This window comes from Rhododendron vialii, chromosome 4a, assembly GCF_030253575.1.
Source record: "Rhododendron vialii isolate Sample 1 chromosome 4a, ASM3025357v1".
Taxonomy (NCBI): Eukaryota; Viridiplantae; Streptophyta; class Magnoliopsida; order Ericales; family Ericaceae; genus Rhododendron; species Rhododendron vialii.
In genome coordinates this window covers 41,589,285-41,729,651 of record NC_080560.1, presented here as the reverse complement: position 1 = coordinate 41,729,651, position 140,367 = coordinate 41,589,285, and the positions used below count along the sequence as shown (strand labels likewise).

The 140,367-nt window shown below is 38.8% G+C and overlaps 13 protein-coding genes, 1 long non-coding RNA gene and 2 pseudogenes across 20 annotated transcripts; 11 read left to right on the top strand and 5 right to left on the bottom strand.

The window, feature by feature from the left end:
* Positions 1 to 3,308, top strand: part of LOC131324514 (translationally-controlled tumor protein homolog) — a 4,395-nt pseudogene extending 1,087 nt beyond the window's left edge.
* Positions 3,309 to 7,328: 4,020 nt separating this feature from the next.
* LOC131324513 (kinesin-like protein KIN-13A) lies at positions 7,329 to 16,686 on the top strand. The gene is made up of 14 exons (XM_058356495.1): positions 7,329 to 7,563; positions 7,704 to 7,822; positions 8,088 to 8,335; positions 9,000 to 9,215; positions 9,564 to 9,752; positions 9,896 to 9,997; positions 10,141 to 10,218; positions 10,380 to 10,461; positions 11,486 to 11,648; positions 12,010 to 12,339; positions 13,739 to 13,957; positions 14,056 to 14,698; positions 14,798 to 14,863; positions 16,078 to 16,686. The coding sequence occupies exons 3-14, from the start codon at positions 8,138 to 8,140 to the stop codon at positions 16,258 to 16,260; spliced, it is 2,469 nt and encodes an 822-aa protein (XP_058212478.1). The 5' UTR covers positions 7,329 to 7,563; positions 7,704 to 7,822; positions 8,088 to 8,137; the 3' UTR covers positions 16,261 to 16,686.
* Positions 16,687 to 17,198: 512 nt separating this feature from the next.
* Positions 17,199 to 22,992, bottom strand: LOC131324512 (ubiquitin-like-specific protease ESD4). Of its 2 annotated transcripts, none has more exons than XM_058356493.1 (9): positions 21,682 to 22,992; positions 21,489 to 21,580; positions 21,312 to 21,405; positions 21,070 to 21,168; positions 20,130 to 20,222; positions 19,905 to 20,024; positions 19,406 to 19,509; positions 18,205 to 18,277; positions 17,199 to 17,807 (listed from the first exon to the last, which is right to left on the bottom strand). In XM_058356493.1, exons 1-9 carry the CDS (start codon positions 22,726 to 22,728, stop codon positions 17,745 to 17,747), a joined length of 1,785 nt encoding a protein of 594 aa, XP_058212476.1. In that variant the 5' UTR covers positions 22,729 to 22,992; the 3' UTR covers positions 17,199 to 17,744. The 2 variants fall into 2 exon arrangements, with proteins under 2 accessions (XP_058212476.1, XP_058212477.1); XM_058356494.1 differs by having other exon boundaries at positions 21,489 to 21,582; positions 21,687 to 22,992.
* Positions 22,993 to 25,056: 2,064 nt separating this feature from the next.
* On the top strand, positions 25,057 to 28,345 carry LOC131324511 (leucine--tRNA ligase, cytoplasmic-like; annotated as a pseudogene).
* Positions 28,346 to 29,065: 720 nt separating this feature from the next.
* Positions 29,066 to 39,249, bottom strand: LOC131324510 (ABC transporter C family member 14-like). 2 transcript variants are annotated; one of them, XM_058356491.1, is made up of 13 exons: positions 39,088 to 39,249; positions 36,476 to 38,615; positions 35,570 to 35,890; positions 35,152 to 35,238; positions 34,387 to 34,589; positions 33,659 to 34,076; positions 33,173 to 33,337; positions 32,665 to 32,959; positions 31,802 to 32,016; positions 30,972 to 31,277; positions 30,804 to 30,867; positions 29,953 to 30,192; positions 29,066 to 29,513 (listed from the first exon to the last, which is right to left on the bottom strand). In XM_058356491.1, the coding sequence occupies exons 2-13, from the start codon at positions 38,567 to 38,569 to the stop codon at positions 29,416 to 29,418; spliced, it is 4,506 nt and encodes a 1,501-aa protein (XP_058212474.1). In that variant the 5' UTR covers positions 38,570 to 38,615; positions 39,088 to 39,249; the 3' UTR covers positions 29,066 to 29,415. The 2 variants fall into 2 exon arrangements, with proteins under 2 accessions (XP_058212474.1, XP_058212475.1); XM_058356492.1 differs by lacking the exon at positions 39,088 to 39,249 and adding an exon at positions 38,893 to 39,049.
* A 16,561-nt stretch (positions 39,250 to 55,810) lies between these two features.
* On the bottom strand, positions 55,811 to 63,969 carry LOC131324509 (uncharacterized). Its single transcript, XM_058356490.1, has 12 exons — positions 63,515 to 63,969; positions 62,312 to 62,495; positions 62,109 to 62,177; positions 61,935 to 62,033; positions 60,696 to 60,775; positions 59,773 to 60,604; positions 58,139 to 58,833; positions 57,345 to 57,429; positions 57,167 to 57,218; positions 57,005 to 57,054; positions 56,523 to 56,570; positions 55,811 to 56,218 (listed from the first exon to the last, which is right to left on the bottom strand). The coding sequence occupies exons 1-12, from the start codon at positions 63,850 to 63,852 to the stop codon at positions 56,042 to 56,044; spliced, it is 2,709 nt and encodes a 902-aa protein (XP_058212473.1). The 5' UTR covers positions 63,853 to 63,969; the 3' UTR covers positions 55,811 to 56,041.
* Positions 63,970 to 65,317: 1,348 nt separating this feature from the next.
* On the top strand, positions 65,318 to 70,204 carry LOC131324508 (pentatricopeptide repeat-containing protein At3g06920). 3 transcript variants are annotated; one of them, XM_058356487.1, is made up of 3 exons: positions 65,318 to 65,462; positions 65,635 to 65,740; positions 67,221 to 70,204. In XM_058356487.1, the coding sequence occupies exons 2-3, from the start codon at positions 65,716 to 65,718 to the stop codon at positions 69,893 to 69,895; spliced, it is 2,700 nt and encodes an 899-aa protein (XP_058212470.1). In that variant the 5' UTR covers positions 65,318 to 65,462; positions 65,635 to 65,715; the 3' UTR covers positions 69,896 to 70,204. The 3 variants fall into 3 exon arrangements, with proteins under 3 accessions (XP_058212470.1, XP_058212472.1, XP_058212471.1); XM_058356489.1 differs by having other exon boundaries at positions 65,361 to 65,555; XM_058356488.1 differs by having other exon boundaries at positions 65,434 to 65,511.
* Positions 70,205 to 72,434: 2,230 nt separating this feature from the next.
* Positions 72,435 to 77,285, top strand: LOC131324507 (translocase of chloroplast 159, chloroplastic-like). The gene is made up of 2 exons (XM_058356486.1): positions 72,435 to 75,852; positions 76,334 to 77,285. Exons 1-2 carry the CDS (start codon positions 72,677 to 72,679, stop codon positions 77,103 to 77,105), a joined length of 3,948 nt encoding a protein of 1,315 aa, XP_058212469.1. The 5' UTR covers positions 72,435 to 72,676; the 3' UTR covers positions 77,106 to 77,285.
* Positions 77,286 to 81,196: 3,911 nt separating this feature from the next.
* Positions 81,197 to 81,718, top strand: LOC131324505 (uncharacterized). The gene is made up of 2 exons (XM_058356485.1): positions 81,197 to 81,401; positions 81,497 to 81,718. The coding sequence occupies exons 1-2, from the start codon at positions 81,201 to 81,203 to the stop codon at positions 81,671 to 81,673; spliced, it is 378 nt and encodes a 125-aa protein (XP_058212468.1). The 5' UTR covers positions 81,197 to 81,200; the 3' UTR covers positions 81,674 to 81,718.
* LOC131324506 (uncharacterized) lies at positions 81,669 to 84,587 on the bottom strand. Its single transcript, XR_009199372.1, has 6 exons — positions 84,468 to 84,587; positions 83,839 to 83,898; positions 83,532 to 83,694; positions 83,042 to 83,456; positions 82,696 to 82,781; positions 81,669 to 81,804 (listed from the first exon to the last, which is right to left on the bottom strand). It is a non-coding gene; the product is annotated as an uncharacterized LOC131324506 (long non-coding RNA).
* Positions 84,588 to 85,222: 635 nt separating this feature from the next.
* LOC131324504 (isoleucine--tRNA ligase, chloroplastic/mitochondrial) lies at positions 85,223 to 106,068 on the top strand. 2 transcript variants are annotated; one of them, XM_058356483.1, is made up of 22 exons: positions 85,223 to 85,429; positions 86,756 to 86,906; positions 87,089 to 87,243; positions 87,325 to 87,426; positions 89,616 to 89,685; positions 90,580 to 90,692; positions 91,626 to 91,694; positions 91,983 to 92,090; positions 93,404 to 93,554; positions 94,845 to 95,076; positions 95,262 to 95,548; positions 95,669 to 95,805; positions 96,241 to 96,388; positions 96,721 to 96,852; positions 98,377 to 98,505; positions 99,294 to 99,421; positions 99,502 to 99,666; positions 99,967 to 100,092; positions 100,757 to 100,830; positions 103,672 to 103,921; positions 104,636 to 104,815; positions 105,536 to 106,068. In XM_058356483.1, exons 1-22 carry the CDS (start codon positions 85,331 to 85,333, stop codon positions 105,776 to 105,778), a joined length of 3,249 nt encoding a protein of 1,082 aa, XP_058212466.1. In that variant the 5' UTR covers positions 85,223 to 85,330; the 3' UTR covers positions 105,779 to 106,068. The 2 variants fall into 2 exon arrangements, with proteins under 2 accessions (XP_058212466.1, XP_058212467.1); XM_058356484.1 differs by having other exon boundaries at positions 85,290 to 85,429; positions 87,100 to 87,243.
* Positions 106,069 to 106,738: 670 nt separating this feature from the next.
* LOC131324503 (probable histone-arginine methyltransferase 1.3) lies at positions 106,739 to 117,038 on the bottom strand. Its single transcript, XM_058356481.1, has 15 exons — positions 116,685 to 117,038; positions 115,428 to 115,490; positions 115,050 to 115,152; positions 113,453 to 113,596; positions 113,156 to 113,259; positions 112,931 to 113,029; positions 112,765 to 112,834; positions 112,480 to 112,576; positions 111,978 to 112,032; positions 111,595 to 111,678; positions 109,995 to 110,072; positions 109,188 to 109,291; positions 108,893 to 109,065; positions 108,445 to 108,596; positions 106,739 to 107,063 (listed from the first exon to the last, which is right to left on the bottom strand). The coding sequence occupies exons 1-15, from the start codon at positions 116,883 to 116,885 to the stop codon at positions 106,980 to 106,982; spliced, it is 1,611 nt and encodes a 536-aa protein (XP_058212464.1). The 5' UTR covers positions 116,886 to 117,038; the 3' UTR covers positions 106,739 to 106,979.
* Positions 117,039 to 119,934: 2,896 nt separating this feature from the next.
* Positions 119,935 to 121,679, top strand: LOC131324500 (xyloglucan 6-xylosyltransferase 2-like). The gene has a single exon (XM_058356478.1). It carries the CDS (start codon positions 120,336 to 120,338, stop codon positions 121,677 to 121,679), a length of 1,344 nt encoding a protein of 447 aa, XP_058212461.1. The 5' UTR covers positions 119,935 to 120,335.
* On the top strand, positions 121,679 to 137,895 carry LOC131324499 (xyloglucan 6-xylosyltransferase 2-like). Of its 2 annotated transcripts, none has more exons than XR_009199371.1 (2): positions 121,679 to 121,709; positions 137,644 to 137,895. XR_009199371.1 is itself a non-coding variant. In XM_058356477.1 (2 exons), exon 1 carries the CDS (start codon positions 132,195 to 132,197, stop codon positions 133,548 to 133,550), a length of 1,356 nt encoding a protein of 451 aa, XP_058212460.1. In that variant the 5' UTR covers positions 131,847 to 132,194; the 3' UTR covers positions 133,551 to 133,587; positions 137,644 to 137,895. The 2 variants fall into 2 exon arrangements, 1 of the variants encoding a protein (XP_058212460.1); XM_058356477.1 differs by lacking the exon at positions 121,679 to 121,709 and adding an exon at positions 131,847 to 133,587.
* Positions 127,403 to 128,968, top strand: LOC131324501 (xyloglucan 6-xylosyltransferase 2-like). Its single transcript, XM_058356479.1, has one exon. The coding sequence runs from the start codon at positions 127,481 to 127,483 to the stop codon at positions 128,789 to 128,791; it is 1,311 nt and encodes a 436-aa protein (XP_058212462.1). The 5' UTR covers positions 127,403 to 127,480; the 3' UTR covers positions 128,792 to 128,968.
* On the top strand, positions 135,004 to 137,895 carry LOC131324502 (xyloglucan 6-xylosyltransferase 2-like). Its single transcript, XM_058356480.1, has one exon. It carries the CDS (start codon positions 136,250 to 136,252, stop codon positions 137,603 to 137,605), a length of 1,356 nt encoding a protein of 451 aa, XP_058212463.1. The 5' UTR covers positions 135,004 to 136,249; the 3' UTR covers positions 137,606 to 137,895.
* Positions 137,896 to 140,367: the final 2,472 nt, after the last annotated feature.

Sequence of the window (140,367 nt, the reverse complement as noted above, 5' to 3'; positions counted from 1 at the left end):
TAGTTTTCTCCAAAAACACTTGTCTTAGAGCAAAATATAGATCCTTGCTTCTGTGAGGGCCAAGGGGACTATAGTGATTCTGTAATCATCTAAATTTTTTGCTATATCTCCATTTTATGGTGGTTAACATCAGTATTAAGAAGCACAGATACGGATACGGGATACGGATACGAGATTTTTCCAAAAAGAATGATACGATACGTTGGGAGATACGTTAAATATAAAAGTAAATAAAAAATTTATTTATATATATATATATATATATATATATATATATATATATATATAAAATATTTTTCGGGATGGTTCCAGAGACATCTAAAAAAACACCCTAAGTCTCAACCTCATAGTTCCCGATCAAATTTTTATGATCCGAACCGTGCAATGTGTGCAGAATGTGATTTTAAGGGTGGCTGCGAGAAATTAGCAAAAAATATGACCGGGAAGTGCTTGTTTTGAGTAGTTTTTAATTGAACCGTTTAATGAAAACTACTCAGATCAAACCCTTCTTGGTAATTTTTTTTGCTGATTTCTCGTTTGTCACCTTAAATCACGTTCTGATCACATTGAGGGGCTCGGATCATCAAAATTTGATCGGAAACTATGAGATGTTTTTTTAGATGTTTTTATAGATGTCCCCGGAACCGCCCTGATAATTTTTAATTCCTAAAATTCCATTAACGATTGGTCACCATTTCATATGCTGAGAGATATATATTTACATAACTATAACTGTATCTATATAGTGTTTTATATATATATATATATATATATATATATATATATATATATATATATATATATATATATAAATACATACACATAACGAGAGAGAGAGACTTACAAGATTGTCGAGAGATGAAAGACAAGAGAGAGGATATCGTCGATGTGTTCTTGGTGTTAATTGGCGGAGGAAAAAGAAAAATATAGTCCGAATTGTAATTTTAACCCATATATTTTAAGTAATACCATATTTACCCTCGCGCGTATCCAAAACGTATCCGAGCATATCCAACATGTATCTGAGCGTATCCAAAATGTATCGGAATACCAAAAAATAATTCTAAAAGCAGGATACTTTAAAAAAAAAACCCGTATCGGATACGTATCCGAGAGTATCTGCGCGTATCCGAAACGTATCGGGATACCAAAAAATAATTCTAAAAGCAGGATACTTTAAAAAACTGTATCAGATACGTATCCGAGAGTATCGGTATCCGATACGGATACGATACGTGATATGGAGGCCAAAATAGAGTATCCGTGCTTCACATCAGAAATGGCAAAATTGTCAACTTATTGATTGAAATGAGACAGTGAAAAGGGTGAAGGGGTGATGGAAAGATGTAGATTCCATTAAACAAATTGGCGCTGCTACATACACGTGTGAATTCTTTCTGGTCTTAACTCAAGACGTGGGTTGAGTTTATTGTTTACTTTCCATGTATTTATTTACCATCATTTTATGTTTTTGGCTGAGAAAGTTTAACTGGAATGAAATTGGCTGATACCTGTTTTGCCTCTTATTTTCTTTATCTATGTTTGTGTAACTTATTTGAGAAGTATTGATGTTACTTATTAAGTTTTGTTATGATTTACCGCTGGAATGGACTGGCTCCTCTCTTTCAATTAAGTTAGTTTTATGTACACCTAATTTTCCATATCAACAAACTCTCACCAAGCCCATAATTTTGTTTAACATCCTTAGAAATTGTCAAATGTACCCCCAGTTACTTGGGAGGAGCAGACCCATTTAAATGCATTTCTCTGCTTGATCACCATCTGTATCTTTGGGTAGGTTTCTCCTCGTCTCAATAAGAATTAGGGTGCTCTACTTCTATTCATTTAATTGTGTTCATGAACTCTAGGAGATGAGCTTCTCTCGGACTCGTTTCCGTGCACGGAAATCCAGAATGGTGTGTTGTGGGAAGTTGAAGGGTAGGTCAGTTCTTTTTTTCCCCTTCCTGCTATTTTAGGTCCAATAACACCATGATATTGCATTACTCAGTGTTAAAACAGTTTATTCACAGTATTTGTACATTAGGGGGATATAAGTGTATTAATCTCCAATTGCATTGTGTTCTTTTGGCCGTTGCAGTGGGTTGTTAAAGGCGCACTTGATGTAGACATTGGTGCAAACCCTTCTGCGGAAGGTGGTGGTGAAGAAGACGAGGGAGTTGATGATCAATCTGTCAAAGTGGTCGGCATTGTTGACACTTTCAGGCTTCAGGTCAGTTTACAGATTTTTCATTGCATAACTCTAAAATTATGTCAAACCAGAATTTGATGAGTGAACACTTTGACACTTGCAGGAGCAACCTGCTTTTGATAAGAAGCAGGTTGTTGCGTACATCAAGAAGTACATCAAATAGCTGACACCCAAGCTGGAAGGGGAGAAGCAAGAGGAGTTCAAGAAGAACCTCGAGGGGGCAACTAAGTTCTTGCTCTCGAAGCTCAGTGACCTCCAATTGTAAGTTCCTTTCATACTTCCTTTGTCACAATACCCTGACCAGAAGAACTTTGGTTCTTATGGAGGGGTGGCTTTATTTCCTATTGGATGGTAGAAAAACATTGCATGTTTAGAATAATAATGGCCCTGGAAAATTCCAGGCTGCCCTTAGAGTTTGTTTTGATCAAATATTTTGGGAAGGTAAAAGAAAACAGAGGAGGAATGTTCCAAGGATCCGATGCTCACAAACACAGGCTACACAGCCTTAGGTTGATTTTGGAGATTGGACTTAGGATTTGTAGAGCGATTTGTGGATGAAAGAGAAAGGGTAGGGATATGTTTCCGCCGTCTTTTCTTCTCTCTCATGCAATCCCTGCAAAAATCTTTGATCGAAAGAACAGGGTCGTAAAGATGGTAAAACTTGAATATTGCTGCTTATAGTCCCTTGAATCTTTGGTTGGGTGAACTAATGCACTTGCCTTCTGCAGTTTTGTTGGGGAGAGCATGCATGATGACTCCACTCGTGTTTGCTTACTACAAGGATGGTCCTACATTTCTGTACTTCGGCCATGGGTTGAAGGAAGTCAAGTGCTGAGAAGATGAAACGGTAATTGCCCGGCTTCATATTGGGAGGCACATGTTTTAAGTTTTTTCATTATTGTTGCCAGTTTCTCTTTTGGTTTTTGTACCATGCAACTTAGAGTTTGTCCCTTTTAATTATGTCGCTACCACTGGGTTTTTTTTACACACATAGGTTTGTAAATTTGTATTCCGGTTTTGGTTTGGCTGAGAAATACTCTAGTTTGTCTCCGATGGTCTTCTACAATAATCTGTGGGTTTTCTTTTTTTCAGAGGTCCATTGAGCTTGTTATGCTTTCATTTATGTTGTGTTTTTATCTGGGGATTAAATATTCTACTAGGCAGTAAATCCTTTATCCTTTTCATCAAAACCGAAAAGATAGAGCTGAGAGTTATCATTTATACATGCATCGGACGACTTAAGACACATCTGTGTCTAAATGCCTGTGTATTTTGAAGTCTCATCATGTGGTGAAAGCTATATATATAGGATGCGTGTCAATGATGGATGTGAGAGATTTATAAGGGAAAGGAAATTGATGAGAAAAACAATAGAAAGAACTTGGCGGAATGGTTGGGGTGCCTTTATTTTCGTGGTGTTAGGTGACCAGTTAAACGTGATTTTGTGTCTCTTGAGCAACACAAGGGAATGAAACTCATGCCTACTAGTTTTAAGCCACTGGCTTCTCGTCACTACCCCAGTTATGAGGCTGGAACCTTACTTGCGCCTGCGCTGACACTTTCGCTAGAGTCCATCTTGTCGGCATCCGCGGAGGGCAGGGGCTCACTTCGTCGTGCCCAGTCAGGATTGCCATCGGCTGAAACTGAACAATGGTGCTACATTTTTCACCCGGTTCTCGATCTCGAAGCATCCCTGGCCACGAGGCCTATTGGGTTACTAGGAATACATGTTTTTGATGAGGGAAAATTGGGTTGTAAAGAATTCTGGTTCTTCCCTCAATTTGACTTCTTGTGTGTGTTTTCCTCTCTCTAAAGTCGGTTGTAAGTTTGGTTGTAACCATCGTCAAATGGTGGAGCCTATATGCCACCTTGACAAATTGGTTGTAAAAATGGGAGTGTGTGAGTTAGACTATTTGTAATTAGGAAAATGGTAATCTCCATCTTAAGGGCGGATGATAATAGGTAAAAGGCGCATTAAAATTTGAGAAAAGTGTATTGATATTTGTGAAAGTGTATGTATTAATGTCCGTGACATATGTATTGATATCCGAACTTGTTTGGACTTATTAGCGGATTATCCTCAACTTGGTGAGCAGAAGTTAGCAACACCGATGTAATTAATTGAATTGGTGACATAATTAATGGAGCCATGTTGATTATGAGCTAATGGGATGGAGCTTTAATTCAAAATATCCGCTCCTAATTGTCGGCATGGTCTCAATCTCACATTGCATGCTTCAAGTAAAAGCAATAACGACTTGTTGGAAAGGAAAAGTGCAGTTCAAGGCATGAGAAGTTAGGCCACATCTGGAAAATAAAAATCGAAGCAAAAAAAGAAATATAGATATTTACAATGGACCACATAATTGAGATCCACCAACATCATTCTTCTTTTTCCTTCATGTTCCCCACAATACCCCTCTAACCTCCATATAAGCTCTTTTTTTTTGTTGTCACATTTTATGCATCAGCGGAATTGGAGGAATTAGTAAGTTAGTAAATTAGTTCACAGAGGGTTCAGAGGTTGTCCATAGCCTTGAACCCCACCCATGCCCCTCACGGGGCTCGAACCCCTGCCTCCACTGAGGGAGGAGGTGAACTTTACCATCTAGGCTAGCATGACAATTCCCATATAAGCATTGGGTGGAGTACTAAATACACAAAACTCGGAGGTGATTCTTACATTTCTTTCTTTTTTTCCGCTTAAGTGTTTGGGTCAGTTTATGTGCACCTCGACTAATTTTAGCCCAAATGATGAGTTGGTAGCCCGAAGGAGTACATTCTTATCTACTTATGTCACAAATCATAACAAATTATTAAATTACACTTTTGATTATCAAAATCCCATCTAAAATGATATGGCAGTATTTGTAATGAGTAGCAAAAGATAAATTGGTTGGAAATAAAGAGAACTAGAAAAATATCTCGTTGCTCAACTTGGTATGGCATAGTTGTCGTAATCATTGCTCACATTTTTTTCCGTCACTATGCATGACTACTAGTCTCTTGTAAATCGCATGCTGAAACAACATTTTTTAGGTTAGTTGCTTGTTTGTTTGTACATTAGGAGGTTTTTGCCTGGGTCGGGAGAAGTACAACGAGCCGAAAGAGTACGAAAGTGAGTACTGTGCAAGCACAAGTCTCTAGTTCGAGCTACACTAAAAGCAAAATCTGTTAGGCAATTTTCCTCACAAGCAAAAGCTTTGTGCGAAACAATTGTGAAAGGCGGGCTCAGGTTTTATGTTTACGGTGCGACCGCGCCGCGCGACCTGAGTTTGCAACGCGCAGTTGGAAATAGGTTTCGAATTAAAAAATAAAATTGTACAATTAAGAAGAAGAAAAATAAAAGATTATTGGAAAATGGAACCCTAGATACAAGAGAGCGTAGGAAATCATTGAATCCCAAATCATGTTGGGAAGTGGAGCTAGGAAGATCAATATTGTAATCGAGATTAGAGCTTTTTGTAGTTTGTGTGATCATATTTTCACAGACCACTTCACGTGCATACACCAAGGTATTAATACTTAATTAATCATCAATATTTCAATAGCTTAAGTTTATATTTAGCTGGCATATACAGGACTCTGATGGGTTTTACTTCCAGCACTATGAGGCCGGCCTCGTTCTACTAAAATTCTTATTTTTTAAATACTTATTTTTTGTTTTATGAGACAGACTATTCTCTCACAATATATGATTTTTAATTTAAAAAATAAATTTTTATTTTAGTTAACGGAACAGGGCTTGATAATGATGTATACCTTGCTGTAGACTACAATATAAATAGTGACGGAGCCACAAAACGAAGTTGTACGGGGCCAAACCATGACAAAATTGTTTACGAGGTTAAATCCAGTCATTCCAATTTTTATGAAATGATTTTGAAAATTTGATCTCGAGTATTATTGCTATGATATCAATAGACGACAACATAGTATGGTTATCGCACTGTACCATTCTTCATAATTTAATAGTCTGCTCAAAATGAAAAATGAAAATCGTTCTTAATTACGGTTGAAATTTTGCAATGTTTTTATACATATCTATCGAAGATTTGCAAAACTATACTCCAGAAAAAGAAAGTGGGCGGAACCGGGGGCCCTTTTGACCCCACAATTGCTCCGCCATCGAATATATAGTACATATATTCTTGGTACTCTTTTTTTAATTTTTAATTTCCAACTTAGGTAGGCCGGCACTGTTTGGTTCTTCCTGAAACCATTTTATGTCCAAATGTCCAGCTCTGCTTTTTGGCCGGCTATTCAGTTGAATTTCTCATATTTTATTTTATATTGGCAAAAAAAAAAAAACTGCCGGCTTTTATTTTATATTTTTACAACACATCGGCATTGAGTGGCTTCTGAGGATTTAAAAATTCCATTAGCTACGCTATAATTTTTAATTTTCCTATTTATTGTTCAATTATTAAGAAAATTGTGGGACTTGCAATTTTATTTTTCTCATTAAAAAACACTTTTCTGCAAAATAAAAAAATTCTATTTTTTTATTGGCAAAATTGTTTATCAACAGAAGACACTCAGAAAAATAGTTACTACTACTTTCTTTTAGTCCACTATTATTTCATTTAGAATTCAGGCCTGAATTCTAGAACAAAATTGTACGTTTCGTGAACATCTTTACCGATACAGAATTTAGTTTATTTTCTGTGAAGACTGTAAAAAAAATATTTTTAAAAAAATAAGCGGCTCTGATCATTATTTAAAATCCGAAACGGGCCCAAAAAGAGTATTTGTGCATTGGTCCTTTGATCAAACTATTCCGAACACATTTATATCTGAAGCTGTGCATAGTCGTTTGTTGTACCTTAATATTTTTGAAATTACAAATGTTACCATAATTAACAGTTTGAAAATAGTGAGTTACAGTAAAAGTGATTAGCAATAAAGGTCGAGGGTATATTAATCCTTTGGCTAAATTAAAAGGGAAATAATTTTGTCACTCTCTTTTTTTGTTAACGCCACTCCTCTATAAATATATTTTTACACCAAAAATACACTTGTAAAAGAGTGACATTAACAGAAAAGACGGTGACAAAATCAGCACGCACTCAAAATTAGCCGTTTAAATGTTTATATGACCAAATATATCCACTGTGGACGCATACATACTATCTGTCAGAAAAGCATAGGTGAGAGAGGCGTACACTGCAATTATCGCTCTCAACAAATTCCAGAGAGAGAGAGAGAGAGAGAGAGAGAGAAGACATCCTGGGACCGTTTCCTCCTTCAAATTGAATCCAAAAATTAGGGTTTTGCTCAATTGATTTCGCTTCAGATCTAACCACAATCCCTGTTCCTATTCAACAGAGATCATCGTGACCACAATCTGCTCGGTAACTATTTTCTTTTGCTTTTGAATCTGAAATTCTCTCGTTCTATATATATATATATTGAATGAAACATAAACATGAATCTTGATATAGACAATCTGTGATTCTGTAACCTTTGGTTGTTGTTTTTTGTCTTTTTTTAGGGCTGAAGTTAATCGAATTATCTGCATTGGACTTGTTGCAATCGAAGTGGATTGAATTGCGGTAGCGTTGGATTTCAATGCGTTTGGTTCGAATTTCGAAATTGACTTTTTGATTCCTAGTGAGTACATTTGTTATACTCGGATCTACTGATTTGTTCCATTTCGTGTCTCTAGTTGCCCAATTTGGGGGTCATTCCGTTTAATTATTTGTCCTATTAATGGGCTTCGAGTTGGGCTTATGTCCGGTTGCTGTTTGATGTAATTCAGATACTGCTTGTAATAACAATAAAGAAAAAAAATAAATTTGCGTGATCTGTAACGGCCGATGTCCTTTTTGTTTGTTGAATTGATTGAATTTTAATACGTGTCGACTTTGTTTTTTAGGTTGCCGTAGATCTTGAAAATTGGCTCCTCAACGCCGATCACAGCGCCACATGGGTGGTCAGATGCAACAGAGCAATGCTGCGGCAACTGCTCTGTATGATCACCCTGGCGGCAGTGGAGGACCTGGAAACGATGCCGGTGATGCTGTCATGGCTCGATGGCTCCAGTCCGCTGGCTTGCAGCATCTGGCCTCACCCTTGGCTTCCAATGGAATCGACCATCGTCTCCTACCTAACGTTATCTTGCAGGTATTTTAACATTGCCTATCAATTGCTATGCCTGTTTGCTGATGATGGAATGCAACAGTTACTTCTGTACTCAATGTTTGACATTTCCGATCAATTATGTTGACTATCAATTACATTTGGTTCTCATAGCCAAATCCATTTTTTGGCTTTCTTCAGTGTCAAAATGCCAATGTTGCTCCAATAGTCCAATTGTAGAAGAGAAATAAATGTCAACAATGAGCAGAGCCATTTTGTGGTCCTCATCAGCAGAGGTACAAAGAAAAAATGTGGCTCTACCCTAGTATTGTACCAAAATTAACACAAGCTGTCAAAGATATAGTTGGGCAATGGATTGGACGTAGGGTTGGAGGTGAAGTTTTGAGAGATCTAGCTAGATTGATTACTGTGGCATTGGCAATGGCTTAAGTAGGAGATGCTCAAAGGGATTTCTATATATATTTCATGGAGTAATGCATTTTGAATCGAATGCAAGAATCTTTACCTATATTTACCAGTCGTTCAGTTTGATTGATACTGTTTATTTTCTTCTAATGTTTTTTCTAGATTCTTTTTAGTCAGTTATACTGGCTAGTATAACTGTCACAAGTTATTTTGGATACTTTTATATCTAGATGCTCTTTTGGCTCATGTAGTACAGTTGAATTTTAATGTGTAAAATCTGAAGGGTTATGGAGCGCAGTCGGTTGAAGAAAAGCAGAGGCTTTTCAAGTTAATGAGAAACCTCAATTTTAATGGAGAATCAGGTTCTGAGCCCTACACTCCGACCGTCCAAAGTTCTGGCGGGATGGGAGAAGGGTTTTACTCCCCTGAATTCAGGGGAGATTTTGGAGCGGGGCTTTTGGACCTTCATGCTATGGATGATACAGAGCTTCTATCTGAGGTATGAATGCTTATCTAACCGTTGGCTGCAATTTGTTAGTACTGCCTTCTACAAGCAAATTGATTGAAATTTTCCTTGATGTTTTGGTGTCTGGAATTTTCTTGTCGTTTCTTATCGTAAAACGAGTTGATGGAAAGCAAATTTAGTAAAGGGTTACCCCAGGCCTTTCACGTGCTTTTGGAAATGTCGTGTACCTGTATTTCCTCTTCTGCTCTCTTGCATGGACTATTCATAATTTATGGAGTGCTGCGTCCAACCAAGACTTGAATCTGTGTCCTTGTGACAGAAATCTGCTGATATTGTTCTACTTTTTCCTAGCTTACTGATTAACTGTTTTAATTTCTTCAGCATGTCATCTCAGAACCCTTTGAGATATCACCTTTCATGCCTGCTGTCACAGAAGCATTTGACAGTGACTTCAATGTGATGACCAGCAGGCTGGAAAGGGGGCAAGCAGATACCGATGCATCATTTGGACTACCTAGTGAGAAGGAGAACAGTACGAGGGAAAACAATGTGGCTAAGATAAAAGTTGTGGTATGTTTTCTGTTGGTTACATCTGCTTTTCTCTGCCTCTGTGTATTCCAGTTTTGAGAGTGACCTGGTAGAATATTTGCATATTTTATTCCGTTGGCTACACTTGCCCTTTCTTTGCTTAGGGATATTGATGTTTCTCTCAGGTCCGGAAAAGGCCATTAAACAAGAAGGAGATCTCTCGGAAGGAGGAGGACATTGTGACTGTGTACGACAATGCTTTAACTGTCCACGAACCCAAGCTAAAGGTTAGTACATCATCCAGCTTCCGAAGAAGGACATGAGTTTGATGTTCAAGGTTGTTGCTTGCTTGGTATACAATTGCATCCTCTTGTTCTTCTTTATATCTTCTTCCACTGGAGGAACTGACTTTTGATTTTTGATGTGGAAGGTGGACCTGACTGCTTATGTGGAGAAGCATGAGTTCTGTTTCGATGCTGTACTAGATGAAAATGTAACCAATGATGAGGTAATACCATAATACAGTTATTAATGGAGATTAAAGTTGCTAAACTCTTTTTCATGCAAAAAGAAATCTTGAAATTGGACATCTTATATTTAAGCCTCCTCTCTGTTCTTCAGCTAGTTTTTTCTGTTTCAAATGAACTTTTCCCCTGCTTGCTTCAACAGGTATATCATGAAACTGTTGAGCCAATTATACCCATTATCTTCCAGCGAACAAAAGCAACCTGTTTTGCATATGGCCAGACAGGTGCGTACAGACCATGTTGACCGATCCCATGTTGTTTAGTCTGTCATTACGTGCTTTTCCTACAGAAATATCTATAGCTGATGAGAGGTTAGGGTGCATTTCTGGTGCTTTATAAGCATCTGCATCATTGTTGTCCCTTCCTGGAATAAGTTCAATATGAAAGTATGGTGTGCCATTTATTGATTATTTAAACTATTCCAAAATTTTCAGTAATGTGAGTGTTTTTGTGATCTAAAGATTTTTTTATTTTAAGATTTGTTGTACTCAATATACCCGCTAGTGCCGGTCTTCACTTACTGTATGAACTTTGTGTTTTCAAGAATATGAAGGAAAAGGTAGTTATTCCAATTTGCAATCATTTTTATTAAAAACGTGTTTGAGAAAGTCAAATAACCTTGTATCTCAACCATCAGTTATTAAGTTGATATTCTTTTTTCTTTTTTTTTGGGTCAAATGGAAATATCAAGTTTATATTCGATCTTACTCCTGCAGCAAATTGGGAAGATGTGCTGATGTTGAAAATCCCTGTTCGAACTAAATGGATCCTCAAACTGTTTTCAAAAATTTGCAAGAGCTAATTATGTTGTTATTAAGGGAACAGAATAAGAGCCACAGTGATAGCAATCACAGAGCCCTATATCGTATCTATCCAAGAATCATTAGTGCTAGCGTAGCCCTGTATTGTAACTAACCAGGTATCATTATTGCTGTTTCCACATGAATATGGACTAAGATGATTGATGAACAACAATCTCTGTCCTTTTGATAACCCATGAAGGAGGTTATCTTTTTTCTTGTCGGAAGTATGTATCAAAGGGGAGAAGAATGTGGCCCTACAAGTAAATATTTGCAGTCATTTGCATGTTAACAAAAAACATTGTTGATTTATTCATGTGAAAATGATCTTGTATCTTCCCCTTATATCCTCAAATTGTGATTTCTGCTGTCAGCCTGCATGTCCTAAAATCTCCGCTGATTTCAAACTCACATTGATGATTGATATGGTGGTACTGTGTAACTTCAGGAAGCGGTAAGACGTTTACGATGCAACCATTACCTCTCAGAGCTGCAGAAGATCTTGTCAGACTATTGCACCATCCGACTTACCGCAACCAGAGATTCAAATTGTGGCTTAGTTTTTTTGAGATATATGGAGGAAAGCTCTTTGATCTTCTCAGCGATAGAAAGTTAGTATTGTCATTAACTTTGATCTGGTCTTCTCTTTTTGTTTGAGTAGAGATCTATTTGGAATGGATGTACGCAAATTTAGTTTATAGTGGTTATGAAGTCGCACTTTGTTCCCTAGGGGACACCCCGGTGGCTTAGGTTGAAATCCCCTCAATAAAGAGGTTTAAGTTTAAGTCTCCTAACCTGTACGTATCTATGAAAAACTTCATGATCCCTCAATAAAGAGGTTTAAGTTTTCTAACCTCTACTTATCTATGAAAAACTTTACGAGGCTTGGCAGTAACTAGAAAATATGAGGTTTGGAAATACTTGAACTAGACCATGATGGCTTAGGCAACTTCATTTGTTGGTCTTACATAGGAAACTTTGTATGAGAGAAGATGGGCGTCAACAAGTTTGCATTGTTGGACTGCAAGAATTTGAAGTCTCAGATGTACAGATTGTTAAAGAATATATTGAGAGGGGAAATGCAGCAAGAAGCACAGGCTCTACTGGTGCTAATGAAGAATCTTCAAGGTCACATGCTATATTGCAGCTGGTTGTTAAGAAGCACAGTGAGATTAAGGAGTCCAGGCGGAACAATGATGGAAATGAGGCGAAGGTTGGAAAAGTTGTGGGGAAGATTTCTTTCATTGATCTTGCTGGAAGTGAAAGAGGAGCTGACACAACTGATAATGACCGACAAACACGGTACATTTTTGTGGGAATATGCTCACATTTTGATAACAAATATTTTTCACTCTCTATTGCATATTTGTGGATCATAATTGCACACATTTATTTGTTTTGTTACACTGTTAAGTCGCACCCCCAAAGTACCATATACATTCCAAAGCTCCACCCGTCACAAAAATACTTTGATTCATACAAGCTAGCTTGATGAGACTTCTTCTCATGCTTAATGCTATTAGGATTAAGATTTATTGTGTAATTTCTTTATGCTGTAGTGGGATTAAATTATTAAATGTACCTTACTCATAGGCGTAAACTGTTGGTTGTATGCTCGATACTTATCCGATTAAGCCATTCAACTAAGTTATTTCATTCAGGGGCTTATGGAGCTCTCCAGTCCGTGGTGTCACGGACAATAAATCGATAGGCTCCACCAGTAGAGTCTATCTCTCTTAAGAGTACCAGAATGTCCTGATTTCTCTAGAATCTTCTAGAACATTCCAAACTCTTCTAGAACCTTCTGGACTTCTCCGGAGTGGTCTGGGACCCTAACGACTTAAGGTTTTGGCCCTTTTGGGACAATTGGTAACTTAAACAATTTCTAAGGGGACCCTGGCCAGTTCTAATGTCCAGACCAGCCATCATATGAAGATCTACATGCTTACTCATCCGACCGTTGTCATGTGTCATTTGTATGCACAACATTTCTTTCCGGGATCAGAGCCAATGCATCATCAAGAAGTGAACTTTCTACTGTTCCGACCAAACACCTGCCTTTAATGACTGCATGCTCTTTGTATAAACTCTCACTTACGTAAACATTTTCAAGCATGCTATTAGATTAGGTTGAGGCCCAACTGAGAACCCTCGGAAGTAGGAACTGAACAAGGTGCCATGACCCCAACCCAGCTCATTCTGAGCTGCATGGGGTTGTCAAACAACTTTGATTAATCACAATTTGTTTGAATGTATCAGCTTGTCTCTTAGTGCAGCTGCTGTATGGTCATTGATTAGAAAAGTGAAGTGGACATGAAGCACTGTCCTGATATAATAGAAATAACGGAAGGGAAGGGAGGTTCTAATGGATTTGTAAGATGTTTGTGGCGGACCAAAGCTTGCACTCTTTTGAGTGGCCTCTTGTAAAATCAAAGCCTTGACGTGAATGGTTCCATAATGTATTACTAGGTTTGCCATGGTTCTATTGATTTCTATGTTACCTTGCTAATCCAAGTCTTTCACCCAGTAATCATATGTTTCTACATTATTGACTTAGTTTTTTAAGCAGTTTTGGACAATATTTTTTTTCATTCTCAGTTGAAGCAGAGTTTATCTTGAATCTCAGTAGATGATTATTCATATTCCAATGCCTTTTTCTTAGTATATTAATTCTGAATGTTGTTTTTTTGCTGGATGGCAGGATTGAGGGAGCTGAAATTAACAAGAGTCTTTTGGCTCTTAAGGAGTGTATCCGTGCTCTCGACAATGACCAGATTCATATTCCATTCCGTGGAAGCAAGCTTACTGAAGTGCTTCGCGACTCCTTTGTTGGAAACTCAAGGACTGTTATGATCTCTTGTATTTCTCCAAATGCGGGCTCATGTGAACATACTCTCAACACACTGAGATATGCCGACAGGTATCTCATTTTTACTACGGGTTCAACCGTATTGGGCATACAGTTTCGTACGCTGCTATCTAGATTTTTTGGCTAAAAGACTATAATCATATGAACAGGGTTAAAAGTCTGTCGAAGAGCAGTAATACAAAAAAGGATCAAGTTGCAAGCTCGTTACCACCCTCTAACAAGGAATCTATATCAGCATCATCTTTTCCTGTTTCTGCTGATGTGGAGGATGATTATGACCAGTTTCAAGAGGTTAAAGTAGTTGACACTGGTAGAAGGGTTGCAGAAAAGGAGTACGAGTCCAACAAACAGACCTCATCTAACTATGCCTTCAATAGTCGCGAGGATAGCGGGGTGACATCTGGCCCTGTAGAAAGGGAGAGGGTTGATAAACCAAATCTTGGTTTTTCGACCGGTCAAAAGACGCAGACCAGCCCTGCAGAAAGGGAGAGGGTTGATAAACCAAATTTTGGTTTTTTGACCAGTCAAAAGACGCAGACCTCATCATATTTGCAAAACTCAATCGATGCTGAAGAAAAAGTCCAGAAGGTGTCCCCTCCTCGACGGAAAGTTAGAGATGAAAAAAATGAAAAGCTGGGGAATTGGTTGAAAAATGATAGCGTTGGATCTGATCTTTCTACGACAGGTTACAAGCAGCAAAACATGAGTAACATCGCGAGTAAGAGTCTAGGAACCAGACAATATGAACCCGAGCCTCCTAGTTTAGATGGGAATATCAACGAAATACTTGAGGTTGGTTATAGCTGCACACTCTTGTCTGTTGTTTTGTCGCATGAGTAGATATTTTTACTGTTGCTTAAGTTTTGTCTTTATAATACTTGCTATTTTTAGGAAGAGGAGGCCCTAATTGCTGCTCATAGAAAAGAAATCGAAGACACTATGGAGATCGTTCGTGAAGTAAGTGAAGTTTTCTATCTTTCTCCTCTGTATATGTTGATATCCAAGTGAATGATATTTTCCTTTTCCAGACCGCATTCAAAGAAATCTAGTTTCTAAAAAGATTTATAATAAGTATTTTTGGGTCACTTAGAATTGTATTTCTGTCTCTGTGTTTATCTCAAGGAAGTGTATGCGAAGAAGTTCATGATTTTGTGACTTGGTTTTTCTGTTTTCTTTCTCGAATATGAAATAGGTGTATGATTGTCAAATGTTGTAGAAAGACATACATGGAGATATATATATATATATATATATATATATATATATATATATATATATATACACGTACGTCCCCTTCTTATAAGGACTACCTTATTTTGATAAAATGCAGACCTCTCTTTCCCGATCGAATTTCGATGATCCGAGCCGCTCAATGTGTTCAGAACGTGATTTTAAGGGTACCCGTGAGAAATCAGCAGAAAAAAAGACCGGGAAGGGCTTCATCCGAGCAGTTTTTGTTTGTTTTTTATCGAACGGTTCAAATAACAACTTCTCAAATCAAGCCCTTCCCGGTCATTTTTTTTGCCGATTTCTCACGGGTGTCCTTAAAATCACGTTCTGAACACATTGAGCGGCTCGGATCATCGAAATCCGATCGGGAAAGGCGAGAAATGGGAGGTCCGCATATAAGGTTCTCATTTTAAGGTCCTTACCTGAAGGTTTCTGTATATATGTATATATATATGTAGAGAGAGAGAGAGAGAGAGAGAGAGAGAGAAAAAATTAATACTAATCCAGCACTTGCAGCACTCTTGAAATTTCAGCTATGGATTATATAGAACGTTAGTAGTTTTCTAAGCCCACGATCAAATTAGGGCAGTTGTTTTTCTGTATTTATCATTTAATAGTGGCATCAATTTTGTGGGAATATGAATGGCATTCTATAATTGCTTTTCTTATCTTTTTTCCTCTCTTTTTCCTTTTTGTCCCTTTTGTATTTTGTTTTTTGACAAGATTTCAAGTACTGGTTGCCTGGTACTTTTTGTTCATGATTTGAGACTTGATTTGCATTTGAAGACGCTGGGGGTTTATATTTTCCCTTCAGAATTTAAATTTGTGTGCTTCTAGCTGAATGTCTGTAGTCGTTATGATCGTAAAATCTATCAGGAGAAAATGAAATTTCCCAAGTATCTAGCAGTTTTATACCCCGTGTTGTACTTTCTGTATGCCAGGAAATGAAACTGTTGGCGGAAGTGGATCAACCAGGTAGTCGCATCGACAATTACGTATCTCAGCTGAGTTTTGTGTTGTCACGCAAAGCAGCAAGCCTTGTCAGCCTTCAAGCTCGCCTTGCCAGGTTCCAGCACCGGCTCAAAGAACAGGAGATACTCAGTCGCAAGAGAGTACCTCGTTGATGCTCCAGAAACGTTTATTTCGAATCTGCTGCTCGTGCTTTGTTTTCTTCTGAATCTTTTGTCTAATCTATGATTCCCTCTGGAGGAGTTGAATTGGTGACAGAGGTCATCGGGAGAGGAAACTAAGGAAGCAGAGCCCAACTACTGCTTCTGAGGCATGCATGCGGCTCACATCAAGGCTAGAAGCAACTATGGTGGGGATTCATGGCTTTTGTTGCTGATGGGTGTATAAAAAACAGAGGTATTATTTCAAGGTTTGTTCGTATTGGGTTTGTGGGTTTCGGCTGTTTGATGGGGTACTGGTGGCTCTGTTGAATTATAAAGACATTCTTTCCAGAAAAAGGAAAACAAAAGTGAAACAAACATTGTTAATTCTGTGACATAATGTCATGTGTATGTATATTTTGAATACTGCAGTTGTTTCTATTTCGGAACCTTTCTCGATTTCCTTTTGTGCGCCTACTCGAAGCATGCGACTTTGGGTCAGTTTGGTCCCTTCTGAGAACAGAAACGCAGAAAAATCTTGTGGTGGAGTGGCAATCCAAACCATAAAGGAATCAAAGTTTACCTTCGGAAAATTCAACATAAAGGAATCTCTTTCCAAGCAGAAAGATCCAGCATGGAAATGCCATACATGAATCTTGACAAACAACGGTGCACTTAAGGTTTGGGGGAACAAATTTTCCAAAATCCTAGCTTTAATAAAGCATCCAATAAATATCAATTGACAATGAGCGAGAGAAGCTCTAACACTCCCCGTACGTGCGATCCCTAACTCGCACTTGGAGAGTTAAACAAACAAACAAATTTCTGAAACCCTATCTCTGATCCCATCCCATGTACATGTAACTAGAATGAGTAGCTTGGTGAGATCATGTTTGATGCTGAGAACATGATCTGGGATGCTGTGCATGCGATTAGAGCTAAAAGAGAGAAAATCATGCGAAGATCTTAACATATCGCAAATATGATCAAATATTTGATGGCCACACGAACTATTGAGAAACATATTACAACTCTTTTTCCGGGGCATTGACTGTCCTTGCAATTGCAAAACTGCTTTAAAATAATTAAACTAAGAGGTGCTAAATCACCATTTGTATGGGGCCAAAATAAACAAAATTGAAATGCAAAACGAATTACACGAAGGATCCTAATTCCAACCTCACGGACCTAAAAAGTTAAGTTCCGACGAGCTTAAAAGTGGTACAAAACATCGTGAATGTCCTCCCAAGTACGCATCACTTGTACCTTACCAGGGTTGACGAGTCTTGATCACTTAGCTCGAGAACTGAGCAACTCTAATCATAGAACTGCCACATGCCAGCACGTCAGAAGCTCGATTGAATTTAAGCCTCCTCAATCAATATTTGCATATACACACGTTCACTCAAAATCTAGACGATCTTTCGATGCAGATTCAATTTGCCAGTGAATCGTATGAAGGGAAACGCACATGCATCAGGTGCTCAAGTTTTAAATCATCACTCGGCTTTCAATCGTAAAATCTCCTTTGCAGTCCTCAAACGAAAATAGGGCATATGTTCCTACAAGGACAGAACCAAAAGAAACATCAAATCAAACAAATATAGGGGGGAAATACACATTCACACGGTTTGGCTCAAACTACCCTCCATCTGGGTAATTATTCCATGCCCCTGGGGCACCACAGGGGCATTCAATAATTTTCCCCTCCATCTACAATAGTTATAGCTCAGTGATAAGAAAGATCACCAAACTTCCTTCTAACTCCATATTTCACACTCCGTCCATATATTGAAAATCACAGAGGCACAATGATGTGCTTCAAATCCCTGCCTGGGATATATATGCTAGATACTTTAGCTAACACTTGAAATGTAGCCAAACTAGGACAGGGAGACCCACATTTTCTAAAAGTGACTTGCATGCACAAGAGTAGAAAGTATGCTTTCTGGCATTTACCTGGTTGAAATGGAGTCCTAGACCTCTACTATAGAAGTCAGCATACTTGATCATGAACACGCCACAGTCCCACCTGTCAAGAAACAAAATATCATCCATTTATCAGTTCGGAATAAGCATTTCCATGTGCATGGAAGATAACATATAACGCACAAGATAACATTTCCGCAACATCCTAGTTGCTGAAAGTTCATAGATGAAGTGACAATAAATAATAAATTAATAAATGGAAGATGTATACGTGCTTTTCTAATGAAAGGAGACTGACATAGAAATGATAAAAGATAAGCATACATGTTAAGCACAGGAAAATAAAGGATAAAAAGGAAAACCAAAAGCAGGGACATAACTGACAACACTGTTTGCACCCCCTAAACAAACATATTGAACATATTCAGCATGCACGTTTTTAGGTAACATATCTTCTAAAAGTCCATTCCATTGTTCCTAGAAATAACGTACAACTTTTTTTTCACATTTAAAACAAGGGCATGCAAGTGAGATTTTTGCATCACCCATAGATCCTGTATCCAGATCATGTATCCAATTCAATGTTTCATCATCATTCAATAATGCTAGATACATTTCAATACACAAACACTGGAAAAAATTAAATGAGTGATTAACAAAAGTGGAAATAAAAACATGGAAATGGTGATCTTCATTTGCATGACAAATAAGGTATTACACACTCACATTGGACCCACCCCAACATGCAAAACCAGGGAGAGCACAAATGCACGCACAAGACAAAGGGTTGCTTGCAGAAGTTGAGCACACAACCTCAACTTACGTTGATCCAGTGATGGCCTTAAAGGCTTAAACCACCAGGCTACAATGGCAGGTTCCTATTAATAATGACGAGTCCATGCAATTTAAAGTTCAGAAATTTATCAACATGAGAGCTACCCTTTCCGCCCAATTCAAATGTAAAAGGTTATCATTGACCATTCAACACAAATCATGCGAATCTATTTTCTGAAGGCAAACACAAAAATAACCAACTCTAAAAGACTAACATGAGCTCAAACATGCTTTCTTTTCTTTTACTTTCGAGTTTTGAGAAACATAAGCTTCTAGCCAGATAAATAACTGGCAAGTACCATACAACAAACATCCTCCATAAAAACTCCATTTGCTAATCTAAAATCGGCATTTATTGAAATTGGAAAGCAAAAGCAAAGTTGTAAAGCATACACACCCATTTTCCTGTTCGGGAAGGTCCTCCACGAATTCTTGCTTCCAGGAACTAGTATCAATGTGGTCTCCGCTCTTGTCCTTCACCTCATCCACAAAGTACATAGCCTGGTACAACACCAACAATCACTAAAACATGTATCATTCGCAGCAAGAAACCCACACAAATTAATGTACTTCAGGAGGAAAATGTTAAAGCTTGTCCCACATCGGTTAAATATAAACTCCAAAACTAGTATATGACCCTGGGTGACCTCTCCATTCATTGCCAATTGATTTTGAGTTGGATGCTTTAACAGAACAACTTAGAACTTCCCATGTGCCTGAAAATGAAAGCTGATTGGGTGCAATACTTTATCTGAAGCTGAAAAGGTCAACCACAGGGCCCCAGCAAGGGGGTGCCACCAGAGTACACTAGGTTAAAATAAAGGTCTATGTATACAACCTTTACAGCAGATGGATCATAAATGAAGTATACGAAAGCATAAAAATAAAACACATACCAGTACTTTCAGCACTTGAGTGTCAAAACATCCGAGTGAATCAAGATATTGGAATTTCTGATCCTTCAAGTTGATAACTGCTAAGCACCAGTGAACTTCTTTGTGGATGGGAATAAATATCTGAGCATATTCACAAAATTAGAATGCAGATAAACATACTATCGGAAAAGGAAAGACAAATAAACAATGAAAAAACTACTAAATGGAACACATGACACCACTCACCTTATCACACTCACGAAGACAGTATCCCAGTTTCCTTTGAGTTGTCCACCTTCGTACTGATTTAAAATCATAGCTTTTCCTCCCACTGAATAACTGGTTTGACGTTAAGAAGAAGAAGATTAGGATATCGACGCTACTGAACTTGAATAATACAAAATGATACCCAACTAGAAAGTGACAAAAGCAAGTCCTCGTTTGTTAAATGGTTACTACACAGCTAGAAACAGACATATACCTAGGTGATAGCACCTTATATATTACCACTAGGAAAATACAACCTCAAAGGAAACTTCAAAAAGTACAATCTCCCATTCATAGAAGCATATTTGAAAATTATTTCTTGCCTTCCAGGAAACAGGGGAGTTAGCAGATAAAGATGGACTATAACGATCATATCCCGTTTGTCTTCTGGCCTCGTCATGCTTAAATGGAAGCATATGTTGATGGTACATAAATAAGTAATGCATATTCATTGAACAAATCAACCACGAGTAACAATAATACCTATTTGCCTCATTGTAAGCATTGAAAATATATGCTTAGACCACGAGTCCAGTCCGTTACAGTAAAACACTTAGGGAAAAGTCCACTTTACCCCCTTGTGGTTTAGGCCTCGTGCAGTTCGTCTCCCTGAAATTTTGACTTGACCACATAACCCCCGTATGGTTTCTGGACTAAACCACAACAGGGTAAAGTGGACATTACATTGTGCAATGTCCACACTGAGATCAGCAGCATGGCAAGATGATGCAATGTATACATTATATTTTCTCTGAACAAACATAAGTCTCTTAGACTAAATGATGGTTATAGAAGTTAAGAGTCAAAAAGGCAAGTGAATTGATGAAAGAATGTTCAAAAGTTAGGCCCAAAAAATAACACCATACAAGAAATATTACACACACATATCTGAAAACTTAGGCAACAAAGCAGTACGAACCTTCTTGTAAAAGAATGTGTTGAAGAAGTGACACTTCAAAAAGTTTTTGGGCTGCCTCTTTTCCCTCTCTTTGAGCAATTCAAGATAAATATTTATGACCTACAAGAGAAGGCCAGTCAGGAAACTCCATTCAAAACTAACAAACAACATTACAAGTTAAATATATGCCTGGATGATCTCAATCATTCATTACAAAACATTATATAGAAACCGCCAACATCCGACATGTTGACAGTTGTTACCTCATCGTTCAACCATGCACCCGGTCTCAAACATTGCAAAAGCTCTCCAGTGATCTCAATATTAGAGTTTTCATGAGTAACCAAAACTCTCCTCCTGCAAAAGTAAGAACCGTAGAGATCAAAATGCAAATAGCCGTCCCTTTTCAAAAGCAAATGGTGGACTCATCAATACACTACCTATAGGAATTAGACAAGGCCCGAGAAACCTCAGCCTCTTCTTCCTTCGTAAGAGGCAAAAACGGTTCACGAAGAGCATCTTGAAGCACGTCCTAAAACAAATTAACATGGTATAAAGTATAAGCAAACATACACTAAAAACAGAAATATGTATATGGCACTCCCAACAATGGAAGTTGTAATGAAATTTCACCTCCTCCTCCACTCTCTTCACAGGGCGCAGTAATTGAAGCGTAGCACGGCGCGTCTCATTTAATTCAATTTCAAAACTCAAGCTATCCAACTTAGGTTTTCGCCGCTCCACATTTTGGAGCAACTTCTTGTACATTGGCAACCCCAAAAGTTCCAATTTTTCCAATTTCTGCTCCAATGAAATTGCAGCATTATTATCCACTTTCGTCAACTCAGAAACCACTGATGACGAAGATGGTCGAAAATTACGCTCCACAACTTTGCCATCCAATCCTTGCAAACTCGGAACCACTTCATCTTCCATAAATTCAACTTCCTCAATGCTTGAGCCTGTCGACACATTACTTCTACACTTCTCTTCCTCGACATCAACCACTTCCTTATCCGTTTTCCTATACCCAAAACTCTCTACCGCGTGATTCTTTGCCCAATCAACCTTCCCAATGCTCGAGCCCTTCAGAGCATCATTTCCATAGTCCTCTACATCAACGTCCATCACTTCCTTATCCTTTTTCCTATACACAAAATTCTTCATCGCGTGATTCTTCGCCCACTCATCCTTCTCAATGCTCGAGTCCTCTAAAGCATCATCTTCATAGTTCTCTACATCAACATCAATATGAACAACTTCCTTATCCTTCTGGAAATACCTCACAGCCTCAAGCGCCCGATTCTTCCCCCAATTATAACCAAACCTCGGTATACTCCCAATTACATCCCCAAACTCCTCTCCGCTAGGCCTCGAATTACTACGATTCGAACCCGCCAAAAAGCCTAACTTTGGAAACCTACAAGGAGCATGAACTTCCCTCCCGATCCGATTAACTGGCTCGGGGTACCGAAACACTCTCGAAACCCTAGTTTCCGCACTTTTCGAGGAAACCCTGGTTTCTGCAATCGGATACGAGGGGGGTTGAAATCTGGGCTTCTTCGAAACGTGTAGATCGATCTGGTTGTCGTCATTGGGCGTGTAATATGATGACGGGAGCTTGTAATCCAAGGTGTAGTACTCGTCGCGGCGTTTTCGGTTGGTCGTTAGGGCACCCATTGAAGGAAATTGCGAAACCCTAGAAGGGAAAGAGGTTACCTTGCCTGAGGTGTACCATTTCTTCAGCAGAAACAATGGGGTGTGGAATTCGAAGAAATTGGAACGGAACCCTAAATTTGAGGAAAGTTGGTTGTGATTAGGGTTTCTATGAGGGAAAAGAGAGACGTGAATATGTGATCTTGGAGATCTCCGAATCGAAGAACAATGGCTCAGAGAGATATGCTTTGGTGGTGGGAAATGACTCTTGTTTTTTTGGGTAATAAAAATATGGGAAATGACTTGGATGCCCCTCGTTTTGATACACATTTTAAACATGAGTTTAAATTTTTTCCGCCGCCATGGATGGAAATCCCATGGTTTCCGCCGGGACCACCACTCATTGCGGGCTTTACCGTGCGTTATTTTTAATTACTATCTGAATCGTTCATCCAATAGAGTTCGTAAAGTAGTATAATCACGCAAAAAATCATGTTTATCAGATGTCGATAAGTACATCAAAGATTAAAATTTTAGTTAATAAAATAGACGGTTATGGACAGTTTAATTTTAAACTTATCTACCGTCGATTATATGTAAATCAAACTTCAATTTTTTATATACTTATCCATATCTAATAAAACTATTTTTTTAAAAACATATGCTGCCTGTGAGCCCCTACAAGATAAACGATACAAATTAATGTACCATATGCACAGTTGAGCCCACAACTAGTGGTGGTTGAAAATTTTGGGTTTCCACCCAAGGTGTATATAATTTAAAGGAAATTAATTTTAACACTCCAAAAATTGATGGAGGGCTTCAAAACAATGTCGTTTTGTGTATTAATATAGTTCAGTTTTGGAGCTCTTCCATCAATTTTTAGAGTGTCAAAATCACAATCCTAATTTAAACTCTTTAGCGTTGTTTTTAATGTCAATAAAATTAAGATAATGATAATGCCAAAAAAAATTTTGTTTGTGCCAATTTTTTTTTTTTGTTTGTTGATAGAGAATTGGTGTAGAATCGACCAGAGAGAAATTGGGAAAGTGAAATTTTATTCACTTCAAAATTTACTTTTACCTTAAAACTCCTGTTCTTTTGTAACTCTCCTCGTCCTCTGCCGATCTCCGCCATGCATGCACCCTCGCCGTCGCAAGGCACCCTCCCTCGGACTCCACCGCAACCTCCCCCCTCCACCACTCTACCACCGCCTCTCACATCGACCTCCTTCTACCACCACCAGCGTGAGAATAGGTAGAGCTATTTTCTCGATTCCACGAAGCAAGATCAAAATATCAAGAGTGGGAAGCCACTTCAGGCGTGAGAATTGTTTCCTCACCAAAAGCCACATAATTAACCAAGATTTTAACTTTGGGAAGGGAAAACCTAGTGAAGTGAACTCACTCTCTCTCTCTCTCTCTCTCTCTCTCTCTCTCTCTCTCTCTCTCTGTGTGTGTGTGTGTGTGTGTGTGTGTGTGAGTGTGTTCTGGGTGTCACTATGGTTTGTTATTACATCTTGATGAGACGCTTTCTACAGCCAATGGTTCCATCGAGGCGTCTTCTCCCTTGCAAATTCGACTCCAATCGAAGAAGATCTTCTCTTTAAATCCCTTTCTACCCATTTACTTTCTCTGTTCACTTGCTTTTTTATGTTCACTGTGTTTCTTGTTTCCCCCCACTTTTGGTATGAACTTGCCTTTTGTCATACTTTCTCCCATTTTGCCCCTATTGTTTCGTTCTCGCCGCCCTCCAGCGGTTTAGCTTCGGACCCCATCTGGAATTCTGCTCCTGTGAGCTAATATTAACTTTGTTAGTTTCGATTTTCGGATTCGATGAAAATTTATCCAAATCAATTTAAAGTTGTAGTTTTTACTGCATGCCCATTATTCTCGATAGAATTGCATCGATATTGTCAATAGTTCTACATATCGGTACTTACAGCATTCGATACATGAGCAGGCCAGGGGGCCTTGGCCCTAGGAGCCATTGATTAGGAGATAGCAATTCAGATGGCATTTAATTGTATTTCTTTATTTATGCAACAGATATTATTTTCGTTTTACCTTTTTTTCCGCAATAGTTTGTTATGGTTTCTGGTCATTTGAACGCTTACAGCCCCTTTGGCAACCTGGGTGAGAAAACACTTGCTGTCACCCATCCCCCATAGACCCTTGTGGCCTTGTCTTTTTTTAATAATGTCTCTTTCTGGGAATTCGGCTGCCTTGGGTGTTGTATGATTGTTTTGGCGTAATACTCTTTGGTTGAAAGAAAGAAATAGCTAATTTAATAATTTTCATTACTAGAAGCTCAGAATGTGTCAAAAATTTGTTGCTCACTTTTATGAATGAGCATATCTAAATTGTTGTGTATTGTGCAGTTTTTGTCAACTCTTTCGCGGTATGGAAATGGATGATGAGATTGCTGGGAAGAGCTTTGCTAGGAGAGACCGGTTGTTGGAAATTGAATCCCAGGTTCAAAAGTGGTGGGAAGAAGGTGATGAGTTTAAGGCTGATTCTAAAGCAGAAGCTCCCAAACCGGGAGAAAAGTTCTTCGGAACTTTTCCAATGCCTTATATGAACGGTCATCTTCACTTGGGGCATGCATTCACCCTTTCCAAATTGGAATTTGCTGCTGCATTTCACCGGTTAAGGGGTGCAAATGTGCTGTTACCTTTTGCTTTTCACTGCACTGGAATGCCAATCAAGGCTGCAGCAGATAAGCTTAAGTGGAGATCGAGAAATTTGGTTGTCCCCCGAAGTTTCCCATTGTTAAAGAGGAGGTACTGACTCCCGGGTCAAAAACTGAAGGAAGTAAAGATGTTGAGCGGAAATTTAATGGTAAGAAGTCCAAGGCAGCAGCTAAATCTTGTGGGGACAAGCACCAATGGGATATAATGTAGCTTTGGGGCAAGTCTGAAGAGGAAATTCCAAAGTTCCAAGTCCCATCTCATTGGATGAACCATTTTCCTCCTTCGGCGGTAAAGGATTTGATGGCTTTTGGTTTGGGTTGTGATTGGAGGCGCACGTTTATAACTACCGATAGAAACCCTTTTTTTAATTCATTTGTCCAGTGGCACATGAGGAAGTTGAAAGAAAAGGGCAAGATGGTGAAGGACTTGAGATACGCTATCTATTCTCCTTTGGATGGCCAGCCATGTGCCGATCATGATCGGGCTTCAGGCAAAGGTGTTACTCCTGTAGAATACACGCTAATCAAGATGGAGGTTGTCCCACCTTTTCCTCCAAAATTGAGTGCTTTGGAAGCCAGGAGAGTTTATCTTGCAGCAGCTACATTGAGGCCTGAAACCATGTATGGCCAAATGAATTCGTGGGTGCTTCCCGAAGGAAAGTATGGAGCTTTTGAAATCAATGAGACCGAGGTATATATTGTAACTGAGAGGGCAGCCCTTAATATGGCTTATCAGGGTTTATCGCGTGTCCCAGAAAAGCCTACTTGTTTGGTTGAGCTGACTGGCCATGACCTTATTGGTCTGCCTCTCAGGTCTCCTTTGGCCTTGAATGAAATTATATATTGTCTCCCCATGTTGTCGGTTCTCACTGACACGGGTACCGGAATTGTTACTAGTGTGCCTAGTGATTCTCCAGATGATTACATGGCATTACATGATTTGAAATCAAAACCTGCTCTTAGGGCGAAGTATGGTGTGAAGGATGAGTGGGTCCTACCATTTGAGATTATACCAATCATCAACCACCCAGATTTTGGGGATAACTCTGCTGAGAAAATTTGCTCGAAGATGAAGATAAAGAGTCAGAATGAGAGGGATAAACTAGATAAGACCAAGAAAGAAGTTTACAAGGAAGGACTCTATCTTGGGACCATGATTGTGGGAGAGTATGCTGGAATGAAAGTGCAGGAGGCTAAGAGCTTGGTCAAGACAAAGCTTTTAGAGCTTGGTCTAGCTGTTATCTATTGCGAGCCTGAGAAGGAGGTCATGTCTAGATCAGGGAACAAGTGTGTCGTGGCTTTGACCGATCAGTGGTGCATCCTTTATGGGCTACCAGAATGGAAGAAGCTTGCAAATGAGTGCTTGGCAAGGATGAATCTATACTCTGACGATACACGACTTGCTGTTGAGTATGCATTGGAGCGGCTTCATGGATGGGCTTCTTCTCGTAGTTATGGGGATGGGACACGCATCCCATGGGATGAGGATTTTCTTGTTGATTCTTTGTCCGATTCCACTCTTTACATGGCATACTATACCATGTCTCATCTATTGCAGCGAGGAGATATGTACGGTGGTTCTGATACTGCTTCTATAAGACCAGAACAGATGACAGATGAGGTCTGGGACTACTTATTTTGTGGTGGGTTGTACCCGGAGTTGACATATATACCTTCTTGTCTTCTTCAAGAGATGAAACAGGAGTTTGATTATTGGTATCCAATGGATCTCCGGGTTTCCGGCAAGGATCTGATTCAAAACCATCTTAGTTTTTGCATTTACAATCACACTGCCCTTATGCCCAAGCGCCATTGGCCTAGGGGATTTAGATGCAATGGGCATCTTATGCTGAATTCTAAGAAGATGTCCAAATCAACAGGGAATTTTATGATGCTTCGCGAAGCGATTAAGAAATTTTCAGCTTCTGCCACAAGATTTGCTATTGCAGATGCAGGTGACGGCATGGACGATGCCAACTTTGCTTTTGAGACTGCTAATCCTGCAATCCTAAAGCTCACAAAAGAGCTATCCTGGATGGAGGGGGTCATTGCTACAGAGTCATCTTTAAGAAGTGGTCCACCTTCGACTTATTCCGATCATGTGTTTTCCAATGACATGAACATCACAGTCGAAACGACAAAGAAGAACTACAGTGACTCTATGTTTCGGGAGGCTCTCAAAACGGGATTCTATGACTTACAAGCTGCCAGGGACGAGTATAGGCTTTCTTGCGGCTCAGAGGGAATGAACCGAGATCTGTTGTGGCGGTTTATGGATGCTCAGACAAGGCTCATTGTTCCCGTTTGCCCTCATTACGCTGAGTACGCTTGGAGGGTGATTCTTAAGAAGAACGGTTATGCCATTAAAGCAGGATGGCCTGAAGCTGATGCACCTGATATGACCCTTAAAAAGGCCAACACTTATTTGCAAGGATTGATTGTCTCAATAAGGAAGCAGCTCCTCAAGAAAAATAAATCAAGTGCAACTGGTGATGCAAAAAGACCGACGAGGGTGGCTACCCTTGTGTTCATTGCTGAGCAATACGATGGGTGGGAGAACGAATGTTGGGAGACACTGCGAAGCAGGTTTTCAGTGGACAAGGAGACGGCGGAAGCACTGCAGCACAGTAAAATTTGGCAGCGAGGCAACTCCAAGCAGAACCTGATGCGTTTTCTTGAATTCCAAGACAGATTGCCTTCTAGTTGGGGTTCAAGCCTTGGATTTGAAGCTGCCTTTTTGCATGGCTGAGGTCGTGGAGAAGAATTTGGAACTGGCGAAGAAACGGCTAGGCCTCCAACGGTTGGAAATTCTGTCTGTCGCAGAAGTTGATGCTGTTAAGAAAGCTGGAATTCAAGTCTCCACGGGAATCAATCCTATGGCCATTTTCGAGTTTGAAGATGATCTATCTGTTGGATACTAACTAGTAAGTTATGCACAATTTCTTGTTGTCCTAAGTTATGCACAATTTTTTGTTGTCCAAAGATGTCAAGTTGTTTCTACTAACTCAATATTATATGCGAAATTCTTAGGAGTTATTTGTGAAGTTCTTAGGAGTTATTTATACATACATACATATATATACTCCAGGTATGCGAGTCTAATCGAACCGAATACTGTCATATTTAGGATTGGTTTGTTTAATATCATCAAACTCGAATGAGTTTCTACCGAGTCAAAAAGCTCGGTTTTTTTGCAGCCTTGTTGATATCGCTCCTCATAACTGTATCACTACTCACATTTGTTTTACATGGGATAGGATTGAACGATAGGATTATTATCTAACATGTTTGTTTTATATGAGATAAGATTAGATTGAAAATGTGTATTTTTCAATTTTACCCTTGAACAAAATTGATATAAAAATGGTAAATGAAAATGAAGGCCTTATACTGTTTCTAACTGTGGCTGGTATATAACTGTTACATAACATATTACTACTATTATATTTGTTCTATTTTTCTATTGGTCTACAAAAATGGAAAGGAAATGAATATTTATTTTTTGTTGAAATGAGAAATGAATATTTGTTAAAGTATGTTACAACGAATCTATTTTACTAAGGAGACAAAAAGAGGACGTAAAAGTTTAATCTTTTTACTAATAGCAGCGTTTTTACCTCTATTAGAGGTGCTTTTCTCTCGCGGTTAAAAGCAACATGTGCGGCAGTTATAAATGAAGGGAGTGATAAATTTTAGAAGAAAGGATAAATTTACACATAAAAGTAAACTATTGACATCACAAAAATTGATCCTAATAATAAGGCTACAATTTGGGCAATCCTAGCATCTAATAACACAAGTGCATAGCTCTTCTTAACAAGAGATTCCCACCAACTGGCTCTCTAAATATGTTGCACCTATAGCAATGGTTGCGCTCGAGAAATTATTTTGTATCTGGGGAACACAGTCGCGTAGTGTGCCCGCCCCAATACCCACCAACCATGAGTCTTGTGTCTTCCGGAGACAAGGTCGGTACATGTAGCTGTATTCCCAGAAGCTTGAGTAATTTCTCGGTAATGCTCATATTTCTGACCGGCTTGCATACTCTTGTACTAATGCTCCAAACAAGGAAGGCCTCTTCAGCAACTGAGACGGGGCATCAAACTCCTTCACCTGTCCTGCACGAAACAAACAGAGCCAAATTTGGAAAACAGAAACAATTCAGCGAAACATAAGAAAAACACAGAAACCAGACGAGAAACATATGACCGCAAAGTTCAATCCATTTCACAGACCATGCATAGGGGTTCTACAACCAAACCAAAATAGTTGTCCCAGCCACCTCATCCCCAACTTTTGAACACCGCCAACCAAACAATCACTTAATATAATGTTGGAACCTCTCCATCAAATGGAAGCTTTTGATTTGAATATAAAGTTTCCACAAGTTTCTTGGAAGTGTTTCCGAAAATAGATTCTAACAGCGACCAAAGAAACATGGTTTCCCCACTCATCTACTTATGCAGAAGCTGAAACTATAATAGCCAACACCATGATGCATTTTAAGCTGAAAGTCACTAATCATGCCCGATAGAGCAAATAGAGTGAAAAACATACCCGCATCCATCACCAACACTCTATCACAGTCCATAACTGTGGGTATTCTGTGAGCAATGCTTATAATGGTACAAGCTGCGAAATCCTCGCGTATGGCTCTTTGGACAACAGCATCAGTTTGGGAGTCAACGGAAGCTGTTGCTTCATCCATAAACAGAATCTTGCTGCGCTTTAGCATGATCCTCCCCAAACACAGAAGCTGCTTTTGTCCCACACTCCAATTGTCTCCACCATCAGCCACTAGTAGAAGGCGAAAAAACAGAAAGAGAATCATCAATATCAAATGGTTGGGTTTTTGCTAGGCACTTAGAGGCCCTTTGGATTGTGAGAAAAAGGGAGAGAAAACAAAAGATTGTGGTTTCTCACTAGATCTCATCAGCACAAAAATCACCAAATTTTGTGAGATTTGGTAAGAAACAAAATGGACCAGTAAAGATTCATCCTTTTTGTTTAGTTCTCGTTCTTTCTCACCATTTAACTTCTTTTAGTTATCGAAATAAGCAAAAAGGTTCTCTTTTCTTTCTTTTATCACCCTTTCCCACAATTTGGATTGGTTTTGTACGTTAAGACAATCAAGATAACTGACATAAAATACAAGTCTCCATTTTGATAGATATGGACTTTTGACGAACAGATTTCAATCACAATTTCAACAAAAGATATGAGATGCGCAGTTATAGGTAGATTGTAAAGCTGCCGTGGAAGATGTTTATGTAGAAATATATATGTAAGCTATTAAATCCAAATTTGAGCTAGTTCCAGGGAATGATTTCAAATTTCTCCATCAGAAATCCATACTATCCAAACAGAGCCTAATTGCGCTTCAAGGAATCAAAAAGAGAGAAAGAGACCTGGAGCATCAAGCTTTTCAGGCTTTGCAGCCACCACATCTTTCAGTTGACAGCGTTCGAGGGCCTAGAGAAATAGAAAACTGTTGTCAGCTTATTGAAAACAAATGCCAATCCACCAGACCTTTAATGAATGCAGATAAGATCGTACAGTCGGAACATATTATTTACCTTCCATATCTTGTCATCTGAATACAACCCAACGGGGTCAATATTGCTCCTTATTGTTCCTTCAAAAAGCACTGGGTCCTGAGGGATAATCCCAAATCGAGACCTAAGATCATGTAGGCCGAGTTTGCAAATGTCAACCCCGTCAATGATAATTTTCCCATGAGAAGGCTCCACTAGCCTGAAGAGCACTTGGATCAGAGTTGACTTCCCACTCCCAGTTCGCCCAACAACGCCAATCTTCTCTCCTCCGTGAACGTTAAGAGCAACGCCTTTGAGAACTAGAGGAGTGTTCGGTCGGTATCTAACCTGCTCAAAATTCCATGCAATAGAGTCCCTCTTAATAAGGAGAAAGATAAAAATAACTTGAGCAACATAACCGAAAATGCCAAGTCTAGCTCAAATGGTAATCCAATTGAGCAATCGTAACAATGGTAGCTACAAAACTACTAAAGCCAATGATGGCAAAACAGGAGTGATCATAAGAAAAAGGGAAAGGCGGCAATATCCAAGCAAGCGACTAGTCGTGGTCATTTTCAGTTAAGGACCAATCGTAGCACAGTTGGAGGGACTGAAAGTAGTGATATAGTAAGTTTTGTGTTTTTTGTTTTCAGCAGGATATGTCAGCATAAAGTACTACCAAAACTTATTGAATTCCCAACTAAATGATATTCAACTACCTTGAAAAAAAGAATACCAGTATACCCCCTTGTTCTGTTAAGGTCTCTAACCAAATTGTATACGAAAATACTATATGACCTCCATTGTCCATGAACAAACAGGACTTAATAAGAAAAAACATATGAACTATCACCAAGGATTCGGTAATTGACCTGCAAGTCCTTTATGTCAATGTCACCGCGATGGGGCCAATTTGGAGAAGGAACACAGTCAGGTATCCTCCATGGAGCTTCTGATGGGATTCTTACAAACTGCCTTATTCTCTCAACTGAAACCATTTGCTTCTCCACCGTGCAAGTAATATACACCGTCCAAAAGAGTAAACCATTCAGGGAAAGGCCATATGAAAGAGTCAAGCCCACATACTCTGGCACACACAAAAGCATTAGTCAGGTTGTTAATTCCAATATTCTGAACATGGACACCAGAAACCAAATATATGGACCCATGTTACATGGAGTCTTTTAAATGTCTAAAGTACTTGTCTCGGACAATTGACACTGGGATGCGGGTATGACATTCGTTTGTGACATATTCACCTAACAGCGATATTTTGTAGTTACAAATTTACAACAAACCGTGCATAAATGTTCAATGTGATGCATGAAATGCCCTAAGGCACATTATAAACACCATTTATTCTAGAAAACAACAAATATGTACCAAGCAATATGACTTTACCAGTGTATACCCATGTCCTTAAGGATAAAAATTAGATGAACCTGAACCCTTTAGACTTGTACCCGAGTCCATGTAACTGAGAATTATGAACATATACATAGAGCTCATGCATTGTTGTTAATAGAGCTGAACTCCTGGTTTAGTTCCCCAAATCCATGTAGAATTAGCAAAGAGAAGTAGTAAGTCTAGGCAGTTAGATTCAACAACAGATGAAATTAGAAAGACTCGGGTGGATTGATTGCCTGACCATGTCTATGATTGACCCACAATGTGTTTGGAAGAAGGATTATTAGTTACACGCTGTTCTTTTTATACCACTTCATGAGAGAACTACCTGGCTGGATTACAGTACTTGGCAACAAGACCATGCAAATGGTGGCAAAGCACAGGAAAAAAGTCCCAATCAGTTCTAACCGGAAACCCAACCACTCGTTTGATGCATTGTTGTGGAAAGCCATGCGTAAATTTGCATTGACCTTGTCAACACTTTCCTGAAAAAACTTTTCCTGTGTCCTGAAGCTGCGGATAGTTATAACACCAGAGACAGTTTCTGAGAAGTGATGTATGACTGGGGCTTTAGTAATTGAATCAAGACGACTTAACTCGCGTGATGTTGCAAGGTAGTATCTCTGCACATCAGAAAATGTGGAAAGTTAGAAATACTAGAATCTTCTTCACTGAAATAAGTATCATAAACAACCACTTCATTGTTTTGTTAAGAGATTGCTAATAACAACTCAATGAGGAATTACACTCAGCTCCCGCCCAACTTTGGTCACCTTTTTTTAACACAAAACAATAGTAAAATGACACAACAAAAACGAAGCAAAGAGCTCTCATACCTGGTACCAGATATTCACCCAGACCATAGGAATTACAAGGACTATTGTTGGCCAAGCATTCATGCATGTAACAACCACAATGATGAGCAAGTTGAAGTACATCACTAGTGTCATACTTAATAAGAGTGGGATAATAAAGTCAACAGCAGCTTGATCAGCTGATGCCTGAAAAATCAAATTGTTTATTAGTGCATGAATGAAGCAATTTGGTTTATTTGACACGATATATTGAATGGAATGGTCATTCCCTTAGGATGCTCATGGTGACGTTTGGTTAGTTATGAAAAACAAGGGAATGTACAATACAAATGGAATCACCATCCACCAACTTTGTTGAATGGCTATTCAGTTGCAAAGCTGGAGAATTACCATCCCATTCCTTCCCAAAGTTATTCGAGAATAACCAAACACTACCTTGGAAGAATCAAGGTTCAAGAGACCAAAAGTAAAGTCACGTAATATATTAATGAAGGTGGTAAAACACACCCGACTTAGAATTCTTCCCGATGGTGTAGTATCAAAAAATGACATCGGAGCATGGAGGATACTATGAAGAATTTGACTGAAGAACTTCTGAGCTGTTTTAAGACCCAAAATTGCTACAAGAAATGCTCTAATCACCACCGACACACATGCAACTCCGGCTATGGCCAAGTAGATGCCAAGAAATAGAGAAGGTCTGAAAACGGTACTTTCTGAGGTCTCATATGCTAGCCAGTAGTCACCCCCCATAAAAGATAACTGCCAAAAGACAGATGTCACTATCACTGCTGCAACTCCCCACCATCCATATGCCTCTGTGCAATATTGCTTGTACACTTCTGAGTTAACATTGCCAGTTTCTCTCTCCTCATCTTCTATGAGCTTTGAGGTGCCCTTTTTCGACTGGGATCGATCCAAAGACCTGATGGTGCAGCACGTGGAGGGGTCAGAAGGGAGAAAAGGTAGCACAAAAGGGCCACAACCCTAACACAGACGGCAGCAGCCTTATACAGATTCAATAATCAACTCAAACGATTTCAGTGACTAAAGGTCTTATTTATAAGCTAAGAACTCTAACTGAGGAAGCTAGTATCCTAATCCGAAAGGAAAATAATCCTTAATTCCTAAATAACTAAAACTGAAAAGAACATAAACACAAAATAGTTAAGTACCAAACAACATTTTGAAAACTGTTAATAAAAGCTTCAATAGCCATGTATATTCCACATCACCTGTTTTCACCAATAGACTTCCCTCGGCTTATGGGGGTAATGGGTGACTTTGGTGTCTGTGGACTGTCAGCTGATATGGTAGTGCTCATTTCCGCAAGCTCCATGGAGGTCTCGTAGGCAGCTACAAGTGCACCAAAATCCATGCCAGATTCAAGAAGCTCTTGATACCTCCCAGATTGCACGATCATACCATCTCTCATGACCTGGTATTTTGTTATTAAGAAATTGTGTTAAGAAACTAATGATGAGAAATTATGCTTTGCAGTCAAGGCGGTGCCTTGGAAGTTTGAAGTCATGACTTGACCTAATAGCAAGCGCTATGTGCCCCAAATGTTGTGGTGCAGGTTTGAGTCATGGGTAGCAGTCTCCCTACATGCAGACAGCAGACACACAAACAAAACAAGAAAAGAAAAGAACATCAAGTAAAAGTTAGGCTACCATCTCTCAGATACCCAATTGTAGGTGGAAGTGAAATGCATCACAAGTGAATCAAGTCTGTAACAAGCTGTTCTATGGTTCATCCTTACAAACAATGGACTGGTCCTATTACCATGTGGTTTAGACTTTAGAGTGCGTATTCACATCACAATACAGGCGATGATGCTTCTCACAATCAGCATATCTGGCCAAGTGATAAAATGACCATGAAACATGGAAGTATGAGTCTAATCAATCACTTATAACCAAGTCATATAAACTACAATATCAAGACCAGTCTTCCATAAATTTCAGGGATAACCGACGAAGAAAACGAATCCTACTTACCACTATTTGGCTAGCATTATGTAGGAAGTCAACTTGGTGTGTCACGAGTAAAATGGTCTTATCTTTGAGAACTCCTCTCACACATTCCTGCAAATAGTGAAAGTTAGAACTCATGAAGAGTTAAAACATTAAAGGAGCATTTAGCTTTTAGATCTGTTATTCTGTCTCATAAGTAAACAAATATGTTGGCAAAATCATCAGAGTCCAGCATGTTTTATTATTGAATTATCATGCCTTGGGGTCAATATGATCACTCTTATCGCAGAAGGATTTGATCATCTATGCTTCAGTTTCTATAATCATTATAGTTGTAGCACAAGACAGATATGAGATGTGGACATCTCAACAGTATCACTAAAAGAAAGAGCATTGCGATTGCAAGTAATATCAACTATGACAATGTAGAATTCAGTGTAACCTTGAATATTTCTGATCCAGTATGAGCATCAACAGCGCTGAATATATCGTCAAGAAGATAAATATCACAGTCCTGATAAACAGCTCTAGCAAGTTGTACCCTCTGCTTCTGGCCCCCACTAAGATTGATTCCGCGTTCTCCAATCTCGGTCTGGTCACCATGCTCCATTATTTCCAAATCCTTCTCCAGGCAACAAACTCTAATGACTTCATTGTATCTTTCCTTGTCCATTGGTGAACCAAACAATATGTTTTCTTGGATAGTTGCATTTTGTATCCACGACGTTTGCGCCACATAGGCAGTAGTTCCACAAACTCTAACCTGTAGAGGGGAAAAAAAAAAAGAAATTTCAAGAAAATATTAACAGATCAAGGATAAAGTAGTCGGACCTTTCTCCTTGTATAAATCAAATTATTATAATAGAGAGAAGAACAGCAAGTCTATCTCCACCTTTTAACCTTTGGACTAAATGTCTTTGTCTTTGGTGCTTCTGCCTACATCTAATGTGGTAAAAAGTAGTTGCTTAAATAAGCTGAAAAAAAGAAGCAAATATTCTGAAAGCAGAAGTAGGGATGCTGTTGCCTTCTGCTTACAGAATATTAACTTTCGCCATTTAGTACGCTGCAACAAAATATACTGCTTAAAGTTGCTACTTTGATGGTATAAGCCATTACATGTATTAACCAATATTAGGAGTAAAAGGGACAAACTAATGCAACCAATTTAGTCGTAGATGACTGAAAACAACATATAACAACTTTCTTCATGTAAAATACCTTAACCACTGTATACATTTAACTAGGATTGCAACAAAAAGTTTATGCTGCCATTGAATCTTGATGATGAGACACCAAACATCTGCAAAATTTGGTCTGAGAAAATTTCAAGAAATGGAAGGATTCAAACCTTTCCTGACTTCTTGTGAAGCTCGCCAAGAATTGAAGCCAATAAGGAAGACTTTCCAGACCCAACAGTTCCAACAATTGCAGCAAGCTCGCCTTTCTTGATCTCTAGATTCATACCTTTCAAAACAGCATCTTCCCCCTCATCATCCCATGAAAAATACCCATCTCTCACCTCCACCGCGACCCTACCATCACAACCATCCACTCTCTCCACAGCTCTCTCATCCAACTCCCTGCTTATCAGAAACCCCTCCAACCTTTCTAATGAGATCAACGCTTGAGTAACTGATACGAGAGCCTGGGGGAATGTCTGAACGGGGTCCTGTATAATTCTAAGAACAGTTACTGCTGTGAAAACTCTTCCTGGATCAAGAATGTCTCCCAAGACAATCGCTACCCCGAAAACAAGAGCTGCCATTATAACAGGCATACTCCATAGCACAATCATGGTCCAGGACATTGAGTAGGTAAACTTGCTAAGCCACCCATATTCGTTTTCTCGACAAGATTGAATTCTTTTGTTAAAATGTTCCTCCCACGCTTGGAATTTGATTACCCTCATATTGCTCAGCATTTCATTAGTGGCCTTGAGCCTAGAATCACGACTCGTCATCACAAAGTACTGGAACGTGTTGTTTTTGCGCGTTCGCATGAGACTAAAGATCATAACTGCGATAACTGCGACCAATGCTGCAAACATGGATAGGCCCATGTAGAAATAAAGAAGGGCTAAGGCAACGCCAAGTTGAAATGGCATTAGCCATAGTGAATGCAACTGTACCATCAAATCAGAGAGCTGTTGAGCATCGACCGCCATGTAATTCACTATCTGTCCAACCCCATGAGCTTGTCGCGATGAGCAAGATAATTTTAGACCCTTCTTGTATAAGGCGGAAATGACAGTGCACCGGATTAGCATTCCTAGTTTTCGTGAGTGGAAATTGAAATGGTGGGAACTAAGGACTTCAACTATATTCGCAAGTAGGAGGATCAAAACCAGATAGTATCCTTCATAGGGGCTGCTTCCCTTCCCAGATGTGAAATTTACAAATTCATTGATTAGAACTGGACCCACGTACATAACAGACAACCGGACAATGGCAAGAAAACCATTGAAAACAATCTGCTTCCAGAAGCAATGGAGCAAAGTGGTTCGAAGTGGGTTTTTGGAATTCTCTTCTGGTTTAGGCCAATTTGTTTCGAAAACCTCCGCCATTATTTCAGCACGATGATCCGGTGAAAGTGAAGGAACATCATCCACTTTCAGAGTGGATTTGTATCCCTTACTTAATAAAGGACTCATCCAATGCCAAGTAACTTTGGAGAACCAAGAAGCAGTAGCGTAGCCACTCACATTAGGATTTATCAAAGAAGTCCCATTTACTTGTGGCCTTGAGTTTGTATCTATTTCTGGTTCTCTAAGTACAATCCCAGATGATCCTTGAATGGCAACAACAAAAAGGAATGCAGACGTTGGAAGCACAACAAAGAAAACTATATCATCAGTTTTCATGGCGCTGTCGAAATTGCCACCAACCGTAATAAAACGAGTGACACCTGAAGCAGTGAGCAAAGATACAAGAACAAAGTTGGCCACCCAATAGATCCTAAGGGACATAGGATGAATAACAGCTTCAAATTTCTTCTCATGTGCAATAAGGATCAAAATTGCGACATGGGTTATCGCTTGGACTAACCAAAATAGAGCTTCTGTTAGCAGCCATGGAGATTTGGTACCTCGAATAAAAGCTAGAATGCATAGCACCGTGTAACATGTTGCTAACAGAAATGTTAGAACTAGAGAGAGGTTGAACCAGGTGGTGGCTCTGAAATGGGATTTGTTGCTTTCAAGTAGGGGCTTGTTTATTGAGGAATTGGAAGTGCTTTTGGGAAAGAATCTACTGTATAGCTTTCGGATCGAAAAAACGAAAAGGGTCAACAAGAATAGTACATCAATGGCTGAAAAGAGAAGTCTTTGGGGACATGGAGATAGGAAGATGAACCCCAGCCATTGGATTGCAGCTGAAACACTATCTGAGGATTGAATGACTGAGGTTGAACATTCAGGAGAGGTGAGCCAAGAAACAGATGACATGGTTATATATTTGAAACTTGCTTCTGATCATACACTAACTAGCCTCCTGGAAAAGAAGAACAAGGATTAGATATGGATTTAACCACAGGCCTGAAATCATCACAGAGGAATATGAACAAGCATCATTGCAGCAATCTGTAATTCATACGTGCTAAAACCAAGTCAAGAAAGGAAGAACAGGTCACAAAATCCAAAATCCATTTCAGATAAGTTGAGGAAAACATGGATTCAATGAGATGAACATGCAGATTGGGCAAATTAATATAACATCAAATGGGTTGAAAGTTGAAATCAAGGTTTGAAGCAGAGTGTGAGTAGTTTACCATGAACATCATAATTCAGTGACGTACAAATCAAATTTACAGAATTACCAAAAAAAAATTGAACATATAGTACAGCAATAGAGGAAGGAGAGAAGAACTTCTATTTTGATCAGTATTCTACATGGAGTGATCCAAATTCATTGATAATTCATTGATAAGCAACAAAATAGTTGAGAGAGAGAAAGATTTGCATACACTAGGTGGTTAGAGTGAGAAAAGATCACTCTATCCTCTTACTGCACCATGGCCACAAAACTTGATTCAAAGAGAGGGAAGTTTTGGACCAAGGTGTGCTCTTGAAAGGCTTGACTATTGTTCACTGGCTTCGTATGTAATTCCAACTAAGTCACATAATGCGCGTGCGCGAACGAGTATAAACGATTTTTTCAATAGCATCCTAACTGCAAAAAAGAAAATCGAGAGAGATTGGTGCGAATTCCACTACTAGTGTTGGTCGAGAGAGCGTTGCGGTAGGAACACAGACACCCAAACACAAATACGTCTCGAGTCATTTGAGGGAACCATTTGTTAAAATGACACGGATCGTGAGCACATTTATATTTGAATATGTACGTCCAAAATCTATTACAAATGCAGACCTGTCAGATGTTATATGTGTCATCATTGCTATTTTAAGGGGAAATTATAGTTACCCCCCTCGAACTAACCCTCGCATACACTTACCCCCCTTTAACTTTTATTTTTGGCACTTAACCCCCTTAAACTAACTGAAATTCAAACGGTCATAACTTCAAACGGTCATAACTTCTTCGTCCAAAATCGAAAATATGCAAATTATATATCGATTTCGAGGTCTTGAAGTCAGCTTTCTAATGACACTAAAATCACATCACAATTCAAAACACACATAAAGTTATGATCAAAACGGTCTTTCTGTCTACCGGCCCTTACTCTTTTGATCATAACTTTCTGTGTGCTTTGAATCGTGATGTGATTTTAGTGTCATTAGAAAGCTGACTTCAAGACCTCGAAATCAATATATAATTTGCATATTTTCAATTTTGGACAAAGAAGTTATGACCGTTTGAAGTTATGACCGTTTGAATTTCAGTTAGTTTGAGGGGGTTAAGTGCCAAAAATAAAAGTTAGAGGGGGGTAAGTGTATGCGAGGGTTAGTTCGAGGGGGGTAACTATAATTTCCCCCTATTTTAATACAGCTAGTGTTACTCCCCACCCCATGTAGCCAAGGACGGAACCAGAATTTTACCCTAGCAGTGGCAAAATGTACACTAAAAAAAATCTAGTAGTGGCGAGACTATATAAGTTCGGCATAAATTTTTTTTTTTACATATAATAATTGCATTTTTTAAAATTTTAGTCGTGGCGGTCGCCGCCACTAAACCCCCCCGATCCCATCCTTGCATGTAGCCGAAACTAGTCAATGAAGTACAAAACGACAAATCTATTAAAGATTCTTTTTTTTTTTTTACAAGAAAAGTTCAAACTTCTGTTTTGAGAAATTAATAAAGAACTCGCTGTAACTCGTGGCACAATGTGCGAATTTTTTCGACAAAAATCAATTATTTTAAAGTTTATATTTTGCAGACCGGGCAATATTTTTTGGAAACGGAGGGAGGGAAAACTAGTCTGTACATTTCAGTGTAAAAGGTGTAAAACAACTCGAAACTCATCCCATTTTTTTGGTTTTAAGTTAACTCAATCAAAGAAAAAAGCTTTAGAAACCCATTAGTGGGTAAAACATAAAAAGACAAGTTTTGTTCATCCTATGTACTCTGAATTTTTAAAAAAAAATATAAACTCTCACAGAAAAGAAACATAGAGAATAACTGAAGCTAGGTAGGGAGATTAGTGTAATAAATGTGGCCACATGATTTTTGTCCTCCGTAAATGAACAGCAAGTCTGTAGGCACAAATAAAGCACGCACAGATCGTGCACTGATCTCAATGTGGGGTTCACTATGGATCCCACACAAATAATTCAAGCCGTCTATTAAATTTAAAACATATTTTAAGGGGGATTTCGTGGAAAATTAGCTCAATCCGATACCTAGAAGTACTCGATCTAATCATCTAACTTTTCATCCAGGTTCGATTAGATCGAGTACTTCCAAGTATCGAATTAAACTGATTTTTCACGGAGCCTCCCAAAGATATGTTTTACATTTAATGGATAGCTCGCATCATTTACGTGAGACCTGTAGTGGGCCTCACATCGAGATCAGTTCATGATGTGTGCATGCTTTATTGTCAAAATTAAATGAATGTGGGATTTTGTTACGGGAGAAAGGATAAATGGCTTGACGCTGATTTTGACGAATACTACATGCCACGCGGGTTTCTAGATAGCCCACGCATTGTTCTTGCTCATACTTTGCATATGGACTAGCACTTTCCCCGTGCCTGAAGACACTTGTTAACGAAATTCTTATATAAAAGTTATATTTTTTTTACTTTTTCGGTCCCTTTCGTTGAAACGAACTCATATCACATAAAAGTTTAGCGTAAAACTTACAAATACGAAAAAAATTTGAATAGGTACATAAATTAGAATCTTAATCAATCGTATGACCCCGTCCTCCACCACCTCGAACCCTAACTGCAGCCACAATCACTTGCGTAATCTTAGACATTAAAACCAACAGATTGTAACATTCAGTGCAAAGTTCTTGAAACAAAATTTCTTGAAAAGAAATCTACTGTATACAATAAGAACAATGCATGACCTTTTCGAAAACAACAATTATCCAAGCGACACAATGTTTAATTTAAAGCTAAAAAAAAACATGTTTATAGATATTTTTTTATGAGGAATTTAGAGTTGAGTTTAAGCATGCTGGCCAGTTATAAGTATGCTGAAACATTATTAGTTAATATCAATGTTTGAACACAAATCGGGCCAACATTTTTTTGTAATAGCGATCCATTTTCGAACTGACTTTATTTTCCAATTACCTAAAACAATTAGAATAACCCGCTTTTAATTCATACACGATTTAGAATTAGGGTACCATGGTAAAAAGAAACAAAAAAGAGATTTCTATATCATACCCAAAAAAGAAAACCTCGAAAAACAAAAGAATGTAATATAAAATCAGACCTGAAACCTAATGGATATTTGTTCACATCATCATCTCCGGCCAATGAAAGGAGTCAAATCCTATGTGGAATTCCATTTGCGGGAATTGACATCATAAACCCTCTTCAACTTTACCTTCAAATGAAAGTCAAATCCTACATGGATTTGAAGGCAACCAATTTGCTTCAAAATTGGTATCAAGTGTCAAATGTAAAATCGGCCTTTTTGAATTACCAAAAATAACGTCTTGGTCTTCTTCTTTTTTTAAAAAAGAAAGAAAATCTGATAGCAAATTTGACACCATGATTGAAGAAACAATAGTTGGGTGTCAAATTGTCGCATTGACCTTCAAAAAACATTGACATTCAAATTTGAAGCAAAGGTTGAAGATGCTGCAGTTAGATTTGTCATCAAATCATTTGTTTGAGACATTGAGCTCGGAGAAAGTGATATGAGAATTTTAAAATTTGAGAGAGAGAGATGCCTCTGCCGTTTTCAAACCCCCTTTCGGGGAATCAATATTGACCCTTCAAAATCAATTCAACCTGAACCATTTAAACTTTAAAGTGCCACGTAGTACATTTTGTAAAATCGCTCTCCGTTGTAAATATAGAAGATTTTAAGCAAAAACTACTCGATGAACCGGGGCACGGTAGATAAATGCCACAAACTCTCTCCTCGCCACACAAGATCCCACTAAATTGAATTCAGTCCATGCATGTCTCTGACACATAACAACAAATTGTGATCTCTCACTCAATAGCTCTCTCAATTAGAAAATTCAAAATCTTAATTTTAATTGATGTCTTTTTAACATTTATACCTCCCTTCAAAGTACTAAATGAAATCAAAATAAACAAAAATCAATGTTATGTTAATTGGATTGATTTAGATCTAGCTCGTACTCTGTGTATAGATTTCATGGAAGAATTATTCAATGCCCCGGGACATGGTAGTAAATGCCACAAAAGTGTGTAAAGCCAACACAAATGTGTGGTACGTAAGGAGGGAGTCAGTTGGGGCGCCCACCCACCTACCATACCCTGGCCTAGGGACAGCAAATAATCACTCGATTCCATGACTTGCGTGCAAGAGCCCAAGCAAAAATCGGAGCGCGAATGCGAGAGAAAATACTTTTCGAAAGTATCTCAACTTATTGAAATTTTCGAGAGTGAGAACATGAGTAAAGATTAAAAACACGGTAATGAATGATCTTACTACGTTACTATGTGACCAAAGGAGACCCACAAGATGACATATAAAGCAAAGCAAATGAAAACAAAAACAAAAAAAAAACCCATAATAAGAGGGACCCCGCGCTTTGATCACTTGATATGTCCAGAACCATTCCCTCTCTTAATACGATTTTCAATAAGTTTTTTCGTTTGCCTTGTTCTCGTAAAAGTTGGTTATTTCGCTATTAGAAAAAGGTTGGCACGATGATTCTGTACCTGCACTAAAAAGTTGTTGATTTAATCCTTGTAGAGGAAAAAATTTTATTTCTATATTGTTAGAGCATCAGCAGTGTGGAATAAGCAAATATAAATAATCAAAACATGCCACATAAGATTTTGATTATCCATTTAGAGGTTGCTAAAGTTAACAATGTCAAATTTTACATTGGTTATTTTTTGCCCATAATCAAAACTAATGGGCCCTCCAAACTTTTTCCCTTCATTTCACACATGTTTTTTGAAAAAGCGATTTTTGAAGGAGAAAAAACAGTTTATGTTAGAAACAATTTTTCAAAAAACACACACTTTGTTCATTTATAAACTATAAATACAATTTTGAGAAATTTTGAAAGAATTGTATTTACACAAATAATTTTGAAATTTTAAAAACTATAAATATAGTTTTTTAAAAACAGATTTTGTGTAAAAAACGGTTTTCTATAAAAGAGTTTTGAAATTTCAAAAACAGTTTTTTGAAAAACACACTTTATTTACTTAAGTTTTTAAAAAAAAATATCTGAAAGTTACAGTTTTTTAAAATTATTTTTTGAAAACATTGTTGAGAGAGAGAGAGAATGTTTTTGTGTAATGTTGGCGTGTACTTGATTGAGAGTTAAAATTTAGTTATTGACAAAATATTGCTAGTTTTGATTATTGAAGAGTCAAAATTTGATGAGCTGTTGAGAGATTGCTAAGTTTGGTTATTCCAATGTGAGCACTTTTTTTATCCAACATTGCTAATTTTAACAATTTTTTGTTTTGTTTATTCCACTGTGGATGCTCTTAGGTTAGGTTAGGTAAGAATTATAGTAGTGTATTTTTTTTTACTATGTGCTAAAAAAAACTATTGAACACGATTTTTATTTTTTATTGGTAATACAGGGTGTTCTGGGTAGGGGTGTGCAAAAAACCCGAGCCCCGACCCGACCCGACCCGAAGGGTTTCGGGCGGGGCCGAACATATGGTTCGGTCAGGTACGGGTACAATTTTCCAAAAAAATCAGTTTTCGGTTCGGGGCTCGGGGTGCTGTTTTTTCTTACCCGACCCGACCAAAAGGCACGAATTCATATAGTTTACTTCGGTTTTGGTCGGACCCGACCAAAACCGGACCCGACCCGACTCGACCAAAAAAATCGGTTACGCGGACTGGTATCCCCCCTCCTTCGGTTCGGGTTCGGGTCCCAAAAATTCGATAACCGACCAATCGGGTCGGGGCCGAACCCGACCCGTCCGATCCGTGCACACCCCTAGTTCCGGGCCAGCTTGGGCGCACCTCAGACTATTTTCTATAGCCTCTTTCGCAGCCGTTTCACATGCTTATACGCGTTGGGGGTGAGATGGTATTGAACACAACTACTTGTTGGTCAGTATGGACTAAATACGTCCTTTTATCGATTTTACGAATTTAGTATCATGAACTTTCAAATTTACGGGGATTAAGATTAAATACCGCATGACCAAACAAATATAGCTTGCAGTACCATTGTATCGTAATTGTTGATTTTATATATAGTTTCTTAGGACTAGCAATAACCCGTGCTATGCACGGCCGTATTTTCTTATATGAGACATGCAATCATTCCAATATGTCACGCTTGCAAAATCTATCAAGAAATCTGCAAAATGACAATTAGAAAGATACGCAGCGCTTCTTTTTTCTCTGTGTTTATTCGTAAACCTAAGTTGCACTCATGTTTTTACTCAATATTTGGGTAACCAAAAACCACACACTAACAAAGTGAATTGAAATACTATCAACCCTTATACATAAAAATAAAATAAAAAATAAAAACCACACAAAAAAAAAACCCTGAAAAATAAGTAATAAGAAGTGAAGAACTACCTTTCAAAGTGAGAAATAGATTAATATAAGAAATTAAAATCCATCAAGTACCAACAAAAAAACAAAAAACACTCAGTGGACACGTTATACTTGGGTTTTTGCTAAAAGTTGAAGAGATATACTATACTTTTCTTTTTTGGAAATTTCGTTTAAAATCTATTCTATAAAACAATTATATATTATCCAACTATAACGACCCGTGCCAGTTGACCTACTTAATCATTAACCTAAACACATGGCTCAAAAAATTAATCTCGGATTATACAGTAGCTAGTCATGAATCCTTATATACCATTTCATTTTTTCTAGAAATTTCCGGTCAATGTGGGATTCATAAGTGGGTTCTTAGTAAAAATAAATAAAGTTCTTGTATTGTGAGAAGCAAAATACCTTGTAGGCATGTATTCCTGGGTATTAAAGCTTCGGTTCATCGCCTTCTTTCAGTACTCTAGTACGTGCTCCTCGGTTCACCACAGCTGCTGCATGCATAAGAGAAATCTCAAAAGGATAACAACTCGCCGCCGCGAAATAGAATTGGAAAAAGAAAAAATTCGATCGATTGGTAACTCGTTACAGAAGCATATTACCATTTGTACAGTAGGGATTTCAAAATTACGAAATGAAAGACAAGTAAAATAGGAGAGGATATCACTCAAAGGGAGAGAGAGAGAAAAAATGGGAGAGACGATGCAAAAATAGCAGTAGCATAGAATGGGAAAGACAGTGAATAGAGGGATTCAAAGCTTATTTTTAATCCAGATCATTCAAAACACATCTGGACAGTCAGAATTATTTGCACAACCAATGGTTGCGCGTGTAGCATTTTTTACAATGGTCAAAGATTTGTTGTGTAAAGCGTTTTGAACAACGATTGTGCGTGTATCATTTTTTAGCTAATATTTGGTTAAGTATGATCTAAACCTACAAATTCTTTCACAATCCTCCCGTTACTTTTAAAAATCAAATGGACTAATGTGTTCTTATAAACTTAACTTAAATGTGAAAATTTTGTCTTTATTTAAATTTTTTTCGCATTTGTTATTTTTTGCGCTAAACTTTTGTGGGTCTGTGGGCAATGTGCAAGGCGGATCGAGGGAGCGCTAGCGGGACGAGCACTCGTAATTCAGAGTCACCACTTGGGTTTGAAGGTCTGACACTCAAGGAACCGAACTTGAAATGCTTTACACGCTATTTTGATTTGAAAAAGTGGAAGCACCAGTCCGTCATAATCATATCTGGGTTCGGGAGCCAGGTTACTAGAAGGAAAGGGTTTCAAGGCACCTCTCTTACCCAATCCGAAGATCGGTCTCTACTTTAGGCATTTGCGAAAATATTTGTGATTCTGTTTGATTAATCAATTCATTAGCCAATTATGGCGGGGGAACAGTTTAATGGGGATTAAAGCTGTAACACGATTTGCAGTATGTGATTGATAGCATGGATGCAAAAGTAGTTAGTATAGGATGAAAATAGACTGTTGTGGGAGTTTAAACAGACTGGAAAGCCCCTGTTTTGGAATGACATGCGCAGGAAGAAACTAACATGCACTGATCAAATCACTGCATGCTGATCACACCTGCGCTCGCCACTACAAAACCAGCGCGCGCGAGTAAGCCTAAGCCCACAACTCTTATTTTCAAACCATCTGGGCTCTGGAAGAAACAGTGCACACCCAAGACAAACCAAGCAATTTATAGCAGTTATAATATACAGTTTAAATGCTGAAAAACCTTACAACTTAACAAAACACCTCATAAACAGTGTGAGGACAAAACAATAGCCTGAGGCATAGTTACTCATGTAAGGTCAGCCACTGGTCAGAGATAGACTTGCGCGCGCAGGTCTCTCACTGCGGCGCGCTGATCTGAATCGTCGAACCAGTGCTTGGTTTAGATATTTCTGGGTTCTGAGACAGTTTCAGAAGGATCCCAGGAGTACTCTATAGCAGCAGAAATGCGTATTGAAACTAAAACTAACAGTGCAAATTAAGAAAAGCAGTGAACTGGTTGTTTAAGATGCTTAACAGTGATCTATATACAAAGTAAAACATAAAACAGTAAGACACCAACCCTCACGCGGTCTTGTTCGCGTAGCCACAGAGTGGCGCGTTTACAGAGGACCTGCGTGCGCTGATTCCTACCACGACAATTTTTGAAACCTCGCCAGCTTTAGGGTCAGGACCGATATTGATTACCAGCCTTGACTCTTCCAGCTCCTCTCAGGAATCAGAATAGAAAACAGTAGGTATGCTATACTTAGATTGAGTTTGAAATGAAGTTGAGCTTTGATGTGTTTGAGGCTTGATTGAGGTGTTTGAGTGATGGAGGTGGAAGAACAAGCTATGTTCTTGAACTCCCCTGTGTCTCTTTGGTTTTGCAAAGAAGAGTGCAAAGGTGAGGAAATTTGTGACTTAAAACTTTGTAACTTGGCAACCCTTTTTTAAAATTTTGGAACCCTTTTAATGAAAGAACCATGGAGGATATATATAGGAGGAGATGAGAGGAAGGTAGATATGGTGTAAAGAGAGGAGCTCAGCCAGTCCATGAGGCTAGCTGAGGGTTACTTGGTGGTTAAGCTTACCAACCCATAAAAGGTGCTGGGGACAAACTTGGACTAGCGCGCGCGTATGGCACCCCGGTGCACGCGTGTGGGTTAACGGACAAGCTTTGACGGTTGATCACCACCTGGCCATTTGACCGGCGCTCGCAGATTTGGGTGCAGCGCGCATGTTTTACATACTCATGCGTTGGTTAACGGTCAAATTTTGACCATTGAACAACACCTGTCAAGTTGATCTGCGTGCGCGGGCTCCAAATCAACGTGTTCTGGTAGGGTTTTTGGCTAAGGTTAGGGGTTCAAGGGTTTTTCAAACACTTAAAACTCAAATACTTATCATTCACAGGGTGTTCTTGATCCGTTTCATCATTGGGGAATCAAATACCGTAAGTAAACTAATCTGGAAGCTCAAATTGGGGTGTCTACAGGGTACCTTTTTGCTCTAAAAAATGGTTATTTCTCAAAATACTAAGGTAAAATTGAAATTTTTGTACTTTTCCAATTCCTCTCACCGAGACGAATCAGTAACCCATAAAAGTTTGGCGCAGCGAAAAAAATTCAAATAAGGACAAAATTCTCAGATTTAAATTAAGTTCATAAGAACGCAAGGCTTCGAAATATTAGGATAGAAGCGAGGACTGTATTGTACACCATCTGGACCATCCGTCTAGGTAATCAATGGTCCGGATTAAAATGAAATTTTTTCGTAGAAGAATAGTTTTGAAAAATCTAAACCATCCATAATACTTTTGAACGGTTGAGATAGCACAACACTGTGCTGTGCACTAGGTGCACATCACGGCCCCCCGGTCCTATTAGGATGCTTCCATATTTGTTGTTCAAATTGCCAAATAATGTATTAAATTTGGATAATAAAAAAAAGGTATTAAATTCAAAATTACTATCCCACAATTTAAGAATAGGTGAAGCCGTTATCCCTCAATTGATTATTTGATTATTTTTAAGTTGTTTCCTTAAAAAACTTGATTATCTTTTTGAATTTAAATCAACTTAATAATTAATTTCTGTCTCAAATTATTTTTCTTATATTCAATTCAATATTTGCTTTTAATTTGTTTCTTTTTAAATTGATTTTCCTATAGTCATATAGATGAAAAGAAAATAACATAGACATAGCGATTTTTGTCTATTCATACAAACCCAACATCCTCTACAACCATTAGATCGAATTTTCAATAAATCATATCTGTCTAATTAAGAGCATACTTTCTAATATAAACCTCATAACTTTGTGACTGGTAATTTCTTTCAATTGATTGCTTTTAGATTGTTTCCTTAAAAAATTTGATTATCTTTTTGAATTTAAATTAACTCAATAATTGATTTATGTCTAAAGTTGATTCCCTTATATTCAATTTAATATTTATTTTTAATTTGTTTCCTTTTAGATTGATTTCCCTATCTATATCTATACTAGTGTTTACCCGTGCCTACGGCACTACCCATCTCAATTGAAATTGAAATTACCCTTTGAATCTTGATAGCGTCTCAACTTGATGGCATTTTTGTAATATATTTGTAAGAGTGTAGATACTTCCTTAAGAGAGTTGGAGAGCACATATCGACCATTGGATCAAATCAATTTCAACTTTTGGATCAACTTGTCTTGTGTGGAGGCCCACACCTTTGTGTTTTATTATATAGATAATAAAACATAAAAGTGTGAGGACAAATTGTTACAAGTTCTATTGCAGTACCGCCAAGCCCAAGTATGCTCTCTCTCTCTCTTTCTCTCTCCCCCTTTTGAACCATGAATGACCCTCTCACTCCTCTTTCCCATCTTCCTCCAGATCTTCAACGCACCCCACCGACAACCACCCAACCACCGTCTCTCTCTCTCTCACACACACACACATGTATTTCTCCCATCCCTGTTGTTTTTTATGGCGGCAACTCCATAAAAAAGGGAGTGCACTCTTTGTGCTGATTGCTTCATATGTATTTTTTGATTTCCTTCGTTGTTCTGATTTTTTTGGAATTAGTTGATTCTATATCTGTGACGGGAATCAAGGGGGTTTTTTTTTTTGGCAAAGCTAAGGTTTTGAGAACAATATCCTTGGTGTGTTTGCTGAGATTTGGGGTATTTTTGGTGATTCCTCATGTGGGTCGGTCTTAATTAGGGGGTTTTTTCAGGGTTCTTTGGTGGGTCTGTCTTGAAAGTTTTTTTTCATTTTGCTGATTTGATTGAAGTGTTTGAGATACTTGGTATTTCATTGAGAAACACCACCACGAAAATCAAACCCCTCTTGAACCTCTTCCCTATCTGCTTTTGATATTTGATGCAATACGTTTTGAGATGTAGATTGGCAGTGAATGTCGTGATAATAGATGGCGAACTGAAATAGGTGTGGAATATGCTTACAAGTTTGTTTCCGTATCTGTCTCCCTTAAAAGTTTTAAGTGAAAACTGTTTGAATTGAACAACTTTATTGTGGATATTTGTTGTTGGTCATTTCGATTTTGTCTTCTTGCAACTTCTCATGTAACCATGATTTAGAACAATTTGAGTGCGTCATTATACCCTTTCTTTGTTTGCTTATTTGTATCGGTACAAGTTTTGGCTACTGCAATAACATGACTATATTTTGTTTCTCTTTTTTTGGTATTATCTTCACTCAGGCTCTTGGAGCATCGCCGGCTTGCCAAAGTTTGATGTTGGATGTTTTCTTCTTAGACGAAGAAAGCGTAGTAGACCGACTCTAGTGCCTTGTTTGAATTGGTTTTTGAATTTTTTTTTGAAAAATAGTAGGGGTAATAAGTGGAGAGATAGAGAGAGATGTTGAAAGTAGGAAAATCTAAGGGGAATTTTTTTAAAAATTCTTTTTGAATTGTAAAGCAAACAAAGCAAATTCTTTTGGTTCAAGTTAAGAAATAGACATGGGCACATTAATTATCATGAAATCAACTGATGAAGAATGGAAAAATCCTTGCAACTTCAGGTAGTATTTTTGGGCTTTTTTTTTTCTCATTTACTAATAGAAAGCTAAACCAATTTCCTCAGTTTTGAATTTTGGAGAATTGATTCTCTAGAACCATTTTTAGGCAATTTATCTTGAAGAATTGGTTGGTAAAATGATACTCTTTCTTTGTTTTGGGGCAAAACTTTGTATTATGAAGTTGTTTTCATGCAAATATCCTATGGGTTATTTCCACTCACAGCTTCAAGATGATTGTATTTGTGTTGTCTGTCTTTGTGCTACTGTATCTGTATTTGCTTCGAGGTGTTTGTTCTTTTTAGCTTTCCTGTCTCTGCAATAGAAATTGGCAATAGTTATGCAAGACATCATCCTTTTTCAATTTGTCTACCAGCTAGAAAAAGCAAAGAAGGAAGCTGCATTCATTGTAACGTTTGCAAAACGGGAGCCGTAGCCTGTACTGTACTCGAGGGAGGTCTGGAGATAACAGAACTGAAGGTGATCAACTCAAGCTGGACATTTTTGTGTGTTGTGTTGTAAATGAAAGAATTTACTGGCTAATGCATTTTCAGAATGGGTGGGTTTTGCAGCCATACTGCAGTCGCTAGTGCCCTTCTAGCGAGATATGGCAAACTTTAATCTTGAATTTGCGATGGTTTATTTGTTTCTAAACTAAGTTCACCTATTTGAATTAGACTTTAGAATTTTCTTTTCCTAATATGTTTACTTAACAGGTCCTCTATGGGGTCCAGTGGAATACAACGACCTAGCATTTGACATCCCAGTTATGATTGATTGATGTTTGCTGGTATATATTTCAATCTTCTTCTCAGGCTTGCTTTGTTGTTTGTTTTGTCTCCATTTTTTGTTCCTGGAGATTAGTATTTTCTTTTAGTCGTTTTAAAGGGTACGTACTGGAGCAAATAGTATAGTCATCTTTAATGTCTGGTTAGCTTTATAGCAAATAGTGTAGTAGTATGAAGGGGGAAGTCGGGGAAGTCACGAATATGGAATATTGAAGCTGAGTTCGTTGGTTGTATTTGGTGGTTTTGTACTTTATTAATTCCTTCTCCATGGAAATTGAAAAATACGGTTTTGATAACTGAGTTCTTTGTACCAGGCTAATTTTCAACAATTTGAGCCACTATCAAGATTCAAAGAGTAAATACAATTCTAATCAAGGTGGATAGTGCAGTTGGCACGGACAAGCACTAGTAATCTATAATATATAGTATAGCAGAAAATTGTTTCACCTACTAAGATCAAATCGATGCCCTATTAATTTTGTACTAAAAAAGCTATCATTTATAATAATCCGAGATTTCCATGGTCATCATAATTATGCAGATGTACATTTACGTATGTATATCTCTTACCGCAATTAATTAATTAATACAATAACTGTGATTACAGTACCTTTAACATAATTGATACTCCGTACTATCATATTATCATGACAAATACTATTGCATTAGAATCTTGATTAAGAGATATTTAAAACTACATTGTTCTGCCAAAAGTTATTTAAAAGGATTAAGGGCACAGCGACAACCACCACTTGAGACCCAAAACATCAAGACAAACAAGACGCCAATCAAAACAATAAGGACCGAAGAGAAAGGGAAAAAAAAAGACAAAACCCAAAAGCCCAAAGACGGCAAACCTCCGAGACACAACCAAAAAAACAAGCACCGTCCAACATCCAAACAACATACAACCAGCTGACAGGAATACAACCTAGAAATTACTCTTGGGGTGGGGGGCACCTTCCTCCAGGACAGCAAAATCATATATCCCTCTCTTTCCGCTAAATCATCCTTCTCCATTTCAACAAATTTCTTTAAGTAAAAGCCCTTTAATTCTCCCTTTAAATTTAACTCTCAACGAAGAACCAATATCTATCGTCTTATGAGCTTGTTTAAATAAAATAGAGTTTTTGTTCGGAATGTCAAAAGATGATAAAAAAGAAGAAGAAGAAGATACCTAGCTAGCTCCATATCTTGACATTTAAATTCGACAGCCTTCACTCTGTGCTCAGTAAAAAGTTTCCTTCTTGTGAATCTTTCTTTTCGATCTTTTTAACCTCCTTTTGAGTTTTTGAATAGCATCATGGATTGATCTCTCTCCTGGAGTGTTATTTCCTCACAAAGAAACAGGTTTGGGTAAATAAATTAGAAGATGGAGAAATTCCAAGTCAGAGAGGTTATGCGTCAACGTGGGTTTCGTATAGTAAAATGAAAAGAAGAGCAGGCCAAAGAAGAATATACTAAAATGTGGAGTAGTAACCTTTTATGCATATAAATGCCAAAAAAGAAAACTTTATTAAGAACTGCTGAGTCGGATGGGCTCCACCACAAAACTTGTTAACTCCTGCACCAATTTGTGGTTAGAAAAAGCTACCATGAAACACTACCTGATATTAAAAAGGCGTAATTCAGGGAGACTCTCCCATGGGCTACATTTTGCGAGAGTCTTTCTTGATTGTGCAGTGGACAGTGACCTCATACACCGCGCACTGCACGCATGCAGCACTATCTGATATTGCTCTAAAAACACTAACGAAATAATCACTCGATGAAAAAAGGATTAGTCACTGTCAAATCTTCTCTCTTGATACGGTCATTCGGGATCTGACAAAGGCATAGCACCATTTAGGAAATACTGCATAATCACTCTAAAATATTTGTTGAGTCATGCTATATGTACCGAAGGCTCCTCCATCGAAATCGTACCGACGGCTGTGTCGGGCTGTCTTCGGCCACCGGACGGCAGATCCGAACCGTCCAAAAATTCTAAAAAAAAAAAACAAAGGAAACCTCATAGGAATCAACGGCATCTAATGTGTGTAGGATGCTTGATCCAAACACCATTTTTCGTATATACATATATACACGAAAAAATAGTGTTTGGATCAAATACTTTACACACATCGGATACCGTTGATTACTGCATGGGCCCCCTCGGTTTTTTTTTTAGAATTTTTGGAAGGTTCGGATCGGCCGTCCGGCCGGAGACGGCCCGACGCGGCCGTCGGTACGATTTCGGGTCGGTCCCCATAGGATTTCTGGGACTCGGGCGGCTGCTGTGCCCAAGGGGCAGCAGTAACCAGCAGCTCCTCCAAACGGTACCGTTTGGCTTTTACACCCCATTCCAACCTTAACTCTGTTTGACTTTGGCCATGAGAAAAAAAAAACAGTACTGCTTGCATTCATTTTTTAAAATTTTTGTGGGTCATATTGAGGGTTGTACAGAAATATTTCAAACCACAAGTTATTTTTAGAATGTCTTTTTAAAAGTTCCTGAAAAAAATTAACTCAATCCAATATTAGTGAAGGCTCTTTCATAATTCGTAAGACGATCTACGAATTCTAAAACACCCTACGAATTTCGAAATAGTTCTTACTGATATCGGAATATGCTAATTTTTTTAGGAGGCCATAAAAAAAAACTCTATATATTTTAAGAATAACTTGCATTTTGAATCATTTTTATAAAACCCGTAACAAGCCCTACAACCAGAACACATGCTATTTATTTTTGTGGGGCCCATTCGGGTCTTACAAAAATGATTCAAACTGCAAATTATTCTTAAAATATTTTTTTACGAGTTCCTGTAAAAATTAGCAAAATGTGCTACCAGTAAGGGTTGTTTTAGTATTCGTAGGGCGCTCTATGAATACTGAAAGCGCCCTACGAATTCTGAAAGAACCTTTACCGACATTGAATTGAGCTATTTTTTTTAGAAATCCATAAAAGAAATTTTAAGAATAACTTGCGATTTGAAACAATTTTTTAGGATCTGCAATGGTCCCCACAAAAATAAAAAATTAATACCAACAGGGGCCTTTATTTTTTTCCCTCATGGCCAAAGTCAAACAAAAACAGCGTTAAGGTTGGAATGGAGTGTAAGAACCTGAAACGGTGCCGGTTGGGGGAGCAGCTGGCCGCTGCTGCCCCTTGGGCATAGCAGCCCCCCAGAGTCCGGACTCCGGATTTCTGATATTTGTTGGCTACTTCAGTTTTTAGTGTTAAGAATTCGATTGATCAATGCCTTAAATCCTTAAATTCGATCTTTGTACGTGCATCTATCTGATTCCTCATCGCCGATGGAAGCAACTGTACGTATACCTCTCTCTCTCTCTCTCTCTCTCTCTCTCTCTCTCTCTCTCTCTCTCTCTCTCTCTCTCATTTTTAATAAATATCCACATAACCCACGGTAGTTGGAAAATTTATTCGATCATTTTTAAAGCACGACATAGCATGTGCACATGCTCCAACTCCCGCTCATTCAGTACGTCAAGTTCTTGGTTACTATTCGGACCCGGAATATGATCCTCTCAAAAAAAAATTGAGACTCTATGCCGATCTCATTTTGCTAAATTAAAACGTTCATTTTATGTATCACGATGAGTATATAATTCAGTTTCATAACAAGTTTTTTTTTTTTTGGTAACTAGTTTCTTAGCAAGTTAATCATAACAAGTTTTTTTTTTGGTAACTAGTTTCATAGCAAGTTAATCGAATAGGAATCCGAGTGTGATCGATCGTCACTTGATATCAAGTTAATTGAATAGGGACAAGTGGCTTAGTCCCCACCTAGGCGCTAGGCCGCTGATTAGGCCTCTTTTTCGCTCGACTAGCTCTAGCGATTTTTTGAATATTGATAAAGAAGTTGAAATTTCTCCCTCAATGATTACTAGTCTTTATACATACTTGATAGAGTTAACATACTCTTTCATCCCGTATGACACATGGTGAGACCTTGGCCTCAGTCTCGTCATAGGTGCGGAGGCTCCCACAAATGACCATGTAATTACTCGTTGACAGAATCCATGGCTAGCCTATGTATCCATTTTTGGTTCCCCAAAAACTGATAATTGATGCACGAGACCACCGCAGTATCACTCCCTAGATTAGGGGCATTGGTCCAGAATTTTACGATTGTTGGCCCCACAACGAAATCTGTGCACAGATATGCTGTGTGTGTAAACTTTCTGCTGTTGAAGACCCAACTCTGTTTACAGCAACTGCACAACACACACACACTATACTATGGTTTTAGGCTTTTAGCTACCCAAAATGGCATAGATCTGACCCATATATATCGCAGATTGGAATGTACGCATACTATATTTTACAAGATGATCATACGGTACCTATAATATGAACGACATTATGGACGATAAAGAGGAATTTCAAGTACTTAAGAGTGACTCTGCATAAACCACTAAGTTGGGTCAGAGGCAGCTAATTTTTAATCAAATGATTAAAGTTAGGCGACTATTGATGTACATCAGCAGTGTCAGACGAGCTGCACAACAGCGGCGATTCGCAAGGCCCCGTTTTGGAGGAGATCATCAAGCTCGTCGAATAACAAAGCGCTACGCCAACCCCACCCCTTGGGTGCTTTTGGTAAAAGAGTTCCTGTCTGCTTGAAGCTTCCGAACACCATTACCTCTCTTTTGGATGGGCAAATTAACTGTAACAGAAAGGAAAAACCAACTCAAATATGCTATCTTACAAGCTCCACATGCAAGTACGACTTGCAAAGAAAGTAGAGAAAATGGCCTACGTCATGTAAAGATTACCGAAAGCTAATGTCCAAATACAACTTTTGCATACATAAAATTCATCCAGAATAATGTGGCAGTGGCATGTTTGAGATTGTTAGCCAAAAATGTGAGGATTTTGGTTTGAATGGAAAGAACTGCAAAAGGCCACATCAAATTATGTAGACAAACTCTATACAAAAATTATGTTTGGTCAATGTCATCCGAACTCACTTGATATCGTGCAGTAACCTTTTCGCGAGAATCCACATACATATGAACCTGAAAACACAGGATACAAACACTTAAAACTTCCATAGCGTACTACTCCAGGACTAAACACTTTCTACTTTTGGTAGTTGATGCCGTAGTTTCAATGCTACGAGCGTAAATGAAATGCTGCAGCCCATAGGCTGGGTTCAACCTCTGCAAACCCATCCCCCTGTGGTGCTCGAACCAGCGCACCCCTATGCAGAGGCCAGAATTGCCCACTCGCTCTATGCTGGTGGGGTTGAGGACAGAGGACTAACCTTCGTCCTTGAGCCTTAAAAATCAGTTATGACAATTGCCAAAAGCTAATTAAGCAACTGGAAGCTTGATGGCTATGCAAATATGATTTGTGACTGGAAATTAACAAACAGGGCAAAAGGTGACTGTCGTCGAAAAGTTTTTGTCAATGGATTGCCTCATGTTCTAGAAACAAGAACAAGGCTGACCTTTCTTAGGGGATCTGTTATCTCTGCCTTCCGTCGATGGAGAAATAATCCTGAATAATTGCATACAATTAGAAGGAAACTTCAACACACGATAACATAATCTTTCCTGCCCGCATGAAAGATAAATCTAAGGCTAAATCCTTTAGGTAGTTGGGAGATTACCAAGAGTCCTGCGTCCTTGAGGGTCTTCATCATTAAAAGCCTGAACACTAACCTAGATGATATAATAGAAACAACTAATCAATTTTTCCGCCCCTAGTCTGAGGTACCATATAAACGATATCATAACATTCAGGAGATAATATTTCAGAAAAAGCATCAAATGAAGGATATTGCATACCTTCCACAAAGAACCAGCATAAAATACTTCTGAAGAGTGCTTGACCTGGCCATCACTGAGCCTGTGCACATCCTGGAATTCCACCCTACAGAACAAACATTGGATTGTCAGCACAAATGCTAGTCGATTTCCTTTTGCAACTTTATAAAATAACCTCAGAAAAATAGCAGTCATTTGCTTATCCATATGATACTACAACTTACTGCAATCGCATCAAATAAGATACATGACAAAACAGATATACAATAGTTTGTTGGGTTGATCGGCTACGTGTTACAGGAGCAGAAGATGTGAACAAAAACACAAACTCAACTAACAGAGAGTCAGAGACTAATAGATATCTCACTAAAGGAAAGTGATAAAACAATTGTTAATGGAAGTGTTAAGAGGGAGGGGAAGACCTAAATTGACATGTGACGTTGTGGTAAAACAGCATATGAAATTATGATACTTGATGATATAGCTCTTGACAGAGCAGAGAAAAAAGATTCATGAAGCCGACCTCAATAAATTGGAATGCAAGGCCTAGTTTGGTATGGTTTATGCGGGAGATACAAGTGCAATGAGCAGAATAGTACCCTAAAAGTAACAGTGGCCTTGCTTCTGTCCAGAACAGTTTTAAAGAGTTAGAAAATTGATCCTATTAGTATTGTCACAAATTGGGACATGGGATGAGCAATAACTATATTTCCTCAAGGAAGCTGCCTTGTTCAACATCTTCCCACAACATAAAATACTTCAATATTAACAGTATGCAGATGTGAAATTAATCAGCACGTCAAAAAATAACTTACGCAAAACGGAACGGAGGGAAGTGATTCAAAGGTGTCTTCATATCCAAAGATATAGAACTGTTCGCATTTTCCCACTCAATTCCAATAGTGTGCTCTGGTGACTCTAGCATCTGCACAGCAATGTCACTAGTACTAGGCCCAGCAACAGAAGGCCCAGATCCAGTCAATCTGCTCTGTAGATCCATCTCATACCCACTCTCCGTTTGCTCTCCATGAGCACCAACCATGTTTACACCTTGGCTCAGCCCAACCAAAGCAGTCAATCCATCACCAGCCGGGTCACCACTGTGGTCACCTCTAGCTTCTGAATCATCATTGGCAAGAGACTGCTGGCAGTTTCGGTTGCCCACACCAAATGGTACACGGGAAAAGACAAAACGTGTTGGAGGCCAAGCATCTGCTGGCACAAATGTGGTCCCACGTCCAATACCAGCTAACCCATCAATGGCCCCTCTCACATGAACTCTCACAGGCCTAAAGATTCCGTTTCCATCACCTTGGGTAGAATCAGTGACATAAACATTTCCTACATTACTTGGTTGATTATTGTGATCATGCCCTTGACCATAATAACCAGTAGCAGCAACTCCACGTGAAAATCCAAAATGTTGCCTGCATGTGCAGGCCATACTGACAAGGCAGCAATTTTTGCAAGTGTCAGCACCAATTTCTTGCACCCGCTGGCTCAAAAGCATCTGCAAGATATGCATACAATTTTAGAAACAACGGAATAATAGAGCATTAGACTCCCATTCCCATTGATGGATTCAACACAGACAACAGTTAGTTCAGGGAGTACTAAAAAAATGGCAGAGCAGTCCAAACTTCTGGTTCTGGCAGCTATGCAAATGTCCAATCCAGTCTGATGGGTCAAATAATGGAAATTGCCAAGGCCGAACATACCATCATTTGTGTAATGACAGTAATAGATAAGGCTCCATTTTTTCCCATCTGAAGTACTTTACAACAGAAAATATTTCCCCTGAACAATCTTTTTCATTTTATTTACCGGTGTTTGGTTCACAAATGGAAAATATGTTTCAACACAAAAGTTAAAACATGGTCCTTTGCTGCATGAAGGCCATCCAAATATGGCTAGGGAAAGTGCCAAGGGTATTGGTGGAAGTTTACTAGCGGTATGAAATGGATTGGTGGGATGTGTGTTTTGATTCCGACACCTGAGAGTCAATTGGCATGAAGTGACTAAGACAATGGCACAGGAGTGAAAAGATCACACAAATGACTGACAAGCTTTGTGGGGTCAATCATTCACAGCCTCAAGACGAACATTCCTGTAAAACCATTCTACTTTTATTCAACCAAAAACTGTAGAATGGGTAAGACATATTTGAGGAAAATATTTTGCATCAAACAAAAGGAGCATTAAGTGCTCCTACTTCCTGGTCATTCAAAACATGCGTCATGAACCAGAATCCAGGTGGGTTAGGAAATGTTTGAGATAGAATACTACCGAGGTTCAATCTTGAAACACCTTATTTTTTCTATCTCATGTTGTCTGAGCCATCTTATATGCATCAAGAAAAGTGTCACACGAACTAGGGACGCTTCTCTTTTCTGAAGAATTTTAAACATGGCAACTAACAACAGTATGGAAATGCATATGAGTTTCAGACCTGCAGCCAAAGACTATCATTGACAGCTTTGCAAGGGAACCCCAATTCTTCAAGATGCTTTCTCACATTTAGAAGTGCTTGGAAAGACATATTACAATACAAAAGAGAACCTCCTTCAAAGATATTGACGAACGCGTCATATTCTTCCTCACTCATGCCACAGTTCCCTTTGGCATAACCTTTCACCTGTCTTCGACCCACTACCCTGCCCCCCCATGATAAAGGAGGCATGCCACATCTCCCCCATTCACCAGGCACGAACCCATTGTATGAAGCGTTCATTGTATTGCAGTGCCTTTGGTCCCTGGAAAGCCAACTATTGTTATTCAATTGGTAGCAAGATCCTTCTTCAGACGGCCCTTCCATAGCAACACCATTACCTGTCAATCCACTCGTTCCAACAGCACTTGGCATTTCAAGATAAGAAGATAAGGATCTAACATCATCCATATATGAAAGTGAGTTACTCGATGAAAGCTGTTCAACGTCGCCATTGTATCTTGGCTCCATATGTGAATCCATGGGTGAACCTTGTAACAACTGTTGTTTTGAACTATGGACCCCAGTTTCAGAACCAACCACACCATCCGTAGATTCAACCATAACATTATGAGCAGCATTAAGAGCTTCAAGGTCATCTTTCAAACTCATGCACCCTAACTCAGATTCCAACTGTTTATCAGTGCCCCTATAGCTCAAGTTGTTTCCCTCTACTTTAGGAAAATCAGGATGAGAATTTGTTCCCATCTCAGTAGACAAACATCCTTCCTCTGGCTGTTCTCCTTTGCACAAAGCACATTTCGCAAGAAATGTGTAAAATGCCAATTCAAACCTTTCAATTGAAAGAGAAAATGTGGTCATTCAGCTGAATCAGAATTCAACTTCATATTAATAGCATAGAAAGCAGTTAGGATTGCCCTCACCGTTTCTCTTCACTAGGTACCCAGAGTTCATCTGAGGTCAGCAGTGCTTGCAAAGTTTGCGAAGAAAGTTTTGGAAGCACCTATAATTTAAACGAGAAATTGCGATGCATATAATACCTGATTGAAGTAATTGTGCAAAATACTCGACTAACATTTCATAAAAGTTGAATAGCATGCGTGTCTTTGTTACGTACATATTTTGTCACAATATGCAGTAGTTACCAAATAGCAATACCAGTTCTAGGTAATGGGTTAAATAGTGCGGTAAGTTGGTGGGTTAGTTTCCTTTTTGTAGGTTAATGGGTAAGTGGGCTGAATAATATTTGTTACAATCTTATACTGTGAAGAATAGAGGTCAAGTTTCTCCTCAATTTGAGCCAATAGAAGGCCCACCCCCCTCAAAGTGGGCACCCTCTTCCCCTATAACTTATTTTAAATAAATTCATAACAGGGTTCGTATCAAAGGTGTCCTGGACAATGGGTTCACCCCAACATTCTTGAATAACTTGATATGCATTGTTGGATCCATTTCCTAATAGCTTAGCTTTTATGATTATTGGTAACTTAACATAGTATAGGTTGTGTGGCAGTTCTTGAGTTCAAGTCCCTCTGTTTGTATTTATTCCCCGTTCGAATTCTTCTTCTCCCCTTTGTATTCTGTTTCGCTCTATCTGCGAAAAATTTGCATCTCCACGTGCAAGACAAGGTTGCACGTAAGACAGAATGGTGATAGCTTGACATATTTGGTCAATTTCCTATCAGCTTAAGCTTTTGGGACTACTGGTAACTAAACAGTCTTGGCTTCACTGTGCAAAGATCTATAGCAACGAAGGTAGCAATTCGACAAATTTCAAGATGAATTGAGTGCCGACTACCGATCAAAGGAACAGACATGGTATCAGATGGGAAGCTACTTAAGTACAAGAAAAATCCACTAGGAAAAAGATTGAATGTGTATTGGATGGAGATGAGACAATTTGGGCACCAATAGTCTATTCACCCAATGAATTTTCCTGGGTTTGCTAGTTGGTTTGAAGTGGCCAGGAAAAAAACTTTTCCTTGTATTCAATGCCGCATTCAAGATCACAATTTGTTCAAAACAGCCTCTGCAAGAAGACAATTGGGTATTTGTAAATTTTTAAATAGATTGGTTAGATGATTTTTTAACCATCCTAGCTTCTTGATGATGTCTCACAGCCTGCAATTCAGAAAGTAATATCTCCTTCTGTCCTTCATTACCTCTTTCAACTCCATATCACCACTTTGGCAAAGGTAGCCCCAGCAAGCATTTCTAACACGTTCTCCATGTATACCGTAATCTTGGCCCTCCGCGAAAATCTAAATCACAAATAGAGAAGTTAGTTCAATAAAATAGGGTCCACAAAACTAATACAGCCCACAAGCATCTGGAACCTGATATGCTAAGAAGTTTGAAGTCCAAAGTTCAGATATAATGAAATCAGTGCAAATTGCACATAAATCCTGCATGAGAAAACAAAAAAGGAAGGGATTACATCGTTGAGGGCGCGTAAGACAGGAAGATTCACCAGCTTTCATATTCCTCAGTTCATTAAGTATAACTCAAGAAAGCAACATTGATTACACGTTTGAGATACCTGAAGGTCAAGAAAAGAAGCAGCAGCAAGCACACGAAAGGCGTTACTATCATTAAGCGTAGGGTGATGCCCGTAAAGATACGCCAAAGCCATTGATATGGCCTCCACATTAACATTCTTGTCGTCAACATGCAGGGTCACAGTTGGAGCATTAGCTTCCTTCCAAGGCCCATGAAGCATGTTTCTGCCGGCAAATAGCAACTAATGAAGAAATAACACATAGTTGGTAAAACATTTTTTTACTTACAATGACATATTGTAGATGATAGGCTTACACACTGCTACTCAAAGACAAAATAAGTAGTCATCAAATAACTCAGAGAACAGTAACTCTAGTCCACCCTGGAAAACCAAATATAGCAATTACATCTGCTAGGAAATTAGCCTTATTCCTCTGTCAACCATAACGTATCCTTTCTCACTGCCTTAATTAAGCCCTGACTTCTACCTTTCTTGAAGCTTGGCATCATTGGCACCAGAATTTTATTACCAATAGCCAGAACCACACCTTTTCCCTTCAGCTTATCCAAACAACACGAAAAACCTAAATGAACCGGCAAAACACATAGATAGACGAACAGTGCGATGCATGAATGCCTCCCCTTTCTTTCATACAAGTAACAAGGCATTACATATGAGCACAAAATTGGGGGAAACTAAAGATACCAATTAAACTGCACTCCAATTTTGTCAAGCGACCATCCTGTCAAGCATTTTTTTTACTTTTCAAACGGGCCCTGCTAGGGGACAGTGGACATTGGTCTCTAGATAAATCGAGATGCAAGTAAGCTGATCCAGACACCCGAGTTATGAGTTGAGTTTCGTTCACCCTCCACTTAATAGGGTAAACATTATCTTCCTTCCTATTGGTTGAAATGGTGTGGATCCCACTGCAAAATGATGTTAAGTATGACATCATTTTGTAGTGAGCTTCACACCATTTCAACCAACATGAAGGAGGGTAATGTTCACCCTCTTTCAATAAGGGTGAACAAAATTGCACTCCCCGAGTTATAAAACAAACCATGCAAATCAGGAAGCTTTGCTCCGGCTTTAATTAGCCCTTGCCAATAGACAGTAGGATTGGTCCCGCCATTAATTAGTTGGAGTGCGCTTAAGCTATTCCGTACACTGAGTTATAAAAAAAACAAAAACATGCACATCTATAGATAAACATGTCTGTGTACATATCTGTAAAGATACCTGAAGTAGGAGCTCCGGGAGAGGATGAGGCGGTGGAGGTGATAGGTGGAGCCCATGGCATGAACGACGATGTCGGAGAACGAGCCACCGTTGAACCCTTCGAGCTGTATGTGGTCGCAGAGAGAAGTTAGGTTACAGTCGAGCGCACGCAGCTCTCCGCTGCTCCGATCGTTGTCGGAGTGCTGCGACGACGACGCCTGCCGCCTCATCGTGGTCGTCTCCATCATCGGAATTAGCCCTCCTCCGCCGTTGCCGTTGCCACCTTGCGGACGATGCTGCCTCGGGTACTGCGGCGGCGGCGGCGGCGGTGGATTCATTTCTCTCTCTGCGAAGTGCATGGTTTTTATTATTGGTGCGGGGAGGGTAACGTAGATCGACGCCGTTCTCGAAGCTCGCCTGAGAGTGAGGGGAAAATTGGAATAAATTTTGTGGATATTTGGAGCGGATAATCCACTTCCTTTTTTGTATCGTTATAAAAGAATTAGAAAATGCATTCACATAAATAAAAATAGGAAAATAATTTTGCCACTTCATTTCTCGTTAACGCTACCCCAACAAATATATTTTGTTACAAAAAATATACTTGCAGGGAGTGACGTTAACAAAAAAAATGAATGACAAGATCAGCAGCCAAAATATATTTAAACAAATTAAACGGTTCAAATTCAACCGTAAACGATGATAAATAGGTTACAACGAATGATAAATATTACTATAAAGGTGATTTGGGTAATGGTCATGTGAATGGACCACACAACATTCTTTTCTAACTACCAGTCTACCAGATTTATTTTCCTACTTTCATAGATAAAAATAGGTTCCAAATTTATGGAAAGTGGGGAGGAAGACCATAATGCGTTCGGATCTTAATCGCATAACTCTTTGATAGAGTCGGATTTTTGGATGCTGTAGCGTAGCCAATTTGGCCATTCTTTTGCCACGGGCGACTCATATTTGATCCGAACATCTACATATCTGATTGTCCATTGCTCGGATTAAAATTCGAGCTTTTCTATCATCGCACATGAACGGCCAAATTAGCCTCACTGCACGCTATAGTGCGGGGAATAATTGTACAATTGATCCAAAAAAAATTATGGATCAATTGTACAATTATGTATGTTTTTGTATACTTTTATGATTTCTTTCATTGACACCAGCAATTGATCCAAAAAAAATTATGGTAGAAAGATCAAAGAATTTAGGCTAAATGGGCTAAGTTTTGACTAGAGTAAATTAGCTTACTTATATAAATTCTTTTAAGTTTTCTAAGTCAAATTATTTTTTACTCTTTTGATTTGTTTTGACAAGATACAATTTGTAAACTACAAAATTATGATTGAGAGCGAAGAATTTACTAAAGACACTAATGGAGCAATACAAATGTATTTATATTTAGGATAATGATTTTGACACTCTTTTTTTTTTTATAATTGCACTCTAATATTTGACTTTTAGTATTTTTGCCATTTGTATTTTAAATACTAAAATACAAATATTGAAGTGCATTTTATAAAAAAAAGTGGCGTGTCAAAATCGATTGCCTTGTATTTATTCTTGTTGTTTCAATTTCAACTAACGTGGTTTTCTATCATTCATTTCGAAATGCAACCAGTATGTTTTTTTTTTATTTTTTCAATATTTTCATTAAAATGAATGGAGAAGTCAAATATTTCAACAAAAGACTTAAAAAAATCACATAAAAATACTCCTAAATTGAATACTTACAAAATTAATACGGTAAGTTTTAGTTTAAGTAAATAATAAAGGAAATCGAGGAAAAAAAAAAGAGAGATAATTTTGATTATGCTTTGGTCACCAAGGACATGACGGAAGTTCTATACAACCTCAGTCTCCGTCTTCTCCCCCTATCTGATAAACCCTACTCAAAATCTTTCTCTCTTATCTCAATTCAATCTCAACAGTTTTGCCTCCCGAGAACGCCCTGGTTCGTCAAATTTCTCAAGAATTCCATTGCTTCTTGTATATTTGCACGCGTACATATGCATCATAGAAGCTTGAATTGGGATTTTTGTTAGAGGTCTTTTCTGTTATCGCATACAGATCAAATGCTGTGTTTGTATCGGTTAGCAGTTGAAATGGGTTTTCCTTTTTTGTAGGTTATCTGCAATTTCCATTGACTACTCAATGTCACTGAGATAGGATTTGGAGAATAAAGGGAAATTAAGCAGCTTGGAAGTATGAAGACCCTCTTTAGAAGCCAAGGTGAATTGGGTGTTTTCCATCATGTTTTTTATTCCCTTAAATTTATTTTCTTTTTAATTTTTATTATCTGATTTGAGGGTAAAAATTGGTTAAAAGCTTGGTTTACTATGAAGCACCCGAGTTGTTTTCTTTCATCAAGTATTTTTACAAAGTTCCAAGCTAGTCTAAAAATCAAATTCCATGAAAGAAAGCCATCTCCAATCTTAATCTTGTAGACGGATTAGCTGCTGTGATTGTGCAGTTCAGTAGTTGAAATGGGTTTTCTTTTCGTAGGTTATCTGCAACATCCCTAGTTCCGTTTTGCTCTGACTTTAATTGGGCTCTCCGCAAGTGGTGGTGGAATTGGGCCCAGGATTAGTCGAGGTGCGCGTAAACTGGCCCGGACACCTGAGTTATCAAAAGAAAAAAAAAATCCCTAGTTCCCTTGACTACTCAATGATAAGAAAATGGGATTCGGAGAAATAATGAAAATTTAGCAGCTTGGAAGGATGAAGAGTCTATTTAGAAACCAAGCTAAATCTGGTTTTTTACTATCATGTTTTTACATTCTTAAATTTCGTTTTCTTTACGCTTCAATGATAAGTAGAGTGAAATTCGTATCTATTTGCTTTTGCTCCAATCCTTATTCTCTTGTTCTTTTTTCGTCTGTTTTGATTGAACAACTTGGTTAAAAGCTTGATCTATTGTGAAGCACCCCCAATCCTTTTCTCTCATTTTGTACTGAAAGATAACTTGTAGATGGAATGTTCACATGATGTAGAATATCTTCACTCTCTATTGTTATATACAAATGTGTAGAATGGAAAACCAGGATGTACATGATGTATACATCTATGGATGATCCAAATTTTCAATGAATTTGATTTTCCAGCAGAAGGGGCTAATGGAGCCGGGGTAGGCGCTGAAATCCCTTTCTCCCTTCTTTCTTTGTTTCCCCGTATAAATCTTTGTAGAAGCCATCTCCAATCCTTAATCTTTTGGACATTTCATCAGGCTATACTTATAATCGAGCCATTTTTAATTTGAGTAAGGACTTGGTTATCCCTGAATTTAATACCAGTTTGATGAAGGATTGGAGCTGGTTTTTAACCACTTTATCCTTGGATTTGAATTTGCTGAGCGATTTGATGGAGGACTGGAGATGCCCGTACTGTCTTAAGACAATTTGTTGTCACAATCATTCAATAGATTGTGTTACGAAGGAGTTCTTCTTTCCAGTTCCATCCCTTCTGCTTGGTTGCATCTTCCAAAACAGATCTCGTAGAACACTTCTCCGAAAATTCATTTTGAAAACAAGAACACTCACCGTTTCACATTTCTGAGCAGTGAGCACAAAGGTTTTGGCATATGTTTTTAGAAAAATTGTTTCTTTTCCAGAAAATGAACACTGAAAACTGCAACCAAATGTTCCAATTTCGAGGTGCATTCTGTTTTTAGGAGTTTGATTTAGTTGCTAATGGTTATTTATTTGGTGCCACAGGAATAATCTTCCACTGTTCTCCAAACTGCTGTTCCATTTTCGCATTTGGTGTAAAGTTATCATCATCTTGGAATGGGCCTTCTGATCACGATTCAACAGCTGTCTCCTCTGTTGATGGGGATAATGCAGAACACTTGCCAAAATTGGATGCGGTAAGAGGAGGGGTCAGTAGTGTGTGTCAGATCTTGGAGAGTGGTCCCTGGGGACCTTCCATGGAAAATGCTCTCTCTCTGTGCAACGAAAAACCTCAGACAGAGTTAGTCATTGGTGTTTTAAAGAGGCTTAAGGATGTTAATGTAGCATTGAAATATTTTCGATGGGCGGAGACAAAAAGCAACCAGGCACATTGTCCAGAAGCATATAATTCTTTACTCATGCTAATGGGGAGAAGCAAAAACTACGATTGTTTGGAGCAGATTTTGGAAGAAATGAGCCTAGCTGGGTTTGGCCCATCTCCTAATACATGTATTGAGTTAGTTGCGAGTTGCGTCAAGTCTCAGAAGCTACGAGAAGCATTTGACCTCATACAGTCCATGAGAAAGTTCAAAATTCGCCCTGCATTTTCAGCTTATACAACTCTAATCGGTGCTTTATCTTCCGTTCACGAACCTGACCTCATGCTCACTCTTTTTCATCAGATGCAAGAGTTAGGCTACGAAGTAAATGTGCATTTATTCACCACCCTTATTCGTGTATTTGCCAAGGAGGGTCGCGTTGATGCTGCTCTTTCTTTGTTAGACGATTTGAAAAGCAACTCTTTAAATGCCGATATTGTTCTATATAATGTATGTATAGACTGCTTTGGCAAAGCGGGCAAGGTGGATATGGCTTGGAAGTTCTTTCATGAGATGAAAGTGCATGGCCTTATGCCCGATGATGTCACATATACAAGCATGATAGGAGTTCTTTGCAAAGCTAATAGGCTGGATGAAGCTGTGGAGCTATTTGAACATATGGAACTTAACAGAAAAGTGCCATGTGCATATGCTTATAACACCATGATCATGGGATATGGTTCCGCTGGAAAGTTCCAAGAAGCTTACGACTTACTTGAAAGACAAAAGCTGAAGGGTAGCATTCCTAGTGTGATTGCTTATAATTGTATTCTCACATGCCTTGGGAAGAAAGGGACAGTAGATGAGGGTTTAAGGATATTTGAGGAAATGAAGAGAGATGCTACTCCCAATCTTTCAACCTATAATATTCTCATAGACATGCTTTGCAAGGCAGGGAAACTTCAATCTGCTTTGGAGATTCGGGATTCCATGAAAGAAGCTGGCTTATTTCCAAACGTTTTGACCATGAATATAATGATTGATAGGCTATGTAAGGCTCAAAAAATCGACGAAGCTTGCTCTTTATTTGAAGGAATGGATCACAAAGTTTGTACCCCAAATGCATTTACATTTTGTTCTCTGATAGATGGTTTGGGCAGAAATGGCAGAGTAGATGATGCATACAGGCTTTATGAACAGATGTTAGATTCTGGTAGGGTTCCGGATGCTATAGTCTATACATCCCTCATTCGGAATTTTTTCAAGTGTGGTCGGAAAGATGACGGTCACAAAGTGTACAAAGAAATGGTCCATATGGGTGTTTCTCCTGACCTTACTCTACTTAATACGTACATGGATTGTGTTTTCAAGTCCGGTGAAACTGAGAAAGGCAGGAGTTTATTTAAGGAAATTAAGGCTCAAGGGTTCACCCCAGATGTGCGGAGCTATTCTATATTAATTCATGGCCTTATAAAAGCAGGCTTTGCACGTGAGACTAATGAGTTGTTCTTCTTTATGAAGGAACAAGGATGTGTTTTGGATACCCTTGCTTACAACACTGTTATTGATGGGTTTTGCAAATCAGGTAAGGTTAATAAAGCTTACCAGCTGCTGGAGGAGATGAAGGTTAAGGGTCACCCGCCTACTGTGGTCACTTATGGATCTGTTATTGATGGGCTTGCTAAGATTGACAGGCTTGATGAAGCTTATATGCTTTTTGAAGAAGCAAAATCTAAAGGTGTGGAATTGAATGTAGTTGTGTATAGTAGTCTCGTTGATGGATTTGGCAAGGTGGGTAGAATTGATGAAGCATATCTGATAATGGAAGAGTTAATGCAAAAGGGATTAACGCCAAATGTATACACATGGAATTGCTTGCTTGATGCATTAGTAAAGGCAGAGGAAATTAATGAAGCCCTTGTTTGCTTTAATTCCATGAAAGACTTGAAATGCCCTCCTAATGCCATAACTTACAGCATTCTCATAAATGGTCTTTGTAGGGTTCGAAAGTTCAATAAGGCATTTGTGTTTTGGCAGGAGATGCAGAAACAAGGGTTTAAACCCAATATGATCACTTACACCACCATGATTTCAGGTCTTGCAAAAGCAGGAAACATATTGGAGGCTAATGGACTCTTTGAAAGGTTCAAGGCAAATGGGGGTATGCCTGATGCTGGTTGTTATAATACTATGATTGAGGGGTTGAGCATCTCTAACAGGGCAACAGAAGCGTACTCGCTTTTTGAGGAAACTCGGTTGAAAGGTTGTAACATTTATACCAAGACTTGTGTAGTTCTCCTGGATGCTTTGCACAAGGCTGACTGTCTTGAGCAGGCGGCAATAGTGGGTGCTGTGTTGAGGGAAACAGCGAAGTCTCAGCATGCTTCAAGATCCTTATGACATCAGTCTTGTCGTTTATGTTGATTACTGGCTACGCCATACTTATTTGGTGATTCAGTCGCACAAGGCCCATGCAATTTTGCTGGAGAATTAATTTACATGATAGAGAGCACCAGTCGATATGTGTTCCTTATTCTCATGCATTCTTGTAAACAGTGGGGTTTGCACCCTTTGATTTATGTGATAGAGAGCAGGAGCCGATATGCATTCTTTATCTCGTGAATACTTATAAAACACATGGATTTCACCATGTGGAGGTACTTCCTAATCTGTTCAGTAATAAATCTTAGATGTTTGCACATTAGAAAATCAACGGTTGTGGAGGTACTTCCTAATCTGTTCAGTGGCGAACCTTTAGATGATGATACAGTATAAAGTCATTGAGTCAACAGTTTGTAAGTCAATTACTGACGCTGGCATTTAGTTCTGAATATTCTGAATTCATAGTGACACAATACCGTTTTGGCTTAATCAAGAGGAAGTCTTATTGGGACGGGGAAGACTTTCTTCTAACTCGGATGCCTTTGTTATATGGTTCAAATGCATAAATGCTCCTCCTTTTACCTTCCGTTAATGTCTCTGCCCCCTACACTGGATTGTATATTGATAGAAAACTTTATTCCGTTTTGGTTTGGATCATCCAGATGGTCATATCACTTGAACACAAGTTGCTGGTGTAGGCATCAGAGTTGCAGAATTCGAAGAAGTACCCGTGTATTTTACCAGGAGTTGCTGTTTGCCTGTGATGTCCTGCATATATGTGGTTTGGTGGGCGTTGGTTTATTTTGAAGCAGGAAGTGTAGCATTTTGTTGCACCGACGACTTGCCTCGGATATGTATACTTATACTATGTAGTTTCAGAATAACCTGTCTCAGAAACTCTTCTCTAGAGTAACATTTTGCACTTTTTCGGTGTCTATTTGATATATGTTGCTGCAAGCCTGCAATACAGTTCTCAACCTCTTTTCCTAAATTATTTGAGATATTTCTGTGTTGGGCATAAACTTTGAACAGGAATCACTGCAATATGAGTGTGGTCTTTTTTCCACCTCTTTTGAATGCCATATTTGATTTGGAGACTAGGCAAATGAGTTCCTCCCCTAATCCTAATGTGATACATTTTTGCATCCCCCTTGTCTACTGAAGTTAGTTTTCTGTGGCCACTTTCTAAACTGCTGGTTAAGTAAAGGGTTGATGAGGATGACAATATACTGTTCTCTTAAGGCATGACTACTGGTAGAATAAAAATAAGGTTCGGATTCTCACATGTCCAAGTTTTAGATTGAATGGGACAGTCCAAATGTAGATCATACCTTGATATAATTGATGGTTCGGGAAAGCCTTGAGCAAATCCGAATCATTGGCTACAACAATGGACGATCCAAATTTGGAATGTCCTGTTCAATTCAAATTAAGGATCTATTGCTAATCCATGTGCTAGGAACTCCTACCGGAATTCTTTTGGGCAGACCATGCTTTACATTATAGTTCAATCTCATTGTGGAGAAGGTGGTTTCATGCAATTTTTCTTCATAGGATTACGAGAGAGTCTACATACCATTGTGGTGTTCATGAGGGGAAGAGTAATATGCATGTTTATTTGGGGACTCAAGGGCCTTTGTTGTGCCTTGAGATCGGGCTCGCCTCACACTCAAAAACATAATCCGAACCGTTCACTTTTAGAATTAGACGTGAACAACAATCCCAAAGATGAAGTCAATCGGACATTTTTAATTAGTAAACAAATGACATTTTTTTATTCAGCAAAAATAACATCGAATCCGATTTCAAAAGTACGTAGCAAGATCATTTAATTCAAGCTACCAATGCCCTGATCGACTTGATTTTTGTCAAGGTCGTTATTCACGTCTAGCTCTAAACAGTGAATGGTTTAGATTATATTTTCGAGCTCGGAACACGATCCGAAATGACGACATAACAGCCTGCTGTGTCCCAAGTCATAGCATAGCAGGGGCACTGGGTCCTTTGTTTTGAATGGATGTCATTAGTTTAATTTAGTATTTATGTAATATTTTGAAACTTTCTCCCCCAAAAGTTTTTAGTTTGAAGGAGCAATTTCTCTATTAGATATCAGTTGGAGCAATGACATTCGCCGCGGTGTTTGCAACTTGAGGAAAATGAGAAAAAGTAAAGGAAAATAAAATGGGAGAAATTTTTTAATATGCACAGAATTGAAATTTTCAATTCTCTCCTCTCTTTCTCTCCAAACCAAATACTAATAAAAGAGATTTTTTTTTAAATTTCCTTTTTTTTTTTTGTTAGGGCCTGTTTGGAACTTAGAAAAAAGAAAAAGAAAGAAAAGGAGAGGAAAGTAGGAAGAAAAATTCTTTTTTATTTTGTTATTTTCTTTTTATTTCCTCTCAAACCAAACAAGGGTAAATTATTTTCCCACCTTTTCCTTTCTTTTCGGCAGGATCCAAACAAAGCCAAGTTCCTAATAACCCTACATTGCATTTGTTGAATTCAATTCGGGGGCATATTATCCTAATAAGCCTCAAATCCAGTAATCCACTATCTGGGTCCTTCTTGTTTTACCCGCCGTCTCTCTCTCTCTCTCTACACACCCACCACAGGTCCACAACCCAATCATCACCGCCACATAAAATACTTGAAACAAACGGAACAAAACAAACACCATAGATAAACCCAAAAAGAAACCCTAGCCCATCATATCCCAAGACTCTCCCTGCCTTTCCCCCCTTTTCCTTGCACAAAAGAAAACAAAAAGAAAATATACAGGAAACAAGAGTTCTCACGTCCATGGCCTCAAACCACGGCGGTTCCCCATCACCACCAGCAAAGGTCTCTCTTTCCACCCCACCAGGTTCTTCTTTTCCTATAAGAGCTCCCCTAACTGTTGATTCTGATTTTGAATATTCCGCTTCAACTAACGGCTATGAAAACCAGAACACTAGTAGTAGCAGTGAAAGCAGTGGGTTTGAGTCTGAGGGGTTTGTTAGTGGCGAGGATGAGTTTGAAACGGCGTTGGAAAGGCCATTTTTCGCTGACCCAGATGATGAAACCCTCAAAGAGACTCATGTTGTTGAGCAATATGGTGTTTCTAGGCCTTTTGTGACTAACCCGTATGGAGAAATCAAGGAAGAGAGTGGTTCTGTTAAGGATTATGACTTTTCTAGGCCTTTTGAGACGAACCCGTATGGAGGAATCAGAGAAGAGAGTGGTTCTGTTAAGGGTTATGGAATTTCTAGGGCTTTTGTTAGTGACCCACATGGAGAAAGGAGGGAAGATAATGGTCATGATGAGGACTGTACTGTTTCTAGGCCTCTTGTGATAGATTCAGATGAAGAAACCTTAGCAACAAGCACCATGGAAGAAGAGGATGAATTTTCTGATGAACCGGCCGTTGTTGATGTTGGGAAAGTGGGTGCCCCCATTGCTATGTTGACGAGGGACAGCGACGATGATTCTGTGGGTACCGAGGAGGGGGATGATTTTGGGTTTCCTGGTGCAGTTAGGGTACCGGGTATTCATACTATCGGGAGAACTGATAGTGCTATTAAAGTTGAAGGTCTTGGGGTTGATGAAGACGAAGAGGATGAGTCTCAGTTTGAGCCAGCGTTGGAAGCTGAAGTTGAAGTGTGCATTGGAGTGAAGGAATCTGTTGCTGATAATGGCTCTGTTATATCTGAATCGATTGAAGATGAGGTTCCTGATGATGCTGAAGAAGCAAAAGTGGAGTCTTTTGTGGCAAAGAAAGACGGTGTTCTCCACGAAAATTCAGAAATTAACGAAGATGATTCAGGTTTGGTTTATGGTAGTGAAGTTGAAACTTTGGCCGAAGTTGATATGAATTGCCTAAACAGTGAAAACAAAGTTGTTGATGATAGCAATCATGATCTATTGGAAGGTATAAATGAACAAAGAATTGAGTCCGGTGTTCAATTGCATAATTTTGTTGATTGCGGCAGTGTTGAACCAGTTGACAGTGTAATTGCCGAAAATGGCATTCACAATACAGACAGCAGTAGAATTTCAAAACCGCATTCAGTTCAGGATGCAAATTGTCATGGGAATGGTCTTTCAATACAAACTTCCGAAGGCAAAGTAATGGAAAATAGGCTGCACAGAGATCCACAGATTCTTGGTTCTAATTTAGACCCTGAACTTGAATTAAAAGCAGAAGTGGAAGATGAAGCAGCCCACGATTCAGAAAATTCACAACATTATTTAGAGGATTTTCCAGGTTTGGTCATTGGAGCCTCAGACAAAACCAAGATAATTATAGGTGATGTTGGACAAAATTTAACCCCCACTTCTCGTGGTGAGAATTTGCAGGATCTCCTACAGAAGACTGAAAGGGCAATTACTGTGGACTCGGATGCTGAAGTGGACACAAACGAGGAAAACGATGGAAAAGAATTGTTTGATTCCACCATATGGGCTGCTCTTTTGAAAGCAGCTGCAGGTGGTGGATCTGGTGGTGGCAATTTCACAGTCACCACTGCTAATGGTTCGAGAGTCATTTCTCTGGAGCAGCCTACTGATAATTCAGAGCTCCCTGCTAGTTCTGGGGTTGAATCTGAGGCAACCCTAAGTGAAGAGGAAAAGAAGAAGATTGACAAGATGCAAATAATAAGAGTGAAATTTCTCAGGCTTGTCCACAGACTAGGACTGTCTTATGAAGATTCCATAGCTTCACAGGTTTTATACCGGTTAGTCCTTGCTGCGGGAAGGCCCACAAGTCAATTATTCAGCCTTGAAATGGCCAAGAGGAAGGCTATGCAGCTTGAGGCAGAAGGTAAAAATGACCTAGATTTCTCCTTGAATATTTTGGTACTTGGGAAAATTGGAGTTGGAAAGAGTGCAACCATAAATTCCATTTTGGGTGAAAAGAAAGCATTAGTCGATTCGTTCAAACCAGGAACGACCTCTGTAAATAACATTGTTGGAACAATAGATGGAATTAGGTTTAGAATATTTGACACTCCTGGTTTGAGATCTTCTCTTATGGAACAAACGGTTAACCGGAAGATTTTGTTGTCCATAAGGAAATTAACAAAGAAATTCCCCCCGGATGTTGTCCTATACATTGATCGGTTGGACACGCAGACAAAAGACCTCGATGATTTGCCTTTATTAAGGTCAATTACTAGCTTACTTGGGTCGTCGATATGGGACAAGTCCATTATTACTCTTACCCATGCTGCCTCTAACCCTCCTGATGGGCCCACTGGGTTGCCCTTAACCTATGATTTATTTGTTGCCCAAAGATCACGCGTTATTCACCAGTTGATTAGCCAAGCAGTTGGCGATCTTCGTTTGATGAGTCCAAGTCTTATGAGTCCAGTGTCTCTTGTTGAAAACCACCCATCTTGTCTAATGGTGCTCCCTAATGGAGAAAGTTGGAGACCGCAGTTATTGCTTTTGTGCTACTCAATAAAGATTCTAACTGAGGCAAATTCTGTGGCGAAAACTCAAGACCTTTTTGATCATCGAAAGCTCTTTGGCTTCAGGGTGCCATCCCTACATCTGCCGTACTTCTTGTCGTCTTTATTGCAGTCTAATGCCCATCCAAAACTTCCTAATGAGCAAAGTGGTTACAATGTGGATTCGGATACTGAGTTGGGTGATTTGTCCGCTTCTGACAATGAAGATGAAGATGAATATGATCTACGACTCCCACCATTCAAGCCTCTGAAGAAAGAACAGATTGCTAAGCTTAGCAAGGAGCATCAGGAAGCTTATTTTGAGGAGTATGATTACCGGGTGAGGCATCTTCAAAAGAAGCAGTTGAGAGAGGACGTGAAAAGGTTAAGGGAGTTGAAAAAGAATAGAGGCAAAGATGGTCAAACCAGTTACGATGGTTACGCGAAGGAATCTGGTGATGAGGAGAGTGGAAGTCCATCAGCCGTAGCAGTTCCTTTACCTGATATGACACTCCCACCTTCTTTTGACGGAGAAAATCATACTTACAGGTACTTCTTTTTTAGTTTTTTTTTTTTTTTTTATAGAAAAATTATTTACACTTTGTTGTTCCTAAACTACCACTCCCACCACTGCGCTCCCTAACACTTTGTTCACTACCGGTACTCGGAACCATGAATTCGCTAATAAGATTATATTTAGCTTGTATATTCCACATGCCTTCAAAATTTGTTGTTGAAAGATATAATGTGAGTGATTTTAAGATCCCCAGAAGCTTTGCTTCCTAAAAAGAAGCTCTCTCTCTCTCTCTCTCTCTCTCTCTCTCTCTCTCTCTCTCTCTCGAACTCATTTGCCCATTGTTTTGTTGCTCTGTTTTGGCTTCTTGTTCTTTTTATTGATGCAGTTCTTGTAAAATGTTCTTGTTTATGCGAAATGGGTTTTGAACTACGTAAATATTGTCTCCACTATTTGTTTTAGTTTGTGTGCATGCTCACTGCTTTTGGAGATAAAATCTTGGCTGCGTTCCTGCAGGTACCGATTTCTGGAGCACACATCGCAACTTCTTACAAGGGAGGTTATGGGTTCACATGTGTGGGACCACGACTGTGGATACGACGGCGTCATCCTCGAAAGCAATCTCGCAATTGCCGGTCGTCTCCCATCTGCGATAGCGGTCCAAATAACAAAAGACAAGAAAGATTTCAATATCCATTTGGATTCCTCTGTCGCAATGAAGCATGGGGAGAGCGGATCGACAATGGCAGGACTCAACATCCAAAATTTTGGAAACCAGCTCGCTTACATTCTCAAGGGTCAAACCAAGTTGAAAATTTTGAAAACAAATAAGACTTCTGCTGGGGTATCGGTAACTTTCTTGGGTGAAAACATTGCCACTGGAGTGAAAATTGAGGATCGAATCACCATTGGAAAACGGTTGGTTTTAGTGGGAAGTGTTGGAATAATCAGGTCTCAAGGGGACACAGCATGTGGGGGAAGCTTCGAATTGCGACTCAGGGAAAAGGATTTTCCTATCGGACAGGACCAAACCACGGCAAGCCTTTCTCTGATGAGATGGAGAGGGGAGGTTATATGGGGTGGAAGTCTTCAGTCGCAGTTGTCCATTGGAAGAAGTTCTAAAGTCGTTTTTCGAGGTGGACTGAATAGTAAATTAAATGGGCAAGTATCTGTTAGTATAAGCAGCTCAGACCAACTTCAAATCGCGCTATTGGGTATTCTTCCGGTTGCTAACGCCATTTTCCAGAACTTTTTCCCGGGATTCGGTGAGAAATACGTAACCCAGTAGGTGATGTTTCTTAACTTTGTCTGATGCCCTTCTTCTCTGTCTCACTACAGAGAAGGAAATGAGAATTTATACAAGTCATGGGTTCCTGGTTCTTGTAATGATTTAGTTTTCTGTTCTACTTTTGTATTGTTGAGAAGGAAATGAGTCAATTCACGAGTCATGGGTTTTTGGTTCTTGTAATGGTCTGTCTAGTTTTCTCTTGTGCTTTTTAGTTCATCTCTCTCTCTCTCAGAGTATGAAGATTATCTTCCTTAGCATAAGCGACACCCTGTTTTAAAATCTCCTGTTCTGTGAACCAGAAATGACACTATTAGCCATTTGTCTCTCTTGGGCCCACTGAATGGAACAAAATAAGTTCGATAGATGATCGTTTGAAAGAAAAGGTCCCATTTCCCCCCTACAAGTTGCCGAGTGCCTTAAAAGTTGTGCCAATTCTATCCAATACTACTATCAAGTTTCATTAAACAATCACACGATCCCCACAGGCAACCCCACAGGCAACATCCTCATAGAGGATCTCGATGCAAGTTTTAGCTTACTTTCACGAGTTCGATTACCATATAGGCCTCTTTGGCCTAACCTTTTAGGGGCTTTTTGCGTAGGTTTTTTGATGGTTGTTTTTAATTGTTATATTCAGGATCAAATTTTTACATCATATTTTTCGTCTCAACGAAGGAATTAGAAAAGTTTAAAAAATATAGGAGTAGACCAAAGTTGAAAAGAGACCATATAAGATGATGAAAAGACCTAAAAATTGATATAATACACTAATTATGAGTAGAAAACATGTTCAAAGTATTTTACTTCGTATTAGAGAAACAAAAATAAAAACTTGGGCGGTAACGGCTGGCTCGCCGACCCAATGTAGTTTTGCCACTGATGTCGATTGATAGATTCTCAATCTTTCTTGCAATATTTTTTTTTTGTCTGTTCAATACGCTGAAATAGAGCCCGAGGTTTTTCAGTTCATATATCCACAATTTCCTTTCTTCTTCCAACTCGCTCCAATGGTGAAGCAATCATCGTTCAGGTGCAATCCGCATGTACAGCCGCATGTTCAAGTCATTGTGGTGGGTCACAAAAGGACGGGCAGCCGCTCCCCCAGCAATCATGTTCATCATTGGTGTTTCAACCTTCAACAGAATGAAATCTCATGATGAACCAAAGAAAGAAGAATACATTCTGAGGAAGGAAGAACGTGATGCCATCAAACAACTGGAGAAGCATCTTACCTCCCAGAAATCAAGATTGTAACGAGCTTCGGATATATGAGACAATCTTTGCTCGAGTCTTGAATATTTGTCGAACCTCCAAGTTCAAGATCAAATCCAAGTAACGTTGACGATATCGAGTTTCCTATCATGAAACACAATGACTTGAGCACCTAACTTTTTTTTATCGGCAAAAGATAAAATTTTATTAAAACATGGGGAAAGGGAAAGGGGATCCAACAAAGAGTTGGAAAATATACCACAAGGGCATATCCCAAAACACCCAAAGGTCTACCTGGGTCTACAACAAAATAAGACATTACAGCACAACCCAACACCCAAATAAAACAAATTAAGCCCAAACGCCCAAATCCGGACCGGCCCACCCAAACCAAACCACAAAACCCTAACTAGCAACCACCACCGCACAAACCACCGGAGCACCTAGCTTTAGAGAGAGAGAGTGCTCAAGAATACTCAATACCTGATCCTTTAATATGTAAGTGTCTGGATTCCTCGCACTACCAGGAGGCAGGGACCCATATATCCTATGCAACAGAACGTTCTCATGTCAGCAAAGGAAGTCAACCAGCATTGGATCTGTTAGAAAACAAAATTTGCTCAAACTTACATTAGCAATTTCCACACCAGGACCAGCTTTTTTCCTTGGCATAATATGAAGACAATGGGACAATGGCATGAATAATCATGGGCAAAATGCTCAGCTCTCCCGTTTTAGTTCTTCCTAAAAAAAGGGGTGAAAGGCATTAGGAAAAAGCACACAAGTAGTACTAAGCTCTATTGAAAGGTTTGAATTGTATCCAGTGCAGCATCTAGTCATGGACACCCCTAACAGCAATAAGTACTGACCCAACAAAAGAAAGAGACGATGGACTAAGTTTCTATGGATGCAAAGAACAAACAATCTTTCAATTTCCACCAAATTTTATGGATGCAGAGGTTCATTCTTGCTTTAGTAGCCACTCCTTACCAGTTACATAGTGTCTTTTAACCAGCTCATTGAAGAATACAAGATATATTTTACTTTCAAAAGGGATGGTCAAGCCCTCCTTCCAAAAATTTAGAAAAGCGGTGAGGTTGGAACACAGGACCTACCGTTAACTAATTTAAAAGCTTGAGCTGCTAGAGAGAGGGTATGTTTATTATTAATATTCTCAACGCTGTCTATAAGCTTATGATTTTAGCTATTAAAATGACCAAATATGTTCAAGTTTGCATTTATATGAAATTTATAAACTGATAGAGCAATTCAAAGCAACAATATTCTTCGGAAAGTTGTTTCACAATGATCTCTGACTATCTAACACGGAAAGAAAACGTATAAAACACAACTCTGCTCACCAAGCACTTGTTCCCAACAAAAACAACTCCCCCACACCCTCCCCAAAAACTTCAAAGAATGAATGGTTGTCGAGAAATTGGTCCGGGTAAGCTAGACTTCTTTATATGGGCTCTTTGGATGGCATTCTTGTATTTCATTCGATGCATAGAAAATTATGAAGTATAGGAAAGAATGAGAAGATAGTCTTCAGTCTATGAAGAAGGTATTGCTACAGAAGTCTGATTTGGTAGATGGTCATCTATGAGCCTTGTGGTATTCTCTGAAGCAAAAACTGGAAACAAAATATATAATCAGAAAGAAAAACTGAAGAAGTTTCTTGAATGCACCATTCAAGTCTTTGTATACCAGCAAAAAAACTATGCTGTTATAAAGTAAATATCTATTTGCTAAATTTTGGATCTGCACGCATGAAGAAGATAATGCTTTTACTACCATGTCCACTCATCACCACATTTATCACTACCACAACCAGCACAACCTCACTAGACCACGCCCACTGCTGATGGCATTAGAAAAAATACCACCTTAAACTCTATCATCGCTGTAAGAGCACTTACCATTGACCTCGCCTCTGCTCTCAGAATCTTTTTGTGCGGCATTAGAACATGTTTCCTACTTTCTAGTTTCTGCTCTCCAAAAATTGTATATAAACGAAAAAGAAGTTTTTTTATTGATTTGTGAAGTACATCCAGATTCCCAGAAAGCACCCGATCATGATAATATCTAACGTAGCATGGGTGTATATTCCTTCTATGGTCATATATTGAACATGGGCCAGGTAATTTCTACCGAATCCGTGGTGCTTTCAAATATGGGGCCCAGAAGCTTGGTCAAATCCTTCTTCTACCCAGAGCGAGAATTGCTGATGAGATCAAGAAGTTCTTTTCAAACACTTTGGAGCAACATTTACAAAAATCTAGTGATTTATCCTCATTAACCCCTTCCTTTTAAGAATAGGTTCAACTGAACTTAGCGGAACTAGATTTGGACAATAATATACGAGGCTTGGAAATAGTGAGCTATATAGATCCTCAACGAAAGACGATTCTATGAAGGTGGTGTCAAAAATGGCCTGCTCAACGGATGGGAGTTCTGTTTCAGGATCTCACCTAGATGGAGAAGTCAGTTCAAGAATCATAAGTGATACTTCTGATTGTTCACCATCAAATTGTGACTTAAGCGATTCTCTTTCTGATATATGTTGCTATCCACCTAAATTCTCTCTATCTGGATCGTCCGTGGAGAATGGGAAGTTGGAAAATGAGATGTTCTGTGAAGAATGGCTGGATGAGAAGATGGGTTTCGATTCATGGATTGTTGTAGATGAGAAGACGGGTTCTGATCCATGTATGGGACACATAGAGAACAATTTGGCGCCAGTAGAGCAGTCCGTTCATGTACGAAGTGATTCAATTGATATTGCTGGAAGCCCAGTCTTAGTGGGGATTATGACAGTCACATCAGGAGTTTGCTATATGGTCAGTGTTGCCATGGTTATATGCCCCTATATTGCCCAATGCTATGACATTCCCTTACAAAAGGCCATGGAATACTGTTCGTCAATCCATGCCAATTAAGCAGGGTTCTCATATGATCACAAATGGTGTTGTCTTGGGATCAACTTATAATTCCATGACCGATAGCAAACCATTCAATTGTTTGAGATTGGAAGAAAATCGAAAAGTGCGTGGAACTGGCACATTTTTTCCCAAATCAGAACTGGTATTGTCTTGTCAAACTTGTTGCGATTTTAGGCCATGTGCCAGTTTTTATCCACAGTTTCACATTATCAGTGATCTTACACATGAAATCTGCAGAATGGTTGTTCATGCAGGGAGAGGTCGCCACAGGGAGGGGAAAGAAGCAGGCAGCGGCCAATCACTGTCAGGTCCAGAGACATACTCGTATCAATGGCAGTGGTCCTACCTAGCCAGAGAAGAAGTCATCTGAGGAAGTGGCCTGTGAGGTTCCACGTGGTGGGAAGTCTGGATTAAACTCCAATGATGAAGAGTTCTGCATTTCATCTAATAAACTTGAATTTGGATCTCTTGGGCAACTGTCGGAACAACTTAGCCTGACGGCTTTGGAGAAATGTTACAGTTGGGGCTCCACTCCAAGCCTCGTTCTGAAGGTGAAGAGTTCAAAAACAGAAGTTGGAAATAATGAACAAAGGTAGGGTAATTTATTGTATCCGAAAGTGTTTTAAGGCCTAGAAGCACAAACACATTTAACCGGTGACACATATGAAACACGGACATGACATGACACGCTCCAGCCAGGCTTAAATATTGTTCAAGTTTTTCGTTATGTTTTTTCTAGACGGACACACAGGTGACATGGTAGGACACATTAGGAACATATTAGGATGCTTAGTTGGTTAACACTTGCTTAGCCATTGTTTTTTGGTTTTTTTTTTTTTGGACAGCAGTATTTGGGTTTTTTTTGTCATGCTAATTTAAATGCAGAGTTTGTTTTATTTCTATATGAGTTTATTAGATACACATGATATGAGTACCTATGACTGCGTATCCTTATTTTTGGAAGAATGGCATGTCCAAATGTCCTAGTTGTGTCCTTCTCAGTGCTTCTTAGATTCAGAAGTTGAGGTTTCTCTTTCTTTCCAGTTTGATTGTCTAAAGCTCGGTATATGGTTTTTGGTTTTCAGGGTTGCAAAGAAGGCATTGCAACTTAAGAATGAAGATGAGTTCCCTCCTTTGACCGCCTAAATGGCAGTAGAAAGAGCAGGAAAATAACAGTAGGTGTTGACATAAACAGTAATTGAGGAACTTTTTTTTTTTTTCTAGCTTTTGGAAGAAATGGCCTGTCAAAGGGGTCAAGCAGATTTGTAGCTTTTGTAATCCAGATGGAATGTTGAAGAGATTTCATAAAGCAGATTTCTTCTAGTAACAAGCTATTCTCATCAATTTAGTCCTATTCTACAAACGACGGACAGGCAAAAGGTATTGGTGAACTTAGACAGTTATTGACTATTATAGGAGCCAGCAAAATTCCAAACCTGGATACCCAATAACACCAACAACATCTCCACGCTTCACACCTGAGTGGAGCTTGGAAAATTCAGCTTTATCCAATTCTGAAACCCTGCAATGATGGACAATTACTGATGTCTTGAAAAACAAAAATTGTAAAGTTTACAAGTAAACATCAGAGTGAAGACATAAGGGTTGGTTTCAAATAGAAGTTTGTGTGTTAGGACTATCACAAGGTGGTGTTGATTTGAAGGGGAAAAAACCTACATTCATGGCTGTATAAACCAGATAATTATAACTACCGACTCGCAAGAAAAACCAACAAAAAATACTACACGAACCTATTGAAATAGAAAATAAAAAACACTATACCAGATAAAACCCAGTAGAATTAGGACAACTCATCAAAAGATTCAAAATGGCGTGCATATCCAATTGATTGTCATCCACTGCATTTAAGCATGTAAACATGGATGCCTGACTCGGATCAGACAAATGCAGTCATGGCCAATCCTCGCAAACAAGTAGGGTACGAGGTTGAGAGGGCATAAATCGAACTTTACATTATCGGGCCAGAGTATATAAGCTCAATTTAGTCAGGACTCAAGCGTGTCTGCTCCAAACAAACTTAGCCCAGAATTTCTTTTATCACAATCAATTATAAGGATTAAATAACTTGCATTGGTCATATCTTGGACTCTGGCCATAACTTGGACTTTGGCACCATTACCATGTAAATCATAAAAGAACAAGTTTGCTGAACAAGATCACTTGTTCATGATTCTCCCTGGCAATAGAGGAGTGTGAGAGAGATTGAGAGAAAATACCCTACATGTGAATCAAATTCTTAAATATAAATTACCAGCCAAAGATACTTCAACGTCGTCAAGACTCCTCATTAGTTAGGCCTTTATAGTACTCTATATATTCAGGGATGGACATTGAAACATGGAATTTGTGAGGATAGGGATTAATTCCAAACTCTTCAGAGCTCCAAGGGTTTTCACCCTATTTTCGAAGTATTGCTGCAGGAAAAATGATGCATAAAGTTCAAGAAACTAAAGAGTATAGACCTATGATATATCCTACGGGAGCCTGAAAATCAATTTGAAGTATTAAGTTCGGCACTTATCAAGTATCAAGTAGTATAAAAAAAAAAAAGGGTTTACTGTTGGATCCATGTCGTCGTCATCTGCCTTCTGAACCTTGGACCTCGGCATGGCTGCAAACTGCGAGCAATTGTCACCATTGTTAGAATGCAGTATCAAAATAGTAGTATTACATACTGTGAAGCTAAAACTATGGTCCGCAGTTTAAGCCAAGGAGAGTCCCTAAGATACACCCCTGTTTTTGGGCGAACCTGGGTGCGGGATATGTACCGGGTGAGACAGTTGAAAATCGGACATGTTGGAACAATGAGAGTCATCTCTAAGTTTTTTTTTTTTTGGGTAATTGAAAATTTTATTGAACCAAAAAGGAAAAAACGAAGTCAGAGGGGCATATCCCTATGACCAATAAACCACAAGCTAACTACAAAAGAACATCTTTTGCAAGTCCAAACAGACCGCGGCAACTATACAATCATGGAAAACAATCAAACTTATCAACAGCTAAGCTTCACGAATCAAAAATCCTATTTGCAAGGCGCCAAATAGCACAGGTGGCACTATTGACCCCTGTCTTCTTAACCCTTCTCCAAGAGCTTATGCAAGCTCTAATATCCGTAAAAACTCTGTTCTCCACTGTCTGCACATCTAAGTTGAGGAAGAAGAAGAAGAAGGGTCGAGTACGACTGTACCTGCTTTGGAAGAAGAGAGATGTGAAGTAGGTCTGGCGTAACAGAGGAGGAGGAAGAGATCTTCGTCGGAGTCGGAGGAGCAGCAGCGCTGCATGCAGGAGAGAGAGAGAGAGAGAGAGAGAGAGAGAGAGAGAGAGAGAGAGAGAGAGAGAGCCCGCGTAGAACGGTAGAAAGAATAGTACAATTACTTATAGTATGGGTGTTTGTGGGCTGGGCCAATGTCTCCATTTTGGGCTTCAAAATTTAATATAAAATATAGTTGGGCTAATTTGTTCGTCTTCTGCTGTGGAATTGGGCTCATATGTTTGGACTGGACTGATTTCCTTTTTGGGCTGCAAATACGGCTGACAAATTATCGCAAATTTTTTTTTTTTTTTTTTACGTTTTGCAGTTTAAGTAGGAGTAAAATAATATTGCAGATAGGACAGTAAAAGAATCGAGCAACTCGCGAGTTTGGCTTGGTTCGGCTCATTAAGACTCAATTTGGCTTGGCAACGAGCTTAGCTCGAGTTTTTAACTCATTTACTAAACGAGCCGAGTTCGACTTGTTCGACAAAAACTCGGCTCATTAAGAGTTGGCTCGTTTATTAAATGATTCAACTCGGCTCTTAAGATTCGAGTCGAGCTTGAATTTCAAACTTTTGGCTCGTCTAGTAAATAAGCTGAGCTCGAGCTCAACAAAACTCGACTCGGCTCGTTTACAGGCCCTGTGAGAATTAGAATTTTTAGTATTATTTGCAGAGGACCTTTCGTGCAAATTCCAATTTTGTGTTACCTCTCCGGTTCGCAGAAACAGAGTCTCAGGTTTTCAGTTCATTTATCCACAAAATCTCTATCTTCCTCCCAAACGATAGTGAAAATGGATGGAAGCCAAATCCATTCTTAAAACCTTCGGCGCCGCAACTTTGCTCACCACTAATCCCATCAGAGCTCAAATGGCGATGCAATCTTCTTCGCATAAGGTATATATTAACATTTTTACATGAATTTATATATACACACTTATAAAGTACGTACTTGCGCGGTAGATGTGAAAACCTGTAAAGAAGTTGGTAAAGAAAAGTTTGTACACGAAATAAAGTTTGATAACCCCGAGGGATTGGCCTCGTGGTTTTTGCCTGTGACTTAGGGGCTTGCTTCCTCTAAGGGGTTGGATTCGCCTTGCCTGCAACTCTTGGGGTCACCTCATCCCCATGCGCAAGCGTGTGAAACAGTTGTGGGAGGGGTGGCAAGGATTAGTCTGAAATGCGCGCAAACTAGCCAGGACATCCTGTATTACAAAAAAAAAGTTTGATCTTTTTTTAATATTTAGTTTTTCGTATTCTACAACGGGTAGAAAAGAAGAAAAAATCAAACTTTATTGAGAATATGCTATGTAGGAGAGAGAATCAAGGAGAGAGCTTTCTTCTGTTTTTAGTAATTACACTTGCTTTGTATAGATGATAATGCACAGTGGAACTACATGTTTAACAGTTCACTGTAAACTTCATTTTAGTTAGGTCAATTTCGTGACCTTTCCAAGAAATGGTGTTAGTTTGTATTGATTAAGAATAAATCAGCTTCCACGGTAATTTGCATAAGCTGATATCGCTTGGGTGTGTGTTTATGTGCGTACAGCATATGTGTCTGCTTGATGAATTTTTACTGTATGTACGAAATCACTGGAATGCTGATTGCTTGACTAAAATGTCACTATGGAGCTTATTGTTGCAATGTGCCTATATAATTCACCTTAATTTGTGGGTGTTGCACATTCTGGTAACATGGATTTCAGTTCTTTAGATGTGGTATATTGGTGGGTTGAAGTGGAAAGATGATGCGAATTTGGACGGGTTGCAATGAGGTGTCAGGAAAGAAAGAAAATTTGACTTAGCTAGCTATTGAAGTGAAGGTGCCTTCACAGTTATATACTTCATATATCTCTTCTAGTCAAGTGATGTGTCTAGTGATGGATGATGGTGTAATTACTTGACATCGTTGCTTTTTATTATCTTCTTCCCTTTTTCCCAAAAGTGAACTGCAATCAGGAGGGCATAAAAGGCACCAGAGAGAACTCATTCGGGGCTCCCTACTAGTACAAGAGTTAAGAGTATACCTGCATTTGTTATATGTCTCTCAGTGTGTTTTTGTGCATGTCCCTGTGTAGGAAAATAAGCTAGTGGATCTACTTTAAGAATCTTTTTGGCTTGAGGCTTTGGTTATTTAGTTTGGTTGTCATTTTCAATGGATTAAAGTTTCTGATAGTACTCAATAAGTTGCAGCTGAAATGGTGTATTATCTGCGTTCAGGTTCTGTTATTGAGAACTTGTTCGTCCATTGGGAAGACCCCCTCTATTAGCTTGTTGTGTTTTAGGAGAAGCTATTCCAGTGATGAGTTTCATTATTCATCAAAGCGAAGAGCTCGTGGACCTGTCATGGCGGCAAAGAAAGCATCTGAAGGTATACAATATCATATTTCCAATACTGCTCATCATTTGGGATATATGTTGCTCATTATGTGTCAACTTTTGTAGATTTATTTGTTGTTTTTCTCATGACAATTTATTTTCTTTCTTGTCATACCTCCCTCCGATGAGGGAAATTTATCCTTGTAGTTCATTGATGTGCTTACCATTATTCAGGGGCAAAGCAGGAGGAAGGAAGGTACAAACATACGGTTGATCTGCCTAAGACGGCATTTGGCATGAGGGCAAACTCTGCTGTAAGGGAGCCCGAGATTCAGAAATTATGGGATGAAAATCAGGTTTTCAAGAGAGTTTCTGACAGGAATAATGGGGTGAGTTTTTTTTCTAGACTGGCTTTGAATTTGTTTAACTATAGTTGTGTAAATATAATTGACGGTGAATTGATTTGACAGGGAAATTTCGTTCTTCATGATGGCCCTCCTTATGCCAACGGTGATTTGCACATGGGTCATGCTCTGAACAAGATTTTGAAGGATATTATTAATCGCTACAAGGTGTGATTTTTCCGTACTTTCAACATAAATTTCATGCTGTTTCTTTTTTATTTATGTTCATCTTGTCAAGTTTGATGTCTCATTGACATGCCAGAACTTATATGTCCTCCCGATCTTGGAACACATTGAAGCAGGGATATAGAAAATATGTCATGGATGCATGTCATAATTATAGTACTTGCATTTTGTTTCATCCTTTTGGACGTCAAGTCTCAAGTATTCGTGGAATTTTGGTTCGATATAGAGGGATGCCATGGTGCTTTTGATTTGGCTAATCTGATGAAGAATGGAGCCTGTTGTTGTTTGAATATCTGATCGATGCCGATCGCAGACTGTAACATGGTCTCTGTTGAGGCCTAATATCACCAAATATAAAGTTTGCGGGTAGCTTGGATATCTTGGAAAATGATAATATTGTAGAGACATTATTCTTTATTGGCCTTAATTGATCTAAGAGGTATGAAGCGCGTGCTTCCGCTCTTAGTACTTGAACTACTGTTTGGATTGGAATTAACTCTTAGCATTCCACCTTTTTATTATGCCTTAATATGTTAACAAATTACAAGATCTAGTTGTATCCTTCAACTATCATCCTTTTCCGCTTTCCTTTTGTGTTCTTTGGCTCACAATACTACTTAGTTTAGTAAGTCCCAGCTTCATAATATGGTGTGATTTTCTCCGTATCATCTTCACGCCTATAGCCAAGGAGTTGGCTGTGGGGGCATGTGTACGCTCGTGACTGCTATTGGAGGGGTTGTCTCGTTGAAATATGGTTGCCTGTATGGTGGAGGCAGGACTAATGTAGGATTTTGTTTTATGTGGCGGGCCTTTGGGAGGTAGAAGAGGTATCAATGATTTTGCTGGCTAAACTCAATGGGTGGGTGGGTGGGAATCGAGCAAGGGAAAAGTTTTTGGTGGCATTTTTGGCGGAGGAAGGGGAAGTTAGAGATGGGTAGTCCGGCTCTTTTTAGGATTGCAAGTGATAAGGGGCCTTCTTTGTTGGGCTACTTTTGTAAGGAGAGTTATTATATGCTTTGGGACATATCTTTCAGATGTATCTTCAAGACTGGGGTTATTGAGAGTTAATAGGCCTTTATATGTATTTATGATAAACCAGGACTACTTCCAACTCGATATAGTTGGGAAGAATGCCTCTGTTTGGCCTACTATAGGATGGCCTTGAGAAAATGAAGCAATTTGCCCCAAATTGTTGAGCCTCTTTGGAAACCTTAAAAGTTAAAGTTTTGGCGGATAGGGGATTGTTAGAGTGTCTGAGAAAGAAACTCAAAAGGCTGAATAGGGAATTTGGTACACCTTGTGGTTGGTGGAGGGAAGCTGAGTTGATTCTGGAGCCTTATTATCCAACCTTCAGTAATAGCAACTTTTATGTTCTACCCAAAGAGCATGGTATGGAGCTTGACTATAACCAAGTGGGAAAGGTTGGGGATTGGAAGAGCTTGTTTGTTGGTATCCATGGTCTCTAAAATTCAGATTGGTGGTGCCTATTTTGAGAGATGTATATTATAGTGTTACTGATGCATTGAATAAGCACTTTTGGGTAGTTGGTGATCTGGAACTGTTATAATCTTAGGGTGTGTTTGGTTCGATGGAATCAACGTTGGAATGGAATTATCATTCCATGGAATATTTATTCCCACGTTTGGTTCACCATTAAATGATGGTATGATTATTCCAAATGGAATCCCGAATCACTATTCACCTTAGTAAAGGAATTGTCATTCCACTAAAAAAAACTAAGGAATTGTCATTCCATTTCTTTGCCACACCAAAATTATTAGTGCCACTCCAAGATTCCCTATTGCCACTCCGAAAATCACTATTGCCACTCCAAAATTTACTATTGCCACACCAGAAATTACTATTGTCTCTCCAAAAATTACTGTTGCCACTCCAAAAACTACTATTGCCACACCATTTCACTGCAGATGAGAATGACTATTCTTTAGTACAACCAAACTTGGGAATGGAAAGGATATTGATATTCCAATCTCATTTGCTCCGATTCCATTCCAACCAAAAATTCATTTCATTGTTAATTCCATTCCATCGAACCAAACATACCCTTAAGGTTGTATAATTTCTGTGTACTTTTTCAACTTTAATATGTGAAGTACCGCCACTATTGATTTTGCTTTTGTTATGTTGTATTTACTCTCTTTCTGCCGCAGCTTCTTCAAAACTATAAGGTTCACTATGTGCCTGGTTGGGATTGCCATGGCCTACCAATTGAATTGAAAGGCAAGTATTTAGTTTACACGTGCTTTATGTTTTGGTAGTATTGTATAATCTGAACTCATCCGTTGATGCTATTGCTAGCAATTAACTGCAAAAAGGCAAATTTATGTGCAGTTGGGTCATGGGTGTAAATGACTGAAAGCCCTTCTGTAGAGCAATTTGTGATTTTCTGGAGCCCTTATTTGTTTTTGGTCCTGTTGTTTATATGCGGGTGGCATTCCCTTAGATGCAATTTGTGAACGATCTTTTAATTCTTAAAAAAGCATTCATTCCCTTCTTGATCTCGACTCAGTTCCTCCCATCTATGTTGGCCACTTTAGCTGCCAGGAAAGGGAAAACAGTAGACTTAGTTTCATCTAAAAAAGTAATTGACTGCTGTGTATGGATCTTAATAAGAAGTGTAGCAGTGTACTGTTCATTAGATATTTAGCTTACATCATGTAGACCTCTGTTTCCTCTTTAAATTCATGGTCTGTTGTCGACATGTTTCATTGATCTCGAGGACTGGGAAATGATTGTAATAATACCATTTACCCATTTTTTGTGGAAGCTTATGGCATTAGACATGGTTGCTTGTTTTTGTTCCTTTGTGCTTACTTATGAGTTATGACTTCAATGTATTTTACATGTGCTCTCTTTTGATATTGGATGTGACTTGTGAGCTTTTCCCTTCAAGATTGCTATCAGTCATTAAACGTTTAGTTGCTGTTAAAGCCTGTCCCACATTGGCTAATTATAACCTCCAAAACTAGTATATGAGCCTGGGCGGCCTCTCCACTCATGGCCAATTGGATTTGAGTTGGATGCTTTAACAGTTGCATAGCTTTCTATTAAACATAAAGAAAACTGCTAATTCTTGTTGATGAGTAATTTGACTGTTGCTTCGAATTATGTCAGTGATGCAGTCATTGGATCACGATGCTAGAAAGGATCTCACACCATTAAAATTGAGAGCAAAGGCAGCCAAGTTTGCAAAAGCCACCGTTAAGATACAAATGGCATCATTTAAGGTTTTCCTTGAATTTTCTTTATCCATGTTAAAACACCAAAGTAGTCCATTAAAGGTTAATGATAAAGCCACGACTGATTTTTCTGCTGCCACGACAATTGATATTGCTCGACAGTTTTGCCCATTAATTGAACTAGCGCACTTTCCTTTCTCATCTGAGTCTCTCTCTCTCTACTCTTTTCCTCTCATTTACAGAGCAAATAATCCTCTCCTCCTCCTCCTCTCTTCTCTGGTGCCCACACAAATCTTATCCACCGGACCACCACCATCATCCCATCCGTAAATCTAGAAAACTCGTTCAAGTTCTCTTGCTATGCTCTCAGAATATTTTCCAAAAGCCCTCATTTTGATGTTGCTCGATCTTCTGCGTTTTTGTTTTTCCTTAATACTCAGGTCTTTGCATGATCGAGATAATTGAAATTCTGAACAAAAATTGCACTATTCGGTGGAGTTAAGTGATTTCAGTTTGATTGATGAAGTAATCCAAACGCTGGGAAGAAAAATCAGTACTCATTGGAGGAACTCTCAAAGTTCAATTTTTGTGTCGAATGGCTTGGAAGTCAGAGATTCAGTAAGACATTTGGACGTTCATGGAATTTGAAGGAGATTGAAATGGAAGCTGAGCTGAGGAGAGAAGTGGTTAGTGTGAGACTCCTACGCTAAGCCAACTGTGATGATTTCCAAATGTGAGAGAGAGAGAGTTAACATGCAAGGGCAAACATGTCAATAACAGAAAGGTGTCGTGGCTCCAAAAAAAGTAATTGTGGCATTAGGGCCACCCTCCATTAAAAACCATATTTCTTCTATAGTCATTTCAAAATTCTTAGATGCTTACGTGATCACCAAAAAATTACACCTATTCACTTGCAAACCAGCGCTAATGCTTAGTTCAGGGCATACTTGAATATTGAGTCTTGATGTTTAATTTTAACAGCGATTCGGGATCTGGGGAGACTGGGATCATCCTTATCTGACTCTCGATCCAGAATACGAGGCTGCTCAGGTAGCGACTTAAACATTCTCTGAAGAATTTTTTTTTGGGGTTGTTGAAAGTACATCTAAGTTCCTCTAGAATGAACTGTAATGCTTTGTTGTGCCATTAATTCTGGGATTTTGCTCAATATTTACTCCGCATAATATCAAGTCGAACCACTTTCGAAAAAACATATTGCAGATGCCTTTTAGCTTACATGGAATATAGAAAAGGTTGTTTTTTTTATCCTTTTGATGCTGATATAATTATTTGTTGATCTCCTGGATATTGTTTCTTCTCCACCCTTCCCTTTACTAGATTGAAGTGTTTGGTGAGATGGCCCTTCAAGGGTATATCTATAGAGGCAGAAAACCAGTCCATTGGAGTCCCTCGTCACGAACTGCTCTTGCAGAGGCTGAGTTGGAGGTAATAGGCCTTTTAAGTTCTTGTTTCTCTCCCACTGACCTAAGTGTAAAAGTATCTTATATATATATTTTTTCCCTTCTTACTGTGGAAATTGATTCAAAGCTGACAGTTACAGCAACGGGTGGGACTGCCTGTAATTTAAACTTCATTCTCTTCTTAGGTGTAGAAATAAATAGGAAAAAGGTTTCTCATATTTTAATTACTTGCTAGTTTGAGTTGTTGATTGGATCCAGTCAAGAAGCAACCTTCTCCTGCTATCCTACCCATTCTTGTTCTCAAACTAACGTGTTTAGATAGGCAACCGGCAGAGAAGCTTACTGAGTTATGAAAATGATGAAGTTGGTTTATCCTCGCGTACAAGACTAGCAAACAGAAGGCCGGGATTGTGTCATTTGGCCTAAAAGCAATGCCGTCAGTTTGGAGAGGGCGCTCTCTGTACATTAACATCTCTTCTTGCCTGTACTAGCACAAATGGTAAGGTTTCCTGTGGCCAATAGGCTTATGTAAGATATTTTACTTCTAAAGCAGTGATTACTGCCTGGAAAGGTGTTCTCTGTAGGCTTCATACCTTAACATCTCCATGCACTAGCACAAGTTGTAAGGTTGCCTTTGAACCTAATGTTGAGATATTTGTAGCTTTTGTTGTGATGGTAATTGGCCCCTGCGGTTGTCTTCCCTTCCAATGAATCTGATACATGTGCTCAGAGTTGTCTAACTGAATGTCGCTGAAAAAGGTTGAGCTGATAAGTGATGTTAGTCAGCTTTCTCCAAATGTGCTGAATCAGAGAACATTTTATGAAAATAGAGACCATACGTCTCTTGGAGACAGTGAAGGAACTTCCTTTATGGGTCCATTTTCCTTTGGTTTGAGGGTGACGTAGGAGTTTGGTGGGCTGGGTCAAACCATTCCTATTTCATGGTGATCCCATTGCTTAGGACTTACTTGACACAGGAGATACTTTTTTTTTTGAACGGCGAAGCAAAAAAACACAGGAGATACTTGTCTTTTCAAATTGGCCTATTAGAAGCATTCAGAGCGTACCTGTGTGCATACACTTGCTTAACTTTAAGAGGAGAATTGTGATTGGCACGAGGAGGGTGGGTGAGTTCTTGCATGGCTTTGTTTGAGTTTCCTATCTAGTTCTATTTTGTTCCAGTGAGTAGGGTTTGAACTTTGAACCATCAGAAAGGAAAATATTCAAAAGAGAAAATCATTTGTCAGTAGTCACGTTCTTCACTAGTTTTGCATGGTATGCTTGAAAAGATAATGGATCAGGATTCATATGAGTCATTCTCTTTAAAATTATATGCAGTATCCTGAGGGGCATGTTTCAAAGAGCATATATGCCATTTTCAGATTAGTCAGCAGATCTTCAACTTCAGGTGACTTATTGGGAGAATTTCTTCCCAACTTGTCCCTGGCCATTTGGACTACTACTCCCTGGACTATTCCAGCCAATGCTGGTAAGTGATTGATGTCACTTTGTTCTCTCTTTTTCTCCTTGGTGACCCTTCCTTTTTGTTGTTAACGGTAATAGGTAATGCGATTCCAATGAAAGAATAGATAGGTTTGATATGCAGCTTCCTTATGCCTACTCAGATTGTTCTCTTTGTATTTATAAACAGTGTCTAAAGCAGGACCATCTAGGTATATCTTTGGGCTATGTACAGCCTAAATAAGTGCTCATGTGGCAAATGATGCCATCTCCCGTAAAGTTTACTGCAGTAAAATTTTCTTTTATAGTTATCCTTTGTCGTCTGTAGTAGTAACTTCTGCCATGGGAATATTTCTTGAGATGGGAAAGAGGTTGAACTGTAACAATTATGACGAAATGAATAAAGTTTGTATCCTGATTCCTGAACAAGTGCTACGTATTCACATCCCTTTTATCAGAATTCTAGGAAGCTAAGCATTTTCTCCATGCCCTTATCTGCATATATTTAAGCCATAGAAAATTGCATCCACCCTCAGTTCCAAGAAAATTGAATCCTGACTTGGCAGGAAATAATAATGTCGTTCATGTTGCTTATCAAACAAGAAATAATGGTGTCATAGTGTATGGTATAGATAAGTAAGTAATTATATTAGAAACATGGCATTAAGGGAATGCCACCCGTATACAAAAAAGGCCACCAACACAAAAAGGCCCTATACACCACCCCTATTTAACAAAAAAAGCTCAAACCAATCTAAAAATTGATCAATAGAGGGATTACATTCTCCCTTGTCCCAACTATACAAACTACTAACCACAAAACTTTTGATTCTAAATAAAGGCTTTTCAACCCCTTCAAAGCACCTCGAATTCCTTTCAGGCCATATAGTCCACATCAAGCAAAGAGGGATCATGGCCCACACACGCTTCCTTCTCTTGCCCACTCTAGCCCTGTTCCAAGCAATTAAGAGTTCCATGACATTCCTTGACATGGCCCATTTTAAACCAAACCAAGAAAACACCACGGACCAAAGCTCCCAAGCTACCGGGCAATCAATGAGAAGGTGATCCACCATCTCCGCATCCCATAAAATCATAAATCAGCGGAATTTTGTTCAGGTCTCTTTCCTGATAGTATGCACTACTACTATATACGACATGGCGTATGGCAGAAACTTACTTGCTGCTAGTCCTCTAACATGTCTTTTTACCTCAGCAACAGTTCCCTGCGGTGGCAAAAAGCATTCACATCTCTATCTCCCACTTTTTCCCTTATAAATTCTCACACATGTACTATATATTCCTTTTTCATGCTCAGCTGTTGTGGTGAATCCTAAGCTTCAATATGCTGTCGTTGAGGTACATGAACTCTTGGGAGATGTTTCAACAACGCCTGGAGATGGAAAGAAGAGGCTCGGCAATGTTTTGAAGGAGCAGAAGAAGCCTTTCCTTATCATAGCATCAGACCTTTTGTCAACATTAGAAGAAAAATGGGGTGCAAAGCTTGTTGTGAAGAAAACACTACTAGGTTCAGATCTTGAAAACTACAAGTTAAGTCAATAAATATAAACTTCGACTGTATTATATTGTTAGGGAGTCATGCCATTCAAAATTTTGTTCTATTTTTCACTCTAGTTCATATAATTTCCATGTCTATACTTACATCAGAAAGTCAGATCTTTGGAATTTTTCGTATGACATTTGTCTAACCTGTATATTTCAAATTTGGCTTCAGGTATATTCATCCAATAGAGAGCAGAGAATGTCCGGTTGTCCTGGGGGGTGACTATATTACGACAGAGTCTGGAACGGGACTAGTCCATACAGCTCCGGGTCACGGGCAGGAAGATTATGTGACTGGCTTGAAATATGGTTTGCCCCTACTCTCCCCTGTAGATGATGATGGAAAGTTTACTGAAGAAGCAGGAAGGTTTAGTGGGCTTGATGTACTTGGGGATGGTAATGTTGCTGTAATTGAGTATTTGGATCAATACACATCACTTATCATGGTAGAACCATATAGTAAGTTCTCTTATCTCATTTTATCCCAAATTCATGAAACTATCTCTTTTTTATTTTATTTTGAGAGTAGTATGAGTTAGGCATGGTGGTATAATAGGTTACACAATTCCTCTCCTGCAGAACACAAGTATCCATATGATTGGCGAACGAAGAAGCCTACGATTTTTAGGGCCACTGAGCAATGGTTCGCATCTGTAGAAGGATTTAAGGAGGCTGCAATGGACGCAATAAGCAAAGTAAAGTGGGTTCCATCTCAGGTATTAGGTCCTCTATAGCAGCAAATCATGGTATACTTGTATGTGACAATGAGCAACCCTATATTGAAGTCCTACATCAACCCGTCAATGAATCAGACCATGCCATAGCAATTTGTAATTCTGTTGAGAGGATATTGGAAGAAGTTATTGGCGTATTTGTGCACTGTGTTGATCCATTAAATGAATAGAACTAGAAATAGCTGCTTTCTGAACCCTAATCTATATTAGCATGTTGAACTATGGGTCATGGATGCTTATGGTTATGGGGTACCTGACTTCTTTTCTTTATAAAAAAAAGTGATTGTATTGCTAAGGGATCAAAGTTACACGGAAGCCTGTAATCCACTTCTATGAGGTGTTTTTTTTAATGTTCATCTTAAAAATATATCATTTTCTTTGTCTGATGATGTTCTCCAAATTGCATACTCTTTTCAGGCCGAAAACAGAATTTCTGCAATGACTTCTAGCCGCTCTGACTGGTGTATTTCACGGCAAAGAACATGGGGTGTCCCTATTCCAGTCTTTTATCACGTGGAATCAAGAGAACCTCTCCTGAATGAAGAGACTGTTGACCATATTAAGTGTAAGGACCTCGTAAAACAGGTCATTGCTTTCTGTTTTTTTTTTTCCTTCTCCGATTTACATTTTGGTATCGTAGGTAATAATCTGTGTAGGCTGACTCTAATATGATGGTCACTTAGTTAATAAAATCTGTCAACAATGTTATTCCGCATCTCATGTAGAAATTCTTTATTTTCTCTTTTTTTCCCATTTGTCGGCATCTTTGGTATGCTATTGTAGTCATTACTTGTCTCCCTTCTCCTGATTATTGTAGTCTCAGAGTTTATATCAAGCTACTAAAATTTTGCATCTAAATTTTGGTTTGTTGCACTATTGATTGTTTTGTTTTGGCAGCTATAATTTCTCAGAAGGGTAGCGACGCCTGGTGGTACATGAGCGTGGAGGATTTACTTCCTGATGTTTATCGTCATAAAGCACCGGAGTACGAAAAGGGAACTGATACAATGGATGTTTGGTTTGATTCAGGTATCAATATTTAACGTTGGACATAATTTTGTTCGATATTGCTAAAACACGGATGTTGTTGGTACTTCTGAATTTTGTTCACTGGCATCCTTTTAAGATATAGCACTTTTAAGTTGTTCCTCTTCAGTTGGGAGGAATTCAAAATCCATGTACAGTAATGAGAAGGGAATTCTGCACATGATCGAATGTATAGCCACTACTTCGTTCTCAGGCCCGACGGCTGTTGTTCCAATGGAGCAAATGCTTCTCATCTGGGTTTCACCTTTTTTTGTGAAAAACCCTATGTTATTTACCTTTCTGTTTGTTTGCCTTTTATTTTGTTTAATATGCAGAGAAAATCCTTTTGCACGTATCTTTCTTTGTTGTTTCCCTTATATTTAGTCTACAAATATAGATACTTAAAGGCATCAGAAAGGCAACTGGCTAAGCTTTTATGAACACTTTTTGAGTTTGTTGGGATGTTTTGGTTTAATTCTTTTACATCGAGGGAGATGCAGATATATATTGGAAAATAAATTTGAATCCCTTTCAGAAACTGTAGTGAGATTTTTTCTAGTAATTGTTTGCTCTCTGGTAATTTGCCAAGTTTTTCTTGTTTCCTCATTTAAGAATGATGATGGTGTAAAATGTAATCAATTTTGAAATGTTTACTTTTCTTTTCTTCCCCTAACTTTGGAAGTTCCAAAAATCTCCATCTGGGAACCAAGCACATAGAAGAAATGGGTCGGAAGGTTCAAAAGGAATTGCTACTTTCTTTTTGCTTGAATAATTCTCTCTCAACTTAGTTTTTTACATATGCACATGCATTGACCTGTAGTTTTGAGTTTCTCTCTGCGGGTCATTAAGGTTGGAAGGTGAGTCGATGTGATCATCAGAAAAATTCCCTACAATCAAGGGGTTAAAAAAACATTTTTGAACAACTTTGTTGTGGAATCTGGAGAATAGTAGATTGCAACAACGAATAGGATGAGCACCAAAAGGCACATCAAGATGTTGTAGAGCAGCATGAAAATTTCACACCAAATTGCAGCTTAAAATCTTTAGTTGGATTTCTGTTATCATGTGCTTTTTGATGCTTCAATTAAGCGGGTTATTATGTTTCCTTATGTTCAAAATCTACCAAGCGAAAAGGACTTCGTGGCTGTTGGGTGACAGCTCAGGAAACAGCTTGTTAGAAACCCTAGTGCTTTGATGTTCCATGCTGTCTCTGTATAACAAGAGGACGTTTGATGAATCCTCTTTAACGGAAGTTACTTCATTTTTAGGGTTTTTTTTAACCTGGTTGCAGCAAGCTGCACATAGATTGTATAAGGTGCATTCTTTTCCATATGACATCTCTTGCATCTTACAATCCTGCAGTCATATCTGTCATTACTTTATTAGATATCAAGCCATAGTCATTAATGAAGCGTAGTAACATTGGTGTTTAGCTTTTGATGCTTTTTACATTGAAACTGCAGTCTGTAGTTTCATTTAAAAAATGTCCGCTCACCAAACTGACTAATAGCTCATGATCTAGTTTAGGCTCTTCTTGGGCTGCTGTGTTGGCGAAAAGAAGCGGACTTAGTTTTCCTGCAGATTTATATCTTGAAGGTACAGATCAACATCGCGGGTGGTTCCAGAGTTCTTTATTAACAAGTATTGCTACAAAAGGTAATGTACATCTGAATATGCTTTTTATTGCCCAAGTGCAATTTACTGTTGTGGAACATTAGATCATTCTCCTTTTATATTGTTTCTGCAACCACACAACAAAACCAAACTCAACGCATTTAGCATTTTGCCAGATTACTATGCACAATTTAATTTTTTGCCTTCATCGATCACAGTTCTAGTATTTTCTTTCTTACACTTTATGTGGCGTATCTTGGGTGGGAAAAGACGGGCCAAACTAGAATGTTGTTTTGTTTTTATTAAAGGAAAGTGAAAATCTAGCATTGTTGGCGTGCATGGTACTATTTAGAGGCCTGGGTCATTTGAGAAAGGTTTCATTGGCGAGAAGAATGAGAACAAATTGTTTATGATGTGGCATGAAAGGGAAGGGAAAAGATATTGGAATCTGAGATTTGTTAAGTTGATCAATCATTTGGTTTTTGTGTTGGCCTCCTTTTTCTCTGAAAGCTTTGCTTAGCAATTATTAGAAACAGGTGGAATTCCATGGCTTGGAAGGTTTCAAATGTTGTTCTTCTGAGCACTTACATTTTTTTGTTACCTGCATATCTTTGGAATATGAAAACTTGGTGCTTTGTTGCACTTATCCATGCTCCATTTGTAATGATTGATTAGCGAATAGCAAGAAGGCATTTAAATTTACTTAGTTTTGAGAAAAATTATTCAGTAAGGCATGTATTTATCTTTCATACTGGAAGCGGTTGTTATTCTATTATTAAAATAATAAGCTGCCACATGTTTTTCTGTTGACACGTTGGACCATTTTTCAGGGAAGGCTCCATATTCTGGTGTGATAACGCATGGATTTGTACTCGATGAGAGAGGTTTAAAGATGAGCAAATCTTTGGGGAATGTTGTAGACCCAGCTACTGTGATTGGAGGGGGGAATAAACCAGGGGTTAGTCACAGGTTGAACATATTACGATTCATCTTCTCAGTTGTTACATGTTCAATGGGGTTACGATTTTGTCTTGACAGGAAGCACCTTCCTATGGAGCTGATGTCCTGAGGCTCTGGGTTTCGAGTGTGGATTATACCGGCGATGTGATGATTGGCTCTCAAGTTCTTCGTCAGATGTCTGACATATACAGGAAGCTGCGAGGAACATTGAGATTTCTTTTGGCAAATCTTCACGATTGGGAGGTATGTCCATGATTTTTTGTAACCATAGCCATTGGGTTCATGGCTTCATGCCGTCTATTCTATGAAAAAAGAGTCTATTTTTTCTCCTTGTTGGCCCTTTGATTCTTTTGGCGTATGTTCTTGAGGCAATCCTGCTCACGCACAGAAACAACGGCTCACATTGCATTTGGTTTCTCCTTTTGTCTGTTGCTCTTCATATGACATTCTTTACTGCATCTCAGTTGGCACTGTTATATAAGAGATTTTGATTTTGATCTTTTGTTGTAGCTTTGTTTAACAGTCTGTGTCTTTTGTTTGCAGGCTGATAATGCTGTTCCTTATAGCGATCTTCCCGTGATTGATCAGCATGCTCTATTTCAACTTGAAAATGTTGTAAAGAACATTAACGAAAGCTATGAAAATTATCAGTTCTCCAAAATATTCCAGGTATGCTGGTATGGTATCACTTTATGAGAACCCCACAAAACCACCAATCTCTTTTAATCGCTGTGGTACTTCCCCCTGTGTCTCTTTCCATACATTCACTCTCAAGTGAATGATATATGGACCATGTCAAATGACTGCAGAACTTTATTTTTCCATAAACATGGCTCCCGTACTGTGATGACATCTTTTAGTGTTTCATTCTTCACATGGGTTATGTAAGTGAAGATTAACTACTTGACATTAGAAGGCGTAGTTTACCTCCAAGAGTTCGTGACCTCATACTGACTTGTAGTGAGCCTAAATTCAACATTAGGCAACTGAAGTTGTTTTGTGAACTCGTGATCCTCAAGCCTTTTTAGCCTAAGCCATCCTTAGATTGTTTGTGTTTTTTGACATTTATCAATCAGAATCACATATAGTGATGCATAACACTCTTTCAAACCAGAACACCCAAGATCTAACTTTGTGTTCTTGTAGTTGCATCTCTTTTTATAACTTCTTTTGCACTTTCGGGACTGATAAAGATTAGTTATTTTTTGTCCATGGTTATTGCTTAATTCATTCCTTTATTTTATTACAGTTGGAGTTAATTTATCTTGAGATCTTGAAATCAGTTTAAATGCTCTTTCGTGGTAACTAAACCCTTTGCTTTTCCCCTTTTCAGACCATTCAACGATTTGTGATTGTTGATCTATCAAATTTTTACTTTGATGCTGCCAAAGATCGACTTTATGTCGGGTATGTTATTTGACCTCATAAAAGAACTAAACGTTCCTTACCTGATTCCTTTTTCCCATCCAGCTATTACTCTGCATTTTTTTCTGTAGGAACTAGGTTCAATATTGAAGGTCAATGAATGCACACTCCATTTGCCAAGTAGTTTACTTTGTTTAGTATTTTATGATTCTCGGTTGCCAACCTAGTATGGGACACCCTATTTTTCAATATCCTAAGGCCTGTGCAATATTAGCTATATGCTTATCCCCACATCATAAATCAGTTTGTGTTGCATGCATTCACTTATTATAGAGAGTTTTGATGACCTATGTGTACATTGTTTCTGGAATGTTGTGGAGTATATTTGTTTGCTTTTACATCAATTAATGAATATAGTTCGTGGACCTAATGCTTGAATATTTTTTTTGTAATTAAGTTTGCTAATTCTCTAGGGACTATTGGCTGCAGAGGTGTCAAATGGCACGGCACTTTTAACTTTGTGCTAACCGTGCTTCGTGCCGTGCCGGCCCGTTTACTTTATTTACTTAAATCGTGTCGTGTTGTGCCGTGCCGTTTGTCAATCGTGCCGTGCCGTGCCGGCCCGTTTACTTAAATCGTGCCGTGCTGTGCCGTGCCATTTGTCGATCGTGTCGTGCCGTGCCGGCCCGTTTCTGAAATCGTGTCGTGTCGTGCCGGCCCATTTTCTTAAATCGTGTCGTGTCGTGCCATTTTCAATCATGTTGTGTCATGCCGGTCCGTTTTCTTAAATCGTGTTGTGCCGGCCCGTGTTCTTAAATCATGTCGTGCCGTGCCGTTTTCAATCGTGTCAAGATGTGCCGGCCCATTTACTTAATCGTGTCGTGTCGTGTCGGATCAGGCCGTGCCGTGCCGTTTTAAGTCGTGTCATTTTAGTCTGCCCTAACATGTGTGGGTTGACTTAAGGCATAACTAATCTTGCATCAAACATTCAATCATTGTATACATTTGGTTTTTTGGCATATTGGAAACTCAGCGACATTGGGCAAGGATAGAGAAATCCTTGCATTTACTGCATCCTCATAAAAAACAAGGGATGAGTGTGTGTGTTTGAGAGAGAGAGAGAGAGCGAAGTTGCTATTCAACTTCGGTTGCCCCTTCTTTTTCCTTTTTTTTCTTTGAACGTCCCCTCTTTTTCCTCGCTTTTCCAGCTTCCTACTTAATAAATCTCAGACAACTTTTTGGTTAGTATACAAGCGAGTTTGGTAAAGGGCTCAATCAATCTGCAGTTGCGCTTTCAATTCTTATTGTCGCACATTTGAATAGTTTGAGGTGTTTTCTTAAAAAAGCTTTTACCGTTTTACACTCCTGCTAGTGCACAAGAATTATGTTAGGCCAAAGGTTCACACTCGGTCTCAGAATATCATAATCACTCTGTAACTTGCAGAAGAGAAAAAGGAGAGGACAATTCACAATGAAAAAAGAAAAATAACAACGGACGCTGCATTTTCATATACCATGGCACGCCAAAAAAATTTAACTAAAAAAATAACATATTACAACCCCTAATTAAAAAGAAATTCTTGGTCTTAATGAAGTAAAATTTAACAATTAAAAAAATAACATATTACAAATGGTTCTATTGTCCTAGTCCAGGCTGTCCAGCTAACCCTTATTTATATTTTTTTTTCCCTTATTTCTACTATGTATTTTTTTTCTTTTTTGTTTGACACTTTTTTTTTTTATTTCTTGTTAGATTTGGGGTAAATAATGACTTTTGCACGTTTCCTTTCATATTAAATTACTCTTGCACCATAAATATTTTGATAAATATTTTTAATTTTACTTGTTATCTTGTATTGTAATGTTAAATTTGCAAACCAAAGGTCCACAGCCTATTTAATTTTACTCACAAAAACAAAACAAATATTTTTACCGAATAAAATTTGATAGTTTTTTAAAAGTGAAAAAATAATTTTTTAAAAACATGATTTTTTAATAAATTGTTTTTTAAAAAAAAATTAAATATCTTAGTTGTTTACCTTTAAAAAAAGGTAAACAAATATTTTTTACCGAATAGAAATTGTTTAATTTTTTTAAAATTTAAAAAAAAAAAAGCCATTTGGCTTATTTAATTTTTTTTCCCGTGCCCGTGCCCGTGCCCGTGCCTTGCTAGAACCGTGCCGTGCCGTGCCGTTCCTGTCCACTTTTCGTGCCCGTGCCCGTCTACGACCGTGTCATGCCGTGCCGTGCCAGGCCAACTTTCATGCCGTGCCCGTGCTGTGCCGCCCACTTCCGTGCCCGTGCCGTGCCCCGGGCCCACTACAATCGTGCTGTGTCGTGCCGTGCCAGGCCAATACCGTGCCTGTGACGTGCCGTGCTGCCCCGTGTCGTGCCGTGCCGGCACGGCCCATTTGACACCTCTAATTGGCTGGTTACTTAGCGCCCCTTGTAGCAAGGTTAAACTTTATCTTCACGGCTTCACCCCATGATTTTAAGTGCATTGCGTATATGAGCTGCGGTGGTCTTAAGTCTAACCATTGGATTTCCATTCAAAGTAAGGACACATGAGTATCAAGTAAGGACACATGAGTATCGCATACGACAACTCTTTTTAGTTGAGCAGAGACACACAAGTATCACATACAACAACTCTTGATGAGCAGAGACAACTCCATCCGATTTCAAACATCATTGGTACCCCCACCACCTAAATCTGGAGAGAGAGACCTTAATATGGTTATTACTGCAGCAGTACCTTTGTGCATACTCTAGCGTATCGATCATGATTCACGAGTAACTGTAGCAGTACTATAGCATTAATTTCATGCCACCCAAAGAGTTGTTTTTAGGGATTCGATTTTTATATATGCATTTATTTGCCAGGGGCTCTACAAGTTTTACAAGGAGAAGTTGTCAAACAGTTCTTGCTGCACATCTGCTTTCCATTGCAAGGGTAATTGCTCCAATACTACCTCATTTGGCCGAGGATGTTTGGCAGCATCTTCCTTTCCAGTATACTACTGAAGATGGTTCTATTCCCAAATTTGTTTTTGAATCAAGATGGCCAGCATTAAATGAAAGATGGCTTGCTTTCCCTGACGAAGAAATTAACTTTTGGGAAAATATTCTTGAGGTAAGTTCTTTGTCTATCAACAGTAGATAACCAAATAAGCTAAAATAACTCTTTTTGCAAATCCAATGTATGATTGATTTGAAAATGAAAACTCTCGTTTCAGTTATGGATGAGATAATGCATATAGTTCTATTTTGACAGGAAGGGTATGCCTTCCGGCAAAAATCTTTATTGTTGTTTTCGCATTGCTTCTTCACAGACCCAGAAAGCTCTGAAGTCGCTTAGTGAAACAAGCCTTTGTATTGCTCCTCATCTCGGAGAACTATCGTAATTAGGAGATAATCATGCCAAAAAACTAATGGATATTCCATATAATCTCTTTTTGAATCTGGATCTTGATGTGCACGTTATGGTATTATATATTACCATCTAGTTATCTTCAAAAAAAGAAAAGAAAGAAAAACCTTCCAGTTAGTTGATAGATGCTGTTCAGATCAGTATTGTGTCACAGCCTGGGTTTCCAATGCCTAAGCTTGAGACCACCCTCATCTCCTTGCTAAGCAAAAGAGAGAAAGAATGTCACTTTTTCCCAAGTAGTCTTACTGGCTAACCATCAATTTTTTTTCCTGGTTCTAAATTTGACTTCACAAGGTTACCGGGTATCATGAAGATAGTATTGCTCGTGTGGAAGTTTATTAGTTTAGGTTATAAGGTTTGCATTACGGATGTGGACTTTTCAATTGCTGACGATGTTTCTTCTGTAAATTTGACCAGCTGCGAACCGAGGTGAATAAAGTCCTGGAGGTTGCTCGTACTGAGAAGTTGATTGGTTCAAGTTTGGAAGCAAAGGTCTATCTTCACACCTTGGATGACAGCCTCGCTGCAAGATTGAATGAAATGAGTGCAGCCAAAAATGATGCCGACACTTTGCACCGGATATTCATAACATCTCAGGTATTTGCCCTTTCAGTAAATGAATTTATCCTGTGTTTTCTTGGTGACTTCGCCCAACTCGCTGTCAGTAATACTATTACGCTGGCGTTTGCAAGTATCTTTTTCTGTAAAACACAAGTAAAGATTCTGGTGACCAATTCGCAAAGCAAAATAGTAATATGTAACCAGTAGCCCTTATGGTCCCTGGTCTGTCTCAATGACCAACAGTGGACATCTCAAAATATGTTTAACATAAAATAGGTTTAATCTGTTATCGTTAGTACATTTTTATGACTTCGCGACTGATTTGATTTGTAATGGTGTCTTGTCCTACTTAAATATAAATTCTGTGAAATATTTTTAGGAACCAGAACTGTATTATTCCTCTTCAACATAGTTCCCATTAGTTTCCATTGTAGCATTGCGTCGACCCAAGCAGTAGCAACCTTGGGCATAGCACGATACAAAATTGGTACAACTTTTCATCTCACGTGCTTGGAAACTCTATGAAGTATTTGTTTTGGAGCATTCCCTGAAAATGATGGTGCCAGTGGCTACGGTATAGATGGTGATGGGTGGTAGTGATTGTGTCTAGTGGTAGTGGTCCCGAAAATATTTTCTTTCTACCTTCAAATAGCGAAACATTTTTGGGTTTGTCGTGATTATACAAGTAGCACCGTGTTATTACACGAAAACAAGTAGCAAATTTCTAATGTGACTCAATCGAATGGTGATCTGCAGGTACAGATCCTTTCATCTTTGGAGAGTGTACAGACCAGGGACATTCCATACCGTGGAGAGTACCTCATTCAAGGAAAGAAGAAAATCTGGATTGGAGTGTCCCGTGCAGAGGGCTCAAAATGTGAAAGATGCTGGAATTACTCTCTTCAAGTTGGTTCCTTTTCGGAGCACCCCACCCTTTGCACCCGCTGTTACAATGTTGTAGGTGATCAACCAATTCCAGCTTTGGTAGCAGTTAGTTGAGACTTGACAATGTTAAAGAATACCGGGTTAGAAGCTCCGTAAGCCAAAAGCTGTTTCATTGAAACAAGGATCGTTGAACCAATTTTTGTCGCGTTTGATTTTATAGGTTTCAAATTCTGATTATTGGTAGTAATTCGTCATTATAGATAGAATATACCGGAGAGAATATCTCAGGATGGAAGGGAAAGCTGATCTATTTGTTGTACGCATGTACATTCTTCTTCCAAGTTTTTTTCTTCGGGCATATGATTATTTAACGAAAGCAACGAAAGAATGAAGTTACTGTAGAATTGTTTTGCTTACCTCTTTTTCTTATTGGGAAACGATTTTGGCACTCCACTTTTGAATAATCGCACTCTAAAATTGATCTTTTAGTATGCTTTGATTATTGTGCTACGTGTATTTTGAATATCAAAAGACACTTTGGAGCGGTTATCCAATTATGGGGAGCCAAAATCAATTCTCTCATTTTGTAATTAGAGGTTTCTCTTCTTATTTATTTCTTTATTTTCAAAAAAGAAAAAAGAGATGGTTCCTGTCGCGAACTATCAAATTCAGTCGATAAACAAGACGAATAATAAAGTGATATGGACTTCTTTTGTATCATCTTCTTGTGAAATTATATATAGTACTTCAGATCACTTTACAATCACACATTCTTGTGGAGCCTACCATTAAGTGTATGAACACCACAGGAACGTGTGGTTGTAAAGTGGTTCGGAATACTACGTGGCGGTACTCCCGAACTATTGAACAATTACTCCATTTTCTTCCCTATGTGTCCAAAACCACCCGACATCCACCCAAATCTGCAATTCAGTCCATCTTTTTTCACAGGATCAGGTCCACAAGTAACAATAGCAGTTCTAGCACCCACAAACTAGCACAGTAGTCGATTTCACAACGAATTGAATTTCCTTTAAAAATCACTTCATAATTAAGCCTGCAGAAACCGGAAAATTAGAAATCATAATCAAAGAAACCCACATTTGATTATTTGAACCTTAGAATACTCTACAAGATCGCTAGCTTCGCAACAAGAATGCTTTGATCATTCCGATCTAATCTACATGGACGAGTAGTGGTGGGAGAAAAGGTTGATTAAGACAAGGTTTTTCATGCAAATTTCCTGCTCTTAGGGTAACCCTTTAAAAACATGGGAGCCCCTGCACTACCGATCCGGGGCATTTCCCCGGTTGACTCAATTGAGTCCAGCATCCGACTTTTGGGGCGGTTGTTGCAGAAATTCAGATACTTCTTCATCCAGGGATTGTGTTTGTATATCCTGCAAAGTCGTGGTACACAAAGTCAATAGTCATATGCTTAGATTTTGAATAACATTTAAACACCACGAGGACAAACAGAGAATTCATTTGAAAATCCAGAAACCAAAAACCAGCATTACACTACTAGGGACACACTGGTACGGAACATTAATAGATGCTATTGAAATTCTGGACAAGCTTCTGCATATGCAATCCCATTTTTTTGCCAACTATAACTTAGGTGAAAGTTGGAATTTGGAAAGGAGGCGCAAATAGATGTGAACACCCGAAACTGATCAGAATATGCAGATATTGGCTTTCAACATGATAGCTTCTTGATGAGGCTAAATTCTAATTTTCTAGGACTCCTTTTGTTTTTGATTTTTTTGGGACCATTGTAGTCCCACATCAGGGAGGCAATGAAAGTAGAGTTAGTATATAATGAATTGCCACCAGCTATGGTAACTCGAGGTTAACCTTTCGAGCCACGTGATTAGGCTAAGGGTTAGCAGGTCAGCTGACGCGGGTCATTACAATAACTGAGAGTGTCATTGCATGAACAAACAAAACAAAGTACAAGGCAGGCATACCTCCCAAATACAAAGACTTAAAAACTACAAGAAACAAAGCAAAAGAGAAAAAAGAACTCAAACAACAAGCGAACAAGATAACAAAAGCAATAAAGGGGAAAAATAAGATCTAGCATGGCCAAAAGATAATCAAAGGGTTTGTGCAGTTTCTGCACAGTAGTGGAATTCTCCCTTAATTTCTTCTGATCTGACTTCCGAGGAGAAGAGCCTTGGTACGGGAAACAAACATAATCCATAGTCCAGAGGTGGGGCCTAAGATACCCTTGAAAACCATGTCATTCCTCTAATAAAGCCATAGCAAGTAGATGGTTGCAGCCAAAGATAATTCCCCAATAATATTGTGGAAAACTTTCCCTAAGAGTTCACTGGCTGCCCAAGCAACAGAGTGAGGCCAAGGAAGAGGACATCCACAAAGAAAGCAAACAGATATCTAGGACCCTTTATGCACCCTTTCAACTCTCCATTGACATTCTTTTGGGAAAGAATAAAGAATGGAGCTAACCACCGTGCAATGGCAGTTCTTAAGGTTTATGCAATGCCAAAAAAGTTCCGAGTTCAATAGACATTTCTTACATATCCTCGTAAGCTTCTACAGATTTCTAGACACTTTTAATGCCTTCGTATATTTCTAAATACTTTTTAAATGCATATCGAGGGTATCCACCGCCCAACGGGCAGTGATCAGCATTTCCCTTCCAACTAAATTATGCACTAAGTACATGCTATGTCAAATTTAATTCCCAAGTACTTTGCAAGTCAAGCAAGCGATACAGAGCAAAGAAAACAGACTGCAAATCACAAGGATCAATACCTGTGTATTTACTAGATGATGAGTTGGCTGATCTTGAGCCACTGGATAGGCTTGGGGTTGAGACATTCGGTAATAGGGTTCTTTGAGATCAAATTTGCAGGACGAAGCCTGAAGTATTCCACCTTGTTCAGCACCAGGGCCCCACATTTTAGCTATTCAAGTTTATTTACGACTAGTTAGATCGTAACGGTTGAAACCCCTCAACAAGGTACTTCATCACAATTTCTCTGTTCTTTTTTCAGGAGTCATGCCCTTTAATGTGGCTTCATATATAATATCTTTCTGAGAAAAAAATTCCAGATCTTTTTCACAAATTAAAAGATCTCAATTAATTCTTGCAGACAAGTTTTCAAAAATGTCTAAAACAAAAGAGAATACAAAATAAAGACAATTTATTTGAAATGAACAAACAAATGCGAATGATTATAACTACAACATGAATGCCCACCTGACAATGTTAGATACAGAGTATAACTCTGTGCATGGTGTGCGATCATGTGAAGTCGGCCTGTAATTTCTTGACCTTGCATGACGTAAAGTGGCTGTGGGAGAACACAACGCAGTTGATACCAGTGGGTTGTAGGTGCACCAGGAGCTGTTGTCAGCCATCTTTGTACAGTGCTGTAGAACAATGAAACAATAGCAGTAAAACGTCTGTTGTAACCTCAACTCTCTTTAATATGAAGATGCAATGCTAGATAGAACAAAAATAATGACCTTACTTATTACCATCAAATGATTACCTCCCATTAAACAAAACATCAAACCAGCACGCCAGCCCATGAACTCTACCACCCACGGCGGCTTTGAATTTCAATGGAACATCAATTTCATATAAGTCCTCTTCCTGCCACATTGATGCACAAAAGAGTTTTGGGATTAAATTGATGAGCATCAGACTCAACTCGTAAATCCCATACATGGATAGAATTAGAGATGCCACGGATAGTTCCATATAAATAATAAATCCATAGAAATAATACCATAGGACGCCTATCAAAAAAGAAATAATACCATAGGACCAATACATAGCATTGGAATACCAAAGATATTTAGAACTAGATAGTTCTCGTCAACATGACTTTATATATCCACTCATCTTTCTGGAGTATATATGTGCACTTGATTATAGCTGTGGTTAAATATATCGATTTTTTTGGAACGTGGGGGTTATGACAATAAATCTAGCTTACTGGTTGTGGAACTTCTGAAACAGAAGGTTATTTGTATCCTAGAAAGCAAGAGACCTCAAACAACTATGACATCCTCTGACGTTTTCATAACCTGTTGACTTGCTTTGTTATCTAAAATTTCAGCAGGTCCATAGTTACGGAAACAGAAGTTCAATAGCACGAAAACCTTTTAACTTGAACCACCGGAATCAAATAAGCGATGATGTGCACTAGATTTGCCAGTACCAAGTTAACCGCATGTTGTAATGATCATTATTGCCGGTCACAATAATCCAACAAACCAATTCACCACATTCAGAACACAAGTATTGTAGTGGGGGCAAGTGGAGGGTTCTTATTCAGATGCTTAACTAATACCTTTATAGAAGTGAAGTTTATAACATGAGATATTGCAGGAGCCACCAATACCCTAGGATCAAAAGCATCCACTACAGGCTGTAAAGAAAGTAAGGAGATTATTAGGCATGTAAGAAACAAAAAACAAGATATATATATATATATATATATATATATATATATATAGAGAGAGAGAGAGAGAGAGAGAGAGAGAGAGAGAGAGAGATCCTTAAATACAGGTCACGCAAGTATAAACAGTATAATTATTGTCAAAAAAAAGGATAGGAATGCAGTCAACCACACTTTGTGCTAAAAAAAGATTCAGCTTTCAAGACCCTTTAACCTATTTTTCCCATCTACACATCCAGAAACAAAGTTGACCTAATTCAACTAATAAGCTGCACAAAGCTTTCCTCCTTAAATGACAGTATCACAGCTTACTACAGTCTATACAATGAGATGGTTCACAGTTTCCATCTTCAACTATAATCCCTAAAAAAATCTTTTCCTCCTGTACCTGTACAGCTGTACCTCCGCAACATGGAAAACAGAGAATGTCCCAACGAAGGAAACAGCTGCCAGACAAAAAATCCTCTCAAATATAACATAAGACCATATGGTTGACAGGTTGAGTGTTATATCTTATGTCGTGACATTTGTACCTTTATCATATTAGAATTTAGGTTATATCTTCTACACTTCACTTGATTATTAGTGCACTTAATTATTACCTAGACAAGAATATGGTAAGAGTTATATCATTGCACTTAAATACTAGCTAGACAATAATATTTACTGAATCTTTGGATGATAGACCAATATAATATTGCTTCCAATCAAATATTCAGATCAGCGTGATTAGATGTCGATGGACAAAATCTCCTACTTTATAAAAAGGCACTATTGCAAGTAGAACAGAACCCATAAGCTCTGCGTTCACACAGCAATGTAGAAATGACAAAATCCCACATGACAATTAATTCCAAAGGAAAAATGACAATGCTTCAGTGATAAGTGGTTATTAACGAATTTCAGTAACCAAGATACCGTTGATGTTAGGGTACTTATGTCATTTTGTGTTCTTAGTAGTAATGGGTCTATAAATAGTGGTTTGAGCCCTTCACTTAGTAGTTTTATCATTTTGAAGAAACTCTTTTGTATCCTTTTTGGGAGTTCCTCTCTCTACATTATCTATGGATATTTTGGTTTGCATTAACCCTTCCCGAACTTTTACATGGTAATTTTGTTATTCTTGGTTACGCAATTTAAGAAAAATGAGCCTCGGTGTACAACAAATAATAGCTTTGGTTTATTAAGATTCAACTTCCCATGGTATAAGATCTGAAAGCTGCAAAAGTTTTTCTCATGTGGATGAATCTTAAAGCTACAAAGGAACTACAAACTCCACCCTCAACGAACAACTGCTAAATAATCAAAGGTAAAATTAAGAAGAGGGGTACGGGAATTACTGTTCTTGAGTTCAACATTTGAAAACATTATAAACATAGTAAAAGCTTCAACAAAAACGATGCATTGCAAGGCATTTATTGACATTCAAGCTGAGCATTATGTGCAAACTATAACACCATCCCAAACTTCCACTCTAGAGAGTGAGGCAAACCTGTGAAAAGTAACCCTTGAATGCAGATCCATATAAGGGTGTTAGATCAACTCCATAATAATTCTGTTGCTGCCAAAAGAGGGCCTGCATAGATAACAGTCAAAAAAATAGACTCCTTTCATTGCCAAGAAGATAATAATGAACCTATAGTACGGAATAAGCACAATACAAAAGAAATTGAGGCACGTAAGAAATAAACAGATGCTGCCGATGAAAGAATAAATAAATAAACAGATGCCCTAATAAAATCACTGATTCTAAACACCACACAATCTTCTCTAGTGAAGGTATTCTCTTCACTCACAAACATAAGAGCACCAGCGAGATTCGCCATTACTGACCCAACCAAAAAACTCTTCAACAAATCCAATTCACTTACATACCTTGTTTGCCATTTCAACAAACAGATATTCATCACTGAATGGTGCCATATGTATTCTGCAGAAGCAACAAAATCAAAACATCAGAAACCAAAGGAAATGACATGTAACAGAGTACAAATTAATCCTAGCCACATTGACAAGACAAAGAAACATGATAAGCCACAACTCCTAATGGTAAGAAACATGGTAATTTCCTTGAGTAAATATTAACACCCTTTGGAGTAGCAAGAATGCATCACACCACCAAGGCAACAATGTCATACACATCAAAATCTATCAAGTTATAAGAATTTTCTACCCTTCCTCCACTTGGCTTTGCTTTGCCCCTTAATTTTTTAGGACCCCTCGCGCATTAAGGCTTGAGGGGAGGGGAACTATTTACAATAAAATGGCTAAAAGAAACCAGGAGAGCATGATAATGAGAACCATTGACCATTTGTGAGAGTTTATTATCTTAGGTAGAAAAGCATTAAGATCTGGATATTAAGGCGCACTTGATTACCTTCCAATCGTAGGAAACATCTTTCCATCAGGAACAAGGAACCGATCCCTTGCAATTACGTAGGTCTCAAGCATCCTTTCATTGACTAATAAAGTCCCTACAAGAAGGGAGGGGGGAGGGGGGGGGGGAGATCCTAAATCAGATTTTGCTCATAACATTGTTGGTATGGAGATATTACCATAACCAACACCACAAGCATTAACAAATGTGCATTGTGCACAATATGTCAATACCAAGGGAATTCCAACTAGAATGACCAAATAGCATATGGCACGATAAGCTTACCCATGGGTTCAGAGATCAGAATATCGGCTTTCTCAGGCAATTCAACTTCTTCAACTTTACCCTTGACTACCTATAATTTAGATAAGAAAGTGCCCCAAACCGGAATAAGAAACAGCGCGTTGACTACAGTACCAATTAAACTAAAATCCAAGGATAAAAATCTCACTGTTATTCGTTGCCCCAATGATGAATTCCCAGCAATAAGTTTGCGGGCATATTCTGCCATTTCAGATGCTTCCACAGCATAAACATGCTTAGCACCAGCCTGGTATACCAAAAGGAGCAAGGTAGAGAGGAATCAGGGGTGAGGGGTCATTACATAAAGAACAAACATAAAAGATAAACTAGTATCACAGTATATCTCTGATTGTGCACAAAGAGCCAAGGCAACCTGGGCAGCAAATAATGACAGAATACCGCTACCAGCACCAACATCCACAACCACACGACCAGCAAAATCTGCACGGTTCTCAATGACTGCAGCATAATAGGTACCTAAAACAAGAAAGCTGCTCATGTCACCCACAATGCAAATTTAGGAACAAGCCAAAGAAAACAGTCAAGATACAAAGCATTTCACCAGCCCCATGCTCTATAAGCCATTAACCAAGATTATATTTATAAACCCAGAGAGTGAACACCTACGACAAGATCAGAAGCAAAAACAAGTTGAAGCGTGGTGATAAACCTGTTCTCACATAATCCTGTAGCATATTTTGCTGATGAAGCAATTGTCCATAGTAATGGAAATACATTTTCGCAGAAGATGCCTCTATCTTATCATCAAACTTGCTTTTAGACGCTGATAATATCCCATTTGGTAGACATGATTCTGGGAGGAAAAACAAGAAACAGTAAGTATCCAAACCATAACTCAACTTTTAATTCAAAACTTATGGCATTTGACCTTATCCCATGAGATTCATCTAATTGATGTGACTCGAAAAGTACTAAAAAAATCCATTGTTCATGTCCGGAATAAGAAACGAACTTCTGTTGAATGTTTGCAATCAAAATGAACTTGTCAAGGTTTATCTCGCATTCCCCTGCGAAGTTCATCTGTAGTCCCTCACTCCCTCATCAAGTTCAATGTCTTGAATATTTCAATCTGTTCATCCCATAAATCTTAAGTGCATATGCATGCTTGATTCCAGTTGCCATGAGCAATGTGTCTGCTTTCTTAACGGCGAGAATAAGGGAAATGGTAGAGACTTTCTAGTTCCTACTATCCTGACGAGTATTTGAGACACGTTGGCATCATGCCCGAAGCACAATTTGTTTTGAGTTGGGGAATATAATCACGTTATGAGACATTATCTTCACAGTAACCTTGAGGTACCGGTATCAAACACATGCCTGACACTGATACAACTCTGGATATAAATGTTTGCACTTGTTAGGGCAAAATTCTACGCAAATCAAAACAGGTAATGAGTAGGCATGTATGATTTCACATTGAAGCACCGCCTCATTTAAGGTTCAGTAGTCTCACTTAGAATAGTTAGGCTTGAGGGTCGCTTAGTTTCAAGTCCATTTCGAGATTTTGTTGAAATACATGTCCCTCTCTTTGCAATTGTGCTTGTTAATTGCTACATACAATAGTGTTTTAGATAACTGACTCAAGATAAATCATGTATTGAGTTTTGCACAAGTAAAACTAGGCCTCCCCATGCATGAATGTTGTGATTGTACTCATTAGCTCAATCAAATACAAAGTTGTATGAAGTGTAGCCATGGCCATAATTTTATTCTCATTATAGCAAACATCTACTCCTAAATTGAGCCTAGAAAGATACAAGACTTCGAAGTAGTCAAACAACTATAATCAAATGCACAAATATCCAAGACTTAAGATTAGGTAAAGACGTAATGAGGTTTCCTAAGCCGTCCTCAACCTCATCCTTAGACATTGATTGCTTTTCTAAAAAAGAGATGCTAAGCCATTTACCAAAATAGGAATTGTGAAAGGCTCATTAAAAGTCTTTTTAAGGTTACCAAGGGAAAGAAGATTGAACTGAACAACTTAGAAGGAGTTGGTCTTGACCTATCAGCCACCCCAACCCCACCCCCACCCCACCCAAAAAAGGAAACCTTCAAGATACGATCATTATTTATACAAATCACAAGCAACTCACCAAAGGACTTTAATGACTAGACAATGCCAAAAATGTAAACGATGAGAAAAGAAGGTGTGATAAACTATCATAAAGGATGGTATCCAAAATGCGACTAAGATATACCATTCGACTTTTGAACAGAACTATAGGTAGATAACGGAAGAGCACCTTCAAGAACCAATTCCTTCTTCCATTGGTCAAATGCAGAATGGAAGGCCCTACTTTCCTCCTCCTTTCTAAACTGAATTGTGATTCCCCTTGAATAGGATTTCTGGTCCAAAGTTACAAGGTTAACGAAATTAGCACTATACAGGGAAAAGAAAAACAATAATACGCCATAAAGCCACCAAAATCACTGTATCCAAATCAGTAAAACAATCAATGGATACCATAACAAGAACAGGGATATAACCTTCAAACAAGGTATTGTCGAAAAATACACTTGCAAGCACATAATTAAATTGTAAGCTGCCAAAAAATGGATCAAAAAATCTACGATATGAGACAACATCACAATATTGTCAACACAAATAATCAAATCCATACCTCTGTGTTGGTTTCAGAAGTTCCACATATGCATATAGTTTCAACAGGGCTCAATCTGAAAAGCTGAAAATAAACAGTACCAGCGAAAAATGGATTAAAGTCATGTCCAATAAAGTTTCCCACTTCTCCCCGTTATAATAACACTCACCTAAAACAGCTATAGCTATATAATTTAAAACTACCACTACTACAAAACAAGCATCAGATAAACCAAAATTACATGGCAGACTGCTATGCAAGAACAAGTAGAATTAGGCAACAGTAACACCAAAGAAAGACGAAACAGTCACACAAGACAGTATCTGTTGATCACAACAAAACATAAAAATAAAAAAAATCAAACAACCCAATAGAACACAAGAAATATGTGATTCAGCAATGTGCCTACATGAATGGGAAGAGGGAGAACAGTCCACAATACGCTATACCACTTATAATCTCTCACACAGGCTTTGTATAACGTTCTCCCAGGCCCCAGCCCTCCCCACTAAAAATACAAGACACCTCACAACATAGATTCTCTTTGGTTACTAAGAAAGTGCAGGATACAGTATCCTCAAATTTTCAAGAAGTCCTCAAAATCGCTAACAAATATTGTAGCGCTCGGTAAAAAAAGGGACACATATAATTAGGACTGCAAACAAGCCCCGAGTGAGGCTAGCTTTGAAGTTTTTGAGCTCGGCTCGTTTAAACAAGCTTAGAACTCGAGCTAAACTCGTTTACTACCGAGCCGAGCCTCAAGCTGCTCTCAAACTGCTCGGTGAATCATTTGCAACCCTATCTGAGATTACAGAAAATACTAGACATTTCACAACATACACTCCATTCGGTTGCTTAGAAAGTCCAGGATATAGTAGTAGCTTTGAAGTGTTTGAGCTCGACCCGTTCAAAATTAGCATAGCTCGAGCTAGAATTCAAGCCAAAATAATCAAGCTCGGCTCGTCTAATATCCGAGGCGTTTGAGCTTCGTTCATTTACTAAACGAGCCTCTAAAACTAGCCAAGGCTGCGAACGAGCCAAACTTTTGAGCCTCTAAAACTAGCCAAGGCTGCGAACGAGCCAAACTTGAACGAGCCAAACTTTTGTAAATGAGCCAAGTTACAACTAACTCATGCTCAACCTGTTTACTAAACGAGCTTAAAACTCGAGCTCAACTCATTTACTAACAAACCGAGCCTCAATTACTTCACAACAACTGCTCAACTAATACCACAGCTTCAATCGAAAGCGACACGCATCTTGATGATGAAATTCGACCTGAGCTGATCGAAGATCAATGTTGAAGGCCTCGTTTGATTCGGAATCACGGTGAAAGCGAAGCACCGATGCTCCCGAATCGAAGCCGAAACGAGCTACGACTGGCGAAGGAGGAAGCGTCGAAGAAGACGAAGAGAGCTCCGATACGGAGGCTAATTCGAAGTCTATCTGTTTTTGCTTTTGCGCCACTGAAACCTCCATTGCTAACGTTGTTCAAGCTCGGACCTCGGATTGATTTCTATATATGCGTGTTTGTGTATACGTCGATGTATGAGTGTTTACACAGAGAGAGAGAGAGAGAGAGAGAGTATTAGGGTTTCTATAAAAGCGGGAAGTGGAGATTTATGAGAGGCGCCGATATTATACGGACTACGAAGTAAGAGGAAACGACAATTATACAGTAGGAGTATGTACTTGTGTGTAGTACATCAGATTTTGGAAGTTTCCGCTAAGATTTTTGAATTTTTTGAATTTTATTTTTAATTAAATATATTTTTGTGTTTATTTATTTTATGCTTAATTTTTGTGAATTATTGATTTATCTTAAGACAAATCAAAAAAATAAAAAATAATGACTTACCCTTTTTTTTGTTTGAAATATTCAAAATAAAGCCTTAAAAACCTGCAAAACTAACAAACACGCAAAAATTTAAAAATGATAAAACAAGAAAAAATCCAAAAAAATTCCTTAGAGGAACTTAGCCTTTGTTACTCAAATTTTACCTTGCAAATATCCATTTTGGTTGAGAGCTTATTCGGTGGCCTGCAAAACTAATAAACGCGCAAAAATTTAAAAATAATAAAATAAGAAAAAATCCAAAAAAGCCCTTAGAGGCACTTAGCCTTTGTTACTAAAATTTTACCTTGCACATATCCATTTTGGTCGAGAGCTTATTCGGTGGCCCAAGGGCGCAGGAATTTTGAGACCTACAAACAAACAAACTTTATCTCCATATTTACGTGAGCTTTATATATTTTGTGGTGAAATCACACAAATACGTAATGGAAACATGATTTAGGACACCACGTATCTTTGCATATACCTTTCGATTAAGGGTAGTGATTTTGTCACACCCTTTTTGATAGTGCCACACTCTGTAAGTATATTTTTTGGTGAAAAATGCACTTGTAAGGTGTGACATTATAAAAAAATGGTGTGACAAAATCATTTTCCTTCAATTAATTTTGGTAAGAAATTTTTTTGACACGTTTATCATGACTGATAAAAAAATAAAAATAAAACCAAACTGGTTTGTACGAGATGACACGTTTATCATGACAGTATGACACGTTTTTTGATAAGTTCTGCAGAGTAGTGTTGATGATTTTTGTACGAGAAGAAGAGGACAAAAAACAGAAATGATATTGGTACCGAAATCGTAGGGACGGCCGTGTCGGGCCGTCTCCGGCCACCGGACGGCAGATCCGAGCCGTCCAAAAATTCTAAAAAAAAAAACGAGGGGGCCTGTGAAAAAATCAACGGCATCCGAGGTGTGTAAGGTGCTTGATCCGAGCACCTTTTTTTCGTATATATATGTATATTGCGAATATACATATATACACGAAAAAAGGGTGCTCGGATCAAGCATCTTACACACCTCGGATGCCGTTGATTCCCGCGAAGACCCCCTCGGTTTTTTTTTTAGAATTTTTGGACGGCTCGGATCTACCGTCCGGTGGCCAGAGACTGCCAAGCGCAGCCGTCCCTACGATTTCAATACCGACCCGTCGGTACCTGTAGCATCACTCGACAAAAAAACCCAAACTGGTAAGTAAACTGGGATGTGAGCATGGTTTCGTGGGCAAAATGCCATGCTTTTGCGTCTTTTCTTTTTTCTTTTATTTTTAAACCAGCATACCATAATAAATTAAATTGTATTGAGAACAGGCCAAGTAAATTCTTGGAGTCGGGTCACAAAAAAGTAAATTCTTGTGAATTCTCTAATCGCAGCGTAAGTAGTTTGTCTTCGACCGAACCGGGGAAGGGAATTAGTTGATATGCATTTAATTTTCGCGGCAACTTTATGATTTAGACCGATAGAGACGGAAGGTGATTCGTTAGGACTGATAAAGATGTTGAGAGATGTTAATAACTCAAATATATTCGTTTTGTAGAGCTTGATTTTTAGATAATATTGCAAAGAATAAACTCAACGCATGTTGGAAAACATTTTGATCAACTAAATAACACTTGTTTTTATTCACATTTGTAGTCTAAAATGTTGAACAATACTTAAATTAAGCTCTTACCGATATCCAACTAATTAAGTTAATTTTTTATAAAAAGAACCCCCCAAAAAAAGGTCCTATATGACAAACGAGTTGGTCATTTGAAGTGAGCTCGATATAAATTCTCGAGGCTGCTGTTTTTTTCTGTCCATCCGCAAGATGGTCGGGACTGAGTTGTTACATTTTGTAAGGACGTCCGGACGTGCTTAATTACAAACGTCCCAATGCGCCGCTGTCATGTTGGACTAGCTATTATAATGACCAGATCTAGGATTTTTCAGTTACTTGTGATAGTTACACTATTTTCCTTGTTAAGTTGATTTCCCTCGTTGATTGCATTTGAAAAGGGCTGATTACCTTTAAGTTAATTACACTTCAAAAGGATTGACTACATTTAAAAAGAGTTTGATTAACCTTTAAGTTGATTACAGATGAAAAAGGAATGATCATTCTTAAGACGAGATTACAATTCAAATCAACACGTTTTCTCTATCTATCCGTCTATATTTGCTTGTCTATATGAAACATCTAACTTTATTAATGCACCACAATCATCAAACTTTCCAAAAATTCCCTCCAATATAAACTATAGTTGTCATCACACCTATTTAAAAGAGGAGCAAAAAGAGAACTCCATAGGAGATTGTTCCTTAAAATTTACAAACGAGAAAGTTTATGCACATAACTTTAAAATACAACTCTGGACATAATTGTATTCGGAACCGTTCAATCCACATGTGTCGAACGATTCTCGATATAGTTGTCTCCAAAGCTATGTTTTAAAGTTAAGTATGTAACATTGCACTTTCCAAACAAAAAGACATTTTGGACCATAACAAGGTTAAAAGAGTAGACAGACAAAACAGGACGGTAGAAGTATCTTTTCTCCAAACTCTGATTTGTATCATTTTTTACATTGTAGAAAGAGAGAACTTCATTATTTTTGGGTAAGTTTATTACTCCTATATATGTCTAAGAATTCTTCTTCTTCTTTGGGGTTAAATTAAAAGAGAAGAGAGAACTTCATTTGTACCTATGCTTCATCGGAAAGTAAACGGCGACGCCGATGAGAGAGAGAGATTGATTTTCCCAATGTGGAATCGTAAACTTTACCTTGCTTTCAAATCCCAAATTCATAAATCCAATTCTTAAATCCATGGCTTCGATACCCATCTTCCACATCCCAATCTCAATCTCCCACTTCCATTTTCCATTCCCTTCCCATCTCAACATCTCCGGTTCAGCCCGGATTATAACCGCTAAACGAACCAAGCTACTAGTTCGTGCTCATGTTGCTACAAGAGTTCGTGCTCATGTTGAAGTTGGTTAAATTTTCAAGCCAAGTTTTATCAACCACTTGCTCGGCAATTTGGCTCCTTTTTATCACCCCAGCTCGGGTTGTAGCAATATAAAGACCCGAAAATGCTAGACCGGTGCTTCGGACCTCCGCAGCTATGGAAATTGAAGATTTTCCTCCGTAAAGGAAAGTTAACGCTTCTCTGTTTGACGTTAACAGTCATCGTCATCCGCGAACACCTCGGCGCCGGGAAATTCTGGACCCCGCAGCAAGACCTTAACGAGCAGTTCTACTCCACCCGCCGCGACCGCGTCCTCGAGGAGGCCGGATCCACTGCAACTGCAGCCGCCGCCGCCACTGGGACCGCCGAGTACAGCTACGCCAGCGTGGACATGACAGAGATTTGGGTGGGCGAAGATGAGCACGAAGAAAAACCTGATCCAAACAAGCCTTATAGTTTGGGACCCAAGATATCTAATTGGGACGAGCAAAGAGCTGCATGGCTGGGAGAAAATCGCAAATTCCCTAATTTTGTCGGACCCAATAAGCCTCGGGTTTTGTTAGTTACCGGGTCGTCGCCGGAACCATGTAAAAACCCGGTTGGCGATCATTACCTATTGAAGTCGATCAAGAACAAGATTGATTACTGTAGGGTTCATGGGATTGAAGTGTTTTACAACTTCGCTTTGTTTGATGCGGAAATGACCGGGTTTTGGGCTAAACTTCCGTTGATTCGGAAGCTCTTGCTGTCTCACCCGGAAGTCGAGTTCTTTTGGTGGATGGATAGTGATGCTATGTTTACCGATATGGCGTTCGAGGTGCCGTGGGAGAGGTATGAGGATCACAATTTCCTGTTGAACGGGCAACATCATGAGGTTTACGATAACAAGAGTTGGGTCGGGTTGAACACGGGTAGTTTCTTGTTGAGGAATTGCCAGTGGTCTCTGGACATTCTTGATGTATGGGCTACGATGGGCCCCAAGGGGATAATTAGGGAAGAGGCCGGAAAGTTACTCACTAGAGAACTCAAGTACAGGCCTGCTTTCGAAGCTGATGATCAATCGGCTTTGGTTTATATACTTGCGACGCAAAGGGAGAATTGGGGTGATAAGGTGTATCTTGAGAACGCGTATTGCTTGCACGGTTTTTGGGATTTCCTTGTCGATAGATACGAAGAGATGATTGAGAATTACCATCCGGGTCTTGGGGATCATAGGTGGCCGCTAGTGACTCACTTTGTCGGGTGCAAGCCGTGTGAGAAGTTTGGGGATTATCCGATGGAAAGATGTTTTAAGCAGATGGATCGCGCTTTTAACTTTGGGGACAATCAAATCCTGCAAATGTATGGGTTTACACACAAGTCTCTTGCGAGTAGAAGGGTGAAGAGAACTAGAAACGAGACGAGCAACCCTCTTCAAGTCAAGGATGAGCTTGGTTTGCTTCACCATGCATTTAAAGCATTAAGATAGCGGAGGTGGTACATCCAAATCAAGATGGAGGTGCCCTTACGGTATCACATTTATTTGTTCAATTTTCTCTGTAATGTCTTTATCTTTATGCATATCACATATATACATTCATACAGATATATAAAGGTTAGGGGGCAAAGCACACCCGATCCAAACCACAAGGTGGTAAAATGGAGTTTTTCCTTTCGATTAACCAGTCATAGGATTCGACGTCCCGGCACAAGGATAACAAACTATCAAAGATGACCAGAGCCACTAAAGTTATGTGCGATCTAAGCATAAACGAGAACTTGTCCTTAAAGAAAGTCAAAAGAGTGATAAACAAAATGGGATGTGGTATAATATATCTTTTCTCCAAGCCCATGTTAACATGATGTACGCTGTTCAAATAGACCGAATAAAGGTCATGTTAATACGATGTACGTTGTTCACAAAAAATGCATTATTGTTAATGTAAAGACATTGAACCCCGGCCTGTTAAGTTATTAATTTGTTAATTTTTCACTAATTCCGCACTAATTTTGATTTATTTTTTGGATTCACCCGTCCACTGGCAATCTAATTAAAACCTCTGAATTACATTGCTTTGTCTGGGCAGCGTGCCTTTGGAATTTTCGGATTCCAAAATGCAAGGGCTCAGATCGAGGGAGCGCGAGCGGGGAAGCAAGCGCTCGCGAAAATACAGAGTCGCCACTCGGGTTTTGAAGGTCCGACACCCAAGGAACTGTATTTCGAAGCACTTGCCGCGCTGATTGATTTGAAAAAGTTAAGGAACCAGTCCGTCATAACCATATCTGGGTTCGGGAGCCAGGTTACGAGAGGGGAAGGGTTTTATGGCACCCCTCTCGCCCAATCCGGAGATCGGTCTCTACTTAGGCATTTGCGAACGATGTTTATTTGCGATTCTGTTTCATTAATCAATTTTTTAGCCAATTAGGACTGGGGAACAGTTAATCGGGGATTAAAACTATAACATGTTTGCAGGATATGATAGATAGCATGCATTGATGAGCAGTTAGTATAGGATGAGAACAGACTGCTGTGGGAGTTTTAAACAAACTGGAAGGCCCCTGTTTTGGAGTGACGTGCGCAGGAAGAAACCAGCATGCATTGAACAAGTCACTGCATGCTGTTCATTCCTGCGCGCACAACTCCAAGACACGCGCGCGCCGGTGAGCTCAAACCCACAACTCTTATTCTCAAACCCTCTAGGCTCTGGAAGGACCAGTGCACGCCCAGGACAAACCATGCAGTTTATATAACAGCATAATATACAGTCCTAAGTAATGTTAAAGGCTAAAAAGCCCTGCAAATGAATAAAGCACCCCATAAACAGCGTGGGGATAGAATAACAGCCTCAATCCAAGTTACCCGTGCAAGGCCACTCACTGGTCAGAGGCAGACTATCGCGCGACGGAGTCAGTCTGGCGCGCGAGGGTGCGCCCTGGCGCACTGTCGCGCGATGGAGCCAGTCTGGCGCGCGATGATGCGCCCTGGCGCGGATCAGTGTTTGGTTTACACATTTCTAGGTTCTGGGACAGGTCCAGAATGATCCCAGGGGTACTCCAAAACAGAAGACATGCAAATTGAACTACGGCTAGCAATTTCTAACAAAGGAAAGCAGTAAACTAGTTTTTAACAGGCTTAACAGTGATCTATATACAAAATAAAGCATGAAACAGTAGGACACCAATCCCCACGCGGTCCATCGCATGCAGCACCGGAGTGTCGCGCGAGAGAGTGGGACCATCGCGCGCTGGTTCCTACCATGACGGTTTTTGAAACCTTGTCAGCTTTAGGACCAGAACCGATATTGATTACCAACCTTGACCCTGCCAGCCCCCCTTAGGGATCAGAACAGAAAGACAGTAGGTATGCTATACCTTTGGTTGAGTTTGAAACGAATTCGAGCTTTGAGGTTTGATTGAGATGTTTGAAAAGGTTGAGGTGGAAGAACAAGCTTTGTTCTTGGATGGTTGAAGTGTGAAAATGGAGGATTGTGAGTGTAATCCTTCTTTGGGCTTAAAATTTGGTAACCCTTTGAAAGAATAACCATGGGGGGTATATATAGGCGGAAATGGTGGATCTAGTTGGTGCCAGGAAAGGAGTTCAGTCAGTCCACGAGGCTGGCTGAGAGTTGCATTAGTGGCCAACTGTCCTCCTTCAGAAAGATTGGTGGTAGGTTGGACCGTTGCGCGACGGAGTCAGTCTGTCGCGCGACGGTGCGCCCTGGCGCTCTGTCGCGCGATGGAGTGAGTCAGGCGCGCGATGGTGCGCCTCGGTGCTCTGTCGCGCAATGGAGTGAGTTAGGCGCGCAATGGTGCGCCCCGGCACGGGATGGTTGCGCCCTGGCGCGCATCAGTAGGGTTTTTGGTTTTTGAAGTGGCTTAGGCTAGGTTACGTTCAAGGGTTTTGCAAACACTCAAAACTCAAACACGCTATCATTCCCGGGGTGTTCTTGATCCATTTCATCATCGGGGAATCAAAAACCGTAAGTAAACTAATCTGGAAGTCCAGATTGGAGTGTCTACACTTTGTTTGGTTTGCTTTTGAAAAAAAAAAATTCAACTCAAAAAACAATCATTACCCTTACTTCCAATCATTACTCTCATTTCTCCTTCCACTTATTACTCATATCTCCAATCATTATTCTCATTTCTCTCTCTATCTCTCTCCACTTAGGGCTTGTTCGGCTTAATAAACCATTTGACTTTATTTTTTTTGTCTTTATTCAAATTTTTTTTTTGCATTAGTTATTTTTTCGTCAATTTTTTAAGAATTATTGCTTCGTCATGACAAGAGGAATCTAAAAAGTAAAAATTAAGATCGAAACCTTTTTTTTTTTTGAATAAAGACAAAAAAAAATGGCTTTATTAACTTATTTTTGTCTTCATTTAAAAAAATTGGGTTTCAATCGTAATTTTTTACTTTTTAAATTCCTCTTGTCATAACGAAGCAATAATCCTTTTAAAAAATGGCAAAAATCTAACAAATGAGAATTTTTTTTAAACAAGGACAAAAAAATAAGCCAAATGGCTTATTAAGCCAAACAAATCCTTATTATCCCTATCCCCAATTATTACCATAATTTTTTTCTCCACTCGTTACTCAAAAATCAAACTCAAAAATTCTCAAAAACCCTACAATTATTGTGGCCAGACAGACTCATTGCATGAAAGGGATTTCCCTTTTTTTTTTATCTGTAAGATAAGAAAAAGATTTGATTTTGAGCAACAATGGTCTTAAACATTTTTGTATGCATTCTGATGATTTCGGTTTGATGGGAAACAGGTCGAAAACGTGTATACTATTATAAAATCGTACTCTTAAAAGTAAAATTTAGTGCGGGGTAGGGTAAGGGATTTGCCTGGGTAAGCCAATGGTACAGGTGCACATATTCCAATGTAGAGCCCATATTGGATTCCATAAAAATAATTCTAGCCGTTCATTACATTTAAAAGATTTTTTCGAATGCTTTCGTGAAAAAATCAACTCAATTCGAACCCTGTAGATGCTCGATCCAATCGTCTAAATTTTCAATCAAATTTTAGGATCTTAAGATCTGAATAACAAGTTAGATGATTGGATTGAAGACTTATAGGTATTGGATTGAGTTGATTTTTCGCAGAAGCTCTCGAAAAAATGTTTTAAATTCAAAGAATGACTCAGACTAGTGGTGAGCATGGTTCGGATTGGTTCAGTTTCATAGTAAATCAAGAACTAAACCAATATCTACGAATTATGAATTTGGAGAACCAAGCCAACCCACAAAAGGCATAGAACCAAATCAATCCAAGCCATTAAAATACGGTTTGGTTTCGATTTTAAATCACGGTTTGTATGTATAGAAATTTTGGGTAATTAGAGCATCCGCAATGGTAATAATCAAAACTAACAACCAAAACATGTCACGTCAGCATTTGATTATCCATTTAGTCCATACTCAAACTTAACAACCTCTACCTCCATATTGGTTATTTTTGCATCTCTAACCAAAAAAACCCCCAGAATACACAATGCACATTTTTTCAATCGCAAACAAGTTTCAATCACGCACCCGACCGCACTAAATTATTCATCTCAATAAAACGATTCCAATGTAGGGTATTTTTGCGTTATTGAGTTTTGAGTTTGGTTATTGAGTTTTAGTTATTGGTAAAAATTGTTAAATTTGGTTATAGAGTGGATGGAATTTGATTATTTGCTAAAAGACTTATAACTTTACTTATTACAATGTGGGGTATTTTTTTAGCATTGTTGTTAAATTTCTTTATCCACACCCATTTACTTATTACAATTGGAATACTCTTAGTCTTGGTAGAGAAGGAATTATAGGAATAGGAATTGGAATTGGTTTTCATGTATAAAAATTTAGAAATTGAGCTGTAGAAATTGACTGATCTGGTGATGCTTTTTATGTATAATAATTTAATAATCATAGAAAATTAGGATTGGGTTTGATATATAGAAGTTTAGTCTAAATTATCTTGGTATGAAAGAAAAAATAAATATTGCGGTAGATTTAATAGGATCAATAAAATTAGAAAAAGTAGTTAATTAAAGCTCTCATATTTATTTGATGAATCATAATTAAATTATATATATATGTGTGTGTGTGTGTGTACTATATGGTTTGGATCGGTTTGAAACTATAACCGTGAATGTGTATCTACAAACTAAATCATATAACGCAGTTTCTAATTTTTTTTAAATCATGACCAAACCATACTATTAAAAAATCAAACCAAATCTTTCGGTTTCAATTGGCTTGGACTCTGAATTCGCGGTTTGACGAATTTTTTGCTCACCCCTAACTCAAACCATTTGTGTAAGACCTGGAGTGGGCCTCACATAATGATCTGTCTGTGTCGACGGATTTTTTGTTTATGAACTGGTGATACAATTTTCAGATTTTTTTAAATCAGAAAAAAGACACCCGTGAGGCCCATGCATTGCTTTACAATTATTCTGATAATTTATAAATTACTAAAGTTAACAATATCAAGTTTCACATTATTTATTTTTTGTTCATAATCAAAACCAATGGATCCACTGCCAACTGTTTCTTTCCACCAAACTTTTTCCTTCATTTCACGCCTATTTCATCCCTCCGAAAATAGTTTTTGAAAAAAAAATTCTCAAAAAGATTATTTTCAAAAAAAAAAAATGTTTTTACGAACATTGTTGAAATAGAAAGGGAGAGAGAAAGAGAGAAAATGAAAGAGAGAAGGTTTTTTGTGTAATGACGGCTGTACTTGATTGAGAAAATATGAAAATCACTAAATTTGGTTATTAACAAAAAATTGCTAGTTTTGATTATCCAAATGTCCAAATTTAATTATTTGTTAACAGGTTAATAGTATCAGGTTTTTACACGGTTAAAAACCGGGTTAACCACTTTTTCAGCAAGTGCCACCATCAAACAGGGCCAACGTGGAATCGCAAACTTCACCTTGCTTTCAAATCCCAAATTTATAACCAATTCTTAAATCCATGGCTTCCATACCCATCTTCCTCATCCCAATCTCCCACTTCCATTTTCCATTCCCACAACTTCCCATCCCAACATCTCCGGTTCAGCCCGAGTTACGGCCGCTGAACGAATCAAGTATCAAGTTACAAGAGTTCGTGCTCACGTTCGTTTATTAAAAATTTCTTCGGTATTGATTTGTTAGTTAAATAAACCAAGCTCGAACTTTTTTTTCTAAAATTTCATTAAATTTTCAAACCAAGTTTTATCAACCACTTGTCGGCTCCTTTGGCTCACCAGAGCTCGGGTTTACCAATACACTGCCCCGAAAATGCTAGACTGGTGCTTCGGACCTTTGCAGCTATGGAAAATCAAGATTTTCCTCCGTAACCGAAAGATAATGCTTTTGATCGGTTTGACGTTAACGGTCATCGTCATCCTCGAACACCTCGGAGCAGGAAAATTCTGGACCCCAACACAGCAAGACCTTAACGAGCAGTTCTACTCCACCCGCCTCGAGACGGCCACCACTGCAACCGCGGAGTACAGCTACGCCAACGTGGACATGACAAAGATTTGGGTGGGCGAAGATGAGCACGAAGAAAAACCTGATCCAAACAAGCCTTATAGCTTGGGAACCAAGATATCTAATTGGGACGAGCTGAGAGCTGCATGGCTGGGAGAAAATCCCAAATTCCCTAATTTTGTCGGACCCAATAAGCCTCGGGTTTTGTTAGTTACCGGGTCGTCGCCGGAACCATGTAAAAACCCGGTTGGCGACCATTACCTATTGAAGTCCATCAAGAACAAGATTGATTACTGTAGGGTTCATGGGATTGAAGTGTTTTACAACTTTGCTTTGTTTGATGCGGAGATGACCGGGTTTTGGGCTAAGCTTCCGTTGATTCGGAAGCTCTTGCTGTCTCACCCGGAAGTCGAGTTCTTTTGGTGGATGGATAGTGATGCTATGTTTACCGATATGGCGTTCGAGGTGCCGTGGGAGAGGTATGAGGATCACAATTTCGTGTTGAACGGGCGATATCATGAGGTTTACGATAACAAGAGTTGGGTCGGGTTGAACACGGGTAGTTTCTTGTTGAGGAATTGCCAGTGGTCTTTGGACATTCTTGATGTCTGGGCAACGATGGGCCCGAAAGGGAAAATTAGGGAAGAGGCTGGAAAGTTACTCACTAGAGAACTCAAGTACAGGCCTGCTTTCGAAGCTGATGATCAATCGGCTTTGGTTTATATACTTGCGACGCAGAGGGAGAATTGGGGCGATAAGGTGTATCTTGAGAACGCGTATTGCTTGCACGGTTTTTGGGATTTCTTTGTCGATAGGTACGAAGAGATGATTGAGAATTACCATCCGGGTCTCGGGGATCATAGGTGGCCGCTTGTGACTCACTTTGTCGGGTGCAAGCCGTGTGAGAAGTTTGGGGATTATCCGATGGAAAGGTGTTTTAAGCAGATGGATCGCGCTTTTAACTTCGGGGACAATCAGATCCTGCAAATGTACGGGTTTACACACAAGACGCTTGCGAGTAGGAGGGTAAAAAGAAGTAGAAACGAGACGAGCAACCCTCTTCAGGTCAAGGATGAGCTTGGTTTGCTTCACCCTGCATTTAAAGCATTAAGATAGCATCTTCTTGAGGGCACGCGGAGGTGGTACATCCAGATCAAGATGGAGGTGCCCTTACGGTATCACATTTATTTGTTCAATTTTCTATGTAATGGCTTTATCTTTATGCATATCGTATACACTCTTTCATACGTATATATAAAGGTTAGGGGGCAAAGGGCACCGAATCCAAACCACGAGGGGGCAAAATAGAGTTTTTCCTTTCGATTAGCCGGTCATAGGATTCGACGTCCCGGCACAAGGATCATAACACTATCAAAGATGACCAGAGCCACTACAGTTATGTGCGGTCTGAGCATAAAGGAGAACGTGTCCTTAAATAAAATCAAAAGAGTAGACAAGTATAAAATGGGATGGTAGAATATGTCTTTTCTTCAAGTTCATGTTAATATGATGCACACTGTTCAGATAGATTGAATAAAGGTTATGTTAATATGATGTACGTTGTTCACAAAAAATGCATTATTGTTAGTGTAAAGACATTGAACACCGTTAAGTTATTAATTTGTTAATTTTTCACTAACCCCGGACTAATTTGGATTTAGTTTTTGGATTCACCCGTCCACAAGCAGTCTAAAACCCTAAATTACATTGCTTTGTTTGGTTTGCTTTTGAAAAAAAAAATTCCAAATAAAAAAACAATCATTTTTTTTGCTTCGCAAACGAAATATTATTATAGCTCGAAAGAGTACATCGAGAAGAAGCACCTTAGCATAAAGAGCTAGGATACTCCGAAAAGGAAAAGACAAGCATCCAACAGAAAGTTGGATGAAACACCTTAGAGTACGTTACAATTTTAATTTCCGAATACAGTCTAGAAAAATCACAAAAAACAATCATTACCTTTACTTTTAATCATTACTCACATTTCTTTATTCACTAATCACCCATATCTCCAATCATTATTCTCATTTATCTCTCTATCTCTCTCCACTTAGGGCTTGTTCGGCTTAATAAGTCATTTGACTTATTTTTTTGTCTTTATTCAAATTTTTTTTTTGCATTTGTTAATTTTTCGTCAATTTTTTGAGGATTATTGCTTCGTCATGACGAGAATAATCTAAAAAGTAAAAATTACAATTACAATCGAAATCTAATTTTTTTTTAATAAAAACAAAAAAAAAAGACTTATTTTTGTCTTTATTTTAAAAAAATGAGTTTCGATCGCAATTTTTTACTTTTCAAATTTCTCTCGTCGTGACGAAGCAATAATTCTTTTAAAAAATGCCAAAAAACTAACAAATGAGAATTTTTTTTGAATATGGACGAAAAAAATAAGCCAAATTGCTTATTTAGCCAAACAAGCCTTTATTATCCCTATCCTCAATTATTACCCTAATTTCTCTTTTCACTCGTTACCCAAAAATCAAACTCAAAAATTCTCAAAAACCCATCCGACACAGCAATTATTGTGGCCAGACAGACTCATTGCATGAAAGGGATTTCCCATTTTTTTTATCTATAAGATAAGATAAGAAAAGATATGATTTTGAGCAACAATGGTCTTAAACATTATTCTGATGATGATTTCGGTTTGATGGGAAACAGGTCGAAAGCGTGTACTAGTATAAAATCGTACTCAGTAAAATTTAGTGCGGGGTAGGGTCAGGGATTGCCTGGCTAAGCCAATGGTATAGGTACACATATTGCAATGTGGAGCCCATGTTGAATTCCACAAAAATGATCCTAATCGTTCATTAGATTTAAAAGATTTTTTCGAGTGCTTTCGCGAAGAAACCAACTCAATCCGAAACCTGTAGATGCTCAATCCAATCGTCTAAATTTTCAATCAGATTTTAGGATCTTAAGATTTGAATGACAAGTTAGGTGATTGGATTAAAGACTTGTAGGTATTGGATTGAGCTAATTTTTAACGAAAGCTCTCAAAAAAATGTTTTAAATTTAAAGAATGACTCAGACCGTTTGTGTAAGACCTGGAGTGGGCCTCACATAAATCTATCTGTGTCGACAGATTTTTTGTTTATGAACTGGTGAACAAACACTCGTGAGGCCCGTGCATTGCTTTACAATTATTCTGATGATTTAGAGATTGCTAAAGTTAACAATTCAAGTTTTACATTGTTTATTTTTTGTTCATAATCAAAACCAATGGACCTATTGCCAGCTGTTTCTTTCCTCCAAAAATTTTCCTTCATTTTCACGCCTATTTCATCTCTCCGAAAATAGTTTCTGAAAAATAATCCTCAAAAAGATTTTATTTTTTTAAAAAAAAAATCGTTTTTGCAAACATTGTTGAAAAAGAAAGGGAGAGAGAAATTGAGAAAATGGAAGAGAGAAGATTTTTGTGTAATGACGGCTGTAATTGATTGAGAAAATATAGAAACCACGAAATTTGATTATTAACAAAAGGTTGCTAGTTTTGATTATCCAAATGTCCAAATTTAATTACTCCATCCGTCTCATAATGTTTGTTCGGTTCGCAAAATAAGGACGTAAAAATAATACTCCCTCCGTCCATTTTTAAGTGTCTTGCTTCGTAACTCCAACTTATTAAAAATACATCATTATTATACTTTTCACATCAATTTTTTCCTCCACTTTCCCTACTTACTCATCATCATTACATTTTTACTCATTTACTTTTCAAAATGGAATATACTTTTAGGGACAAAATAGACAATGCACCAACTTTTACCCACTAACTTTACAAAATTGACACTTATTAAGGGACAGCCCAAAATAAAATACTAGACACAAAATAAGGGACGGAGGGAGTACAATTTTTGCAAGAAAAATTAAAAGTTTTTTTAACAATTTACTAGATATTGATGAGTTTTTTAATCTATGAAAAATTTTTAAATTTTTTCTTGAGGGAAATGCATTATTTTTTAGTCCCTGTTTTGCGGACCGGATAAATAATTTGGGATGAAAGGAGTATTTGTCAAGAGGTTGGTTGATTATTACAAATATAAGCACTTTTTCAGCAAGTGATTAAAGTGGGTGGGCGGATTGACAGTGCAATCCTACCAGCTAATCCCCCATCATACAGGGCCAACCTGGAATCGTAAACTTTACCCTTGCTTTCAAATCCCAATTTATAACCAACTCTTAAATCCATGGCTTCCATACCCATCTTCCTCATCCCGATCTCCCACTTCCATTTTCCATTCCCACAACTTCCCATCCCAACATCTCCCGTTCAGCCTGAGTTACGGCCGCTAAACGAACCAAGTTACAAGAGTTCGTGCTCATGTTGCCACAAGGGTTCGTGCTCACGTTCGTTTGTTAAAAACTTCTTCGAGATTGGTTTGTTAGGTAAATAAACCAAGCTCGAACTTTTTTTTCTAAAATTTCATTAAATTTTCAAACCAAGTTTTATCAACCCCTTGCTCGGCTCCTTTGGCTCACCCTAGCTCGGGTTTACCAATACACTGCCCCGAAAATGCTAGACTGGTGCTTCGGACCTCGGCAGCTATGGAAAATCAAGATTTTCCTCCGTCACCGAAAGATAATGCTTCTGATCGGTTTGACGTTAACGGTCATCGTCATCCACGAACACCTCGGAGCCGGAAAAGATAATGCTTCTGATCGGTTTGACCTTAACGAGCAGTTCTACTCCACCCGCCGCATCCTCGAGGAGGCCGAATCCACTGCAACTGCAGCCGCCGCCACCACTGGAACCGCCGAGTACAGCTACGCCAACGTGGACATGACAAAGATTTGGGTGGGCGAAGATGAGCACGAAGAAAAACCTGATCCAAACAAGCCTTATAGTTTGGGACCCAAGATATCTAATTGGGACGAGCAAAGAGCTGCATGGCTGGGAGAAAATCGCAAATTCCCTAATTTTGTCGGACCCAATAAGCCTCGGGTTTTGTTAGTAACCGGTTCATCGCCGGAACCATGTAAAAACCAAGTTGGCGATCATTACCTATTGAAGTCGACCAAGAACAAGATTGATTACTGTAGGGTTCATGGGATTGAAGTGTTTTACAACTTCGCTTTGTTTGATGCGGAGATGACCGGGTTTTGGGCTAAGCTTCCGTTGATTCGGAAGCTCTTGCTGTCTCACCCGGAAGTCGAGTTCTTTTGGTGGATGGATAGTGATGCTATGTTTACCGATATGGCGTTCGAGGTGCCGTGGGAGAGGTACGAGGATCACAATTTCGTTTTGCACGGGTGGAATCATGAGGTTTACGAAAATAAGAATTGGGTCGGGTTGAACACGGGTAGTTTTTTGTTGAGGAATTGCCAGTGGTCTTTGGACATTCTTGATGTCTGGGCTACGATGGGCCCCAAAGGGAAAATTAGGGAAGAAGCCGGAAAGTTACTCACTGAGGAACTTAAAGATAGGCCGGTTTTCGAAGCTGATGATCAGTCTGCTATGGTTTATATTCTTGCGACCCAGAGGGAAATGTGGGGGAATAAGGTTTATCTTGAGAGTGCTTATTATTTGCACGGTTATTGGGGTATTTTGGTTGATAGGTACGAAGAGATGATTGAGAATTATCATCCGGGTCTCGGGGATCATAGGTGGCCGCTTGTGACTCACTTTGTCGGGTGCAAGCCGTGTGAAAAGTTTGGGGATTTTCCGATGGAAAGGTGTTTTAAGCAGATGGATCGCGCTTTCAACTTCGGGGACAATCAAATCCTGCAAATGTACGGGTTTACGCACAAGACGCTTGCGAGTAGGAGGGTGAAGAGAACTAGAAACAAGACAAGCAACCCTCTTCAGGTTAAGGATGAACTTGGTTTGCTTCACCCTGCATTCAAAGTTCTTAAGATATCGTCTTCTTAAGGGCCCACGGAGGTGGTGCATCGAAATCAAGATGGAGGTGCCCTTACGGTATCACATTTATTTGTTCAATTTTCTATGTAATGGCTTTATCTTTATGCGTATCACATACACACATTTCATACATATATATAAAGGTTAGGGGGCAAAGCGCACCCAATCCAAACCACGAGGGGGTAAAATGGAGTTTTTCCTTTCGATTAGCCAGTCATAGGATTCGACGTCCCGGCACAAGGATAATAACTCTATCAAAGAAGAAAAGAGCCACCAAAGTTATGTGCGATCTAACCATAAATGAGAACTTGTCCTTAAAGAAAGTCAAAAGAGTAGTTAAACAAAATGGGATGGTAGAATATATCTTTTCTCCAAGCCTATGTTAATATGATGTACGCTGTTCCAATAGACCGAATAAAGGTCATGTTAATATGATGTACGTTGTTCACAAAAAATGCATTATTGTTAATGTAAAGACATTGAACCCCGTTAAATTATTAATTTGTTAATTTTCCACTAACCCCGCACTAATTTGGATTTAGTTTTTGGATTCACCTGTCCACAGGCAGTCTAAAACCTCAAAATTACATTACTTTGTTTGGTTTGCTTTTGAAAAAAAAAAAATTCCAACTCAAAAAATAATCACTATCCTTACTTCTAATCGTTACTCTTATTTCTCTCTTCACTCATTACTCCTATCTCCAATAATTATTCTTATTTCTCCTTCTATCTCTCTCCACTTAGGGCTTGTTCGGCTTAATAAGCCATTTGACTTATTTTTTTGTCTTCATTCAATTTTTTTTTTGCATTTGTTAGTTTTTCTTCAATTTTTTGAGAATTATTGCTTCGTCGTGACGAGAGGAATCTAAAAAGTAAAAATTACGATTGAAACCTTTTTTTAATAAAGACAAAAAAAATATGACTTATTGACTTATTTTTGTCTTTATTCAAAAAAATTGGATTTCGATCGTAATTTTTTACTTTTTAAATTCCTCTCGTCATGACGAAGCAATAATCCTTTTAAAAAATGGCGAAAAACTAACAAATGAGAATTTTTTTTGAATAAGGACAAAAAAATAAGACATTTTTATTATCTATATAACTAATTATTATCCTAATTTCTCTCTTCACTCGTTATCCAAAAATCAAACTCAAAAATTCTCAAAAACCCATCAAACATGGCAATCAAACACAGCAATTATTGTGGTCAGACAGACTCATTTCATGAAAGGGATTTCCCATTTTCTTATCTATAAGATAAGAAAAGATATGATTTTGAGCAACAGTGGTCCTAAACATTTTTGTATTCTGATGATGATGATTTTGGTTTGATGGGAAACAGGTCGAAAACGTGCACTAGTATAAAATCGTACTCGGAAAAGTGAAATTTAGTGCGGGGGATTGCCTGGGTAAGCCAATGGTATAGGTGCACATATTGCAATGTGGAGCTCATATTGGATTCCACAAAAATGATCATAGCCGTTCATTATATTTAAAAGATTTTTTCGAGTGCTTTCACGAAAAAACTAGTTCAATCAGAAACCTGTAGGTGCTCGATCCATTCGTCTAAATTTTCAATCAGATTTGAGGATCTTAAGATCTGAATGCCAAGTTACATGATTGGATCGAAGACTTATAGTTATTGAATTGAGCTGATTTTTTGCGGAAGTTCTCGAAAAAATACTTTAAATTTAAAGAATGACTTGGACCATTGTGTAAGACCTAGAGTGGACCTCACATAATGATCTATTTGTGTCGACAGATTTTTTGTTCATGAACTGGTGACACTCTTGAGGCCCGTGCATTGCTTTACAATTATTATGATGATTTAGAGGTTGCTAAAGTTAAAGTTAGTAATGTCAAGTTTCACGTTGTTTATTTTTTGTCCATATTCAAAACCAATGGACCCACTGCCAGCTGGTTCTTTCCTCCAAAAACTTTCCTTCATTTTCACGCCTATTTCATCCCTCCGAAAATAGTTTTTGAAAAGAAAAATCCTCAAAAAGATTGTTTTTAAAAAAAAAAAAATATCGTTTTTGCAAACATTGTTGAAAAAGAAAGGGAGAGAGAAAGAGAGAAAATGGAAGAAAGAGCTTTTTTGTAATGACAGCTGTACTTGATTGAAAAAATATGAAAACCACTAAATTTAGTTATTAATAAAAGGTTATAGGTTTTAATTATCTAAATGTCTAAATTTAATTATTTGTTAAGAGGTTGGTTGATTATTACAAATATAAGCACTTTTTCAGCAAGTGATTAAAGTGGGTGGAGGGGATTGATAGTGCAATCCTACCATCTATCCCCCATCATACAGGGCCAACCTGGAATCGTAAACTTTACCCTTGCTTTCAAATCCCAAATTTATAACCAATTCTTAAATCCATGGCTTCCATACCCATCTTCCTCATCCCAATCTCCCACTTCCATTTTCCATTCCCGCAACTTCCCATCCCAACATCTCCCGTTCAGCCCGAGTTACGGCCGCTAAACGAACCAAGTTACTAGAGTTCGTGCTCATGTTGCCACAAGGGTTCGTGCTCACGTTCGTTTGTTAAAAACTTCTTCGAGATTGGTTTGTTAGGTAAATAAACCAAGCTCAAACTTTTTTTTCTAAAATTTCATTAAATTTTCAAACCAAGTTTTATCAACCCCTTGCTCGGCTCCTTTGGCTCACCCTAGCTCGGGTTTACCAATACACTGCCCCGAAAATGCTAGACTGGTGCTTCGGACCTCGGCAGCTATGGAAAATCAAGATTTTCGTCCGTAACCGAAAGATAATGCTTCTGATCGGTTTGACATTAATGGTCATCGTCATCCACGAACACCTCGGAGCCGGAAAAGATAATGCTTCTGATCGGTTTGACCTTAACGAGCAGTTCTACTCCACCCGCCGCATCCTCGAGGAGGCCGAATCCACTGCAACTGCAGCCGCTGCCACCACTGGAACTGCGGAGAACAGCTACGCCAGCGTGGACATGACAAAGATTTGGGTGGGCGAAGATGAGCATGAAGAAAAACCTGATCCAAACAAGCCTTATAGTTTGGGACCCAAGATATCTAATTGGGACGAGCAAAGAGCTGCATGGCTGGGAGAAAATCGCAAATTCCCTAATTTTGTCGGACCCAATAAGCCTCGGGTTTTGTTAGTTACCGGGTCATCGCCGGAACCATGTAAAAACCAAGTTGGCGATCATTACCTATTGAAATCGACCAAGAACAAGATTGATTACTGTAGGGTTCATGGGATTGAAGTGTTTTACAACTTTGCTTTGTTTGATGCGGAAATGACTGGGTTTTGGGCTAAGCTTCCGTTGATTCGGAAGCTCTTGCTGTCTCACCCGGAAGTCGAGTTCTTTTGGTGGATGGATAGTGATGCTATGTTTACCGATATGGCGTTCGAGGTGCCGTGGGAGAGGTACGAGGATCACAATTTCGTTTTGCACGGGTGGAATCATGAGGTTTACGAAAATAAGAATTGGGTCGGGTTGAACACGGGTAGTTTCTTGTTGAGAAATTGCCAATGGTCTTTGGACATTCTTGATGTCTGGGCTACGATGGGCCCCAAAGGGAAAATTAGGGAAGAGGCCGGAAAGTTACTCACTGAGGAACTTAAAGATAGGCCGGTTTTCGAAGCTGATGATCAGTCTGCTATGGTTTATATTCTTGCGACCCAGAGGGAAATGTGGGGGAATAAGGTTTATCTTGAGAGTGCTTATTATTTGCACGGTTATTGGGGTATTTTGGTTGATAGGTATGAAGAGATGATTGAGACTTACCATCCGGGTCTTGGGGATCATAGGTGGCCGCTTGTGACTCACTTTGTCGGGTGCAAGCCGTGCGAAAAGTTTGGGGATTTTCCGATGGAAAGATGTTTTAAGCAGATGGATCGTGCTTTCAACTTCGGGGACAATCAAATCCTGCAAATGTACGGGTTTACGCACAAGACGCTTGCAAGTAGGAGGGTGAAGAGAACTAGAAACGAGACAAGCAACCCTCTTCAGGTTAAGGATGAACTTGGTTTGCTTCACCCTGCATTCAAAGTTCTTAAGATATCGTCTTCTTGAGGACCCACGGAGGTGGTGCATCGAAATCAAAGATGGAGGTGCCCTTACAGTATCATATTTCTTTGTTCAGTTTCTACGTAGAGTCCGTAAATAAGTTTTTATGGAGGTAAATCTGAACCGTTCAAAAGTGTTTTGAACAATCCGGATTGTAAACAAACTTTTCCGGGGAAGAGTTGGAAAAGTTTGTTTAAAATTCGGACCGTCCAAAACAGTTTTGGACGGTTCGGATTCACCCCGTTGTTAACAACTCTTCTAAGTAATGGCTTTGGCACTCCACTTTATGCATATCACACACACATTCATAAAGGTAAATGATTTTGGCACTCCACTTTTTTTATAATGACACTCCAAAACATGTCTTTTAGTGTAAAAATTATACATAGCTTACACTAAAAGACAAATTTTAAAGTGCTATCATAAAAAAATTAGAGTGTCAGAATCATTTTCCATTCATCAATGAACGAGTATATATACATACACGGGCACATATGGGGGACTGAGATCTCAAAAAATCCTACTATTGATAACTAGTGGTACTTTCGGAATACTGAAAATCCCGGCCGATTCTCAAAATCCCGGCCGTTGTGGCGGCATCGCTTGACACCCAATAAGCAATTCACCATGGCTTGTGCGGGGAAGGAGAAAACGCAAGGGGCTTGCTTTTCTCATGTTCCTCGGGGCATTTTACCCTTCAGAGAGAGAGAGAGAGAAAGAATGCTAATTAGATGGTGAAATCTAGTTCAAAAATCACATGGTGGTTATGTGATTAAGGTCAAACGTTAGGGGGTAAAGCGCACCCGATCCAAACCAAGAGGGGGTAAAGGGGTAAAGCGCACCTGATCCAAACCAAGAGGGGGTAAAGCGCACCTTATCCAAACCACGAGGTAGTAAAATGGACTTTTCCCTTTCGATTAGCCAGTCATCGGATGACCAAAGCCACTAAAGTTATGCGCGGTATAAGCATAAACGAGAACATGTCCTTAAAGATAGCTAAAATGATCCTCACCTCTTTTGTGTTACCACACCGTCGTACCTCCCGTTTAAGAGGTCGGCCTTGTCTGCTGATTTCTTTTTCCTTCGTCAGTATGTGAAGACTTTTTGCAATCCTCAGTGCGGAAAGAGTGAATATGTTATGTAGGGGGATGGGCACGAATTGAGTTGCAAAGCAATTTCCCTCCCAAGTATACTATAGATGGAAAAACTGCTGCGTGTGAAAATAACAATAAAAAGATCAGAGAACTGAAAATGCTGCGACTCCACCGGTATCGGTTTATCTTTCAGACTTCCTGCATCCGAAAAAAAGAGAGACAGAAATGATTGTACCCTAAAATATATTTGGCGAGCATTATGAGATTACAGTAGACAGAATGCTGTCAAATATGGTAGTTAAACAACTCATGTGCAGATCTAATGAAAATCTGCGAATGGAAATTCGGCAGGATGTTGTTTTGATTAATGAAGAGAGTCCATTGTCATGATTGGTGCTTCGGGCATCAGCTTGACCTTCTAAAGCAGATTTCTCCACGGCAGTGTGTGAGGATCCTTGACCAAGTATGGCTTCAGAGCGGGAAGCATGATCTGGTGACCAAATTGTATCCGTCGTAGCTACCGGAGAGGTTTCTTTTGTGTGAACTCAAAAACTTGAGATCATGGTTAAAATATCCTGGCACTCAGTCATGGAATCTAGGTGTTGCTGCTAAGGTTAGAGGAGAAGCGAAGAGTGGCAATAGAGGTGAGAGACTCCATATAGAACCTTAAATATGTATTTGGCCTAAATTCAGACCACAATTAATACTACTTGCTAAAGAAACACTTTGTCTACAAAGTACCAGTTAGATTACAGCTCGAGAGTTGCAACTAAAACTAACAAGGAATACGGCAACCATAACAATTACGTCTTCCAAGTCTCCAACTATAAGAACCACACCAATAGCTAAAAAAGCGAGGCCAACAGACGGGTAGTATAACGGAACTAAAGTTACAAATAGAGTAGCTCAATGTCCTCAATTCCTACAAAATAATGTCTAAATTCTTCAATTACCATGGTTCCAAGTTTATTTCTCTAACGGCCTCCAAACAATGCATCAAAACTTTTGGCATCCTCAATGGAAAGGTTCTCGTAAAGGATTGGCAATCAAAAGAAGTTGTTATACTGAAACTTCCTACATCAACTATCAACTTAATTGGCTTTTAGTTATTTACCTTCATACCGGTACCCAGTGCACGATACCCAACTGATCTCAATGCAGGTAACGCTTGACTCGCTGATTCAGGGTTCTGCTTCCTGATTCCTCTAAGGGGAGATGGAAAGGGTAATCAGTTCCTCATTTACCATAAGCTATTTGGGTGGCTTCTCTGCAGCATGACTCTAAATGTAGCTTCACAATTAAAAGCTGCAGCCTCTACAAGAACCATAATCAGTAGGGATGTCGTTGTAATCAGACTACTGATGAATTCACACCCAACGCAACTTATCGTCCTTGCCACTTCTTGTCATCATTCCATAAGGGGAAGGAATCAATGTCCCGTGGAAGTTGATGAGTTGGGACACCTAAACTGGCATCACTTTAGATATCCAGTCCTAAGTCATTTTCATCACTCATTTTGGGTACTTGCTGCAGGCTAACCTGTTAGCACCTTCTACACCAACTAATTCCCATGCAGCCCTCTAATTGGTCTTTTCTACACATATTCAAGGCTCAAGCGTCATAAAATAAATAAATAAAAAAATAAAACCCAACTCCAAAACGTCACCACCATAC

Excerpts from the sequence above, each read along its gene's own strand:
- LOC131324513 (XM_058356495.1), top strand. The coding sequence starts at position 8,138 with ATGGGTGGTCAGATGCAACAGAGCAATGCTGCGGCAACTGCTCTGTAT. Across the intron at positions 9,753-9,895 it reads TGGCTAAGATAAAAGTTGTG|GTCCGGAAAAGGCCATTAAA; the intron begins GTATGTTTTCTG and ends TGTTTCTCTCAG. Across the intron at positions 10,219-10,379 it reads AAAATGTAACCAATGATGAG|GTATATCATGAAACTGTTGA; the intron begins GTAATACCATAA and ends TTGCTTCAACAG.
- LOC131324512 (XM_058356493.1), bottom strand. The coding sequence starts at position 22,728 with ATGGGTGCCCTAACGACCAACCGAAAACGCCGCGACGAGTACTACACC. Across the intron at positions 21,406-21,488 it reads GCCTTGTCTAATTCCTATAG|GAGGAGAGTTTTGGTTACTC; the intron begins GTAGTGTATTGA and ends TTACTTTTGCAG. Across the intron at positions 17,808-18,204 it reads TAGGACTCCATTTCAACCAG|GAACATATGCCCTATTTTCG; the intron begins GTAAATGCCAGA and ends CTGTCCTTGTAG.
- LOC131324510 (XM_058356491.1), bottom strand. The coding sequence starts at position 38,569 with ATGTCATCTGTTTCTTGGCTCACCTCTCCTGAATGTTCAACCTCAGTC. Across the intron at positions 35,239-35,569 it reads CTGGATCAGAAATATTCAAG|GAATGTGTGAGAGGAGTTCT; the intron begins GTTACACTGAAT and ends CACTATTTGCAG. Across the intron at positions 34,077-34,386 it reads AAGTCTATTGGTGAAAACAG|GTCTTTGGATCGATCCCAGT; the intron begins GTGATGTGGAAT and ends CTGCACCATCAG.
- LOC131324509 (XM_058356490.1), bottom strand. The coding sequence starts at position 63,852 with ATGCACTTCGCAGAGAGAGAAATGAATCCACCGCCGCCGCCGCCGCCG. Across the intron at positions 62,496-63,514 it reads TCCCGGAGCTCCTACTTCAG|AAACATGCTTCATGGGCCTT; the intron begins GTATCTTTACAG and ends ATTTGCCGGCAG. Across the intron at positions 57,055-57,166 it reads TCAAGGACGCAGGACTCTTG|GATTATTTCTCCATCGACGG; the intron begins GTAATCTCCCAA and ends GCAATTATTCAG.
- LOC131324508 (XM_058356487.1), top strand. The coding sequence starts at position 65,716 with ATGAAGACCCTCTTTAGAAGCCAAG. Across the intron at positions 65,741-67,220 it reads GACCCTCTTTAGAAGCCAAG|GAATAATCTTCCACTGTTCT; the intron begins GTGAATTGGGTG and ends TTGGTGCCACAG.
- LOC131324507 (XM_058356486.1), top strand. The coding sequence starts at position 72,677 with ATGGCCTCAAACCACGGCGGTTCCCCATCACCACCAGCAAAGGTCTCT. Across the intron at positions 75,853-76,333 it reads GGAGAAAATCATACTTACAG|GTACCGATTTCTGGAGCACA; the intron begins GTACTTCTTTTT and ends GCGTTCCTGCAG.
- LOC131324505 (XM_058356485.1), top strand. The coding sequence starts at position 81,201 with ATGACATTCCCTTACAAAAGGCCATGGAATACTGTTCGTCAATCCATG. Across the intron at positions 81,402-81,496 it reads TTTTTCCCAAATCAGAACTG|AATGGTTGTTCATGCAGGGA; the intron begins GTATTGTCTTGT and ends TGAAATCTGCAG.
- LOC131324504 (XM_058356483.1), top strand. The coding sequence starts at position 85,331 with ATGGAAGCCAAATCCATTCTTAAAACCTTCGGCGCCGCAACTTTGCTC. Across the intron at positions 86,907-87,088 it reads GGCAAAGAAAGCATCTGAAG|GGGCAAAGCAGGAGGAAGGA; the intron begins GTATACAATATC and ends ACCATTATTCAG. Across the intron at positions 103,922-104,635 it reads TTTGGGAAAATATTCTTGAG|CTGCGAACCGAGGTGAATAA; the intron begins GTAAGTTCTTTG and ends AAATTTGACCAG.
- LOC131324503 (XM_058356481.1), bottom strand. The coding sequence starts at position 116,885 with ATGGAGGTTTCAGTGGCGCAAAAGCAAAAACAGATAGACTTCGAATTA. Across the intron at positions 113,260-113,452 it reads ACAGGATTATGTGAGAACAG|GTACCTATTATGCTGCAGTC; the intron begins GTTTATCACCAC and ends TTCTTGTTTTAG. Across the intron at positions 108,597-108,892 it reads TCTGTATCTAACATTGTCAG|CTAAAATGTGGGGCCCTGGT; the intron begins GTGGGCATTCAT and ends AAACTTGAATAG.
- LOC131324500 (XM_058356478.1), top strand. The coding sequence starts at position 120,336 with ATGCTAGACCGGTGCTTCGGACCTCCGCAGCTATGGAAATTGAAGATT.
- LOC131324501 (XM_058356479.1), top strand. The coding sequence starts at position 127,481 with ATGCTAGACTGGTGCTTCGGACCTTTGCAGCTATGGAAAATCAAGATT.
- LOC131324499 (XM_058356477.1), top strand. The coding sequence starts at position 132,195 with ATGCTAGACTGGTGCTTCGGACCTCGGCAGCTATGGAAAATCAAGATT.
- LOC131324502 (XM_058356480.1), top strand. The coding sequence starts at position 136,250 with ATGCTAGACTGGTGCTTCGGACCTCGGCAGCTATGGAAAATCAAGATT.